The sequence below is a fragment of the Phacochoerus africanus genome, chromosome 11 (genome assembly GCF_016906955.1).
Source record: "Phacochoerus africanus isolate WHEZ1 chromosome 11, ROS_Pafr_v1, whole genome shotgun sequence".
NCBI lineage: Eukaryota > Metazoa > Chordata > Mammalia > Artiodactyla > Suidae > Phacochoerus > Phacochoerus africanus.
In genome coordinates, this window is record NC_062554.1 from 113,245,812 (window position 1) to 113,389,990 (window position 144,179).

General features: G+C 40.4%; 3 protein-coding genes across 20 annotated transcripts; 2 read left to right on the forward strand and 1 right to left on the reverse strand.

Moving 5' to 3' along the window:
• Window positions 1–5,009: 5,009 nt before the first annotated feature.
• PRRC2C (proline rich coiled-coil 2C) lies at window positions 5,010–100,638 on the forward strand. 18 transcript variants are annotated; one of them, XM_047754023.1, is made up of 36 exons: window positions 5,045–5,272; window positions 24,893–25,058; window positions 26,631–26,808; window positions 28,514–28,623; window positions 29,717–29,842; window positions 31,683–31,903; window positions 35,439–35,521; window positions 36,174–36,307; window positions 36,388–36,475; window positions 37,811–37,955; window positions 39,527–39,580; window positions 44,899–45,520; window positions 53,653–53,822; window positions 54,268–54,520; window positions 55,510–55,720; window positions 57,648–59,891; window positions 61,572–61,780; window positions 65,640–65,794; window positions 66,899–67,793; window positions 68,169–68,254; window positions 75,214–75,402; window positions 75,543–75,794; window positions 77,985–78,077; window positions 80,135–80,236; window positions 84,157–84,358; window positions 86,858–87,061; window positions 88,747–88,859; window positions 89,112–89,248; window positions 91,958–92,189; window positions 92,410–92,532; window positions 93,778–93,996; window positions 94,392–94,495; window positions 94,885–95,011; window positions 95,849–96,085; window positions 97,581–97,633; window positions 98,074–98,296. In XM_047754023.1, exons 2-36 carry the CDS (start codon window positions 24,947–24,949, stop codon window positions 98,144–98,146), a joined length of 8,556 nt encoding a protein of 2,851 aa, XP_047609979.1. In that variant the 5' UTR covers window positions 5,045–5,272; window positions 24,893–24,946; the 3' UTR covers window positions 98,147–98,296. The 18 variants fall into 18 exon arrangements, with proteins under 18 accessions (XP_047609971.1, XP_047609979.1, XP_047609969.1 ...); XM_047754015.1 differs by lacking the exon at window positions 97,581–97,633 and having other exon boundaries at window positions 5,010–5,272; window positions 26,637–26,808; window positions 98,074–100,638; XM_047754013.1 differs by lacking the exon at window positions 97,581–97,633 and having other exon boundaries at window positions 98,074–100,638.
• Window positions 100,639–113,240: 12,602 nt separating this feature from the next.
• MYOCOS (myocilin opposite strand) lies at window positions 113,241–116,426 on the forward strand. The gene is made up of 2 exons (XM_047751798.1): window positions 113,241–113,368; window positions 116,135–116,426. The coding sequence occupies exons 1-2, from the start codon at window positions 113,274–113,276 to the stop codon at window positions 116,310–116,312; spliced, it is 273 nt and encodes a 90-aa protein (XP_047607754.1). The 5' UTR covers window positions 113,241–113,273; the 3' UTR covers window positions 116,313–116,426.
• A 4,078-nt stretch (window positions 116,427–120,504) lies between these two features.
• Window positions 120,505–132,221, reverse strand: MYOC (myocilin). The gene is made up of 3 exons (XM_047752327.1): window positions 131,525–132,221; window positions 123,510–123,635; window positions 120,505–121,860 (listed from the first exon to the last, which is right to left on the reverse strand). The coding sequence occupies exons 1-3, from the start codon at window positions 132,081–132,083 to the stop codon at window positions 121,076–121,078; spliced, it is 1,470 nt and encodes a 489-aa protein (XP_047608283.1). The 5' UTR covers window positions 132,084–132,221; the 3' UTR covers window positions 120,505–121,075.
• Between the last annotated feature and the right edge of the window lie 11,958 nt (window positions 132,222–144,179).

Below are 144,179 nucleotides of genomic sequence, written 5' to 3' on the forward strand. Positions count from 1 at the left end.
ATGATATCTCTTGTGGAATCTTAAAAAAATGATACAAATGAACTTATTTACAAGGCAGAAACAGACTCACACAAAAAAACAAATTTAGTTACCAAAGGGTAAGGGGTGGGGAAGGGATAAATTAAGTTTGGGGATTAACAGATCTACATTGCTTCATATAAAATAGATCAACAATAAGATCCTACTATATAGCGCAGGCAACTGTATTCAATATCTTGTACTAACTTATAATGAAAAAGTATATATATGTATATGAAGCACTTTGCTATACACCAAAAACTAGCACAACATTGTAAGTCAACTATACTTCAATTTTTTAAAAATGTACTATTCAACCTTACTTTTCTTAATTACCATGTAGCAATAAATGATTTGATTTGGTGGTTCCATTTATACATTTTCCTTCCTTCTTTCTTTCTTTCTTTTTGGCCGCACCTGCAGTGTATGGAAGTTCCCCAGCTAGGGGTCAAATGGAGCTGCAGTGTGGGCCACAGTCACAGCCACAGCAACGCCAGGTCTAAGCTTCATCTGTGACCTTCACCAAAGCTTGCAGCAACTCTAGATCCTTAACCCACTGAACAAGGCCAGGGACTCAAACCCACATCCTTACGGACACTATGTCAGGTTCTTAACTCACTGAGCCACAATAAGAATTCCTACACATTTTATATATAATTTGTCAGGCAGCAAAAAAGCAAAGGTGACATATATTTGAGAAATGGTACAGAGAGCAGCCAGAGTTACAATTTTAGAGGTAATAATTGAGTACTGCCTTTATATACATCACCCATATCTCAAGTTTCTATTATTTGACCCAAAACATTAGGAAATCACCTTTTTGGTATCTTCAATTACCATCTGGCTAGTTTTCCTTGTAACCTTTTCTGCTCTGCATTCCCTAGACCCACTTTGTCGATCTGAGCCTTTTATCATTACTCACTTCCTGACTCAGGTGAGTAAACTCCAGCCTGAGGCAAAACTGTGAGCAAGTAAGTCTCCTTCCTCCCTCTCCTTCCTCTTCTCCTTTTTTCTTCTCTATGATAGTCTCTGTTAATTAACAACACTATACTATCTTGAATTAAATCCACTGCTCCAAGAACTTAGTTTCTCCTCTCAGCTAAGAAATTTCGGGTGGATGGTAAATCCCAGTTAATTCCAATGTCATTGACATATGACTTGTGATAAATGAACAACACTTTTAGATGTACCTTTTATTCCATTATAAAAAGGGTTTGCTGAGTAAATTAATGTAGTCTGATAAAAAATAAAAATATTTATACTATTTTACAAATAATGTAACATTTTAATATAACATTTAATAAATTATTTAGGATATAACCTCTTACGAGTTGGCAACAGATAATTTTATGAAGCACTGGCAATATTTTCTCTTTATTGGCAAACTACAACCAACATCTGTTGAGGTTTATAAAATGAGATTATGTTTTCATACAATATTTGGGTATTATAATTTTCATTACATCAAATTTACACTATTTCACAATTTTACCAAACATGATTTGCTGGGCCATTGGTGAAAAGATACCCAAATTGTCATGCGCACATAGACATTTAAGAAACACTACTACAGGAGTTTCCATCATGGTGCAGCAGAAACGAATCCAACTAGGAACCTTGAGGTCATGGGTTCCATCCCTGGCTCAGTGGGTTAAGGATGTGGCGTTGCTGTGAGCTGTGGTGTAGGTTGCAGACCCAGCTTGGATCTGGTGTTCTTGTGGCTGTGACGTAGGCCAGCAGCTATAGCTCTGATTATACCCCTAGCCTGGGAACCTTCACATGCCATTGTTGCGGCCCTGAAAAAATAAATAAAAATTTTAAAAAAAGAAACACTACTACTCATGGAGCATGTTATCTTCATTAGTTCTTCTAATTTTTCACCTCATACCTCATAAATCTTTAGTACCTACAGCCTGATACAGTTACTCTCAATGAGATGGGTAGAGACTCAATAAAACCACTAGCAAATAAGGTTGGGAAAACACAAAATAGGTCATATTGTTTGGAGAATCAATTTGTTTTCAGTAGGAAACTAGATTGCCTGATTTCATGTATCAATTGGCAATTTGATAATGTTGCGCTAAAATTAATGTTTAAAAGGCAGAACTGGAAATTAAATGCAAGTTTTCATTCAGCTGGTCATTTCATTTTGTTATGACAAATTTATCAATGCTGAAGGGGTGTAAAGAGAGATGCAAATAATCCAAAACAAAAAAAGTTTTAAAAAGAGTATTATTTGACTTTGGATACTGTACTAATATCTAGAGATTGCAGACAGAGATTCCCCCAAATATTGGAAGTAAGAATAAGACGACTGCTTTCTGAGAGCTAAACTTTAAGATCACAGACAATGGATATGAGCAGAACTAAGCAATCACCTTTAAAATATAAACTGGCCTGACTTGACTGTAACTTGTTTTTACTGAAGAATATTGCTGGAGTTCCCATCGTGGCTCAGTGGTTAACGAATCCGACTAGGAACCATGAGGTTGCCAGTTCGATCCCTGGCCTTGCTCAGTGGGTTAAGGATCTGGTGTTGCCATGAGCTGTGGTGTAGGTCGCAGACACGGCTCAAATCCTGTGTTGCTGTGGCTCTGGTGTAGGCTGGCGGCTACAGCTCCAAGTAGACCCCTAGCCTGGGAACCTCCACATGCCTCAGGAGCAGTCCAAGAAATGGCGCAAAAAAAAAAAAAAAAAGAATATTGCTAAGAGGTTTGGGTAGTCATGGAAACAGAGAAAAGAGCATAGGGGGCACTTCAGGGCCAGTGCCCATCCAAGTGCTGTCAGGGGAGAAGAGGTCCAAATCAACAGTATGGCAGGATGTCTGTACTGTATTCGAGATCAATGTAGAAAGTTGTGACCATTGGAAACTGAGTATTTTTATCTTTGGGACAAAAATTGTCCTGTCATGAGGATAGATGAATCAAGAACAGTCTATACACACAACTCCACTTGTTCTGAATCTGTGCTTAACAAGCAGCCTTCAAATAACAACTCTGGTTTCCTGAGTAGGTTTGTCTACCTAGAAAATGTACTGGCTTTGGAGTACTTGAGTCTTCAGAGATATAAATTATAACTCTCAGAAATTAATTACTGTTCTGGTTGTATATATCAGTCTAGTGACCTTGGTTAATGTAAGCTCATCTGATTGCTGGAGCTGTTCTACATTGCTAAAGAGAGGTATTTCTGTTCTAAGACACTCTAGTCCATATCCTCGAGTGTTCTGGAAAACTCACCAAAGTAATGCTTCCCTGTCTTCTTGGAGACAGTCAGCAGGCCTTTCCCTGACCACTATGGCCCTATATCAGTCAAGATTTTCCATTTCAAAAGATCATTGATATCAATGAGGTGGGGGTTGAGTGCTTACGATTTACCTCTCTTTATTATTTTACTTATTCTAACATTGCTACAGTGACACTTCCATGACCATAATGGTGTAGAAGATAGCTCAGACCTGGAGAGGAGGTGGCAGGTTATCCTTAGATCTAAAATATGGGAGTTCGCTGGTGGCTTAGAGGGTTAAGGATCTGGTGTTGTCACTGCTGTGGCTAGGGCTCAGTACCTGGCCCAGGAACTTCCACATGCTGTGGGTGCTGGCAATAAAATAAACTGTAAATCATATATAAAGTGGATACAAAGTACCATTTACTACACATCCATCATATGTTTAAACACAATATTATCAGCATTATAGTCCCTCACTTACAGATATCATCATCCCCTACATTACACTTGCCTGGTAAAACTCAGCATGAATGAATCTTACTATCCGTCATCTCAGTGGCTGTAGCAAAGAGCTGACACTCTTGGAGAAATTATGTAAATAAACTGAATGACATATTTTACAAAGTGAGAAAACTGCATCGAAGAAATGTTAAGTAACTTACTCATATTACACAGCAATTAATAAGTAGAACTGTTATTAACACCTGTTTGTGTTTTATTTTAAAGGCTTAAAAATATGTAATACCTTTTAAATCTTAAACACATGCTATATATATTCTAATATGCACGCATTTATCATTTGTTTCTCATAACAATTTCATGACTCAAAAATTTTTCAAATTATTGAAAATCATACATAAAATATTTTTAAAAATCCGATGGCTCTAAGAAAATTATTGTCAACATGTTTACTATTATAAACATCTCAGAGTACATTTTAAAGTCTTTTTTTCTCTGAATATGCATATATGTGTGTGTTTATAGCATATTTATGGCATAAGCATATTACATCTTAAGCAGTTCCCTGCTCTTTAAACATTACTCTGAATTTAATGGCTTCAAAACATTCCACAATATGGATGTATCATACTGCATTTATCTATATATCTTTATCAACAGACAGGTTTTTGTATTATGAATATTCTGAATTATGTATGTACATTTCTGGAAAGTACAATGATCTTGCCAATGTCAAGGTTAAAGATTATGCATAGTTTTTTGTTGTTGTTGTTGTTGTTTTGTCTTTTTTTTAGGGCCACACCCGCACATGGAAGTTCCCGGAATAGAGGTCCAAACCGAGCCACAGCCGGCCTACACCACAGCCACAGGAATGCCAGGTCACATCCAGGTCTGTGACCCAGACCACAGCACACGTCAACCGCAGGATCCGTAATCCACTGAGCAAGGCTAGGGATGGAACCGGGTTCTCATGGATACGAGTCAGGTTCGTTACCGCTGAGCCACAACGGAACTCCCCGCATAGTTCAATTTTGATACACACTGCCAAACTGCTGTTCGAACCAATTCATACACCTATCCAGCACCTACAAGTGTGCTCATTTCGCTAAGACATGTCAACCTGTATTCGAGGTCTCAAGAGTTCCTTGAGAGATCTCTGGCGAAACCTTTACCCTGTAACGTGAGCTCGGCTTGTAGGAACTCCCTCCGTCCAGCAAGAGGCGCCGTCGCTTTCCGCCGGGGTTGGGCCGCCACGGAGACCTCACGTGATGCAGCCGTCTCTGCGCCGGGGGGCGGTCTTGCGGGGATTTGCCTTACGTACGCCGCCGGATGACGTCGTACGTAGGGGCTGGCTAGCCGCCATCTTGCTTCTTTTTCTCGCTCGCTATCTCCCTCTTGGGAAGCAGCGAAAGTGCTTTGGCGGTTTGTCCATCTGCAGCTTCGGGTTCCGGGTCGCGTGGTCCTTCCAGCCGCCCCCTACCCCCAGTCTCCCTTCCCCCTTCCCTGATCAGAGCCCGGCGGAGCCCCTAGACGTGCGCAGACACACTCAGCTTGACACTCACCCTGGCCGGTAAGAAAAGCGAGGGCGTAGGAGCTGCGATCAAAGCGGGCCCCATCCGGGAGGGCTGGCGAAGGGCGCCCTGGGACGTGGGAGCTCACCCCGACCCTGGCGCCCAGAAACTGGGGAGACTTGTGGAGAGGACCTTCGGTCCGGGCATCCCCTTCTCTTTGGCTACCCTCTTCTCTGTGCCTGGGAAACCTCGGCCTCTAGCTTGGGGAGCGGGAAACCCGAGTCAGACCCGCCCCATGTGGTCTGCAGCGTGAGTTCCGGACAGTCGGTCTTCTCCCACCCAGGCCCTGGGGGGTTAGGGCGTGGGGAATTAATGTGCGTTGCCGGGTAAAGGAAGGGAGTTTCCTTCCCGTGGGGCAGGCGGGTGCGAGGTCGCTTTCTGGCGTGGGGTTGCGTCCCCTGAACAACTCCAGGGCTCCTCTAAGGCCTTCAGTGCCTACCTCTTCTCCGTGTTAGGGGGTGGGTGAAATTTGCCGTGAGAAATGTGCGGGAGGGACAGGGTTAAACACCGGACTCGATGAGAGGCACTTGGGGGAATCAGGACCAGTCCTACTTCCGCTAGAGACGTGCTGCCCGAACTCCAAAGGCGGGTTCGGATAGTCTTTTCTCACCCTAGGCCTCTCCATCCCCTAACCTGCATGATGAATCCCACTCTGCATCTTTCTATCTTTTGAGATAGATAGCTCCAGTATTGATGTTCCGGTAAAAGCCCCACTTCAGGACTTGAAGAAAGGGCATGGGAGGGCCAATGAGAACGCTAATGAAGTCTTCCTTTGCTGGAGAGGAATGCGTCTAATACCTTTAAAGGGATGTATATTTGTTTTGACTTGATCTGAGCTTTTTTCGAGGTTTCCGACATGCCTGATGTTTGCTGGCTTCTAAAGCTACCCGGATTTCCGCATTGGCCGATCTTCAGCCTAGGTCCATAGATTGATAGCTCGCCAGGGTACTTGGAATTGTACAGTAGGCGGCTGTGCTGTAGGATTTTTATTTGGAATGCACCAGAAGAATCAGCATTCTTGATTAAGAGTTCGATAGTATACTCTTGCAAATAAAAACTATAGGGTGATACTTAAGTGCACACCAAGGCTAACTCCAGCATTTGTTAAAAGTAAATTTAACCTCTGTTGGTAGTTAAGATGCTGTTCTGACTGGAGCCATTTTTAGGTGTGTGTCACAGATGCACTGCAGCATCTTTCTGGCCCACCTCAAATGCATTGATCCCCCCACCACAAAGAAAAAAGAGAAATTTGAGTTTTTAGCGTATAGTCAAATAGTAATTCCTTTTCTACAATGGAATTTTTTGTATTTTGGTCTAGTAAGCTTCTACATGTGGCTGTTCTCCCTGCTCCATTAGTTGACCTTTTACTATGTACTCAGCACAGAAATAAGCACTTTACACACATTCTCTTCGTTAATCCTATAGCAAGCCTTTAAGGGAGGTTTTATTATCATCCCCATTTTACAGATGAGGAAGTGAAATCTGAGAAAAAGTAGTTTGACCAAGGTCATACAGCAGTTATTGATGGTGCTGTATAGATTCAAACCCAGATTGTCTAAACCCAAAGGGGATGCTGTAAGCTGTCAAACTGTCTCCCTGTTCTTTGTAATTTTGTGAGCTATAGTTAACTGAATAAGATAAAGCCTTATTAACCATGTTTTTGTTTTGCTCTACTCAGTATAGAAACACTGTTGCATGTGAAGGTTAAAGTGTTGCAAGGTGTAACAAAGATTATAGCTACTCTGGCTATGGGATAGAGGCTAATTTTTGTACCTTTTTTATTTAAAGCCCAGATGAGAAAAATTCTATAGTATGATAGATAATTTAAAATTTTTGATATCTGGTCTATATTATTGATAAAATATATCCTCATCTGTGAAATGGTGATGATGATAATAACAGCAGCTTTTTCAAAGGCTTGCTGTAGAATTTTCAAAGATAATGTATGTAAAGGGCTTTTTTCTGTGTTCAGTACATAGTAAAAGGTCAACTAGTAGTCGAAGGAGAATGGCAGGATATTGGTAGAAGTAAACACTGTCTTTTAAGCAGTAGGCAATCCGTATATTCTCTGAATGGTGTGTACATTTCTTGGGAACTTAAAACATTTTTCTTCTTTCCTTTTTCTTTTTTCTTTTTTTAGGCTTCTTAGCCTTAAATATCCTTTTTTTTTTTATACCTATATAAATGGATTTTGCTTCTTAAAGATTTCTTCATGTTCTAGAGGCAGTACCCCTGGGATCAGTGTATTGCACATAGCTGAAATAGAGAGTTCTAGCGCCTTCCAATCCCTCTGTCCCCTCTCTACTCCTTAATCCACAATTCCTACTGGTAAAATGTCTTTGAAGATTGTATTATGTCCTCCTCTCCCTCCAAGTGGTCTCCTTCCTTCTCTTATCCCCTAAACACCAATTTGTAAGTCATTTGAGTAACTATGCTATTTATGCCATATCTTGTGTAAGGCACAGATTGATCATTGATAAAATGTTAACACAAATTGGTATAGAACCCTATTCTTACATGAAGAAAACCCAAAAGTTGTGTCTGGGTGAGTTATGACTAAGATACTTTCAATCAAGCAAGACTTGTCACCTTATGAATATAGTAACAAAATGAAAGCTTATCTTTGTCTAAGTTAAGTGTTGCTTAGAAGTCTTGAGAATTAGTAAGTTAGCTTTGAGTCATAACATTTAAAAATTCTCAGTAATGCCATAGATGCATTAGTCAAAATGGGTAAAGGTGTTCTCTATACAGAGGGTAACTTAAGTAATTGTTTTATTATATGTGTCCCACCCTCCTCAAAGGCTAAATATAGTCTGACCTTTTTGTCAGTTATATTTCTAGTTATTGTTTTGCTCTAGATTGACAAAATGCCTGTCACATTTCTGGGCCTGTGTGTGCTCATATTTGCTGGGAAATCAGACCAAACAAGGACTATTACTGAGTTTCAGCAGTTGTCTAGTTGGCAGGCAGAAACTTTTATGTGGTTATTAGCATATAGTTGAACAAAATAGCAGTACAGTTTTTACTGTCAGTGTAATATAATGTATTCACCCATATGTGGTGCTTCTACATTAAAGGAGGGTAGAACATAATCAGCATTTGTGGAGCATATCTAGTATTTAAAAAAAAAAAAAACCTATTGTGTATTATTTACACAACATATTATTATTAGTGTTCTATTTACTTGGTTTTGTTTTGTTGTTTTTGTTTTGTTTTGTTTTCGTTTTTTTTTTTTTTTTGCCATGGTGTGCAGCAGATTGATGTGGGATCTCAGTTACTGGGCCAGGGGTTGAACCCAGGCTGCAGCAGTGCAAGTGTTGAATCCTAGCCACTAGACCACCAGGGAACTCTGTACTTGTCTGTGTTCTGATATTTGTTTGTTTTCTTTACTAAACTGTTTCCATGTCCTTATCACTTTTTACAGTGGTTGCCATATACTTGCAGTTTATTATATGTTATTGAATGAATGTGATTAGGAGATACTAAGAATAGACCCACAACTAAGGTTCAACTGACAAAATACTCTGTCATTCCCTTCACTCCCCCCTTATTTACCTATTAGAATAGTATCAGATGCTTTCAGATAGTTTCTATTTGTATACTATGCATTGTGAGGTTTATTTGCATCAGATTACACTTCCTAGTTTTTAGATTTATTCAGTAAATATTAAAGATTCTTTTAATTTTGTAAGGCCCAGTGCATCAGAGGAAAATGGCTGTCAGTATGTTCACAGTCTTAAGAATTAATGTTAAAAGTTTTGTGATCTTTGTATTCATACCAGAAGATAAAAATATACAAGTAGGTAATGGAAATTCCTGACAGAAAATTTATATATGGAAGATTATAAGTCAAGTGCCCATTTAATTACAGGTGAAGGCATGATGGCAGGAGAGACTAAGAATAATTGTAATTATTAATATTCAGTAAGCACTTACTTTGTCAACACTGAGCTAAGAACATGTTGTGGATTGTTGCTTTCATTCCATACAGTAAGCTTAGAATGTGGATTTTATTCCCATTGCATAGCTAGGAAATTAGGACCTAAAGAGATTTAGTAATTTGTTCAGTTACTTAGCTAGTAAGTGCGATTCAAATCACTGACCCAGAGTTTGAGTGCTTAACTTCAATATTACATGTATTTTCCAGTGGCCATTGTTTACCAAACTTAAGTCATTAGCAATTTTTACTTTATTTTCAAACCATCTGTCAATATTTTAATTTAGCTTACTCTCTTTTAATTAGGTGAATTTAAAAGAAAAGTTTCCATCATTATTTGTTTTACAGTTTTTTCCCCCTGAACATGTCTTAAAATAAACGAGTAATTTTAAATATTCCTCTATGGACCATATGAAATCATCTAACACAACATCAGTAGTCATTTATATCCCACCCCTTGGGACATAACTGCTATAAGAAATGAATATTGGATAGGATCAGGCAACAGTTGGAATTAATGAAGGCCACAAGTGATGAAAGCGTAGAAATGGAGTAGATTCATCAAATAAGAAATGGCAGCATTACAGGGGTAGATATATAAATTAGAGCCTCAACTACATACTTGAAACAACCATTTCCATGATAAACTGCAAAATGGAGTGGGTTTATTTGACAGAAATGTAACAGAATGCCTAAGACAATCTATGGCAAGAGGAGAACAGGAATGAGTAATTGAAGAAAGACATCACTACAGAAATCAGGATGGGGAATTGTCTTGTGGCGCAGCAGGTTAAGGATCCAGCATTGTTACTGCAGCGGCTTGAGTCACTGCTATGGCATGGGTTTGATCCTTGGCCCAGGAACTTCCACATACCATGAGTATGAACCCCCCCCCCCAAAAGAAAAGAAAAGAAATCAGGGTGGAAGAGAATTATCTAAAAAAAATAGAGTCATTGGAGCCAAATGTAGCAGAGTTCAGAAAAGTAGATGAGAAATGGCTCTTGAATTTGGCTTCAGTGTTCCATGGTGACCCTCAGAATTTAAATCAAGTAGTGAGAGTAGGGAGGAATAAGTAGTGAGACCTCTTGATTTTTAGGTGTGTTGAATATTCAAAATGAGCTTTTGACTAGGAGTTTTAAAATCTAGGTTTAGTCCTTTTGTCAGTTTGTGCCAGCTGTTAAACTTTGGGGGCAAGTGACTTGCCTTCAAGTTTTAGATATACTGTATTCATCTGAGAAAGAAAGAAAACTGGTTTCCCTTTCTTAGAGATTGTTACAAATGTGTTTCTGTACTTTTTGAACTTAATATTCTTTGATATTACATGAGTCTTAAACACATTTAAAACAGAAAAGAGAACCATGAAAAGTAGAAAGTTGAAGATAAAGAATAGGTTCCCAGTGAGATTGGAAAATCCCCTCATGGATTCATATGTAGTTAGAGAATGGGTATCTTTGGAAGTTAATGATTGATCTTCCTTCCTCCTTTCCTAATGAATAATCTGACAGTGCAGGACTGCTGTATATGGTTGTACTATTTGTGTACTGCACAAAGATGCCAGGCTGAAGAAGGGAGCAAGGACTGAAATTCAGCCCATGCTAGGCTTGCAGAGTCCTGTGCCCTCCCTCCCAAGGCATCAGCACCCTAACCAAGAAGAGTAACTGTACCTTTCCAGACTGTTTCTTCAATTTGCGCAGGGCCCTGTGTTGGCCAGTGGATGCTCTGAAAGGCTCTTTGAGGGGACATCAAGGATTCATTTAGAACAACCTCAAAACCAGTTGGGAGACTGGAGAAGTGGTCACTGGAAACAAAAAGCTTAGAATTTTTACCAAGGTGGGTTAAGTAGTTGCCCAACAGCAAGTGTAGAATTCCAGTTTATCCAGTGTATTTTTTTTTTCTTCTTGGTTGCACCCATGGCATGTGAAAGTTCCTGCACCAGGAATGGAACCTGAGCCAGAGCAGTGACAATCTTTAACTGCTAGGTAACCAATCCAGTGTATTTTAAAGATGGCATTGTAGCTTATTAAATATTTCTGGTAATTGAGAAACAGTATATTAAAATATCATATATAGATTATCAGCTTTCAAAGAGGAGATTATAGGAGTAAACTTTAATACAATTTAATTTCCCAAAAAACTATAATTTTTCAGTTCTGATTATAATTTACATTTTTGTCAATATGACTGTTACGTGGCCTGTATTTTTACTGTTTTTAATGTTAGGTTTAAATTTTGTAGATTTTAATTGAAGAACATAATGTGAACAATTACTTATGAAATGGGACAAATAGAAGAATTTTACTTTAAAAGCAGGGAAAAGATGTTATCGAAATAAGGCTTTTGACAGAGCCTGTTCCACATCTCTGTCAAAAGCCTCAAGGTTGGTTATATTGCTGTATGAGTGTTAAAATTTAGATTAAGAAAAATTGACCTTTGGAGTTACTGCTGTGGCACAGACAGATCCAGCTTGTCTGTGGATACACCAGTTCTACACTCGGGCCCTGCACAGTGGGTTGAGGACCCTTCACTGCTGCACCTGTGGCGTAGGTCCATAGCTCCAGCTTGGATTTGATCCCTGGCCTGGGAACTTCCATATACCATAGGGGTGGCCGGGGGTGGGGAGGGGAATTGGACTTTTTTGATTTACAATTCTTTAAGTATTGATATGTGTAGTTACATGAAGTCCGCACCACAATTAGGATACAGAATGTAGAAAGATGAATTAGCTCCCAACCCTAGAACCAGAGTCTTTTGACATTTTGGAGACAGAAAGTATTTCTCCTGCTGAAGAAAGAACTATTGAATAAGGTTTTAAAAACTCAGGAGTAGTCTGTGTGTGCGAATTGCTTGATTTTCTGACCAGAAAAAAAAAATTCTTTGATTGTGTAGTTATATTTATGACAAATTTGAAAACACTGGAAAAAATGAAAGTAGAAAGTAGGAGAGAGAGATGGTAGGTTTACATGTTTCAAGACAGAAGATTTAATGGTAGAAGAATAGAGCCAGTGCTTGGTGGGAAAAGATTCTAACCAATTCTCTACACTTAAATGTTGATTGATTGATAGATTGATTGGCTGCACCCCTGCAGTTCCCAGGCCAGGGATCTATTCTGCGGCAGCGACCCAAGCCAGCAGTGACAATGCTGGATCCTTAACCCACTGAGCCACAGGGAACTCCAACACTTAAAAAATTTTAAATTTCAGATTCCAGCCCTTAAAGGCAGCCCTTTAGTTATATAAAGGGTTTAGAATAATTCATGATGCTGGATGAGCATCTTGAAGAGAATGCTTCTCTTTTTCTCCTGTAATATCCAATATACTTACCTTGCAAAAAATAAAGTTGACTAAGAGACTATTTATACTTTAGTTTCTGTTTGCAATGTATATGTTTTGAAATGTTATCATTTATTAAGCTCATTAAGTACCAGACACCATCTTATACACACTTCAATCTCACAACACACTAGAAAGAAGCTATAGCCCACAGATGAGGAATTAAAAATCCAGATTTATATTTAATAACTAGGGAAATGCTTATGCCATAAGGTGCATGTGCAACAATTATCCTATAAAAACAGTTACTAAGTGTTAAAGGCTGAGATTTAAACTGAATCTGTTTTAAGAGAAGTAATTGTGTAATATGAACAGTTTTAAAATATTACAAGTTGTCAAAAATAGTGCTCTGGCAGTCACCTTATCAAATAATTGAGAGACAAATAGCTTTACTTTGCCAGAACAGTAACTTAGAGTACAGAAGATTTGATAGCTACATTTCTTTTCTGATTGTTAAGGCTGTCTTGGCCCCAGAAATTTAGTTCACATGTTTTAGCTTCTAAGAATAGCCTGACCCTTCTATCATTTTGATCAGAACTCCAACAGATTTATTTATATTACACTTTGTTTTAAAAATGACAATTTTTAATGTCTTTGCTGTACTGCTATTTGTAGTAGAGGCGTTTGACATATGGTGATATTCATAATCATAGCATTATTATAGTGGCAAATATGATCTTAGAAATATTGGATGCCATTCTTTGTTTTTGTATTATTTTTTTTATTGACGTGTGGTTGATTTAAAATACTGTGTTAGCTTCAGGTGTACAACGAAGTGATTCATGGAGTCCCCACTGTGGTTTAGTGGGTTAAGAATCAGACATAGTGTCTGTGAGAATGTAGGTTTGATCCCTGGCCTCATTCCGTGGGTTAAGGATCTAGCATTGCCATGAGGTGTGGTGTAGGTTGCAGATGCAGCTAGGATCCAGTATGGCTGTGGCATAGGCTGGCAGCTGCAGCTCCAGTTTGGTTTTTGTTGTTGTTGTTTTGTTTTTTGTCTTTCTGCCTTTTCTAGGGCCGCACCCACGGCATGTGGAGGTTCCTAGGCTAGGTGTCTAATCAGATCTGTAGCCAATGGCCTACACCACAGCCACAGCAACTCAGATCCAAGCTGCGTATGCGACCTACACCACAGCTCACGGCAACACCGGATCCTTAACCCACTGAGCAAGGCCAGGGGTTGAACCCGAATCCTCATGGTTCCTAGTCAGATTCGTTAACCACTGCGCCACGACAGGAACTCCTGTAGCTCCAATTTGATCCTCTAGGCTGGACACTTCCACATGCCACAAGTGCCTCCCTAAAAAGAAAAAAAAAGTGAAACACTGTAAATCAACTATACTTTATTTTATTTTTGTTTTTTAGGGCTGCACCTGCGGCACAGGGACATTCCCTGGGCTAGGGGCCTAATTGGAGCTACAGCTACTGGCCTATGCCACAGCCACAGCAGTGCAAGATCTGAGCTGTGTTTTCGATCTACACCACAGCTCATGGCAACGCCAGATCTTTAACCCACTGAGTGAGGCCAGGGATCGAACCTGCAACCTCATGGTTCCTAGTCAGATTCGTTTCCGCTGTGCCATGACGGGAACTCCCAACTATACTTTAGTAATAATGATATGAAAATTAGAAAGTGATCCATATATATATATTTTTTTTAATTCTTTTCCATCGTAGGTTATTAGAAGATACTGAATATAGTTCCCTATGCTACACAGTAGGTCCTTGTTGTTTATCTGTTCTATGTAGTAGTATGTATCTGTTAATTCCAAACTCCTAATTTATCCCTCTCCTCTTTCCCCTTTGGTAACCATAAGTTTGTTAGGGGTCAAATCAGAGCTACAGCTGCTGGCCTAAGCCACAGCAACCTCAGATCCAAGCCTTGTCTGCGACCTACACTACAGCTCCTGGCAACACTGGATCCTTAACCTACTGAGGGAGGCCAGGGATCGAACCCCCAACCTCATGTTAACTAGTCAGATTCATTTCCGCTGCACCACAGTGGGAGCTCCTGTACCATTTTTTAAAGACTCTACATATAAGTGATACCATTGTCTTTGTCTGACTTGTTTAACTTAGTATGGTAATTTCTGGATATAGTCATGTTACTGCAAATAGGCATTATGTCACTGTAGCTTTAAAATTACTAAGTAATTATAACAATTAGAGATGGAGGTGACCAGTTCAACCTCTCATTCAAAGCACGAATTACCATTTAAAATATTTCTGATAAAGTCTTGTCTTTTCTTCGCTTGAATGTATCTGGTACCCAGGAGGACCCTGTAGTCAACCTTTAATGTTCATATTTTAAAATCTTCTAAATTCGAAATATTTGAACACTGCAATAGCATTCAAACCTCTTTACTTTCTCTTGGCTTCCATCATCTGCACCAGGATTTGGCTGTTTTTCAGAGTGCTTTTTTTTTTTTTTTTTTTTTCCCACAAAGCAACAGTTATATATCTCTTCACAAGAGTTATTGTTTCTCTAGAACACAAAACAGACTCTGGGGATGGAACAGCAGGAGAGATAGGGAGGGATGTCTATTTCTTAGAAGCATCCTTTTCTCACATACCTCATGGCATTGGATGTAAATTTTGTGTCTCAGCAAAATTGACTATCATTTCATTTCACAGCTCTTTGGGGTTGCTTGGCTAATGGTGCAGTAGAGAATGCTGTGGGTGAACTGAACAGTGAGAAAGTTTTTATTTCGTATCCAGCTTAGTTTTTTTTTTTTTTTCCTTTTAATGTTTCTCTTAATGAAGCTCAGGATTGAGTGTAATATGCTAAACAATGTGATAAACACAAGTGAAACTCACAACTCCATATTTGTGCATTAGATTTCTATTAAAGTAGCAATTTTTTAAAGCAATGCTGTCACACTATTAGCTGTTATATACTGTGCTGTTTCCTATGAAATAGGCTGGGTCTGTATTCTCTATTTATATATATTTTTTTTTTTGGTCTTTTTAGGGTTGCATCTGCAGCATATGGAGCTTCCCAGGCTACGGGATGAATCAGAGCTTCAGATGCTAGCCTACGCCACAGCAGTGCTAGATCTGAGCTGCAGCTGCAGCCTACACCACAGCTCATGGCAATGCCAGGTCCTCAGCCCACTGAGGCCATGGATCAAACCTGCATTCTCATGGATACTAGTCAGGTTCTTAACCTGCTGAGCCACAATTCCTGAAATTCTGTTCCTGAACTCTATGACTATGTAATTATTTATTCTTAAATCCAGTTTAATTCTGCCCAAGCTTCCAAGACCTAGTTTATTTTATTTTGGTTATTTTTTGGTTGCACCCGTGACATGTGGAAATTCCTGGGCCAGGGATCTGGTGGTGCCACAGCAGCAACCTGAGGCACAGCAGTGACAACACCAAATCCTTAACCTGCTGTCCTACCAGAGATCTCCCTCTAAGACCTTTCTATTTTTATTTATTTATTTATTTTATGAGCATTGCAATGTTTATTTCAGGTTCTCTCTTGTTTTTTTTTTTTTTTTTCCTTCTTTTTTGCCATACAGGCAGTATGTGGGAATTCCTGGGCCAGGGATTGAACCTACTCTGCACAGCAGCAACCGGAGCCACAGTGGTGAGAACACAGGAGCCTTAACCCACTAGGCCATCAGAGAACTACCCCTCTAAGACCTGTTTAAATCTTTAGAGTCATTGCATGCGTTGTTTCTCTTTCAGATGTGTCATGTGGTACCTACTTTCTAGATTTTTTTTTTTTTTTTCCTTTCTAGGTCTTTATTCAAGTTTTCGACAAAAGACTTTGAAAGGGACAAGGTCTAATTAGTTTTTCTGGCCACATTACTTTATATTAACCATTCAACCATTCTTCGAAATTTTTTTTTTTTTATCTTTTTGCTTTTTCTAGGGCCACACCCGTGGCATATGGAAGTTCCTAGGCTAAGGGTCTAATCGGAGCTGTAGCCGCAGGCCTATGCCGCAGCCACAGCAACACCAGATTCAAGCCAGGTCTGCGACCTACACCGCAGCTCACAGCAATGCCAGATCCTTAACCCACTGAGCGAGGCCAGGGATCAAACCCCAAACCTCATGGTTCCTAGTCGGATTTGTTAACCACTGAGCCACAACAGGAACTCTGACCATTCTTTGAATTTTTAACCTTAAATATTCCGTAATTCTCATTTGTTTTAAGTATTACATCAAGACTAGGGCTTTGATTAATTAATGTGTTTAAAATCAAGTGGTGGGGGAGTTAATCAAAATTAAACTTTTTAGGAAGGTAATATTTTGTGAACACTGATTGACCTAGAACTCAGAGGAATGTGGTGGATGTCTTCACTCTTTTATTTTAAATGGAAAATTTAGTTAGAATTTGAGTGATAAATAAAATGCTGTTTTCTAAAGTTAACATCAATCTCCTCTATCTTTGTTAGTTCTGGCTACCATGATCCCACCCTCATCACCTCACTTAACCCTAATTGCCTCACCCCCAAATCCTGTCTCCAGATACCATCAATCATGTTGTTAGTTAGGGCTTCCCCATGTGAATTTGGTGGGGGTGAGGGGAGACACAATTCAGTTCATAGTAACCCCCTTTTACAGTCTATGGTGCATTGATTCTTATGCTTTTTACATTATTATATTTCAAAATGACATTTCTACAGCAGATGGATACATTCATTAATTGAGGTGTTACTGTTTTTTTTATCCTTGATATTCTAATCTGTATTTAACAATAAGTTTTAATAATAAAAACTTGAAAGGTTTGATGTTTACCTCTTTCATAATGGAAACTGAATTCTGATTTTCATATGGTGGGGTTATATTGGTACTGGCTTTGGCATCAAGCCTGAATTTAATCCTGTCTTTATCACTTCCTAGCCTATGAGTTTTACTTCTTTTTTTTTCTTTTCAGGGCAGCACCCTCGGCATATGGAGGTTCCCAGGCTAGGGGTCTAATGGGGGCTATAGCGGCCAGCCTACGCCACAGCCACAGAAACGCCAGATCTGAGCCTTGTCTTCGACCTACACCACAGCTTATGGCAACACCGGATCTTTAACCCACTGAGTGAGGCCACGGATCGAACCTGAAACCTCATAGTTCCTAGTAGGATTCATTTCCATTGTGCCACGACAGGAACTCTGAGTTTTGTTTCTTTTTTTTTTTTTTGGTCTTTTTGCTATTTCTTGGGCTGCTCCCGCAGCATATGGAGGTTCCCAGGCTAGGGGTCGAATCGGAGCTATAGCCACCGGCCTACGCCAGAGCCACAGCGTAGCAACCCACACCACAGCTCACGGCAACGCCGGATCGTTAACCCACTAAGCAAGGGCAGGGACCGAACCCGCAACCTCATGGTTCCCAGTCGGATTCGTTAACCACGCCATGACGGGAACTCCAGAGTTTTATTTCTTTAAGGTTGTTTTCTCATTGGTAAGTTTTGGTGACTTGGGCTTTGAGCTTTTCTTATTCACAATCTGATATTTGTTTACAATATTCAATATCTCTGGAGCTCATTTCTAAAATAAAAATTTGGTTTCAAGAGACATTACTAAATTAGAATGTATAGAACTTGGATCCCTTTTTATGTTAGAAGTTGGAGAAATGTCAAAGATTACTTAGGGTTTTAAACTGGAGATTAGTGAAAACGATTATGGTGAAATTGAGAACATGTTTGAGAAAAGCAGATGAGCTTTTTTTTAGCTTTTTTGAGGGAAGGGGAGTAATCCTAATCTCACAGAAGTGTAAAAAATGTACAAAGAATTTTTCTTAATCCTTTATCCATATTCTCTAGTTATTAATAGTTTACCATATTTGTTTTATCATTCCCTGTGTGTACATGTACATATGCACACAGTCACACATATGTGTGCCTGACTCTTACCTTTTTTGTTTGGTTTTTGGCTGTGCCAGCTGCATGGAAGAAATTCCCAGGTGCTACTGCAGTGACAACACCAGATTCTTAACCCACTGAGCCCACTGAGCAAGGCTAGGGATTGAACCTGCGTCCTCATGGATACTAGTCGGGTTTGTTAACCACTGAGCCACAACAGGAACTCCAAAAAATGCTAGTTATTAACTAGCATTGCTCAAAGTCTTAGAACCTTGAATTTAGAGATATGATTACTTTCTCTTTCCTTAAACAGAGAAAGGGGCGTGTTATTCGAAAAGTTTTGTTTTTGCAGACTGACCCTCAGGCCTTAATGTTTTAAATTTTTAGGAACAGAGTAGACAGATAGTAAGATAAAAATATTCCTAATAGCATACAAATAATAAAAAGCTTTTCAAAATTAAAAGTGATACAAGTAGAGTATATAAGTCTTTTTGTTTCTTACTAACTGTGCCTCTGGGTTTTTTTGAAAAGTAGCTGGCAAATTTGAAGAGAAATGCTATTGAGCTTAGATTTCAGGGGTTTTTTGAATTACTAATTTATGTAAGTTGTACAATTTTGTTACTTAAGATATGGTCTGCAGAATGCAGGCATTCATTTACTCAGTGATTGAGATTTTTTTTGAATTATTTTTTCCCTCCATTGGCTCTTTGTGGCATATAGAATAAACTTGAGGGCAATACTCCTTATCTTCTAGCATAAGAGGTTCTGCAAATTTGACTTCTGCCTACTCTGACTTCCTGTCCTGCTTTGTTTCCCTCAGGCATGACCTTTACACTTGAACATTCCTCTCCCAGATCAAAATTAGTTTTTTTGTTTTTTGTCATTCGCAACTGTAGCTATACTTTTGGAGACATGTGGGATTTTCAAAGAATACTGTTGCCAGCCGCAGTCCCAGAAATTGATTTACTTGGTCTAGCATAGGATCTGGACATAATAGTATTGTTTGCAATCAACCTGGATAAGTCTCTGCAGCCTGGGTTGAGAACCACTGACTGATTTTCCTAACATGTTCCCTTTTCATAGAGATCTTCCAGACCTTCACCATCCTATCTAAAGTCTCTTTCCTTTCTTTGATGTCCCTTTACCCAGTTGAGTTTTTTCTTTTTCTCTTCTTTGCCTTTTAGGGGTGCACCTGCAGCATATGCCACTTCCCAGTCTAGGGGTCTAGTCAGAATTGTAGCCACTGGCCACAGCCACAGCCACAGCCACACCAAATGCAAGCCAAGTCTGCAACCTACACCACAGCTCATGCATGGCAACACCAGATCCTTACCTCACTGAACAAGGCCAGGGATCGAACTTGCGTCCTCATGATGCTGGTCAGGTTCGTTTCCGCTGAGCTGCGACAGGAACTCTTCCACATTATATTTTTAAAACAAAAGAAAAACCTCTGGTCAGAATCAGTAGTTTCCCATTACTTCAGAGATAAAATTTAAAATCCTAATAGCCCCACTTCACCCAGCCTTCTCCTTCTCCTCCAACTCTCCCTTTCTTACCAGCTTCTTCTGTTTCACTAGCTTTTTTATTTTTGAACGTGATTAACGTATCAGTGCTTTGGGGCCTTTGCCTTTGCTTTTTCTTCAGCCTTGAAGCTGTCTGCTTCCCCTGTAGATCCAAGTCAGAAGCTCTCTTCTAAAAGGCTTTAGTGATCAACTAAAGTAGTTCTACCTTTTCCTTTCTCTTGTCTTATTTTGGTTTTATTTACAGCATTTGTCACCATCTGAAATGATCTTATTTATCTGTTATTTGAGTCACCAAACTAGAAAGTAAGCCTCAGGAGAGCAGATTCTTATCCTATTCTCTTAATAGTCTGTGGGGCAGGGAGTTTTCTCACAGCAAGCCTTAGATTCTCTAGCCACTATCTAATACTATCTACCTAGAGATAGCATCAGATCCCACAGATTAATAAGGGCTCAGCCCCACAGGAGACTGTCCCCTGCGACACCTCAGATGCCACTTCAGATACCAGTCGAAAGTCCAGGTTGTTACCTGTGCTTCTGACTATAAATCAGGTTTGATTAATTTGCTTGAGCGGTTCACAGAACTCAGGGAAACAATTTACTAGATCACCAGTTTATTACAGAGATACTAAGGGATATTTGGTGAACAACCAACAACCACATGAAAAGATATACAGGGCAGGGTCCAGAAAGAGTCCCAATCACGTGAGCTTATTATATCCCTGTGTAGTTTGTGGTGCTGCAGCTTTAATGGAGGCATAAATGATTAAATCATTGGCTGTTGGTAATTAATTTAATCAACTCCTCTCCCCTCCCTGAAGGAGAGGGGGATAGTGTTGAAAATTCTAACTCTTTATAATCTCTTAGTTAATTGCCCTGGCAACCAGCCCCCATTCCCTGGGGTCACCACATTAACATATAGTCAGAAATAGTTGTTAAGGGACTTGTTACCAGTAACAAAAGACACCTTTATGTCTTATTTAGGAAATTGCAATGGTTTTAGCCATGTGCCAGAAATGAGGATGAAAACCAAATATAATTTACTTATAAATCGTGTCACACCTTGCAATCTATACTCCACTTAACACTAAATTTGTACATATCTGTAACAACTTTATTTCTAATCAGTTGATCATCGTGTTCACTTCCTTAATTTCCCCTGATAGATTTGTATGGTAATATTCTTGTTTTCTTAGACTCTAGGGGTCCTTGATCTTTTTAAAAATATATTTTTTTGTTGACATATAATAAATCACTCATACCTTAAGTGTACTCTTTTCCCTAACACATGCTGAAACCCTTAGCACAATCAAGATAATGAACATCAACAAAAATTTTGCTCTGTTCCTCCCCATTACCATCCCTAGGCAATCACTGATCTACTTCCTGTACTATAGATACCTTTGCGTTCTGTAGCATTGATTGCAAAAGCAGACAAAAACGCAACCTAAAGTTGAGAATTGCGCTTTTTTTGGCAGACAAAATTGAGGCCTTAAGTCTGGAGGTAGCCTCTTAGATGATTCTGAGGGACCGCTCCAAAGAGATGAGGAAGGAGCCAGGATATATAGGACTTTTGCAATAAAATCCATCCAGGTAGTCAGAATATCAAAAGATTACTTTTTTTTCCTTTTCATTTTACGGCCACACCTGCAGCTATACCACAGCCATGGCAACATCAGATCTGAGCCACATTTGCAACCTATGCTACAACTTGCTGCAACACCAGATCCTTAACCCAGTGAGGCCAGGGATTGAACCTATTCTCACAGAGACAGTGTCAGGTTCTTAACCTCCTGAGCCCACAGTGGGAACTCTAAAAGATTACTGTTAATTTCTATCTAAAACCAACCTTTTCCCCATCCTGCATCTCCCCTCTGGTGTAGGTTAGGGACGACTGCAGTGTGGATACTGGCTTGATGGCCCCAACATCCTTTTACTGATATGGTAGGCAACGTTTTCCATACTCAGTAGAATTTTATATAGACAACTTGAATATTGTTGAGTGTATCAGTGGTTCATTTTTTGTTGTTGCTTGAGTAGTCCATTTTTGTGTATACCACAATACAGTTATCCAGTCACCTGTTGGTGAACAGTTGGGTTGTTTCCAGTTCTTACCTATTACAAACTGTGAACCAGAGTACAAGTATAAGTCTTCATATAGACATTTGGTAGGGGTTTTTTGGGGGGGAGGTTGTCTTTTTAGGGCTGCATATGGAAGTTCCCAGGCCAGGGGTCTAATCAGAGCTATAGCTGCTGGCCTACGCCATAGCCACAGCAGTGCCAGATCTGAGCCACATCTGTGACCTACACCACAGCTCATGGCAACACCGGATCCCCAACCCACTGAGTGAGGCCAAGAATCGAACCGCAACCTCATGGTTCCTAGTCAGATTCTTTTCCAATCTGCCACGATGGGAACTCTGGACATTATTTTCATTTCTCTTATATGAACATTAGGAGTGGAATTGGGGGATTGTATGGTTGGTGGATGTTTTTTCCTTTATGAGGAACTACCATACTCATTTCCCAAGTGGTTATAACATTTTACGTTCCCATGAACAGGCTATTAGAGTTCCAATTCTTCCACATCCCTATCAACACTTGGTATAATTATTCCGTAATTTTAGCTGATACAGTAAAAGTATGGAGGTATCTTACTGTGGTTTAAATTTGCGTTTCCCAAATATGATAATGCTGAACATCTTCTTTACATGCGTTTATTTGCCGTTTGAATATCTCTGGTGAAGTATCATATCCTGTGCCCCCTTTAAAAACTTGGGTTGTATGTTTTATTATTGAGTTTTTAGAGTTTTATATATATTCTGAATAAAAGTCCTTCATCAGATATATGATTTGGAGATTTTTTTCCCCTAAGAAGTAGCTCATCTTTTCTTTTTCCATTGTATAAAAAAAGTGCAGTTTAGAAATTTCATCTTTTATGGACTGTGTTTTTAGTGTACTAAAAAGTCATAATCCACAGTCTCAAAGATTTTCTCCTGTGTTTTATATAGAAGTTTTAGTTTTAGGTTTTACGTTTTGTCTACGGTCCTTTTTAAAAAAAATGAGTGTTGCAAGAGTAGTTATGTTAAGAGAGGTTTGAGGATTCTTAGATATTAAATTGCCATCAAGTTGACTTTTTCTTATATATATCAGTACTTTTTTTTTTACATGAAGATCTCTTGATTCATAATTTTGTCATCTAGTCAATATGAATAGTCTTCTTGTCGCTGTAGATGGATATTCTTCCTATGTATCTTTGTCCATGTTATTGGTGAAAATGTCCACAGAATAGTTTCTGAAAGTATAGCTCTCTTCACACCATCATCATTATTAGCATCCTTGGGATGTAATTAATTATATACACATTCTGGAGTTCCCGTCGTGGCGCAGTGGTTAACGAATCCGACTAGGAACCATGAGGTTGCGGGTTCGGTCCCTGCCCTTGCTCAGTGGGTTAACGATCCGGCGTTGCCGTGAGCTGTGGTGTAGGTTGCAGACGCGGCTCGGATCCCGCGTTGCTGTGGCTCTGATTTGACCCCTAGCCTGGGAACCTCCATATGCCTCGGGAGCGGCCCAAGAAATAGCAACAACAACAACAACAACAACAAAAAAGACAAAAGACAAAAAAAAATTATATACACATTCTTACACATATGATAGCATGCTGAGTATTTATCTAATGTGGTTCTTTTGGTTGCAGATGGGTCCACTTCACAACTTATTTCAAGGAAAGATGGTATATTGTAGGTGTATATTTGAAGCAGCTAAATGGTTACAGTTACTTCGGGAGGAGGTGGCAGATCCACAAACCTTAATTTCCAGTCCAATCTCACTTACCTCTGCATATCAATTTCTGAATCTGTAAAATCAGGATACTATATCATAAAGCTATTATACAGAAATAATATGATAAATGTGAAGGTTATTGATGCATTTTATGGAACTGTATAAATACTGTGTGGCAGTTGATACATGTATAAAATCACATCTCTGCATGTGGTACTTATTTGTAATTGACAAATGTAAAACCAGTGATAAAGTTATTTTTATGATGATAGGCATTCCTTGACTTTGAATGCTTTTTGCATTATATACTATTTTTTATTGTCTTCAGCTCCCATGCTTCACTTCTCAATGTTTTTAGCTGTTAATGGTTTCTTGGTAGAATTCACCACCTCCTGCTTTACTTCCACCCTTAAAAGAAAGCCAAAACAAACAAAAACACCCCTAATGTTGATAGACCTCATTAAAATGAAGGGAAATAGTATGAGGATTAGTTAGTTGTGTCTTTCCCCCCCATTCATTAATAATAGTTTTTAATTATGTTACATTAGTTCCAGAGATGAACATTCTCTTTGTTCATTAAAGTACTACTTAATAACTTCTCATATACACAGAGACTTATTTTGACAAGTATACACCATTTCTTGAACACTTAACACCATAGCCATGAAATAGAATATGGTTTTTATGTACCTCGGGTTTATGAAGAAATGTTATACCCTTTGCAGAATGCAGAGAAAATAATTTTTTTTCTATTCTAAACTGTTAAATTAATAGATCTTCGTTAGATATATACTGCCTGAAAAAGCAGGCATGGAATTGATAGGGAAATGTTATCCTTCTGTCATGTTTGGATTCTATATGTGTAAGCTTATCATGCCAGTTGTCTCAATCCTATTAAACTGAACGGGTATTTGTTTATTAAATAGAAAGTCTCCTTAGAGTCACTATCTTTGGACTGTTCATGTCACTATGGATTAAAACTCTTCTTCATAGGTGTTACAAACTATAAATAATATGCTTACCAAGCATATGGCAGTTTATTTTAATTTTGTCACGTGTTGGTTGTTGGAATTTTACAGTATTGCTCAGCTCTATGAAATTATTATTGATGTGAATTATAAAAGACTGATTTCATTTCTCAGTGGTTTTATTTTTCAGAATTTCTGTGGACGTTTGAATTTACTAAAAGTTTTTAGCTGATTCTAAAATTTTCCTCCTTATTTTTCTTACATGCATCTTAAAGGCTGGTTTTAAGGGGTGTGGCAGGAGGTTCTGGACTCGATGAGTTTCCACCGAAATGTCGGAGAAGTCAGGCCAGAGCACAAAAGCAAAGGATGGGAAAAAGTATGCGACCCTCAGTTTATTTAATACTTACAAGGGTAAATCATTAGAAACTCAGAAAACTACAGGTGAGTAAAATTGGGTGGTATTTATGGTTTTTTTGTTATAATGGTTTTTATTTATTTATTTACTTACTTACTTAATTATTTTGGCTGGGCCTGTGGCATGCAGAAGTTCCCAGGCCAGAGATCCAACCTGCACCACAGCAGCAACGAGCCACAGCAGTGATATAGCACTGATTCTTAACCCTCTGAGCCACCAGGGAATGCCTATGGTTTTATTACTGTAAAAGGCACACTAGAGCTATTGCTATTAGGAAATAGAGCAAACCTATGTGAGTGCCAGCCCTATTTACATTGGGCTTTTTATGTACATACACATCTTTTAAGGGATATGAATTAATATTTTAAAATTGAAAGTTTATAAATATATTTTAAAATATGTTTGTTATGGCGTTCCCTTGTGGCACAGAGGGTTAAGGACCCCATGTTGTCACTGTAGCAGCTTATGTTGCTCCTGTGGCATAGGGTTTGATCCCTGGCCCAGGAGTAAAAATAAAAAGTGGCCAAAAAATTAAAAAATAAAATGTTTATTTTTTTCCTGTTTGTTATCAGCAGAAAGTAGAACTACGTTGTTCCAGAGGGGAAACTTGGTCAATAAGATTAATAGGCATGAAGCTATCTATATATTAATGAATTTATCTTAGCACTTTTAGTTAGAGGATAGATTCCTATGGTTTTTTGTTTTATTTTTTTTTTTATACCTTGAACCCATTGTTTACAGTGAAGAGTGAAAACTGGACCATGTACACATGCTAATGCATGGTGCGTTAACAATGTTCATTGGAGTTCCTGTTGTGGCTCAACAGTAATGAAACCGACTACAATCTGTGAGGATATGGGTTTGATCCCTGGCCTCTCTCACTGGGTTAAAGATCTGGTATTTCCATGAGCTGTGGTGTAGGTTGCAATTGCATCTTGGATCTTGTGTGGCTGTGTCTGTGGCTGGTAGCTGTAGCTCCAATTCAAGACCTAACCTGGGAACTTCCATATGCCACGGGTGTGGCCCTAAAAAGCAAAAAAAAAAAAAAAATGTTCATTAACATAAAGGCAGCATGTTTATTCTTTAACATGAGAAGTTTTTTTAATAATTCAATCAGTTTTATTTTTTATTATAGTTGATTTACAATGTTGTGTTAATTGCTCCTGTAGAGCATAGTGACTCAGTCATACAGATATATATTCTTTTTCTCATACTGTCTTCCATCATATTCTACCCCAAGAGATTGGACATAGTTCCCTGTGTTGTACAGTAGGACCCCATTGTAACAGGCAAAGTTTTGAGTTTAAAATAGATTCCCTGAAAAAAATTATAAAACATTGTTAGTGTTTTCTTTTTCGTAGTTTATAGGGTTGCTTGAATTGTTAGTATTTTTTACAGCATCTGTTCAATGGCTTGATAGGTTTTTTTTAATATAATTTCTACATTGTGTTATGTTGCAGGTGTGTGTCTTAGTTTTTAAAATTTTATCTTAAAATATTCTGAAATAATAATTCAAGATCCCATTATTTCCTACTGTCTTTCTATTTAGTTTTAAGAATAAAATAGTTACTAAGAAAGTTGATGTTATTGATCTTTAGTTGCAGCTCGACATGGATTACAGAGTCTTGGAAAAGTTGGTATTTCACGGCGTATGCCTCCGCCTGCTAACCTCCCAAGTCTCAAAGCAGAAAACAAAGGCAATGATCCTAATGTGAACATTGTACCTAAAGATGGCACAGGATGGGCATCAAAACAAGAGCAGCATGAAGAAGAAAAGTGAGTCAAAGTATACTAAACAATGAAACCATTCCAATTTCTTTGTGGGAACTTAGGTTTGAGTTCCTTGTATGTGCTAGGTGTTGTGCTATGTATATTACATGTCTCATGCCCTTTAAAGTCGTTTACATAGTCATCGTTTGTGTAATTTTTCCTGTGAGTGGGTTCAGTGACTATTTTCATGTGTCAAGGTAGAACAGATGACAGAATTGCTAATCATAGCTTTCCTTGTATCATTTACTGTGTCAGATTCCTCCTTCCTCTTCCATCCTCACCAATCATTTTCTTTCTAAAATGATTTGAGTTGATTCTGTTAAATTATTTCCATGAAACTAAGAATTTCTGTCTGCCCGATTCATTGAAAGTATGCCTGATACATATCATAGGTACTCAAGTAATATTTGAATGAATAAAGAATTAGTAGGAAAGTTTGATGGAGTTAGTAATGTCCTTCTTAATCATTCATTCAGTAAAAACTTAGCATTCTGTATCAAGGATTATTCAAGACTCTTGGTTTATTGAATGAACAAAACCAAGTAGTAGTAGTTTGTTTTTGGTTTTGGTTTTTTTAGGTTTTGGGGGGTTTTTTTGAGGGTTTTTCTTTGACCACACCTACAACATGCGGAAATTTCCAGGCCAGGGATCAAGGCTGTGCCACAGCAGTAACAATGCTGGATCCTTAACTCACTGTGCTACCAGGGAATTCCTAAATAGTAGGTTTTTTTTTTAAAATAAGCATATGAGTACTTGCCTACATCTATCACTAAATTTTTATATTCTGGTTTGGGGAGCTTTATATAGTAAATATGACTACTTGGGTAAAGCTTGTTAAAGACTTATTGTTCTCTACTTCTTATTCACAGAATTATTTTGTAGTAGCAAGTTAGTTTCAGGTCTGAGTCTACCAGAAATATATTGCACTTTTTAAGTCTATTAACTACCTTTTTCATTTTTAAGACTTAACTGATTACAAGTATTGTATAAAATTATAGACTCTTTTAAAACAGCTTTTACTCAGGGGGATGCATCAGGCAGGTTGCTTTTACCTCTTTTAAATAACAGTAATGTGTACAGTGGTGAACCTGTTGACTGCCAAATGGAGAGCTTCCTTAGCATTAGCGCCCGGCTAATCCCACCAATCCAGACTGTATGTATGCCTGTAATGTTATTTCTAACTATAAATATTCATTTTTTCTTTTCCTTTTTTTTTTCTTTTTTTGGCCACACGGCATGCAGAAGTCCCCAGGCCAGAGTTTGATCCCATGCCACAGCAGCGACCTGAGTGCTTCAGTGACAACCTGCTGAGCCACAAGAGAACTTCTCATGTTCACTTTTTGTTAGCTTTATTCATTAATGAGTGTTTCTTTTCTTTCTTTCCTTCCTTCCTTCCCTCCCTCCCTCCTTCCTTCCCCTCTCCTCCTTTTCTTTTCTTTCTCCCTCCCTCCCTCTCTTTGTTTCTTTCTTTGTTCAAAATTAAGAATAGAGCTGTCATCTCCACAGGTTATTCAAGGGTAGAAATGAAAGGGGATAAAATAGCTTACTTCATTTAAAGGAATGTTGCAGAGGGAAAATATTGTGTGGGGGTGTGCAACTATTAGTAAATGTGTAGCCAAAATAACTTGTATGCAAATTTAACTTAACATGCAATATTTTATTATATGTAAACATATAATATCTGAAATAATGGATTCATATTTTTTTTAAGAGCACCAGAAGTTCCACCAGCACAACCAAAACCTGGGGTTACAGCTCCCCCAGAAGTAGCACCTGCTCCCAAATCATGGGCCAGTAACAAGCAAGGTGGGCAAGGAGATGGTAAGTGGACCTTAGCCTGGGGAAACTGGTTAGGTTTGACAGTTACTGAACAGCCATGCAGGAGATAAGGGGTGGATTATGGTGTTCTGGAGAGGGTAGAGAATATTGTCAAAAGATACAATCAGCCCTTAAAAAAATGGTCTTTTAAAAAGTCCCTTGGGCTAGTTAAATTTTAGTGTTATAGGCCATGTATGAGCGAGTAATAGGGAATAAAGAAGTCTTTAAGATACCCTCCACCCCAGTTATTTTGTCTTTACCCTAGATGACTAGACGAAACCTTGTGCCTTAAAGTGTGAGACACACAAGTACCAATACATTTGCCAGTTGCTTGAAATCATATTCATCTCCATCTGTGCCCCAAACCTCTTCTGCTTCAAACACAAAGCTTAAGATTTCCATGGTAGAGGAAAGTTAGAGAGTAGCCATAAAGCACAGTAGCTGTAATACTTCCCTCCCACATAGGATTGATGGTCACCCCAACAAAGTTTAATTTTCCCACTTATAAAACATATCTATAAAACATTGTATGGAAAAACCCATCTCAAGTTCCTCAAGCTAATAAAATCAGCTCTTTTAATTTATGGAAGTATAAAAATAAATAGGCAGGTAGGTAGATAGGTGAATGAGTGAATAGTGAGGTGCAGTCAGTATCTCAGCAGTAAATTAAATGAAAACATTTTAGCCTCACATGATACTTGTAGTGTTGATTCATAAATTCTATTTTAGTAATATTGCTTGAACTGTTCTTAGAGTTATTTATTAGCAAAGGAATTCGACTTGTATTAAAAGTGAAAGGAGTCATAATAAAAGAGAAACAGAAACGAAGTTCTCCTCACTTGCCTCATCATCTTTAATGAGTCCCCTGGAACAGTGTCTGACAGATTGCTTTCTTAGATTTGTATCTCCTCATGGCTGTTGATTAACTTTCCAAGGGATTTTAATTCTAGGTAAATTTAAAAGTTTTACAGATATGAACAGTCATCATTGAAATGGGCAATAAGTTATCCAAAGAAGACAGCTCTATCCTGGGAGGGTTTTTGAATTATCCTCAGTATAAAATTTACATGTAATTTTTTTTGTTTTTAATTTATAGGAATCCAGGTGAATAGTCATTTTCAGCAAGAATTTCCCAGCCTGCAGGCAGCTGGGGATCAGGAAAAAAAAGAAAAAGAAGCAAATGATGACAGCTATGGGCCTGGACCCAGTTTACGCCCACCAAGTAAGAATACTTTCTATTTAATAAAATACAGAATGAGATCATATTTGTGTAATATAACCTTCTGTGTCTGCTATTGTATTTATGATGACTCACCTAGTTTGAAAAGGCAGATGATAACTATGGTTGCTTGCCATTCAACTGTGGTTTTTACTTGTAGAACATCAGTTTAACTTGAGAACTTAATGAAAGTATAAGTCTTGGGTCTCATATCCAACCTATTGAATCAAAAGTGAGCATTTTCACAAGATGCCTAGGTAACTTGTTTGTGCAGCAATATTTGGTCATTTTTACAATAATAACATTTTTGAGCAAGCATCCCCCAATATGCAAATGTTTATTTATAAATTATCCCCGTTTCTTTTTTCGTTTTTCTTTTTTTGATTGTATCCATGGCATGTGGAAGTTCCTGGGCCAGGAATTGAACGCTTGCCATGGCAGTGACAATGCCAGATCCTTAACCTGCTGTGCCACCAGAGAACTCCCATTTCCTAGGCTATTAATATTCAGGGATCCCTTGCTTTCTAAACTCAAACCAAAGAACCAGATCAATTTGAATATTAGGAGATACTTGTATTATGTACATTATAAAGCAAAATTTATAAATAGAAATATAAAATATTTGATTTTTAAATGTCTCATTAATTATGTTAGATTCAGAGTGTTGTTATCACATACCTCAAAGGATCTTGTGGGAGGGAGGTTCCTCTTTAGAGTAATGGTTACAAATCCATGTTTCTGACAACCTGATGTATTTTGTATTTTTTTTTTGGTTCATTTCTTGGCAAGTCTGGGTAAATCGTCTTTGTAATTTTTATTTAATTTTTATTTTTAATTGCTGTAATGTGGTTGATGAATTTGTAATAGGAATAAATGTGTCAGCTCCACCGTTTTCTTGTTTATTTTCACTACTTATCTATTGTTGCATAACAAATTTGGCTGCTAAAAAACACCCAGTGAACTGAATTAGACTTAGCATTTCAAATAGTATCTGAGGGTCAGGAATCTGACAGCCGCTTATTTGGGGGTTCTAGCTCAGGAACTCAACAAAATTGCAGTCATCTGGTGATGACTTGACTAGGGCCGCTGTTTCAACTCACTTATGGTGGCTCATTTTTGTGGGGGCAGCTCAAAACATGGCTTCCTCAGAAAAAATTAGGAGAGGCAGACAGATATCTCAGACCCAAGATGGAAACCACTACCCTTTTCATAGCCTATTCTCAGAGAAGACATGCTGATACTTCTGCCTTATTTTGCAGGTTACACAGACCAATCCAGGTACACTATTGAGGGGGGACTGTACAAGGTGTGGTTACCAAGAGATAGAGACCATTCAGGCCGAACAGGGTTTCCTTGTAAAACCATTTATTTATTTGGTTAAGTGTAGTTGAATCAGATAATGCAGTCATAAAATCTGTTCCCTTGGGCGTGGGTAACTAGCAGTAGTAGACTGAAAATAAATGGTAAGTATCACTGTCAACCCTTCTGTGTTATAGAACTCCCCCCCCCCCCACTTCCTTCAGGACATCTCGGGTATAACAGTGATTTTAATCTCTGTATCAAAGGTTGGTGAAGCTTTATAAGGAAGCTCTAATATTTTCTTTCCCCAACCTCATTGTTTGCTTTTGCTAACACCCTCTGAAGTATATACTCTCTGCTTTAGAAGCCATTGCTCTTGACTACCTCGACAGCTTCAAAGCCTGGATTTTTAGTACAGCCTAGATTAGACTTCTGCTCTTCCTTCACTCTGCTTACTTGCTTAAATTTTCTTGAAATATGCCTGTTTTTGTTTGACCCTGTTCCATTCCTACATTTTTTTTCTTATTATCTGTCTTCATACCAGATGTTGCTTGTTGGAGAGATGGTGGTAAATCTGTTGGTTCACCTTTAACATCTGACCAAGATGAAAAGCCTGGCCAGGATGAAAGCACAGCCGGAACATCAGAGCAAAATGATATTCTTAAAGTGGTGGAAAAGAGAATAGCTTGTGGTCCCCCACAGGCTAAACTGAATGGACAACAGCCTGCCCTCGCTTCCCAATACAGAGCTATGATGCCTCCCTATGTAAGTATTGTCATATCAGCAGGTGGTTAAATAAGATGTTTTTGATCTGAACTTGAAGGAAAGAATTGGAATGGGAAAAAGTTTTCATTAACATATAACTAAAAATTAACATTTTCTTTGATTATGAATTTAGGAATCAAATCACAGAAAGTATCAGCAGTACCTCTGTTTTTAATCCTTAATAGACATCGTAGATATTTTCGGATTTCCCATCGTGGCTCAGTGGTTAATGAATCCGACTAGGAACCTTGAGGTTGCGGGTTCGATCCCTGGCCTTGCTCAGTGGGTTAAGAATCCGGCGTTGCCGTTAGCTGTGCTGTAGGTTGCAGACATGGCTCTGATCCCACGTTGCTGTGGCTCTGGCGTAGGCCAGCGGCTGTAGCCCCAATCGGACCCCTAGCTTGGGAACCTCCATATGCCGCGGGAGCAGCCTTAGAAAAGACCAAAAAAAAAAAAGAGAGAGACATCGTAGATATTTTCATATCACATTACATTGTTTTTAGGTATTGCAAATATCGTTTGTACTCAGCATTGCTTCAAAATAGTTATTAGAGTTACTTAGTGAAACATACATTATTCTGTCACAAATTTTTTTAAAAAAATATTGTGGCAAAAATAGAATTTTAGTATAATTATTTGCCTTAACATAACTGTGTTTTTGATGATGCATTTAAAGACATACCTGCCTTAGTTATAAAGTTTTTATTAGCTTACCTTTTAATTTTTTTTTTCCAACTTATTATGAAATACTTTTTCTTTCAATTTTTTTTGGCCACACTTGCAGCATGTGGAAGTTCCCTAGCCAGGTCGAACCAGAGCCACAGCAGTGACCCAAGCCACTACAGATCCTTAACCCCACTCTGCCACAAGGGACTCCTGTTATGGATTTTTTTTTTTTTTTGCTTTTTTTGCCTTTTCTAGGGCTGCTCCTGCGGCATATGGAGGTTCCCAGTCTAGGGGTCTAATCGAAGCTGTAGCTGCCAGCCTACACCAGAGCCACAGCAACGCGGGATCCGTGCTGTGTCTGCAACCTCCACCACTGCTCAGGGCAGTGCCAGATCCTTAACCCCCTGAGCAAGGCCGTGGATCAGCCCCACAACCTCATGGTTCCTAGTCGGATTCATTAACCACTGTGCCATGACGGGAACTCCTGGAATATTTTTAACATTTGCAAGAATAGAAACCTGCTTCCTCCCATGTCTGCCATACATCTTTAACAGTATCGATTTGTGGTCCATCTTGTTTCACCTTTTTTCCACCACTTGGGATTACTAAACAAATTCTAGGTATGTCATCTCATCCATATATATTTTAGGTTGTATTTTAAAATATAAAAACTAGGGGGAAAATGCACATGGTATTATCACACCTAAAAAGAAAATTCTCTTTAAAATACCAAGTCAGTATTCCATTTTCATAACCTCTATTCTTGCAGAAGACCATTAATCTCAAAGGGAAGAACAATCTAGTTCATACATTTGTTTTTCTTAGGAGTTAACTCCTAAATATTCAAGCTCTAACTACCCATGTTTTCTGTCGTGTTACTAAATTATCAAATATAATTACTTGTTAGATATTTTCTTAAAAAATTAGGGTTTATGGCAGAAATCACTCTTAGATGCTGATCTGACCTTGGATAACGATTTCCATCCAACTACTTGTCTCCTAATAATTTTCACATTGTGCTTCCATTGGTCCCTGAATTTCCAGGTATAGGGGTCAGACGGGATAAGGGGAGGTGAGAGGGAGACCAGGTAAGCTTTGTTCCCAGTTTCATCAGTGAATTTATTCAAATAAAGTGTTTCAGTAATTAGCAAAAATGAAAATAGTGAAGACTTATAGTTGTTTCTACAGTTAATTTTGTGGCAAATCCCTAAATCTTAAACACTTAAGATCACACGAAATTAATGCCTATACCTGAATAATCAGCAGAAGGGTATAATGCAGCTTAACCTATGAACATTTGCCTCCAGTAGTGTATTTGCTAACTTCAGTGTAGAAGTGTGATGCAACCAAAAATTCTCCAGAGTATATCTGAAACAAAAAGCTTCCCCAGTTGAGTTTTAGCTGCTGCTCTAACCCTACTTAGAAATGTCTTCTTTACACAGCAGGATCATATAAATATAACCTTTCTTCAAGTACAAAGTAATTTCCTCATCTAATAGTTATTTTTTAAGAGAGAAACTAATCTATTTCAGGATATAAATTATGTATTTAATGTAAACAATTTCACATTTTTAAAAATATATATAATTTAATTTGGATATAAGCAAATAATAAATAGCCAAGCACTATTTGACATTTCTACCCGTCCAAATCATAGAATGAATCCCTTGGCATTATTATTTGTCTTCATAATCTATCTTAAAATTCTCCTAGATTCAGCTTCTCAAAGCCAACTTCCCATAGGGCATCATCTTTTTTGTTTTGTTTTTGTCTTTTTAGGCTGCACACACAGCATATGGAGGTTCCCAGGCCAGGGGTCTAATCAGAGCTGTTGCTGCTGGCCTAAGCCAGAGCCACAGCAATGCCAGATCCGAGCTGTGTCTGCAGTCTACACCACAGCTCACGGTAACACCAGATTCTTAACCCACTGAACGAGGCCAGGGGTTGAACCCAACTCATGGTTCCTGGTTGGATTCATTTCCACTGTGTCACGAGACGGGAACTCTGAGAGCATCATCTTTGGTCCACCTTTATGTAATTACTAACTGTGCAGTAACTTGACTCAAAATATGCCTGTGCCCTACCCATAGAAAATCTCCCAGTTAGCTCCCACCCACCTCCTTCAACTCCTTTAGGTTATGGGCTATCCTTTATCCTTTTTTTTTTTTTTTTGTCTTTTTGCCACTTCTTGGGCCGCTCCTGCGGCATATGGAGGTTCCTGGGCTAGGGGTCGAATCGGAGCTGTAGCTGCCAGCCTACGCCAGAGCCACAGCAACGCGGGATCCGAGCCTACACCACAGCTCACGGCAACGCCGGAACCTTGACCCACTGAGCAAGGGCAGGGACCGAACCCGCAACCTTATGGTTCCTAGTCAGATTCGTTAACCACTGCGCCACGACGGGAACTCCGCTATCCTTTATTCTGAACTGAGTTCCTATTTACCAACAAGTCTGCTTTCACTTAATCTACTTTTGCATTAGGATGAAGTCTCACATTATTTCCTTTCACATATTTGAATTTGGTTAAGAAAACTTTGCAGTTTTCTGGGGTGCGGGCATGTTGTCCTTTTTAGTTTTTCATTTTAATACAGTCTTTTTTAAAAATGTAACTTTGGGTGTAATGGGATAACAAGTTCTTAATATGATGTGTCCTAGTGATTACCTTTATTTGTAATGACTTGGTGAAAGAGTAGTCTTAGAAATGGCTTGTTATCGAGGGTCATCTATATGTATCTATACCAGTAGGTAAAATTAGTTATTTATTTTAATTACTTCTATAAATTATAATTTTAGGATTAGTGTGATCTTTTTTTTAAAAAAAAAAATAACTGAGTAGCTAAATTTATAAATTTTTGTTTCCTTTGTTCAGATGTTTCAGCAATATCCAAGGATGGCCTATCCTCCTCTTCATGGTCCCATGAGGTTTCCACCTTCTTTATCTGAAACAAACAAGTAAGAATATTAAGTGATTAAAGTTTGCAAGGTGTATATATGCGCCTTAAGATTTTCTGGAGGTTGAGTGTATAATGGTGTTATATTTCTGTCCTCAAGGTACAGTTGCCATTAACAAGTAATTGGCTGACCTTTATAAGACAGAACAGAAAATATTATATTCTTCTAAAACTTTAAATCAATTGACATAAAATGATGAAAACTGAAAATCATGGTCTTAAAAAAATAGATGACACTTGCTTCTCCCTTATTCCTTCCATGATGTTGATAACCCCCCCATGTTTTTTTTTTTTAATCTAGGACTGGAGCATTCTCTTAAACGATGGGTTTTTTCTTAAAGTTTTTCCTTTTGAGATTAGTATTAGTCTTTAGCCATATTATCCTTTAACATATATTTGCTTTGTTCAGATGTTTGAAAACTTTGTCTGCATTAAATATCTGCATAAGAAATGTGTTATATATTGTCTTAAATTTATGTGTTAATTTTATACCTCTTTGTAGTCATATGAGGTGCAAAATAATTTGTATGTCATGCCATAGAAAGTAACACTGTTGAATTGAAATGAACCAAATTCCAGTCTTTTAATATTGTCCTAATTTAGTATCATTAAAACTTAATATCCTTTTCCTTTATAACCTGTCATTGGGTTAGAGGCCTTCGAGGAAGAGGCCCACCTCCTTCATGGGCCTCTGAGCCTGAACGCCCCTCCATCCTTAGTGCATCAGAACTGAAGGAGCTTGATAAATTTGATAACCTAGATGCTGAAGCTGATGAAGGTTGGGCAGGTAAGAGGCAAAGTTAATTAAGCACTTTTAGTTTTAAGATGCTTTGAAACAGTCAATCTGAGTTCTCCTCAATTTAACAGGTGCTCAGATGGAAGTAGATTATACAGAACAGCTAAATTTCAGTGATGATGATGAGCAAGGAAGTAGTAGTCCTAAAGAGAACAGCAGGTAAGTTATGATTTTTACTAATAATAGCGTGAATTGATTGATGCTACAGTACAAACCATATTTGCAAAGAGCTTCATTAATAGATATTTGCTCCCTACTTACTGAATTTCTACATTCTACTCCAAAGGACTTTTACTGAGTAGGAAGGCAGTTAATGAGCCAGCTTTTTTAAAAGTACAGATAATCAAAGAATTGAGAGTTTGATGTTTCTGAAGAAAGTACATATATTTAAAAGGACGATAACTTAGATGCTTGTCATCTAATTTGAGATATTTTGAGAGATAGTGTTAAGGACCATTTAAAACTTGTTACTTTCTTGACCTGATTAATATTTACAAAATTGGAGAAAAATTACTTGGGTTTCAACAGCTGCTTCAAGTCTTTTAATTTCTTAAACTTAGCAAGGAGCAATAAGGTCTTGGAAAACAGGAGCCCTTCATCTTTTTCTGGAATATAGGATCATCAGGGTCAAGATATGGCTTATGTAGCATAAAAGCTGGGCTCTTAAAATACACAGGAGTTTGCATGAACACACTGCTATAGTTTTTCAGCCATGATGTTATAATACACTGTTTCATGATTAGTTGTGAGATGCCTGTTATGTATTGTGACTTAAAATACTGTAGTTTGATTTCTCTTTCATTAAATCAGAATTGATTAGAATATATTAATTAATTATCTGGAATATTACTCAGTTGCATTCAGATGAGAGTTTGGGGGTAAATAATAGAAGATGGTGGAATCGGAGTTCCCGTCGTGGCACAGTTGTTAACGAATCCGACTAGGAACCATGAGGTTGCGGGTTCGGTCCCTGCCCTTGCTCAGTGGGTTAACGATCCGGCGTTGCTGTGAGCTGTGGTGTAGGTTGCAGACGCGGCTCGGATCCCACGTTGCTGTGGCTCTGGCGTAGGCCGGTGGCTATAGCTCCGATTCAACCCCTGGCCTGGGAACCTCCATATGCCGTGGGAGCGGCCCAAGAAATAGCAACAACAACAATAACAACAACAACAACAAAAGACAAAAAAAAAAAGAAGATGGTGGAATCATATTTTATGTCAAATATGAGTGTCCATATTTGACAAGTGATATATTGCACATTATATTTTATGATAATCTGGCCAATCCCAATCCCCATCACATTGTAAATGTATAACATGTATTTCTCGAGTGAATAAACTAGCACTTCTGGGTTACAAAATTATCTCATTCCTTGTTACATTACCTCCTACCACCCTGAAAGTAATGTCTTTTTTACATTAAGAAATGTAAAATGCATTTTCTATGGTATAGTCTGTCTACTGTATTTTTTATTTCACCTGGATTTTGATTCTTCAGTGAGGATCAAGATTCAAAAGGCTCTGAAAACACTGAAAACCGAAAAGAAGCAGATGAAGTTTACAACACTAAATCATCTTCTCAGATACCTGCCCAGCCAGCTGTAGCAAAAGGTCCCTATGGGAAAGGACCTCCATTTAATCAGGTTTGTTGAACTCATGGAAATCCTTGTCACTATAGACAGATGACAAAGATGAATTAATCTCATAATCACAGAGTTGGAAAAAGACTTAAGGAAAGGGAAATATATGTTTTTTCTTAAATAGCGCTAGATCTAAACCATAGTTTTATTGCATAGTATCAGGAATGCATCAATACAGTGATGATAAATGATCAGTACAGTGAAAACTAAAGTTTCACTTTTTTTCCCCTTGAAACAGCTTGGTCATGTCAGAGTAGAGGGATAAATTGTTTTTCCAAACTAACTTAGCTACAGTGCTTTATGGTTTACTGATGCTTTGTACGTCCTAGTTAGTTAGTATTCATCTGTGAAACTGTATGCTGAGTAGGGAAATCTATGAAGTCTGAGCCATTTTGAAGAATGTTATTTAAAAGGGGAAGTATGTGGGCAACAGATACACTGATTTTACTTCTAAGATGTAGCAAGAACTGCATTGCCAAATGAAAATTAAAAAGGGCTATATCTTCCAAGTGTCACTTAATTCGCAGTATTCTTAGCATGTATTGGTTGAATTCATGCAGAACAGAGCAGTTGGTGCCTTCAGGGAGATAAAAGTAAGTAGCAAACAGTCTCAGTGAAAAGAAAAGGAGAGAAAAAACTAGCAAGCGTTACAGCGTGGTATGTACTATGTGCTGTGATAGAGTGCACATAGTTCTTAGAAAATTCTGTGTAAAAGATTTCACAAAAGATTTGATACTTGAAACAGGAGTTAACCAGTAAACAAAGGAAAGAGAGCGATTCCAAGCAGTGGAAGGAAACAGGATGAGAATAGAAAAGTGTGGAGGAAGCATGGCCTAGTCAAGAAGTCCCCAGTAGTTTGTAGTTTGATAGGGGAGAGGAGTAAGAGAGCTGTGTAAGATCTAGTAGTTACTACGTTTTGTATACTATACAAAAAAGTTTGAATTTTATTCTTAAGGTATTGGTTCACCATTGCAAAATAAATTCGAATTCTGAAAAAGGATTTTTAAAGTAATTTTAAAAATAAAATCTGTGTTTTATGTGACTTCTAACTTATTGGCATAATGGGGAATGATAAAAGAACAGAGGAATATCATAGACTGTATCTTGATATTTTGATTTGTGTGTGTGTATCCCTGATACATATGTTAATGAGTGAATATTGCACATTTAATATCTGTTTCCACTGTTTTAGATGTTTCTTTTCTTTATCTAAACCTCACGGGTTTAATTTGCCATTAGAAAAAAAAAAAGAACTGGGTTTACATAAATAAAAAATTGAAATTAGAGGCATACTTTTCTATAGCCATATTACCTGAGCTAGAATTCCAGAATTTGTACACTCGAGATTCTACTCTTAACAAAGTTAATTCGAGGTTATAACCTTTTTGAAATGGCCGAGAAATTCTGTTTATAGAACGTAAAGTTAGCTTGCAGTGAGTAATGTACTTTTATTTAAAAAGAGGTTAAAGATTTTTATTTTTTGTAATCTTTTGGTCTTTCTTAAAAGCAGTACATTCAGAAATATTTCAGATGTTTTTCAATCTTGTTTTGTAAAAATCCTTTTTTAATAATAGGATCGTGGACCATCCTCACACTTGCCACCACCTCCAAAGTTGCTTGCACAGCAGGTAAATCTTAACTAAATTCTTGTTAATGGTCTGTATGTATTATTCATCCTATTTGTTTTAATGGAAAGGTTCTGTGTATGTTTCTAATTTATAATTTTTATGAAACAATTGGTGACTTGACCTTGTAGCTCCTGCATGTCTTCCTCTTTAGCCTGTCCCTCTTTCTTCTCAGGTGATGAGCATGCTCCTAATTTTTCTAAGAAAATAAGAAGCGCCTTTTCTTCCCGTTTCAGTAGGCTTCCTGTTCTGACTTTCTTCCTGTTGTCGTTGCTCCTGGGGACAACCCTTCTTATTCCCTGGATCCCATGATCTGTCATGTACTAATAACATTATTTCTCATCTCTAAAAAATGTTTAAAACACAACACTTCTTTACCTCCCACTACCCTCCACCCCCGCAGTGTCTTTCCTATATCCCTGTTCCCCTTCGTGGCAGCATTGTTTTAGGGAGCTATTTATACTTACTGCCTTCACTTTTCTCATTTGCCCTCTTCACTTATACTTTCATCTCCTACTATACCTCTGAAACTGTTATTATCAAGGTTAGTAATGACAATTCCGTCTTGCCAGATACAGTTCTCTTGTCTTCATTTACTTCATCTCAGCAGCAGTTGACATAGTTAATCTCTTCATCCCTCTATCCTTTTTAAAACACTTTAAAAATTTACTTTTGAGACATCACACTATTTTGGCCTCTTAAATTTATTCTCCTTCCGGACCTCTTGTCCTGATCTCTGGGTCATCTGGTACCCACTCAGTGTGTATCTTGAGCCCTTAAAACTATATCCTGACTTCAAAAGTTGTGTATTCAACACATCAGCTCAGCATTTCCACTTGGACTTCTGATAGATATCTGACAGTTAATATGTCCAAACCATAACAAACCCCAACTCCCACACTTAGTTCTGCTACTTTCTTCCTCTGTCTTCCCTATCTTAGATAATGACATTGCCCAGGTTAAACCTGAAAGTGACTCTTTTTTTTTTGCTTTTTAGGGCCGTACCTATGGCATATGGAAGTTGTCAGGCTAGGGGTCATATCGGAGCCACAATTGCCATCCTGCGCCATAGTCACAGCAATGCAAGATCCAAGCCACATCTGCAACCTACACCACAGCTCACAGCAATGACAGATCCCTGATCCACTTAGTGAGGGCAGGGATCAAACCTGCATTCTCATGGACACTAGTCGGATTCATTTCCACTGTGCCACAATGGGAACTCCCTGAAAGTCACTCCTAACTTTTCTTTTTTTTACCTTACATCCAGCCTAATCCATAAGCAAGTGATGTTACCTCTACCTTTAGAATATATTCCTACACTGAATTCTTACTGTCTGCTCACCAAAGTACTACCTCTATCCCAAATTCTCCTTAACAGTAGATATAACTTTTAAAAAATAGATATAAATATATTAGGTCAGTTATTCCTTGCTCAGGTTCTTTTTATGGTTTTTAAGTTCTCTATTTATTTCGTCTTTTCTCCCTTTCTGTTCTTGCCACACAAGCTTTTATTGCCATTGTTTTTATTTTACCCCCCGAGACATTTTATTTGCTGTTTTCTGTAACCAGAAGACTTTCCCTGAGGTTCTTCCTATGATCAAAATTTTTGTTAACATAGTAACTACTTCATAGGCTTCCCTAATCACTCTACTCTGATAGGTACACATAACATAACCATCATCATCATCTCCACCAGTTATTTTCCTTTTAACTGTCTGATGCTCTTTATAGCATTTCTGTACTCATGCAAGCTAAAACTAAAACATCTAGCAGAGGAATTTCTTTAGTGGAACAGTGGGTTAATGATCCAGCTCATCTCTGTGGAGGCTCCAGCTTGATCCCTGGCCCAGCCCAGTAGGTTAAGGATCCAGCATTGTTGCAGTTGATCACAGTTCCAGTTTGGAATTCGATCCCTAGCCTGGGAACTTCCATATGCTGTGGCTGTGGCCGAAAAAGAAAAAGGGAAAAAAAAAAAAAAAAAAAAAACAAAATGTAGAAGCATGAACTTGGGCCAACAGAAGTGTCTTAGATAAGACAAAAAAGGCAGGAATTAGAAAGAAAATAGAAATTAATGAGTTGGACTTCAAAAAACATCTCTAAGGCATAAAAAAGATGTCACAGAAAAAAATGTTAATCTGACAGTTATATTGAGATTATCTAAGTGTATTTAAAAACCTTTACAACTCAATAATTAAACAACCCAAAAAATGATTTGAACATTCATTTCATAAAATAGGTATATAAATGGCCAATAAACTCATGAAAAGATGTTCATTACTTTATTCACCAGGAACATGCAAATTAAAACCACATTGAAATTTCTTACACAGCCAAAATTTAAAAGGCCGATGACACAAAATGTTGATGAGGATATAGAGCAGGTGACACCCTCATACAATGCTACTGGGGCTCTAAAACCTTGTAATCACTTTGGAGAACATTTTGGCAGTTTCTTCTACAGTGAAACACATACCACATGACTCGGCAGTTCCACTCTTAGGGTTATCCTAGAGAAATAAAAACATACATTTACACAAAGATTTAGGCATGAATGCCCATAGCTGTTTTATTCCTCGTTTAAAAAGTAGGAGTAGGAGTTTCCATTGTGGCTCAGTGGGTTAGTAACGTGACTGGTATCCATGAAGATGTGGGTTTGATCCCTCCCTCCCTTAGGGGCTTAAGGAATCCAGCATTGCCCTGAGCTGTGGTCTAGGTTGCAGATGCAGCTCAGGTCCTGTGTTTCTATGACTGTGGAGTAGGCAGGCAGCTGCAGCTCCAATTTGACCCCTAGCCTGCAACTTCTATATATCACAGGTGTGGCCCTTTAAAAAAAAAAATTGTATGTCCATTTACAGATGAAACAGTATGCCTGTGGTAGAATACTATCCAGCAGCAGAATGTAGCAAACTATCTCTATATACAGTGACCTCAACACTATTACCCCGAAGTTCCCTTGTGGTACAGCAAATGGGTTAAGGATCTGGCATTGTCGCTACAGTGGCTCCGGTCATTGCTGTATCATGGGTTAGATCCCAGGCCAGGGAACTTCCACATGCTGTAGGCACAGCCAAAAAAAAAGCTATTACCCTGAACACAAGAAGCCAGATACAAAAGAGACTATAACTTGATATATCCGTTTATATGAAATTCTCAGAAAGGCAAAACTGTATTGTCACAAGTATATAACTAGGAGTTGCCCAGTGGCACAGTGGGTTAAGGATCTGGTATTGTTACTGCTGTGGTACAAATTAGATCCCTGACCACAGAACTTCCCCATGCCAAAAAAACCAAAAAAGTAGATCAGTGGTGGTTGAGGTCAGGGGTTCAAGCAGAGGACTGATGAACATCCTCTGTATATTAATTGGGGCAGTAGTTACATGAGGGTGTCATTTGGCCAAACTCATCAGATTATACAGTTAGGATATATGTATCACATTTCATGTAAATTATACTTGAAGGTGCTTTTTTTTTTTTTAATGCTTTCTCTGTGAGTTTACAGCATAAAGTGCTTACATTTATATAGTTACTTGTTTTTGCCACTTATCTTTGAGCTATAGATAAGTAACTGAACACCAGGTAGAGTAAAGCAGCTTTCCTAAGATAGCACTGTTAGTAAATGGTAGAGTCTGGATTCATGGTTTTTGTTTTTATTTTTTTTAGTATTTAGTCCAGTGTTTTCATCATCATTATTTTCTCTTTGTAGGAATGTTGACTAGTTACATGGCTTCATCCTAGTAGTAATTTAAAAAATACATACGTATATATTTTATAATGTAATATATATATATTTTTATTTTATGGCTGCATTTTTGGCATATGGAAGTCCCCAGAACAGGGAATGAATTCAAGCCACAGCTGCGTTCTGTGCCACAGCTGTGGCAACACTGGATCCTTTAACCCACTGCCCCTGTGTTAAGGATTGAAGCCACACCTGTGCAGCAATCTAAGCCTCTGCATTCGGATTCTTAACCCACTGCACCACGGCAGAACTCCAAAAATCAGTATTTTTGATAGAAAGATTTTTCAGTTCCTTGATGTTTCAGCTCTTTGTGTGCTTTTCCCGTTCTGCTTGTATTTGCATAGTTGCTGGCAGGGATTTCAGACTTTGTAGTAGTAATTGCTTTAGAACATTAATTGAAAATTAGGAGTTCCTATTGTGGTGCACCGGAATCAAAAATCCAACTAGTATCCATTGAGGATGCGAGTTTGATCCTTGGCCTCGCTGAGTGGGTCAGGGATGCTGAGTGGGTCAGGGATCCAGTGTTACCATGAGCTGTGGTATAGGTCGCAGGTGCAGCTTGGATCTTGCGTGTGGCTGTGGCTGTGGTGAGGGCTGGCAGCTGTAGCTCCAGTTCAACCCCTAGCCTGTGAACTTCTATATATGCTGGGAATCCAGCCCTAAAAAGCAAAAAAAAAAAAAAATTTAAAATGATTGAATCTCAGTCTGTCAGATGATTCTGATATTCAACAATGGGATCTAGCAATGCCTTTCTGGATTTTTCAGTTTAAAAACAGAATTCTCTCCATAAGCTGATTTCTAGGAATGTTTCTTTTCCTCCAAGGTGGCAGCAGGAGCAGTGTTTCCATCTCCTTCACTTAGCTTCTTTGTGTGCTCTTTCCTTGTAACTGTACCTCAGTTTTCTTAGCATTTACATGGTGCCATGCTACATCTTTATGGACTCCTCCTTCTGTAGGCATCCCATCTCTGGCAGTTCCTGCTAAAGCATTCTCATTCTGAATTTCCTTTGTCTCTAAATTTAGATTTTGAAATTCATGTTATGACAGTCTATTTGACCTAACAGATAACCGAGTGAGCAAATAATGTCTGGCATAATAAATAGGTACATACATGCTCAGTAAGTATTAGATGATTGGATTAATTATTCTGGAAACCTAGATTTACTATTTTCCCCATCTTGTTACTTGTTTGCATTTTAATGTGGGTTTTTTTTTTTCAGGATTTTTTTTTTTTTTTTCTTTTTAGGGCTGCACCCATGGCGTCTGGAGGTTCCCACACTAGGGGTTTAATTGGAGCTACGAGTACCAGCCTACACCACAGCCACAGCAATGCCAGATCCAAGCCGCGTCTGTGACCTACACCACAGCTCTCGGCGACACCAGATCCTTAACCCACTGAGTGAGGCCAGGGATTGAACCTGCAACATCATGATTCCTAGTCCAGTTCCTTTCTGCTGCACCACAATGGGAGCTCCTTCAGGAAAATTTTTGATGTTTTATGGAGAATTTTTCTCCCTCACTGTGTCTATGATATTTTCAGTGTGGTCATACTCATCTGATAATTTATCTTAATGTTTTAGCATCCTCCTCCAGACCGACAGGCAGTACCTGGAAGACCAGGCCCTTTCCCCCCCAAGCAACAGGTCCCAGATGAAGATGAAATATGGAAGCAAAGAAGACGACAACAGTCAGAACTTTCTGCAGCAGTGGAACGTGCTCGTAAACGGCGTGAAGAGGAAGAGCGAAGAATGGAAGAACAGAGGAAAGCAGCGTGTGCAGAGAAACTGAAACGATTGGATGAAAAGCTTGGCATAGTGGACAAACAACCCTCTCCAGAGGAAATTAGAGAAAGGGAACGAGAAAAAGAACGAGAGCGTGAGAAAGAACTTGAAAAAGAACAAGAACGGGAGCGAGAGAAGGAGAGGGAAAAAGAAAGGGAAAGACAACAGGAGAAGGAAAAAGAACTGGAGCGAGAGCAGGAAAAACAGAGAGAAATGGAAAAGGAAAGAAAGCAAGAAAAAGAGAAAGAAATAGAACGGCAACAAGAGAAGGAAAAAGAACTGCAGGTGATGAAAGAACAGGAAAAGGAATGTGAATTGGAAAAGAAAGAAAGGGAGAAAATGGAAGAAAAAACTGAACACAGAGAACCTACTTTAGAGCCTATGGTAGAAAAACCAGAAAGTGAAAACAACTGTAATAAAGGTATGATAGTTTTGTTTGTTCTTATATAAGCTTTACAGAAGGCTTCGTTGTTATAGTGTGGATGTTGGATGTTTGTGTATTTTTAACATACGTAATCCAAATAAAAGTGGTGTATTTGGGGTAGAAATTGAATTTTATTGAATGCTTTACTATATGTTTTTCTATAATTTTTTGTTATCATAAAATATATATAAACATAAAATTTTAGCATCTCAACCATTTTTAGGTGTACAGTTCAGTGGTATTAGAAACATTCATAATGAACCATCACGACCATTCATTTCCAGAACTCTTTTTATCTTGTAAAATTGAAATTCTATACCCACTAAACAATAACTCTTCCCCAGACTCTGGCTAGTGATTCTGCTTTCCTTCTGTATGATTTTGACTATTCTCAGAAGCTCATAGAAGTGGAATCATACAATATTTTTCTTTTTGTAATTGGCTTTATATCACTTAGCATAATATCTTCAAGTTTCATACATATTGCAGAATTTTCTTGTTTTTTAGAGCTAATAATTCATATATATATATATATATATATATATATATACATATATACACACATCACATTTTGCTTACCCAGACTGTTGATGGACACTTAGGTTGAGTTTGTGTTTTACCTATTTTGAATAATACTAATGTGATTGAAAGTGTACAAGTATCTCTGAGACCCTGATTTCATTTCTTTTGAGTACAGACATCTTAGAGATGTTGAAGGTTTAGTTCCAGACCACTGCAGTACAGCAGATATGGCAATAAAGGGAGTCACATGAATCTTTTGGTTTCCTGGTGCATATAAAAGTTTATACTACTCTCTAGACTATTAAGTGTGAGGTAGCTTTCTGTCTAAAAAAATACATATATCCTAAAAATGCTTTATTGCTAATGCTAACCATCACTGAGCTTTCATTGAATCATGATAATTTTGTTGGGGTAAGGGAGAATCTTGCTTCAGTTTTGATGGTTGCTGACTGAGCAGGGTGGTGGCTGCTGAGGATTGATCTGGCTGTGGCAATTTCTTAAAATAAGATAACAATGGAGTTTCCTTTCATGAGTGATTTCTCTGTAGCATCAACGCTATTTGATAGCATTTACCCATAGTAGATCTTCTTCTTTCAAAATTGGAGTTAGTTCTCTCAAACGCTGCTGATGCTTTACCCTTTTTTATTTTTTATTTATTTATTTATTTATTTTTGTCTTTTTTGGGCCGCATCTGTGGCACATGGAGGTTCCCAGGCTCGTTCTAAGCTAATGGCCTACACCACAGCCACAGCAATGCCAGATTCAAGCTGAGTATGCAACCTGCACCACATCTCACTGCAATGTCGGGTCCTTAACCCACTGAGCGAGGCCAGGGATTAAACCCGCATCCTCATGGATACTAGCTACGTTCATTACTGCTGAGCCATAATGGGAACTCCCCTGCCGATGCTTTATCAAGTTTATGTAATGTTCTGGTATCCTTGGTTGTCATTTCAACAGTTTGTTACAGCATGTTCATCAGGAATAGATTCCATCTCAAGAAATCACGGTGTTCATCCATTGGAAGTAGCTCCTTATCCCTTCAAGTTTTATTATAAGATTGCAGCAGTTCAGTCACATCTGCAGACTCCACTTCTAATTCTAATTAATTCCAATTAATTCTTGCTGTTTCCACCTCATTTGTAGTTACTTCCTTCACTGCAGTCTTGAACCCCTCATAGTTATTCAGTACTAAGTTGAATAAAAGTGCACCCCAGGCACCCTTGTCTTCTTCCATTGAATGTGGTGTTAGCTGTGAGTTTCTCATAAGTGGCTTTTATTATGTTGAGGTAGTTCTCTTCTATTCCTAGTTTGGGTATTTTTATCATAAAAGTATGTTGAATGTTGTCAGATCCTTGTCTGTATTAATTTTGATGATCATGTTATTTTTCCTTCATTATGTCACTGTGTTATGTATTGATTGATATTTGTATGTTGAACCATCCTTGCGTATCCTTGGAATATATCCCACTTGGTAATGGTGTATAATCCTTTCAGTATACTGCTAAATTCTGTTTTCTACTATTTTGTTGAGAATTTTCGCATCAGTATTTATAAGAGATATTTGTAGTTTTCTTACAGTGCCCTTGTTTGACTTTGATATCAAGGTGATGCTTACCTTATAAATGAGTTAGGAAGTGTCCCCTCCTCTTCAGTTTTTTGGAAGAGTTTGAGAAAAATTCATGTTAGTTTTTTAGTCTTTATTTTATTTTATTTTATTTTATTATTATTTTTTTTGCCTTTTCTAGGGCCACTCCCTTGGCATATGGAGGGTCCCAGGCCAGGGGTCTAATTGGAGCTGTAGCCTCTGGCTTACACCAGAGCCACAGCAATGCCGGGTCTGCAACCTACACCACGGCTTACGGTAACACCAGATCCTTAACCCACTGAGCAAGGCCAGGGATCGAACCTGCCACCTCATGGTCCCTAGTTGGATTCGTTAACCACTGAGCCACAATAGGAACTCCTGATGTTAGTTTTTTTTTGTTTGTTTGTTTTTGTCTTTTTGCCATTTCTTGGGCTGCTCCGGCAGCATATGGAGGTTCCCAGGCTAGGGGTCTAATCGGAGCTGTAGCTGCCAGCCTACGCCAGAGCCACAGCAACGAGGGATCCGAGCCGAGTCTGCAACCTACACCACAGCTCATGGCAACACCAGATCCTTAACCCCCTGGGCAAGGGCAGGGATCGAACATGCAACCTCATGGTTCCTAGTCGGATTCATTAACCACTGCACCACGACGGGAACTCCAGTTTTTTTAATGTTTAGTGGAACCCATCACTGCAGCCATTAGGTCCAGGGCTTTTCTTTGCTGTAAGGTCTTTGGATACCAACTCAACCTCCTTACTAGTTAAAAATCTATTCACATTTTCTATTTCTTTTTTCTTTTTTCTAGAGCCTCACCCGTGGCATATGGAGGTTCCCAGGCTAGGGGTCCATTCAGAGCTACAGCTGCTGGCCTACATCACAGCCACAGCAACACAGGATCCAAGCCACATCTGCCACCTACACCACAGCTCACGGCAATGCCAGATCCTTAACCCACTGAGCAAGGCCAGGGATGGAACGCACAACCTCATGGTTCCTAGTCGGATTTGTTTCCACTGTGCCACTACGGGAACTCCCACATTTTCTGTTTCTTTGCGACTTTATTATTGGTAGGTTTTTTGTTTTTTGGAGTTCATCATTTCATTTAGGTTATCCAATTTGTTGGTGTACAGCTATCCAGTTTGTTGGTATATAGTTGTACATAATTCTCTCATAATCCTTTTTATTTCTGTAGAATTGGCAGTGATGTCCCAATTTCCATTTCTAATTTTGATAATTTGAATCTTTTTTTTCTTAGTTCACATTCCTAGCTAAAGATTTGTCAATTTTGTTGATCTTGTCGAAGAACCAACTTTTGTTTTCATTGATTTTTGTCTATTTTTCTACTCTCTATTTTATTGATCTCTGCAGTGACTTTTATTTCCCTTCTGGTAACACTGGTTTTAGTTTGTTCTTACTATCTTTAACTCCTAAGTTGTAACTCTGGGTTATTGATTTGAGGTCTTAACTGTTTTGTTTTGGGTTTTTTTTGTCTTTTGTCTTTTTGTTGTTGTTGTTGTTGTTATTTCTTGGGCCGCTCCCACGGCATATGGAGGTTCCCAGGCTAGGGGTTGAATCGGAGCTGCAGCCACAGCAACTCGGGATCCGAGCCGCGTCTGCAACCTACACCACAGCTCACGGCAACGCCGGATCGTTAACCCACTGAGCAAGGGCAGGGACCGAACCCGCACCCTCATGGTTTCTAGTCGGATTCGTTAACCACTGCGCCACGACGGGAACTCCCTTAACTGTTTCTTAATACAAGCATCTATAGCTATAAATTCCCCCTTTGCTTTGCTTTTGCTGCGTCCAATGTTTTGATATGTTGTGATTTTGTTTTCATTTATCTCTTAAGTGCTTTCCAATTTCCCTTGGCAGTTTCTTTTTTTGATCTTTTAGTTGTTTGATAGTATTTGCTTAATATCCACATATTTGTAAATTTTCCAGGTTTACTTCTGGTGATTTCTACCTTCATTTAATTGTGGTCAAAGAGGATACTTTATGTGATATCTATCTTTTAAAATCTTTTGAGGAAAAAAATTTTTTTAAATAAAATAAAATCTTTTGAAAGTTAATCTGTGACATAACATGGTCTGTCCTAGAAAATGTCCCATGTGCAATTGAGAAAAATGTATATTATGTTGTTGTTGGGTAGAATGTTCTGTGTATGTCTGTTGAATTTAGTTGGTTTATTAAGTCTTTTTTCCTTACCTTCTATATGGCTAATCTATCCATTGTGGAGATTGGGATGGTGGAGCCTCTAATTATTAATGTAGTGCTATTTATCCCTTTAATTCTGTCAGTACTTTGTTTCATATGTTTTGATGGTCAGTTATTAGGTGTACAAATATTTATAATTGTTATCTTGCTGTGTTGAATCTTTTATTAGTTTTTGATTTTCTTTGTCTCTTGTACCTTTTTTTATTTACTAAGTCAATTTAGTCTGATATTACTATAGCCACCTTCTTCTCTTTTGGTTTCTATTTCCATGGAATATATTTGTCCATCTTTTTATTGTCAGTCTATTTGCATCTTTTTTTTTTTTTTTGTCTTTTTGCCATTTCTTTGGCCTCTCCCCACGGCATATGGAGGTTCCCAGGCTAGGGGTCGAATCAGAGCTGCAGCCATCGGCCTACACCAGAGCCACAGCAACTCGGGATCTGAGCTGCATCTGCAACCTACGCCACAGCCCACGGCAACGCTGGATCCTTAACCTACTGAGCAAGGCCAGGGATCAAACTCGTAACTTCATGGTTCTTAGTCGGATTCGTTAACCACTGTGCCATGATGGGAACTCCTGTTTGCATCTTTGGATCTAAAGTGAGGGGTTTTGTTTGTTTGTTTGTTTTGGTTTGTTTTTTTTTTGGTTTTTTTATCTTCTTAGTGCCACACCCATGGCGTATGGAGTTCCCAGGCTAGGGGTCAAATCAGAGCTACAGCTTCCAGCCTACACCACAGCCATAGCCACAGCCACAGCAACAAGGGATCCGAGCTGAATCTGCGACCTACACCAAAGCTCACGGCAATGCTGGATCCTTAACCCACTGAGCTAGGCCAGGGATCGAACCTGAAACCTCATGGTTGGTTCCTAGTCAGATTTGTTTCCACTGAGCCACAACAGGAACTCCTAAAATGAGTTTCTTATAGATATCATCGTATAGTTAGGTGACTTTAAATTCTATTCTACCTGCAAAATCATATTGGCTTTATAGTTGGCAGGTGGCTGATTTTTCTACTCTTTTTCTGATTCGATGACATTTAACCAAATAAAATATTATTTGTTCACACGTGTTAATACCTCTAAAACTTAAGTTTAATAGAGCTTAATGGGAATTTTGGATTGTCATAATTAAATGAGTACTCTCAGTTCATAATTTTATATTTGTTTTTCTACCGGTTTCAATGTAGTATCATTGATATGCCTTTCAAAAAAAGCCCTTTCCAGCTCTAATCAACTTTTTTGTTCCTCCTTAATTTGGCTTATAAACTCTAAGTAATAAAATTTTGCTACCAGAGTTCCTTTTGTGGCTCTTTGGGTTAAGGACCTGACATTGTCTCTTTGAAGATGTGGGTTCTATCCCTGGCCTTGCTCAGTGGGTTAAAGATCCAGTGTTGCTGTGGCTGTGGTATAGGCTACACCTGCAGCTCAGATTTGACTCCCTAGCCCAGGAACTTCCATGTGCTGTAGGTATGACTGTTAAAAAAACTCCAAACTTGCAAAGTTGTCTTAATGAATTAATAGCTTGCATTAATAGTTAAAATAGAAATAGTTTTACTTCAATATATTTTCTGTTGTGGAAATTTTTTTGACCTCAAAACCCAGGCTCTTTCTATAAAAACTTGCCACTTGAAATTATAAAGCTATTTAAAATTTTGCTTCAAGTTTTTATATTCTGGGTTATGTTTGAACTCGGTCCTTAATATAACTATAAAAAGAGTTAAAAAAAAAAAAAGAGATACAACCAGTGTAGATTATTTGTTTAGTTTATATTAAACATTCTAAAGCTAGATATTGATAATGGCCTTTTATTATACATTATAAGCACTTTGCTCAAAACACTCAAAAAAGTAAAGTAAAATTCTCACCACAGAAATGAAAAACATTGGTATGCTTTAAAACTGATGAATTCCGAAAGAGAACAGCCTTAGGGAATCTCATTCACAGTTAATGAGAAAGGACCATGGGTTAGAAATAAGGAAATTGGAGTTGATATAGTGACTCAGCGGCAATGAATCCGACTAGCATCCATGAGGATGCAGGTTCGATTCCTGGTCTCAATCAGTGGATTAAGGATCTGGCATTGCCGTGAGCTGTGGTGTAGGTCCAAGACTTGGCTCAGATCTGGCATTGCTGTGGCTGTGGTGTAGGCCACTGGCTATAGCTCTGATTGGACCCCTAGCCTTGAAACCTCCATATGCTGTGGGTGTGACCCTAAAAAGCAAAAAAAAAAAAAAAAAAAAAAAAAAAGGAGAGCGAGAAATAAAAGAATTCAGTTTAGTCCAAGTTCTGCTAGTAAATACATGCATTGACCCTGAGTAATTAATTTAACTGTGATGACCATATGTACATAAATTAATTCTGGTTTTGTTTTTAATAATCATGATTTAGTGGCACTTTTTTTTTAAACTCAGTGAATTTTATTATATTTATAGTTGTACAACAATCATCACTTTAGTGGCACCTTTATCTTCATTCACATTTTATGTGTCTTCTGATGGCAGTTTAATTTTAGCTAGGTTTATCAGTGAGATTTACTCTTGATTTTTAAGTGTTTCACCTACTTGGCTCTTTTCCCTCCAAGATTTTATTATTATTATGATTATTTATTATAACATTCTTAATATTGAATATAATACAAAGTGTGATTTGTGATTCTTTACTGCATTGTTTTACATTGGCATTACATTAGATTTCCTTTTAAAAATCCAACCCTAATTCTCTGAAAAAAGAATTTATAACATGCATAGCTTTGTAATTGTGACAAATGACATTTTCTAGAACGCATTAGCTCTGTTTTTTATTTATTTTTTGCCTTTTAGGGCCACACCTGTGGCATATGGAGGTTCCTAGGCTAGGGGTCTAATGGAGCTACAGCTGCCAGCCTATGCCACAGCCACAGCAACACCAGATCCGAGCCAGGTCTGCGACCTACACCACAGCTCACACCAATACCGGATCCTTAACCCACTGAGCAAGGCCAGGGATTGAACCCTCAGCCTCATGGTTTCTAGTTGGATTCGTTTTTGCTGCATCCTGACAGAAACTCCGAATAATGATTTATACTTGAAGATAGCTAGTGATCAACCTGTTGTCATCGGACTTTGATTCATTAGTTTTCTTTATAGATAATCCCTTGACCAAAAAATATTTTTAAATAAACCAGTATATTTTATTTTATTTTTATTTTTTGGCTTTTTAGGGCCGCACCCATGGCATAAGGAGGTTCCCAGGTGAGGGGGTTAAATCGGAGCTGCAGCTGCTGGCCTATGCCACAGCCACAGCAACACAGGATCCTAAACCACAGCTCACAGCAATGCTGGATCTTTAACCCAATGAGTGAGGCCAGAGCTCAAATCCGTAACCTCATGTCACTAGTCAGATTTGTTTCTGCTGCACCACAGCGGGAACTCCCAGTATGTTCTATTTTAAATATTTATAGGCCATTTGTTTTTTCATGTAAGCCCTAGTGCACCACAAGAAAATGTTGACGGTAGTGTTAATATTTACTGAAACAATGAAAAATAGGTAGTATTTGAAGTGGTTTATTGTAACAAAATATCAAATACAGACTTTTGTGTGGTAAAGCATTTGGGCATGTGATTTCTGTCTGTTAATGTAATATTACCTCGTTGATAATTACCACTGTCAAAACACAAAACAGTGTTTAAGAGTAGAGGATACTTTTCTTCCTCATTAACTTTTAAAACACATCAATCTAATAATTTTACTCTAATACGAACATCGTGTATTTGATAAGTATCATAGATGAATATCATTATCTTTTACTTTGTCTTTGGGCAGAGGATGACCCAGTTTTCTCTAGACAAGACAGCAATCGCAGTGAAAAAGAGACCACTCAAGCAGCACATGAAGCAGAACCAGAATCTGGATCTCAGCCTCGGCCTGCTGTATTATCTGGCTATTTTAAACAGTTTCAGAAGTCTTTACCACCACGATTCCAGCGGCAGCAGGTAACAATAAAAACGTTTTATCTTGTAGGTGTGATTAAAAAGGTCTGTTCAGTAGTCTGAGAAATAATTTGACATAAAACTCAAAATACACAAAGCACACAAATTTTCCCTGAAAAATTGTCCCTTTTAAATTAATAAAACATTTATTGAAATGGGTTTTACTGTGAACTTCTATGTCATTCCTTTTTTTTTTTTTTCCCTCTTTCTCATTAAAGAGACCATCTTCCTTTCTAGGAAATGGTTTTTGTAGTGTAACTAATGAGTAATTAGTTACTTAAGTATAAGGCAAAATGTTATAACTTTTTTTGTTCTTTTGTCTTGCCCCTTCTCACTATCAAGTGTATTTTGAATTCTTTTCCCTCCATGATTCAGAAAAGCATATTTTCTGATATGATTGGTTACATTAATGTTTCGCATGTCTCAAGATGTTGGATCCTTTTTTAAGGAACAGATGAAACAACAGCAGTGGCAGCAGCAGCAGCAGCAGCAAGGTGTACTTCCACAAACAGTTCCTTCACAACCGTCTAGTGGTGCTGTCCCTCCACCACCACACAGACCTCTCTACCAGCCCATGCAGCCTCACCCTCAGCATTTGGCCTCTATGGGTTTTGATCCAAGGTGGCTCATGATGCAGTCATATATGGATCCACGAATGATATCAGGTAGACCAGCTATGGACATTCCACCCATTCATCCTGGTGAGTATATATATATATATATATTTTTTTTTTATTTTTTGGAGCTATAGCTGCCGGCCTATGCCAGAACCACAGCAACACCAGATCCAGGCCACATCTGCAATCCACACCACAGCTCACAGCAATGCTGGATCCTTAACCCACTGAGCAAGGCCAGGGATTGAACCCGCAACCTCATGGTTCCTAGTCAGATTCGTTACCACTGTACCACAATGGGAACTCCCAAAATACTATATTTTCTCTTTTACAGATATCATTTAAAAATTTTCAGATGGAAAAGTATCTACTATCTTACAGTATCTATTTTTCACTACATTGTTTTTGTTATTTTAAGTGTTTCAGCATTTGAATTTTGTCCGTGTTATATATTAACAGCTTTTCAACTTTTTCTGTCAGCATACCACTTGAGTTTCCTAACAGGTTATCGATAAACAAATAAATTAGCAGTCTTTATCAGAATAAACCCAGATAATCCATTACCAAAATGGTATTGAGGAAAATTTAGTGATGATAAAAATATGATCACACATCCCATCTTGATTTTAAAATTTAAGAGGCATAATTTAACAAGTTAATGGAATTTTCTTAGAAACTTTTCCTGAACATGATCACTATTAGTATAGTTCTCATAATGTTTAACATGCATAGATTCAGAATGCTTGTTACCCGATTTTTATAGGCATTTTCTTTAAAATAAGCTACTCTTGTGGTTTTGCTTGTTTTGCTTCCTTCCTGAATTTTTAAATCTCTTTAACAGCAACAATAAAAATCTCATTCACAGAAAAACTCCATAGTTTTTGCTGATTATTTTATGAGTTAATCAGTTTTACTTGGCAAAAAGTTTCTTTGGTTTAAGAGTAGAGAATTCCAAAGAGTGAGTAATTAATAACCTAGAATAATTAATAACCTAGGGTTTATAATGATGTTTCCTTTGTTCCACCTACTCCTCCCCCCTAATATCTAATATCTTTTTCTGACCTTTTGTATAGGAATGATTCCACCTAAGCCATTAATGAGAAGAGATCAGGTGGAAGGAACACCGAACAATTCTGAGTCATTTGAGCACATAGCTCGAACTACAAGAGATCATGCTATTTCCCTCTCTGAGCCTCGTGTGATGTGGGGGTCAGATACCTATCCTCACACTGAGCCTCAACAGGCCACTACTCCCAAGGCGACAGAAGAACCTGAGGATGTCAGGTAATTATTTATTAGGAGACCAATAGAATATTGTGGGAAAATGAAAACCGTAGCCTCCTTGCAGATCATTCTGTTTTGGGACTGAGCCACAGATCAGATTTTCTCCATTTAGTATGCCTCATTTCATTTTAGGACATAACATATTTTCTTTTTTTTTTTTTTTTTTACTTTTTTGTATTTATTAGGGCATTTTGTAACAGTACTGTACACTTAATTAAATGATGAAACTGGAGTTCCCGTCGTGGCGCAGTGGCTAACGAATCCGACTAGGAACCATGGGGTTGCGGGTTCGGTCCCTGCCCTTGCTCAGTGGGTTGACGATCCGGCGTTGCCGTGAGCTGTGCTGTAGGTTGCAGACGCGGCTCAGATCCCTTGTTGCTGTGGCTCTGGCGTAGGCCAGTGGCTGCAGCTCCGATTAGACCCCTAGCCTGGGAACCTCCATATGCCTCGGGAGCGGCCCAAAGAAATAGAAAAAAAAAAAAAAAAAAAAAGATAAATGATGAAACTTAGTGGTGGATGTTAAAAATTGGTGAGATTTTACTGTTGGCTAGGTACTGGACATGTATTAAGGCCAAGTTAAAGACAAATATTAATTTACAGAGTTACCCTGAAGTAGCAAACATTTGGTGATTTCTAATAATTTATAACTGTAAAGTTAGAACTTCTGCCCTTTTATGCAGTGCATTTTATGATGTTTTAAATTCTGATTCAGTGGGTAAGGTAGACTACTCTAGTGCACTCCGGTTGTAAGTGGAAATTATTAGTTTTGGTGGATTAAAAATTCACATCAGCATTGTCTGAACTTCTTTTTCTTAAGGAATCAGCTTTATTTGTTTTTTGTATTGTTTTTGTTTTGTTTTGTTTTGTTTGTCTTTAGGGCCACACTTGCAAATGGTGGTTCCCAGGCTAGGGGTCCAATTGGAGCTGTTGCCACCAGCCTTCACCAGGGCCACAGCAACACCAGATCCGAGCTGTGTCTTTGACCTACACCACAGCTCATAGCAACACCGGATCCTTAACCTACTGAGCGAGGCCGAGGATCGAACCCACAACCTCATGGTTCCTAGTCAGATTTGTTTTTGCTGAGCCACGACAGGAACTCCAGCATTATTTGTTTTTAAGTGTATAATGCAATATTGTTAACTGTAAGCGTAATGTTGTACAACGGAACTCTAGAACTTTTTTATCTCGCACAGTTGAAATTTTATACCCATTTAATTGCAACGCATTTCCCCCTTCCTCCCAGTCCCTGGCAGCCAAAATTCTGTTTTTTCGTGGATGAATATGATTACATTATATAGCATATATAAGTGGGATTGTGCAGTGTTTGTCCTTCTGTGACTGCCTTATTTCACTTGGTGTAATGTCTTCATCCATGATGTAGCATATAACACAATTTTTTTTTTGTCTTTTTGTCTTTTTGCCTTTTCTAGGGCTGCTCCTGTGGCATATGGAGGTTCCCAGGCTAGGGGTCCAATTGGAGCTGTAGCCACCGGCCTACGCCAGAGCCACGGCAACTCGGGATCTGAGCCTTGTCTGCGACCTACACCACAGCTCATGGTAACGCCGGATCTTTAACCCACTAAGCAAGGGCAGGGATCGAACCCACAACCTCATGGTTCCTAGTCGGATTCGTTAACCACTGCGCCACGACGGGAACTCCTTTTTTTTTTTTTTGATGCTAAACAGCATTCAGTTGTATGTATATACCACATTTTCTTAACCCATTCATCTGTCAGTGAACATTTAGGTTATTTACATCTCTTGGCTGTTTTGAATAATGTTGCACTAAATTTTTGTAGCAATATAAAGCTCTTTATGATTAGGATCCATTGTTTTGTTCTTAAATTAGAGGAATCACTTTGCTGTACACCTGTATGTGATATTTTGCCTTGATGGTAACATCTTTGAATTTTCATTTTCATAGACCTGAAGCCCCATTGGATCAGGAACAGATAACTGCTGCTTATCCTGTAGAACACAGTCAGTTAGAGGCTCATCCAAAAGCAGACTTCATCAGAGAATCAAGTGAGACAGAAGTTCAAAAGTTTTTAAGCAGATCAGTGGAGGACATTAGACCTCACCATACTGACACAAATAATCAGTCTGCTTGTTTTGATGTATCTGATCGAAAGACTATATCCACTCCTCAAGAAGAGCGAATTTCATCTGGAGAAAGTCAGCCTGCCCGGAAAAGAAGTGTTTCCCATGGATCTAACCATACTCAGAAATCAGAGGAGCAGAGAAACGAACCATCTGCAAGCATTCCTAAAGTAACTGGCAGGTGCCTTGATTCAAAAGAACCAGCAGAAAGGCCAGAGGAAAAACCAAAAAAAGAGGGCTTTATACGCTCTTCTGAAGGACCAAAACCTGAAAAACCATATAAGTCTAAATCAGAAACTCGTTGGGGCCCAAGACCAGGCTCTAACAGAAGAGAAGAAGGTAATGATAGGCCTGTGAGAAGATCAGGTCCTATTAAAAAACCTATACTTAGAGATATGAAAGAAGAACGAGAGCAAAGGAAGGAGAAAGAAGGAGAAAAGGGAGAAAAGGTCACTGAAAAAATTGCAAAACCTGAAAAGACAGAGAAGAAAGAACCTCTTCCTCCTCCCCCACCACCCGTGGCACCAGTTCAGCCACAGTTGGTTCCACCACCACCTCAGCCAGAATCAGAGAAATTTCCTTCAGTGGAAACTTCAACACTGGTGCAAAAGCCACCTCAAGATACTGAAAAGGCTTTGGAACCTGTAAGTAATGTTGAAGTAGAGCCAGCAGCTAAAACTGTAAACCAGCAAACTGTCTCAGCACCAACGGTCAAGGAAGAAAAGCAACCAGAAAAAATCAGCAAAGACCTTGTTACAGAAAGAACTCGACCAGATTCAAGACCAGCGATTAAAAAAGAATCAACTTTACCCCCTAGGACCTATTGGAAAGAAGCAAGAGATAGAGATTGGTTTCCAGATCAAGGATACAGAGGTCGAGGCCGAGGTGAATATTACTCCAGAGGGCGAAGCTATAGAGGCTCTTATGGAGGGCGTGGGCGGGGCGGTAGAGGGCACACTCGAGATTATCCTCAGTATAGAGACAGTAAGCCACGAACAGAGCATGTGCCCCCAGGACCTCTCAGGCAGCGAGAAGAAAGTGAAACACGAAGTGAGAGCTCTGATTTTGAAGTTGTTCCCAAAAGAAGAAGGCAACGTGGCTCAGAGACTGACACAGACAGTGAAGTTCATGAAAGTGCAAGTGACAAGGATAGTTTAAGCAAAGGTAAACTTCCCAAAAGAGAGGAGCGGTCTGAAAACAAAAAACCTATAAAGCCTCAATCTTTCAAGCCTGAAAATCATGTCCGAATAGATAACAGACCTCTAGAAAAACCTTTTGTAAGGGATGATGATAAATCTAAACCAGGCTTCCTTCCTAAAGGAGAACCTACAAGGCGAGGCAGAGGGGGAACATTCAGACGTGGCGGAAGGGATCCTGGAGGTCGCCCGTCACGCCCTTCCACCTTACGAAGACCTGCCTATCGGGACAATCAGTGGAACCCAAGGCAGGCAGAAGTTCCTAAACCAGATGATGGAGAGCCACCAAGAAGACATGAGCAGTTTATTCCTATACCAGCAGATAAACGGCCTCCAAAATTTGAGCGAAAATTTGACCCAGCTAGAGAGAGGCCCCGAAGGCAGCGTCCTACCAGACCTCCAAGGCAAGATAAGCCTCCCCGATTTAGACGGCTAAGGGAGAGGGAGGCTGCTTCCAAAACCAGCGAGGTGGCAGTGCCCACAAATGGTACAGTTAATAATGTAGTTCAAGAACCAGTTAATACTGCTGGGGATATTTCTGGAAATAAGACACCAGACTTATCTAATCAGAACTCTTCAGATCAGGCAAATGAAGAATGGGAAACAGCTTCTGAAAGCAGTGATTTCAATGAGAGGCGCGAAAGGGATGAAAAAAAAAATGCTGATTTGAATGCACAGGTGGTTGTAAAGGCTGGAGAGAATGTTTTACCTCCAAAAAGAGAAATAGCAAAGAGAAGTTTTTCTAGTCAGAGACCTGGCATAGATCGCCAGAATCGGCGTGGCAATAATGGTCCACCCAAATCCGGAAGGAATTTCTCAGGTCCTAGAAATGAAAGGAGAAGTGGCCCACCATCAAAAAGTGGCAAGCGAGGGTGAGTACTTTGTTTTAGATATTATTACTTTTGTACTTTCAGGGAAGCTGAAAGTAGACTTCTTGGTTGAACTGTGCAACCACGTCTGTAGAGGGCCAAGACGTTAACCTCCTGTAATTTTTCCAGTTTTGAAAGTGTAAGGGTGCTTAAGAAAGAGGTTAGTGTGTCTTAGCAGCCTTTGTCTGTTTTTAAATTTCCCAGAAGAGTCTTCTTAGGAATTTTTAGCTTTGGGAAAATCTGTACACCTAGTGTGGGACACATACAGTGTCTTCCATTTGGTAAGTCATACTGGTAAGTAAGCCTGCCTTTCTTGGCTTCGCTTTGGTAGACTGTGGTGTTCACAGGTGTCCTCTGGGACTTACAAATTAATGTTTTAACCTTATACTTTGTCACTCTTATCAGTTTCTAGAGAGTGAATGTTGAAACTTACATAAATTATATTCCCCTCTCACATTGCAAACCTACAATAAATGATACAGCTGAGAGGGCTAGAAAGCAAAGTCCTGCCCAACCACCAAGTCTACTGATAACATAAATACGATGCCACTGTTATTTTTTAAAGATTTGTTAAGAAGAATTTTTCTAACCTATGCTAAACTTGGTCTGTTCTTTTTAAATATTAAAGCGTTTGTATAGTTATTTTTTATATATTTTTTTAGTACTAGATAGCATTATAAAGCATTATTCCTAGTTTTAAATCTAGGCGCTGGTACTTACTGGTTGTATAAACTCTGCTTCCTCACCAGTAAAATGGAGAGAAAGTAATAGTACTTATAAAAAGAGAGTTCCTTGATGACTCAGTGGGTTAAGGATCTGATGTTATTACTGCTGTGGCACAAGGTAGGGAACTTCTGTGTGCTGTGGGTGTGGCCAAAAAGAAAATGCATGAAGATTTAGTGACATGATATTTTTTAATTAGTTAACAACACCTGATATATAGTAAGCAACTATTATGGTGTACCTCGTTTTTTAAAGACCAGATTGCCAAATTTGCAGCCTAAGCTGGTAAGAAATTTATTCAGACAAAATAATATCTTAATCTGTATTGGTTAGTTACTTACACTTAACATTTGAGGTTACTACATTTGTCAGTGAAAATATTTTTACTTTCTGATAATTCAGAAAAACGTCCAGGGACGTGATACTACAAGTTGTGTTTCTTGTATAAATACCTTTGGTTTCTGAAGTGAATGGTTTCCATGTTAAAACTTTTAATATGTATTTTATATATAAATCTGATTGACCTTTTAGAAAGGCTATGCATATTATAAGCATAGAATGCTTTGAAATTTTTTTCATTTGTTTGCCCACTAGTTTATACATTGGACTAGCTTGAATTAAAGAAATTTTCTGCAGTAAACAATGTTGATTAGCTCATTCACAATGTAATGGACACAGTAAGAATAGACATAATAAGTACCTTTAGGGGATAATTAGAATTCTAGAATTTAATTGCTAAAAAGAACTCTAAGGAGCTAGTCTATCTCCTTTATTGGGTAGCTCAGTCTTAATGAAGTTGTACCCAATAAAAGTCATCAAAGCTTGTTGCTTTTCGAGTTTAGTGTCTTCTATCTCATTGTTACTTCTTCTTAGACTAAACTTTAGAATCTGCCACTAAGAGCATTTTTATTTTGTTCAGTTATGTGGAGGTAGTAATATCTCAAATTATTATTTTTGTAGGCCATTTGATGACCAGTCAGCAGGCACAACTGGTGCTGATCCTGTCAATGGCAGCTCTGCACATCACCAGGAAGGAGCACCTAATGGTACAGGACAAAAGAACTCCAAAGATTCTACTGGGAAAAAAAGAGAAGACCCCAAACCAGGCCCTAAAAAACCCAAAGAGAAAGTGGATGCACTCTCACAGTTTGATCTCAACAACTATGCAAGTGCGTCTCAGGTCCCTTTTATCTATGTGTCTGTCTATCTGGCTGTTATATTAAGTAAATACTATAGTTAAAGAACTCACAAACAGTTGGGGAGTTCCGTAGCCTGGGAACCTTCATATGCCTCGGGTGCGGCCCTAAAAAGACAAAAAGACCAAAAAAAAAAAAACCCCAAAACAACAGAGCATTAGACTTCAAGGTAGAGATAGAGGCTGGTTATCAGTCACTGATATAGATTGAATTGAAATAATGCCAGCTTTGACATAGCTTTGAAGTTTAATAAAATTCTTATTAAAGAAGAGTTCCCTCATGGTGCAGTAGGTTAAAGACCTGGGCATTGTCATTGCAGTAGCTGGGGTTGCTGCTATAGTGTGGGCATAATTCTTGGCCAGGGAACTCCACATGCCATAGGCATGACCAAAATAAAATACTTCTCATTAAAGATAATCCACAGAGTTTCACTGTTTTTACTCTTAATACTGTTCTTTCAGTGTTAGAGATGTAGATGAGAATTTTCTTTCATCTAGTTGATACATACTAAATGTTAAATGGGCCTAGGACCTTGGCATTATTATCTCTAGACCAGCTGTTCTCAAAGTGTGGTCCTCAGACCATCAGCACAACCTGGAAATTTGTGAGAAATAAAAATCCTGGGCCCTACCCCAGACCTACTGAATCAGAAACTCTTGGAGTGTGAAGCAGTCTGTCTTTTAACAAGTTCTCCAGATGATTCTGATGCACGCAAACTTTTGCGAACTAATTTTAGATTACTGTTTTAGGATTCACATGAGAAAGAAATCAACTTATCTTGATTGCATGTTTTAAGAATTTTTAGATATTTAGAGCTCTTGTTCTCAGTAAGGAGGATTCTGCACCCCAGGGGACATTTGGCAGCCTCTGTAGACTTGGGTTTTTTGGTGTTTTTGTTTTTTTGTTTTTTTGTCTTTTTAGGGCCACACCCATAGCATATGGAGGTTGCCAGCCTAGGATTCCGGTCGGAGCTATAGCTGCTGGTCCACGCCACGGCCACAGCCATGCAGGATCTGAGCCGTGTATGAGACCTGCACCACAGCTCATGGCATCGCTGCAGCACTGGATCCTTAACCCACTGAGCGAGGCCAGGGATCGAACCCACGTCCTGTCCTCATGGATGCTAGTCGGGTTCACAAACCACTGAGCCATGACAGGAACTCCCCTCTGTTGATATTTTGAGTATCATTACTGGTGGCTGGATACTACTAACATCTTAGTGGGTTTAGGTCAGGGATGCTGCTAAACATCCTGCAGTGCACAGGACAGCCAGCTCAAAATGTTAAGTGCTGAAGTTGAAAAGCTCAAATTTAGAGCGATTTTAAAAAAATCCATAGGAAGTTTGGATGCTAATCGTATTATGATCCATGCGAAGAGTCTATCATCCATCTAAAACACAACAGTTGGAAAATGACAAGATTACAAAAGTCCACAAAACATGGCAAATTTGTCTTCTCAAATATTTGTTTACTAGTTTTTCTTCTTTCAAACAACTTTTGAAGTAGAGATTTTTCCAAAGTATTATATTACTGTATTAAGACATAGTATAAAAAGATAGGGAGTCTCTTATTTGATGGTGAAAATTGAGCTATTTGTTTTGACTTGTTAATTTTAAGAATCTTCTTATCATAAATCTGAAATATTGGGGTTCAGGACATCTTTGAAATCCTTTGAAATTTGCTCATTGAGATGAGCAAATGATGAGCAAATTCTCTGTTTTATACAGTTAATTTCTTAAATGATTTAAAATACAAGTAGAAGTATCATAAATCAGAATCAATTGGTTTTTTCCTTTAAAATCAAATTTTTATTAGAGAAACGATAATAGTAATAGGTTCGTAAAGAGTAAAAGCCAGCTTTAGGATTTATTTTTTGTTTCCCTGTCAGTGTTTCTATAAACGCATATTTTTAGCTATTTAAAAATTGTTCGTAGGTAGATTCCCCATGACGCACTCCATGGTCATATTTTCTTGCAACCTCCTGCAAGTTAATCACCATTCTAAATTGCTATGTAGCATTCCCAAGTAAATAGCTACTTTTATTATGTGTTCCCCAGTGAAAATAAAATGAAAATAATTTATTTGGATTGCCTCACCCTTTTCTCTTTATTGTGTAAACATACCTGCAACCCCAAATCACATCACCTGGACTCTTAACTTTAAGGTATTAGGTAATGGATCTAGATTTCTTATGATTACTGGGATATAGAATTTTTTTTTGGGGGGGGCATCTTTTTAGGGCCACACCTGCGGCATGTGGGTGTTCCCAGGCTAGGGGTCGAATCGGAGCTGTGGCTGCTGGCCTACGCCATAGCCATAACAGCTTGGGATCCAAGCTGAGTCTGTGACCTATACCACAGCTTACAGCAATGCCGGATCCTTAAGCCACTGAGCAAGGCCAGAGATTGAACCCTGAGTCCTCATGGATCCTCGTTGGGTTCGTTACCTCTGAGCCACCACGGGAACGCCTAGAATAATTTTAACAAGATAGCCAGAATAATTGTTAGACAGTGAGTTGAAAGTATATCTTGAATTATTCTTCTGCTAAGTTATTATGATCTATGCCACTACATTCACATGGAACTTTTATGTATATTTCTTGTTTTTAATAGCTAGACATTGTAGACAGTGGTCTACATAAGATAGAGGCACTGGAGTTGCCATCGTGGTGCAGTGGTTAATGAATCTGACTAGGAACCATGAGGTTTCAGGTTTGATCCCTGGCCTTGCTCAGTGTGTTAAGGATCCGGCGTTGCCGTGAGCTGTGGTATAGGTTGCAGACGCGGCTCGGATCCCGGGTTGCTGTGCCTCTGGTGTAGGCCGGTAGCTACAGCTCCGATTAGACCCCTAGCCTGGGAACCTCCATATGCCTCGGGAGCAGCCCAAGAATAGGCAAAAAGCCAAAAAGCAAAAAAAAAAAAAAAAAAAAAAAAAAAGACAGAGGCACTAAGACTCATTAGGCCAGCTTAGTTCTTAAGAATAGGAGGGATTGGAGTTCCCATCGTGGCGCAGTGGTTAACGAATCCGACCAGGAACCATGAGGTTGCGGGTTCGGTCCCTGCCCTTGCTCAGTGGGTTAACGATCCGGTGTTGCCATGAGCTGTGGTGTAGGTTGCAGACGCGGCTCGGATCCCTTGTTGGTGTGGCTCTGGCATAGGCCGGTGGCTACAGCTCTGATTTGACCCCTAGCCTGGGAACCTCCATATGCCGCGGGAGCGGCCCAAGAAATAGCAACAACAACAACAACAAAAAAGACAAAAGACAAAAAAAAAAAAGAGAATAGGAGGGATTGAAGAGTGAAATGATTTGACCAAGATAATTTGATTTTTTTTTTTTTTAAAGGCGTTACTGCTACATTGCTTGAGGAAAAAAAAATATGTCATTTAAAGTAGATAGTTTTAGGACTTTCATTTTTAACCTGTTTATGAAATCTTTTCATAAATATATGAAATCTTCAAATGTTACTAGTGGTTCTCCCTTTTTCTTTTTTCCTTTTTTGGCTGCCATGTGTCATACAGAGTTCCCAGGCCAGGGATCACATCCAGTTATGACCTACCCACAGCTAGAGCAATGCCAGATCCTTTAACCCACTGTGCCAGGCTGGGGATCAAATCTGAGTCCTAGGGCTGCAGAGATGCCCCTGATCCTGTTGTGCCATAGCAGGAACTCCTGTTGTTCATTTTATGGTGTGAAAAATGAGTTATTGTATGAGTTATAAGAAGTAGATCTTTGTCTTTTTTTCTTGTATTTATTTAATCACTACTGGACTAAACATGTCTATCTTTTCATTTGAAAAAAAAAAAAAAAATTTAAATATTTTTCTGTACCCATAGGTGTTGTTATAATTGATGACCATCCTGAAGTAACGGTAGTTGAAGATCCTCAGTCAAATTTAAATGATGATGGTTTTACCGAAGTGGTATCCAAAAAACAACAAAAACGTTTACAGGATGAGGAACGCCGAAAGAAGGAAGAACAAATCATACAGGTTTGGTGTTTCAATTTGTTGCTAGTTATTTAGATTGTTGACCAGGATATATTAGGAAATGGTCAAGCTTTCTGTCTACCTAAAAGGTCAAGGCTGTATTTATTATTCAAGTGTTGAGAATGACCTCACTTTTACAAATTTAAGCTCTTTAACCAGAATTGAGGTAAATTTTAAATAGAATACAATCACTGTAGCTCACAATTTGCCTTAGAGAGGACCATCTTTATTTCAAAACTTATGTAATTTGCCCACCTTATTGCATTGCAGAGTTAATTTTAAATTATCTTGGAAATCGAATGAATACACCTGCCATAATATCTAATAACTTGAAGGTTCTTGACCTATACAGGTTTCTGTTGTAATCTAAATTAGTTCATTTAAATACATAGTATGGATCACAATAAGTTAATTCATTTAAGTCAACCCAAACACCCATTTTGCTAATTGCTAACACAGTACAAAAATAGAGCACATGGGTCATAGTGATAGAGAGCCCTAATAGAAGGCTTAAAAACAGGGAACACTAAAAATCCTATGTGGGTGGGATTTTTAAGTTTAATTGAATAATCCTTGGGACTAGAGTTTATTTACTTATTAAAGGAAGGTACCTTAGTGCCTATATCCTGTGTAGCATAATGCCCAGCAACACTCCCAGAATTAGTGTTTCTGTAGCAAACAGGAGTTGAATGAAATCAGTAACTTTTTGTCAGGTGGGGTCGGGTTTTGCTGCCAAGTGATTTAGTGTTGAATTTTTTTTTTAATGTTTTTTATTTTTTCCAATATAGTTGGTTTATAGTGTTCTGTCAATTGTACTTCCTTAATTTTTTGAATTTCAGAATTATGGAAAAAGATTGTGGACCTATAGATCAAGAATGTATAATACATATTTGTCTTTTTTTTTTTTCCCAAATAGCATCTTGGCTTCTTATAATTAAAATCTCATTTAGCAACCTTGACATTTTTATTCTGTCGGGGACTTATTTTGAAAAGTAAAAGTGCTAAATTAATATGTAGCTTTGTTGGAACTTCCATTCATGAACCATTATTTTCAGCTTTGTTATTGACCAAAAAAAAAAAAAAAATGATTCCTGCCAACTCTTTAAGGTTTGGAATAAAAAGAATGCAAGTGAAAAAGGAAGAAGTCAGACTTCCAAGCTCCCGCCAAGATTTGCCAAAAAACAGGCTACGGGGACCCAGCAAGCACAGCCTCCAGCCTCTGCTCTGGTCTCAGCTCCCGGTCCAGGTTCAACCTCAGCTCCTGTTCCAGCCACAACTTCAGCTCTAGTTCTAGCCTCAGCCCCAGCCCCAGTTCTAGCATCATCCTCGGCTCCAGTTTCAGCCCCACCTGCAGTTCCAATCTTAACCTCCACCTCTGCTGCCCTTCCAACATTAGCCTCTGCCTCAGCTCCAGTTCCAGCCCCAGCCTCCACCTCAGCTACAGCCACAGCCTCTTCTTCAGTTCCAGCTCCAACCCCAATCCTTGCCTCAGTTTCCACATCAGCTTCTGTCCCCATCCTTACCTCAGCCTCAATTCCCAGCCTTGCTTCAGCCCTAGCACCAGCTTCAGTTCCATCTCCAGCTGTCTCAGCCCCAACTGTCCCCACATCAACCCCAGCTGCCCCCGCCTCAGCCTCCACTACCCCTGCCTCACTCCCAGCCCCAACCCCAACCCCAGCCCCAGCTCCAGCAGCAGCCCCAACCCCTGCCTCCACCCTAGTCCAAGTCCCAGCACTTGCCCCAGCTCCAGCCTCCACTGCCCCAGGCCAGACTCAGGGACAGATTCACAAAACAGTCCAGAGTCCACTGCAGACTACAACACAGTCTTCAAAACAGCCACCTCCTTCAATTAGACTACCTTCAGCTCAGACACCTAATGGCACAGATTATGTAGCCACAGGAAAATCCATCCAGAGCTCACAGTCACATGGCACTCTTAAGACTGAATTATGGGATAACAAAGTGGCCCCACAAGCTGTACTGAATGACATCTCTAAGAAATGTAAGTATGCAGCAAAAAGTGAGGGTTGGGGAATGGTATGGGAATTTGGGGTTTGTTTTCAGTTTTATTTATATACTCATTATGTTCTTTTGTAGTAATCTTTTCCTAGCTTCCTTCTTAAAGCACTTGTTTTTAAGACAATTGTGTTATACTTTTAACAGACATATTTTATGGGCACAACTTTGTGTTGATAAAACAATGTACAATGCTTTAGGGGGAGTTATGTTTATTTTGTCATGTGAGAATTTCTAAGTAACTATGTGAAAAGTCAGTTTTTTTATTGTATGCTGCCATTAAAAGGCAGGCTTAAATGGATTAAAGATTATTAGCTTCTAAGTTTTAACGGTCACATTTCCTATGGCTTCTTCCTTTCAGTAGGTCCCATTAGTCCACCACAGCCACCTTCAGTCAGTGCATGGAATAAGCCCCTAACATCATTTGGATCAGCTGCTTCATCAGAGGTAGGAATAGACTTAATGGCTTTTGTGGGGTTCCTGTGGCAGTTTCCTTTAAAACAGTTTCTCAAACTTTGGCATGCCTAAGAATCACCTGGAGAGCTGCTGCTGCTGCTTCTTCTTTTCAGGGCCGCACCCAAGGCATATATGGAGGTTCCCAGACTTAGGGGGTGATATCAGAGCTGCAGCTGCTGGCCTGCACCACAGCCACAGCAATGCCAGATCCGAGCCACATCTGTGACCTACACCACAACTGACATCAACGCTAGATCCTTAACCCACTGAGCGAGGCCAAGGATCGAACCTGCATCCTTGTGGATACCAGTCAGATTCATTTCTGCTGGGCCATGATGGGAACTCCCTGGAGAGCTTATTAAAGTACATTTCTGGGACCCATGCTCAAGAGTTTCTGATTCATTAGGTCTGGGTTGAGACCGGAATACATTTCTAGTAAGTTCCCAAGTGATGCTAATCATACTGAATCTCAATAGTTATAAGCTGCTTTTCACCTTTAGACATATTAAGCTTAACATTTTAAAAACTGTACTTTTAAGAAAAAAGTCCCTGTGATACAGAGAATATAAGTGCAATTACTATTTTCTGGACTGTTCTACTATATATTTAATATGGTATGAATGTTTGAATAATTAGTATAACTTAGGAGCAGAGTTTACAGGAATTGTACTAACATAATTTCTCAAATGTGTAGTTTTGGTAAATAACTGTTTAGACCAGCAATTCTTTTTTTTTTTTTTTGTCTTTTTGCTATTTCTTGGGCCGCTCCTGCGGCATATGGGAGGTTCCCAAGCTAGGGGTCTAATCGGAGTTGTAACTGCCAGCCTACGCCAGAGCCACAGCAACTCAGGGATCTGAGCCATGTCTGCGACCTACACCACAGCTCACGGCAACGCCAGATCCTTAACCCACTGAGCAAGGCCAGGGGTCGAATCCGCAACCTCATGGTTCCTAGTCGGATTCATTAACCACTGCGCCACGACGGGAATTCCCTAGACCAGCAATTCTTCATTGAACAAAAAAAATTTATTGAGCACTTGCAATGTATCAGGCACTGTTCTAACTTGTGGCCTTACCAAAGGGGGGTGGTGGTATAAAAACAGAATAAAATCCCTGCACTCGTGGGGCTTCCATTGCAGTGGGAAGAACCAACAATAAATAACACGATGTATTAAATGGTGGTCAGTGCTGAGGAGAAAAGCAAAGTAAGGAGGGTGTATAAGGAAATTCCCAGGGATCAAGGTGGCGGAGGAGTAAGATGTGGCACTTACTTTCTCCCACAAACACATAAAAAAAAACCATCTAAGTATAGAATGATTGCACAGAACATCTACTGAATGCTGGCAGGAGACCTTAAACCTCCAAAAACGGCAAGAAATCCTCCACGTAATGGCTAGAACAAAAGGAAAAAAAGAGAGAAAGAAAATTCCCAAGGGATGGGAGACAATTTAAAATAAGGCAGCCAGGAAAGGCTACTTAGGTGACATTTGAAACACTTGGAGGAGGTAAGAGAGCATGCTGTTTAGTTATCTTAGAAAAAGCGAGTTCCTTGGTACAGAGAATAGCAAATACAAAAGCCTCGAGACAGAGCATGGCTGGTGTGTTTGAAGAACATCAGGGAGGTCTATGGCTAAACTGAAGTAAGGGATAAAATTGGAAAGATAGTAGATGGGGGATATGTTAGGGCCTTTGGGAGAGATAGAAAGGCAATAGATGGTTTTGAGAAAAAGATGGGATCTGACTTTTAAAAGACTACTGTTAAGTAGTCTGCTGAGAACAGTCTGGGGGGAGAGAGTCAACATTAGGATGGTGTTGTAGTAATCAAATGATGATAACTTAAACCAGACCAGGGAAGTGACATTAAAAGAGGTGAGAAATGGTTGGGCTCTGGGGTATTTGAAGATAGAACCCACAGATTCACTGATGGATTAAATGTATGTTGGAAGGAGGTGTCAGAGTTATCTCCAAAGCTTTTGACTCGAGCAGCAAGAGAGGGATAGTTTCCCATCAGTTAAGATTGGGAGGATATAAAATGAATCATCATTGGGGAAGAAGAAAAGGGAGTTCAGTTTGGAACTTTGTTAGATTTAAGATGTATATTACATACCTAAGTGGAAATGTGTCAAGTAGGTAGTTGGATATAAGAATTTGTAGTTCAGAGAAGATGGTCTCGTTCGGCAGTATGAATTAAAAAATCATTGGGTGATGCTTAAAGTGATGAGGTTGAAAGAGATCAGCAAGGGAGAATGAGTTATAAGAGTACTCAGGAAAGAGAAGAGAATTAAAAGAAAAAAAGAGGAAAAAAATTCTTAGATTTGAGAGATGGAGAAGCTAAATGATGGGAAAAGTATCCTGGAATCCCAAGTGAAAGATAAGTTTAAAGAAAGAAGGATAAATCAAGTTGTCAAATGCTGCTGGAAGGTCAAATAAAACAGATCCCGAGCATTGACAGCTGGCATTAACAGCTGGAGGTTGCTGGAGACTTTAACAAGAATAATGTTGGAGCAGCAGGTGCCAAAGTGTGAATAAGAGAAAATGGGAGAAAAGATGGGTACATTTACCCCTTTCTATCCAAGGGTTTTTTGTTTTGGTTTGGTTTGGGTTTTTTTTTGGGGGGGGGGGGTCCTTTTTAGTGCAGCACCTGAGGCATATGGAAGTTCCCAGGCTAGGGGTTGAATCAGAGCTGTAACCGCGAGCCTGTACCACAGCCACAGCAATGCCAGAGCTGAGCTGCATCTTCGACCTACTGCACAGTGGCAATGCCAGATCCTTGACCCACTGAGCAAGGCCAGGGATCAAACTCAAGTCCTCATGGATACTAGTCAGGTTCATTACTGCTGAGCCACTATGGGAACTACATCCAAGGAGGTTTGAGTCCCCCCCATGGATACTAAACTCCAAGGATGCTCAAGTCTCTTATACAATGATACAGTATTTTGCATATGATCATCTCTAGATTACAATTCCTAATACAATGTAAGTGTTAGGTAAATACTTGCTGGTATGCAGCAAATTCAAGTTTTGCTTTTGGGGACTTTCTGGAATTTTTTTTTTTTTTTTTTTCATTTTAATACAGGGGTGGTAGAGCCCATGGATGATGAATGAAGGAGGGCCAACTAACTCTATAGCAGACCTAGAGAAGTTGTGCTGTAAAGGGGAAGCTGAGAAATGTAGATGAAGATATAGTTGAGATATCTACCCCTGGGAAGTCTTTCCACTATCCTTATACCCCTAGTTCAGCTTTTTGACTTGGGTCTAGAGTAGTCCTCATCATCTGTTTTGATTTTTAAAGTTCTATAGAGAACTCTTTGTACAAGTAGAATTAAGAGTCACTGGATTCTATATTTAAGATCCTCAGTTTAGGAGTTCCTGTTGTGGCTCCATAGGTTAAGAACCCAGTGTCGTGTCCCTGAGGATGCGGGTTTGATCCCTGGCCTCACTCAGTGGGTTAAGGATCCGGTGGTGCCACATCGTAGCATAAGTCGCAATATGGCTGGAATGCAGTGTTGCTGTGGCCGTGATGTAGGCAGGCAGTTGCACCTCTGATTCAGCCCCTAGCCTGGGAACTTCCGAATGCGGCAGGTGTGGCCATAAAAAGGGGAGAAAAAAATATATATCCTCAGTTTAATCATTTTTCTTCTGTTGACATTATAATTAATTAGCATTTCTTATACAGAAAGTTGTAGGTTTTTCATACTGATAAAAAGGATGGATTAGGAATTTTCTTTGTTTTGGATGGGTGTGCTGGTTTAATAATTTTGTTAAAATGTTTGGTCTAGGAATTCCCGTCGTGGCGCAGTGGTTAACGAATCCGACTAGGAACCATGAGGTTGCGGGTTCGGTCCCTGCCTTTGCTCAGTGGGTTAAGGATCCCGCGTTGCTGTGGCTCTGGCATGGGCCAGTGGCTACAGCTCCGATTGGACCCCTAGCCTGGGAACCTCCATATGCCGTGGGAGCGGCCCAAAGAAATAGCAAAAAGACAAAAAAAAAAAGTTTAGCGTAGGCTTTTTAATTGACATTAAAGTGCAGAAATAATAATCCCTCAGCTGCAATATTTTTGTTATAGACATTCTACTACAAATTTGTGATATTAAAAGGATGCTTACATTCTCCTCCAGCCACTTGGAGGAGTAAGATATTTAGTTGGTATTTCATTTTTCTCACACACATTTTTTTCTCATCCTCTTTATGTTCTTTATGTCAGTTTCTGGATAGAATATTATTTTATCATCTCTCCTTGCCCTACATTTTATATACTTTTTTGTTTCAAAGGATATAATATTCTTAATGTCTAATGTTCTCTAATAATCCTATTAACGGTCAATCAATTTGCCTATTCGTTTAACTATTTACAAGTTCTTGTCTTTTATATAATTAATAGCTTTCAGTCATTAAGTACTGTAGCATTCTGTTCTTCCAAGACTAATTACATTTATACTGAACTGACTATAAAATTTCAACATTGACTAAAACAGATGTTTATTCTAAGTTACATTGATAGATAATTTTCCTCTAGTTTGAAAGTGAATATTCAGATATTAAAAATAGGTCTAGGAGTTCCCTTCAGGCCCAGTGGATTCAGGATCTGGTGTTGTCCCTGATTTGTCTCTGGTTATTGCTGTGGAATTATAAGACCAAGTCTTGAAGTTGAACTTTGTCTCCGGTGGGTTTGTTTATTTGTTCTTCCATGAATAGATTAAGTGTAGCTTTCCTGGTTTCAGTTACCTGGAGTCAACCACAGCCAGAAAATATTATATGGAAAATTCCAGAAATAAACAAAATTGTGCATACCTTTCTGAATTAATAGCTTAATGAAATCTCATACCATCCGGCTTAGGACAAGAATCATCCCCTTATTCAGCATTCCTGCCCACCCACTACTGACATTGTAGCCATCTTGGTTATCACATTGACCGATCATTTTGCCGTGCTTGTGTTCAAGTAACACTAACTTAATAATGGCCCCAAAGTGCAAGAGAGGTACTGCTGGTAATTTAGATTTTTTCCTTACTGTGTGTTTATAAATTAAACTGTGTCACGGATATGTATGTATAGGAAAAAACACAGTATATGTAGGCTTCAGTACTATCTGTTGTTTTGGGCATCTGCTGAGGGTCTTGTTCCATCTCCTTCAGATAATAGGGGACTGCTGTAGTTGTTATGAACATCCTCCAGTTTACAGAGCCCCGTGTCATCTAGACTTCTGCTTGTCCATCTTCTACCACTGTTCCTAATACCTGCTGTGTTCCGTCTGGCCTCACTAGTTTGTTTGTTTGTTTGTTTGTTTAGCCTTTCGGGGGCCACATGTGTGGCATATGGAAGTTCCCAGGCTAGGAGTCAGATAGGAGCTGCAGCTGCCAGCCTACATAACAGCCATAGCAATACTGGATCCTTAACCCACTGGGCGAGGCCAGGGATTGAACCCACATTCTTATGGATACTAGTCAAGTTTGTTGCCTCTGAGCCACAATGGGAACTCCCACTAGGTTTTTGTTGTTGTTGTTGTTGTTGTTGTTTTAATTCTTGACATTTATATTAGGTGTTTGCCCTACCAGAAACATTTCCCACTGATCTTACCTTTTTTTAAATTTTATTTATCTATTTTTGCTTTTTTTAAAATTACTCAAATGAATTTATCACATCTGTAGTTGTATAATGATCATAACAATCTGATTTCACAGGATTTCCATCCCACAGCCCAAGCACATCCCCCCACCCCTGATCTTGTCTTTTTGATCAATTTCAGCATGACTTCATAGGGACTTTTAAGTGGCTTAACTATATTTTAGTTTTTGCATATCCCTTATCTAACTTTTTAGTTATTCATCCATTGTAATGCAAATTCTGCATGTTAGATTTATAATATCTGTCTGGATCAGTGCCTAACAAAGAGATGGTGTTACATAAATTAGCACTTTCATTGATAAATGGATTCCTAAGGTCCATACACTCCATTACCAATCCAGAGTACTTCTTTGTATAAATTCACTTTCTTTTCTTTTTTTTTTTTTGGTCTTTTTTGCTATTTCCCTGGGCCGTTTCCGCGGCATGTGGAGGTTCCCAGGCTAGGGGTCTAATCGGAGCTGTAGCCACCATCCTACGCCAGAGCCACAGCAACGCAGGGTCCGAGCCGCGTCTGCAACCTACACCACAGCTCACGGCAACGCCGGATCGTCAACCCACTGAGCAAGGGCAGGGACCGAACCCGCAACCTCATGGTTCCTAGTCGGATTCGTTAACCACTGGGCCACAACGGGAACTCCTCACTTTATTTTCAAAACAAAAGTAGGTAACACTGGAATTCCTATCTTTCTTTGCTCTCCCATTAATTCATTCACCTGTTTCTCACTGGTGGAGCCTCTAGGTATTTGTTGTTTTATATCTATTTTAACTTGAGGCTATAATTTGCCCTTAAATCCAGGGCATTAAAGCCAGGTCTTATAATATTTAAGTCTTACATTAGTTTTTATTTTATTAGCTTTTTTCCTAATAACAGAACAATGGTGTTTAAGATAATGTTCTCTTAAGATGTAATGTCAGTTAATCTCAGATGTAGATTGCTTCACACTTCTGTTGTACTTTTTTTTTTTTTCCTGTCTTTTTGCCTTTTCTAGGGCCGCTCCTGCGGCATATGGAGGTTCCCAGGCTCCATATCGGAGCTCCATACAGGTCTAATCGGAGCTGTAGACACCGGGTTACACCAGAGCCACAGCAACTCAGGATCCGAGCCTCGTCTGCGACCTACACCACAGCTCACAGCAATGCCACGTCTTTAACCCACTAAGCAAGGGCAGGGATCGAACCCACAACCTCATGGTTCCTAGTCAGATTCGTTAACCACTGCGCCACGACAGGAACTCGCTGTTGTACTTTTAAAATATGTTTTACTCCGTAAATCAGTCAAATTTGAACTCTGCTTTGAAGCAAATTTTTCAATGTTCTCTTACTAGGGAACAAAGAATAGTCAAGAAAGTGGAGTTGAAATTGGAATTGACACAATTCAGTTTGGTGCTCCAGCTTCTAACGGGAACGAAAATGAAATTGTTCCCGTGCTTTCAGAAAAAACTACTGACAAAATGTCTGAACCTAAAGAACAAAGGCAGAAGCAGCCACGGGCAGGCCCTATCAAAGCCCAGAAGGTAAAGACAATTCATGTTCCAGATATAATTGTATGAAAGCCACTAGCACTTATGGAGAATAAATAACAGCTTTAACATTGGGTTTAGTTTTCTTGAATATCTTTGATCATGATGTGTTTTGTCATAAACATTGAATTTAGCTTCCAGATTTGAGTCCAGTGGAAAACAAAGAACATAAACCTGGTCCTATTGGAAAGGAACGTTCATTGAAAAATAGAAAAGTAAAAGATGCCCAGCAGGTGGAGCCAGAAGGACAAGAGAAACCAAGCCCTGCTACAGTCAGAAGTACAGATCCTGTGACAACAAAGGAAACCAAAGCAGTTTCAGAAATATCTACTGAAATAGGAACAATGATTTCAGTATCATCCACAGAATATGGCACTAACGTAAAGGTAAGCAACATTGCCAGGTCAGGTGAACCAAATTAGGTCTAAAATGAGTGGGAAAAACAGCAACAGTATTTTTTTTCCTTTTTCTTGAGACATACAGTTCTGTAGCTTATATGAGTTACTATTCCTACAGAGAATACTTTATTTCATGGTGTGCATATGTGAGCTAAAGAAATTTCTACCATAAATTATTTCTTTCTGTGGAAACTTAATTCTGGACTGTTGAGTAGTTTTTTGTTTGTTTGTTTTTGTCTTTTTGCCTTTTTCTAGAGCTGCTCCCGTGGCATGTTGAGGTTCCCAGGTTGGGGTATAATCGGAGCTGTAGCCACCAGCCTACGACAGAGACACAGCAAAGCCAGATCCGAGCCTCGTCTGCAACCTACACCACAGCTCACAGCAACGCCAGGGATCAAACCCGCAACCTCTTGGCTCCTAGTTGGATTCATTAACCACTGAGCCATGACACGAACTCCTGGACTATTGAGTAATTTAAAGTGGAAAAAGATTTATATGAGATTAGAATACTTTTCAGTGGGTTCGTAGACTTTGAAAGAATTACTCTGTGTTTTTTTTTTTTACTTTATCAATGGAGTTACAATGGAGCCCTCTTTATCTTGCCCACTGATGAGATTCTGAAGTTAGGAAATAAGATAAACTTTTAGTAACTCCAGTATAGCCAGTTTTCTTCCAAATTTGTTGGAACAGATCATGTTTCATTGGTTGAGCACCAGAGAAATGGTTGACTTGCATTTAGGGACTATGGTTTTGTTTTGTTTTGTTTTTGATTTTTAGGACCACACTTGAGGCATATGGAGGTTTCTAAGCTAGGGGTCGAATGGGAGCTACAGCTGCTGGCCTACACCACAGCCACAGCAACGTGGGATCCAAGCCAATGCAGCCTACAGCACAGCTCATGGCACCACCAGATCCTTAACCCCATTGAGTGAGGCCAGAGATCGAACCCTCAACCTCATGGTTCCTAGTTGGATTTGCTTCTGCTGTGCCACAATGGGAACTCCGCATTTAGGGACTATGTTGAATGAAAGATTCATATTTAAAAATACTCAGTAAGGCAAGATATACTGAGTGACGTATGGGACTAACACTTGTGGGAACAGCACATTTATATCTGCTATTTGGTGTTCACTCTGGACATGTATTTATTGAGGAGAATGGTAGATGGAATCTTTCATATTATTTGAATATTTTCCTCTTTTTAATTGTCGTACAACTCAGTGCATGGAAATAAAAAGCTGGTGTGATCCAGAGATTCATTATGATAAATAAGGAGTTTATCCTAAAACCTAATTAATTGTGATAACTGAAATCTTGATGTTTATCCATATTTTTATTTTATTTTGAAGAAAATAAAATATCAATAGTTGAAAGTAAGATATAGATTGAATATAAAAACCAACTAGAGGAGTTCCTTTCGTGGGGCAGTGGAATCGAATCTGACAAGGATCCATTAGGATTCGGGTTCAATCCCTGGTCTTGCTCAGTGGGTTAAGGATCCGATGTTGCTCTGAGCTGTGGTGTAGGTCACAGATGAAGCTCAGCTCTGGTGTTGCTGTGGCTGTGGCGTAGGCCAGCAGCTATGGCTCTGATTCAACCCCCTGGCCTGGGAACTTCCATATGCTGCAAGCGCGGCCCTAAAAGGCAAAAAAAGAGAGAAAACAACCAGAGTTCTTTTAGTAATCCACAGAAATAAATATTTGGTATTGTAACTAATACTACGCAGTATTTTTTTTTAAATGTATAGGACCCCAGCAGTGGTTGAAACGTGGGTCTGTGTTTATTTTATCCAACTGTTGGTCTTAAGATTTGTTGGGTTTTTTTTTGTTTTTGCTTTTTAGAGTCGCACCCTTCGGCATATGGAGCTTCCCAGGCTAGAAGTTCAATCAGAGCTGTAGCTGCCAGCCTACACCACAGCCACAGCAACTTAGGATCCTCAACCCACTGAGCGAGGCCAGGATTTGAACCTGCGTCCTCATGGATGCTAGTCAGATTCATTAACTGCTGAGCCACGATGGAACTCCCGGTCTTTAAGATTTAAATGAGTTAAGTCTTGAGTTGAATCTGCTCCCCTCTCCTGCTTTCTTCTAAAACAACTTTACAACTATTAGGCTGTCATTAGAAAGTAACTCTTAAATTCAGTTTAAAACTTTTTTTTTTCCTATTACTACTCCACAGGAATCTGTAACAGACTATACTACACCTTCTTCTTCTCTGCCTAACACTGTGGCTACTAATAATGCAAAGATGGAGGATACTTTGGTTAATAATGTAAGTAATCAACTTGAGATATGACAAGTTTGGGTAGGAACCTGGCTATTGTTACATAATACATACTTTATGACCAGTATTTAACTCTTGGCAAAAAATTGACAGTACGTTTGTATTAAGGAGCACTATAATATAATTAGGGGAAATAGAGCTGAGTTGTTGTTTTTCCCTGAAAGTCATCAGCCTTACATTTAATATCCAGGCTTGTGGTGCTCAGACTTGGTTTCATAAGCACTAATCTTATTAACCTAGTTTTGCTAAAAATTTTTGTTCTTAGCTTCCACATTCTATAGATTCTACATTTGGTTGGTAATTTTGTTCTTAAATGACACCTTTTTTTAACTCAGTGAAAACTATTCACTTAAAACAAAAAGACAGTTATATTATTATGAAATATTTATGTGTGTCTTTTGGAATTTAAAAAATTATACTGGACCTTAATCTTCATTCCTCTTGTGAGGACCAAGCTATAATGTATATGTTAGTACTTCAAAAACTTTTAAATGCTCTATTAAAAGGTGATAGTAAGTAATTTAAGATTAGTCTCCCAAAATCATCTATGTTATAATCTAAGGCTCTGTTAAATATCAGTAGAGTCTCTTGGAGTTCCCGTTGTGGCTCAGTGGTAACTAACCTGACTAATATCCATGAGGATGTGGGTTTGATCCCTGGCCTCATTCAGTGGGTTAAACTGTGGTGTAGATGTGGTGTAGGTGGTGCGCTTACAGCTCGGATCCCATGTTACTGTGGCTGTGGTGTAGTCCAGCAGCTGCGATTGCAATTCAACCCCTAACGTGGGAACTTCCACATGCCGCAGGTACGACCCTAAAGAGCCAAAAAAAACTTCAGTATGGTCCAAGATTTTACCTAGTTCACTGGCTGACTGGGTGAAAAATTGAAGCCAAAAAAGTTAGGTAACCTTCATGGTAGAAGAGCGTTTTAGAGGTTATTTGTATGGCTCTTTTGTTTTGTAGGGCAGGTATGGTAGAGATTTGGTCATCTGCTCTCTTTTTAGACTATAACTCTATAATATACAATAACTTTTCTTTTTAAAAAAAATTCTTTACAGATGCATTTAAAGGTCTTGTAAAAGCCTTTAACTGTCATTTTAGGAATAAAAATCTCAATTATGTCTTATTTTAATGTCTTTCCTATGTTTCTCTTTTCTTCCTTCTAGGTAGGTATATAATCTTTTAGGTGAGATGCACTAGGGATCATTGAATACAAATGTGTAGTCCAGCTGAAGGACTTGTACCTTTTTTAGGGCCACACTCATGGCATATGGAGGTTCCCAGGCTAAGGGTTGAATCGGAGCTACAGCTGCTGGCCTCCACCACAGTCGCAGCAACGCCAGATCTGAGCCACATCTGCAACCTACACCACAGCTCACAGCAATGCCAGATCCTTAACCCACTGAACAAGGCCAGGGATCGAACCTGTGTCCTCATGGATGCTAGTCAGATTCGATTCCACTGAGCCTGAGCCATGGTGGGTACTCCTACTTGTGTTCTTGAATCTCGTTATAAGAAAATTGACCAGATTGCCAGACGGAGAACAGTTTATTTACCCTGTCATGTTAAATGCTTCTCAAAACCTGTGGATCCAGTAAATTGTGGAAATTATATTCCTTAGAGCTTTGCTATACAGTGTATGGTCCATGGACCAGTAGCATCAGCATCACCTGGTAGCTTGTTTGAAAAGCAGAATTTCAGGCCTTACCCCAGGCCAACTGAATAAGAATCTGCATTTTGACAACACCTGCAGGTGTTTTGTTTAATACATTAAAATATAAGAAGCATGGCCTTTGAGTTTGTATTTGGAGCAGATTCTTTTTTCAGTTAATCTGTGCATGAATAAGCAGATACTCTCTTTTCAGAAGTTTGATTTAAGATGTCCAAAATTATCAGTTATTGTAAATATAGTGTAACACTAAGTAGTCAAATATTCCTCTTGGCTCAGATGAAAAATAAATAACCTCAGAATACATTAGCCTTATCTTTAATTGTGCTTTTGTAGCAGACTTAGTTGAATTGTGATATGTGTTGCCTACTTTTCAGGTGCCCTTGCCCAACACCCTCCCCCTCCCTAAGAGGGAGACTATACAACAGAGCTCCAGCCTAACTTCAGTTCCTCCCACTACTTTCAGCCTCACCTTCAAGGTATGTACAACATCCATCTCTGAAAAGTCCTTGATTATTGCATGCAAGGGGTCATAAATTAATAATACTTTTGGTATTTTTACTAGTTTTGTGTAATAAACAACAATACTAAGCTGAGGAAATGGAGCAATGTCAAATTATACCTTAAAATTTTATTTCTAATACCACATAGCAGTGACTTGATAGTGCCCTATTTAAAGTGAACTATCATGGAGTTCCCAGTGTGGCACAGTGGAAATGAATCCGACTAGTATCCATGAGGATGCGGGTACAATCCCTGGCTTTGCTCAGTGGGTCCAGGATCCAGCATCGTAGATCCTGTGTGGCTGTGGCATAGGCCAGCAGCTGTAGCTCTGATTTGACCCCTAGCCTGGAACTTCCATGAGCCGTGGCTGCGGCCCTGAAGAGCAAAAAAATAAAATAAAGTGAGCTATTATGCTTATGAATTTTGTCTTAAAAATACAGGAGAGTGTGTTACATTTCATGTTTGTACTGAGTTCCTCTTAGAGGTCTTTAATGTGTTTGTGGGAGAAGGTGAGCATGACATCTTATTCCTCTGCCGTCTTGATCCTTCCCCTACCTCTTAGAGGTCCTAATAATTATAGGATATATTAGTTGTGTACAAAACAACTAACTTGATGTCGCGTATTTTTATCTTGAGCACCAATGATGGTAAGAATGCTAATTTTCTGTCTTTCCTATATGTCATGTGTGAATTGAATGAATGCGGTGTAATAGTGATTGAGAATATTTTTATGAAGATTGAAATTTTTGAATAAGGATCCAAAAGAGATTTATTTATTTATTTTTGGCCGTGCCTGTGGCATGTGGAAGTTCCCAGGCCAGATACTGAACCTGCCCCATAGCAGCACCCCAGGCTGCAGCAGTGATGATGCCAGATCATTAACCCACCATGCTACAGGAGGACTCCAGCTTTTTTTTTTTTTTTTTTAATCTCCTACTGTGTTTATAATTTTGAGCTTCATTACTAATACTTTTTTTATAATGGAGTTATTTTAGAGCATTTTAAACCAGTTGTTCACCTCAAGTTTGTTCAGTGTTTACAAAGTATAGATGTAGAATTAAGTGAGGATTTTTTTTTCTTTAGGATTTTTTTTTAGGTGTTTTTGTTTATCTCTTTGGTGCTCTTTGTTTAGTTTTATAATCTGGGCACGTATTTAATCCTCCACTATATCAGGGCTTTCTCTTGCTGCAATGGTTGCCAGTGAATCTTTCTGATTATCTTCAGGAGAGGGAGAAACTAAGTTGTTTTATAATGTGGCCAGTGTTCCCACCCATCAGCACTGAGAAGCCCCAGGCCAAACAATAATCCAGGTAGGATCACAGTTTCACCCATCAGTAAACAGGCTGCTTAAATACCTCCCCCAGGCACACAGCCGCCTCTAATCTCACCCAGAGACAAGCCCCACCCACCAGAGGGATAGGAATCAACCCCACCTACCAGTGGACAGGTACCAGCCCCTCCCATCAGGAAGCCTATAGCAAGCCCCCTATCAGCTTCAGCCACCAGCAGGGTAGACATCAGAAGTAAGAGAGACTGCAACTCTATTATCTGCAAAAAGGAGACCTTACCAAAAACCTATAAAAATGAAAAGTCAGAGAACTATAACTCGGATAAGGAAATAAGAAAAAATCCCAGAAAAACAGCTAAGTGATCTGGAGATTATCAGCCTCCAGGAAAAAGACTTTTTTCTAAAAAGAAAAAAAGAAAAATAGAATCTTAATTTTCCTACTGCTTATGAAATGAAGCCAAAGTGGCCTAAATATTATTCGAGTTTGATTAGCTATAGTTATATTTTCCCTCTACAGTAAAACTGGTATAAAAGGCATTGTAGGAATTCCCATCGTGGCTCAGTGGTTAACGAATCTGACTAGGAACCATGAGGTTGCGAGTTTGATCCCTGGCCTCTGTCCGTGGGTTAAGGATCCAGCGCTGCCATGAGCTGTGGTGTAGGTTGCAGATGTGGCTCGGATCCCACGTTGCTATGCTCTGGTGTAGGCTGGCGGCTACAGCTCCGATTGGACCCCTATCCTGGGAACCTCCATATGCCGCGGGAGTGGCCCTAGAAAAAGGCAAAAAGAGGGAAGAAAAAAAAAAGGCTTTGTAGTCTGTAAAATTGCTCTAAACCATAAGATCTCAGATAGTACAAGCAAATTGCATTTTGTCTTAACTTCCTGAGTGGTGGTGTGGGGTTTTTTTATTTATTTTTTTACCCTCTAAGACTTTTGTTTTTTAAAAAAATACATTTGAAACCAGAAAGGTGACTATGAAGAAAAGAATCAAACAAACATAAAAGTGCGCTATGTTTTAAATTTGTAGTAATGATATTAGTCACTAAGGAAAAGTTAATGTATATACAGTGTGTGTTTTGACAGGAAAGTAGAAAGAGATGTAATATTTCTCACATTCTTAAACTTGAAAGTTGGTATCTCAGGGACCTACAAACTTGCCAGCAATGATATTCCAACTTTTTATTTGTGAAAAGTACCCTCGTGTAAGTCATTACAGCTGAATTTTATAGATTATCTTGGGTTTTTCCTCTGGGCTCAGTATTTTGACTAGTAGAACTAAAAACTTCAAAGTCTCAGTATCTGTTCCTTTTCTGTTCAAGGATAGTTGAGGATCTGTGCTCTTCAATTCAGTATCCACAAGCCACATGTAGTTATTGAGCACTTGAATGTGGCCAATCCAAGTTGAGGTGTGTGCTGTAAGTGTAAAATAAAATAGATGATGGATCTGAAATGTTAAATTTTTAAATTAAAACATCTCAGTTTTGGTTTTTTTGGGTTTTTGTTTGTTTGTTTGTTTGTTTGTTTTTTCTTTCTTAGGGCCACATTTGCAGCATATGGAAGTTCCCAGGCCAGGGGTCAAATCAGCTGCAGCTGCTGGCCACAGCCACAGCAACATGGGATCCGAGCTGTGTCTGAAACCTACTGTACAGCTCACAGCAATGCTGGTCCTTAACCCACTGAGTGAGGTGAGGCCAGAGATCGAATACTCATCCTCATGGATACTAGTCAGGTTCATAACCCGCTGAGCCACAACAGGAACTCCCAAAACATCTCAATTTTTATATTGATTATAGGCTTTAATTTTTTGGTTTTATTGGGTTGAATAAAATACATTACCAAAATTAGTTTTACCTCTTTATTTTTAAAGTGTGGCTACTATAAGATTTTAAATTATACGTGGCTTGCATTTATATGTCCATTGAATAGCTCTAGATAAAATAAGACCTGTTTCTGCCTTTTAAGAAACAAAACCTACAGGTAAAACCAGCAGCTACAAACAAATGGCAGCACTCAGTACCTGAAATGCTTGATGAGGTCTAGATGTGAAATAAGAAGTATTTCCACTATACCCAAGCCTAAAACCTACCTGGTTACATTGCCTTTTAAGGCACTGTAAACATAAAACAGCCAAACAAAAGGTGCCTGTCACTTGGCATTTCAGAATTGTTGGCTTAAAAAGAAAGACTGGAGGGAATGGGTATTTGTGGAGGGTCTCTAGTGTCCTTCCTACGGGAATTAGAGCCCTAAGTCAGTCTTAACAGGGGTATGACGTATCTGTTTGCTTATTTACTGGTAGGAATGGGGTTCATGTTTAGATGATACAAGAGCTTTATATTTCACTGATTTGTTTGCCAGTCTTCATCAAGCTCTCTACAGAGACTGTTAAAGCCCAGTGCCTCCCAGTTTGAGTAAAAGAGTAGTGATAAAGGGGGAAGTGAAAGGTTTGAAAGCCTTATGATCCTCATCTTCTATTTTTGTGGGTTTTGAAAGATTATATTTGGACTATATATATATATATATATTTGTGTAGATATGTGTATTCTGTTAGCTGCAGTGATTTTTTTTTTTTTTTTTGCTTTTAAAAAAAAGTGTTCATTTTGTTGCAGATGGAGTCTGCACGTAAGGCATGGGAGAATTCTCCAAATGTAAGGGAAAAGGGATCTCCAGTAACTTCCACAGCACCTCCAATTGCAAGTGGCGTCAGCAGTAGTGCCAGTGGACCAAGCACTGCTAATTACAACTCATTCTCAAGTGCATCGATGCCTCAGATTCCTGTTGCTTCAGTCACTCCCACGACTTCACTATCAGGTAGAAGTCTTTTATACTTTTTCTTTAAATTTCCCAAATTATTTAAAAATTTCTTATGAGCTTTTCCTGTTTACCATCCCCCAAAATATTATTTATAAAAGAGGTAAGATTGCCCATGAGATAATTATCATCTGTTTTATAAATTTGCTGCATTTTACCTCCTCCCCTCTCTCTGCCCTCTCCCGGTTTTAGTTTGGCAAATATTTATTGATGACTTACTAAATTAGTTTGCTTTATCTTCTCTTCTTCCTACCCCAACCCCCAAAACAGATACTAATAAGCAATTGGTAGGAAACTTTCTTTTTCCTCTAAATTTTTCTGTAAATTTTGCCTTTTGATTTATATTACCTAACTCATATACAGCTAATTAGACCAATTCAGAAATAACACAGAATCACAAAGCTTTTAAATTTTTTATGATCTATATCTATTTTCTGGTGAAGAGTTAGGGGTAGAGAGTTTCCAGCCTGTGTTATTTGAGTAGATCATAATTTGGGAGTTTGTTTTTAAGGGGAGCCCATCGGTACCCCAAGTTAGAACATGTTTTTCTTTCTTAAATTTTTTTGCTAGTGTATAATCTTTTCTTTGAACTCTCTCTCTCTCTCTCATGTGGAGCTTTATTGTTCTTAAAGGATCAGAGAAGATATTTCAGAAATATTTGACTTAGGAAGGTGTACCCTTTTACCATATGTATAACTGTGTTTATTAAAAATAGAAATGTCGGAGTTCCCGTCGTGGCGCAGTGGTTAACGAATCCGACTAGGAACCATGAGGTTGCGGGTTCGGTCCCTGCCCTTGCTCAGTGGGTTAACCATCCGGCGTTGCCGTGAGCTGTGGTGTAGGTTGCAGACGCGGCTCGGATCCCGCATTGCTGTGGCTCTGGCATAGGCCGGTGGCTGCAGCTCCGATTGGACCCCTAGCCTGGGAACCTCCATATGCCGCGGGAGTGGCCCAAAGAAACAGCAAAAAGACGAAAAAAAAAGAAATGTCATTTTAAGCTTTTCTAGTATTCTCTGTTTCCAGAACAGTGGGAAACTCCTTTCCAGCACATGTAAAATATGTCCAGAACAGAATTTACTTTCTTTGACTAGTTCTATTTAATGATTACAGTAATTATTTTCAATGTTCTGACTTTCTCTACTAGTTTTAAGGACCAGAAGAACTGGTCTTTGGGTTGTAATATAGTTATTTTGATATTATTTGCAATATGTATTAAGATAAACCCAGAGATACAAATCTAAACGAGTATTCCAACTGTAATTTTCCCCTCTTTAAACCCGTTTGGCACTCCCCACCATCCATTTGCAAGGCATCTTCATTATGCTTCCCAGTGTGAGCCCCTGACTGCTTGGGTGGGTGGGTGTGAGGCTGTAAAGGTACCAGGGGGAGCGTATGGTAGAAGATTAGGAGATAAAGGGATGGGGAAGATTCCTGGTTCTTTCCTTGGAGCTCAGCTACTTTGTTTCCTTTGGATCTAGTTTCCCCACACTCCCCTCAACTAGGGTAAATTTTTAACAAGGACCTTCCTGCCTAGTCATTCTACTGGTAGAGGCTTAAATGGAAGAACAGAGGTATCTCAGTCTTGGTCCTCTCTTTGGCAGAACATCATTTGATGTCTGAAAATAATGATAACCACTGCATCTCTCTTTTGTATCAAATATCAGTATTGTCATTTTTCTCTAGTATTGCAGTCATTATAGCTCACTGATCAACAGAAATCATTGACCCTTCAAGATCTTAAGTTTTAGAATTCTACTTATTTATTCATAGTTTGTGTGCTTTTAAGGTATTACTAAATATCAGTTTTTGCTGGTATATGTACAAGGAGAGAAAGGAAATAACCTTCAGTTTATATGACATTTTAAAAGCAATTTACATTAGTTTTTTATATTAATAATTATTTTAAGTAGCAGCACTTTGTCCTTCTATGTTCTTATGTCGATGCCTGGCCACTAATGGATGTTCAAACATTTATTTATAAATAAATGAAGCTCTGAAGATTATTATCCTTAAGGTGTTTTGCCAGAAAAGGGGGGGGGGATCTAACCTTAAGTTTATGTGACTTTTTAGAAATAATTGTATTCTCTCAAGGCCCATTTATGTGCTTGTATTTATGCCTAGCCATAAATGAATGAGGTACTTAATTATCCTTTGTGATGATTAAAAACTAAATATTAGTTTGAGATTAAACTGTAACAATGCTGTCAGCTCTCAGCCTCCTTATTTTCTAAGTTTATTTTAAAATTTTCTCATTTTAATTTTCTGTTTATATTTCTTCAGATTTTATAGTCGTGTTTGCATTTGGTGTTGTGTATCTTCATTTTATAAGCCACCTCATAGCCACTTTTGGTCTGAGGTGTAGTATATAAATAAATGCATAATAAGTACATAGTGGACATAAATATTAATTTTCCAGTTCCTGCTTGGTGGCTGAGTTTACTGTGAACAACAGTGGTACTTTAATATTTCCCCCTTATTTTATCCGTCTCCCAAATGTAGGAGCTGGTACATACACTACCTCTTCTTTGAGTACAAAATCTACAACTACATCAGACCCTCCTAATATTTGTAAAGTAAAACCCCAACAATTACAGACAAGCAGCCTGCCTTCTGCAAGTCATTTTTCACAGTTAAGTTGTATGCCTTCCCTTATTGCCCAGCAACAACAGAGTCCACAAGTCTATGTGTCTCAGTCTGCAGCAGGTAAGATTTTTAAGATTGAATATAAGGAATGTAGAAAATGAAGACATCTTAAGTGCTTATTTTTCTCTTCCCCTTTCAAGTTTAAATATTTTTTTATCTGCTTTGCAAACATGTTTCCTCATAGGATTGCATGCTGTCTCTCTTTGATGAACATTCTGAGGCTCTTGGCAATTGTTTCTTGCACATAGGTTACATTTAGTAGACAAATTAGTATCCAGTACAGTCCATATACATGGGTTCTGAGTCTACGGATTTAGCCAACAGTATATCAAAAATATTCAGGAAAAGAATTCCTGTCGTGGCACAGTGGTCAATGAATCTGACTAGGAACCATGAGGTTGCAGGTTCAATCCCTGGCTTTGCTCAGTGGGTTCAGAGTCTCGCGTTGCCATGAGCCTGTGGTGTAGGTCGCAGACGTGACTTGGATCCCACATTTTTGTGGCTCTGGCGTAGGTCGGCAGCTACAACTCCAATTCGACCCCTAGCCTGGGAATATCCATATGCCGCAGGTGTGGCCCTAGAAAAGGCAGAAAAAAAAATTTTTTTTTTTTCCAGGAAAAAATTACATAAAATTCCAAAAAATCTTTAATTTTCTGTACCCTGTTTACATAGCATTTACATTGTATTAGGTATTGTAAGTAATATAGAGATGATTTAAAGTACATGGGAGGATGTGCTTAGGTTATATTCATATGATGTACATTTTACATAAGAGACAGGCTTGAGCATTTGCAGATTTTGTTATCTGACACCTGACAAAATTGATGATAAAGTTTGTGAGGAAGAACAAACCTAAGGACAATGAATAAGAAAAACATTATATACTCGAGGTGGGGGGCGGGGGGGGGGTAACTTGTCCTGCTAATTATCACAATGTTAATCTGAGTTAATGAATAACATTGAAAAATATTCAAGCTCACTGATGGTTTGAATTCAGAATAAAAGGACAGTGAAGCTATTTGTGTCTTCCCATGTGGGAAATACTAAGAAGATTGATAATACCCAGCACATTTAATACCTAGCACCTATAAGGATCACAGGTATTATTTTATGTGTACATACTCACTGTAGTAACAGTTTCAGTTTATCTGTATGATAAGGTTCCAATTAATTAATCAAAGGTAAGTATACAGGGTGTTCATTATTGCAATAGTATTTATTAATGACAACAAATTAAAAACAATATGGGAAGTTCTCCAAAACATACTGTTGTATAAAAATGTTAACGCAAAGTAATATATATAAACAGAAATCTGTTAAGAATCTGTATACTAAGTTCTTTTAATTATTGTCAGTTATTTTTGAAATATTTTGCTAAATTCTACTTGGTAAATCTAAAATGGGACTAGATTTGGTGGTAAACAGACAGTTCATTTTCAGTTTTAGTGGATTGTGTAAAATTTTTCTAATTTATACCCCAGTGGCAGAATGAATATGAGTGTGTATTTTTTCCTACCCCAAGTACTAGAGTTTCATTGTTTTAATTTGCATGTACCTGTTTGCTAGAAGGTTTGCATCTGTTTGCATTTGCATCATTTCACATTTCTAGTTTTTCCTTGACTGTATTAATTTTCAGAGGGCTCACATAATTTGAAATCTGCTACAAAGCTTGGTTTTTGGTTATTGATTTTAAAATTCTGGATTTTAAACACTTACTACTATTTGTTTTTCTTGCCAATCTCTAGCTCAAATCCCTGCTTTTTATATGGACACAAGTCATTTATTCAATACGCAACATGCACGATTGGCTCCACCTTCCTTGGCTCAGCAACAAGGCTTCCAACCAGGTCTCTCTCAGGTAAATATCATAGACTTCTTCCATCCTATATTTGTTTCTTGGCATATTTATGGTGTAATAGTATTTAGGATTTAATGTAGAACTAGTAATGGGTTGAAAGGAAATTTTAGATGTTTATATTTGGTTTGTTTGAAAAGGGAACTTTTCAGAGATAGCATTAATCTTTTGTTTCATATATCAGATTTTTATTTTTCCAGGTGTTATAATTTGTGTATATAGTATTCATGTATTATTTTTTTCATTACATTGTAGCCAACTTCAGTTCAGCAGATTCCAATCCCTATATATGCACCACTGCAAGGACAGCATCAAGCCCAACTGAGTCTGGGTGCTGGGCCTGCTGTTTCCCAGGCTCAGGAACTATTCAGTTCTTCACTTCAACCATATAGGTAAATGCTTTAAAATTATGTTTGTAATGTTGGGAACAGCACAATTGCTGAGCCTTCTTGTCATATCCCTACTCCTCCTCTTCCCTCAAAAAGCTTTTATAGACTGCATTAAATAGTGTTGATTATATGTCATGATTGAGCCTCTGATAATTTCAGTCAGACTTTATTGAACAAAGTAAAGCCTTAAAGCCTCTTGAAGAAGAGGCTAACAACAATCCCATAAAAGTTAGAAATCACAGAAAATAGCTGTTAAAGGACCTAAAAGTTGAAAGCGCTATCTTGATGCTAACAACTGTAAATCCAGACATGCTCTCTGTAAAAGCTGAGGCGTGGAAAATGACAACAGTATGTTAGGGGGCACAGGCCAGAGTGGAATACAATAAAAGAGAGAAGTAGAGTATCTGACAATGGAAGTGGTGATGAGTGTGCTAAGTAGCATAGAGGAAACCATTCCTTTGAAAGATTTGCTGTAAATTTTCTTCGTAATTAAGCAAGTAATGAAAATTGATCTTTATTGATCTTTCCTTATATATGATAGTTATTCAGCCCTTTACATGCACTAACTTACTTAGTTTTCACAAAACCGTATATAGTAGATTAAGTCATCCACATTTGACATTTGAAGAGGATGGGTTTTGTTTGTTTAACCTAATATTACATTTCAAATAAGTGGCAGAGCCTGGATTTAACCCAAGTTTTCTCTCATCTTCAACTTAATGAGATTGGAAGGATAAGGTGAGAATCGAATGATAGCAGTGACAGCATAGCTCATTCATCATCATGGTATACCTGTCATTGATACTCTATGGACCTGTTGATACTTTATGGCCCTAAACCATCAAAAAGAAAAATAAATTCCTTTCAGGACATCTAGTTTAAAGAAGGTTGCAAAATTAGGCATTTGTTTTTAGAAATTTGTTGTTGAAGTGGTTCAAGTAGAATTTCCGTAAGAAGTTGGCGTCAGTGGTATAATTTACTTCTTTCAGATCACATGTTTTTACTGCTAAAAGAAGGTAGGCTTGGCTGATCAAACTTTCTCAAAGGAGCAGAATTATTAATAAACTTAATAAATGTGGCTCTCACTTTCATTTTAAACTTCAACAGATTTAGAAATAGCAAACATTTAATCTCACAAACCCATCTCCTTTTCCTTGGTACTGGCAGTTTGAAACATTGTTTTAAAAAGTTTGCAGCTGCTTTTCAGCTCTGTTAAAAAGTTCAGTGATCAATTAATGATGTCTTCCATAGGCACGATAGATGGATTAGCAATATATTGACATTCTATATTTGTACCCCGTGTTTAATAATTGTCTTGAAAGAAGTACTTTTAAGATCAGACCTGCTCAATAAAAATATAATACAAGCTATGTATGTAATTGTGGCAAGTGGCTTCTTAGAAAGCACCAGTTTTGACTTTGAAGGTGGTTGTTTGTATCCCTACCACATCACTCTGCTGTTTCTTGCTCTTAAGCTAATTAGCATAGTGTTTACTAACAGAGGATCCTTGAATTAATTAATTTCTATCAGAACAGGGTGGTTTTAACAGCATACTTATGTTTTCACATTTTCTATTTGAAAGGAATTATATGTAGACATTGTAAAGATTACTTATGACCCTAGAGTGGCATTTCTGCTCAGTGGATTTTGTTCCTACCGCAGGTGTGAAAATTCGATCCTCCATCACAGAAATAATAGGGCAGTCTGTGGTTAGATTTCAACCTATTATACACTGTAGTCACCATGCTATACGTTACATTCCCATGATTTATTTTATAACAGGAGGTTTATGCCCTTTGGCCATAAGACTGTGTTGCATATTTGAACTACTAAGAGAGTAGATCTTAAAAGTTCTCATAAGGAGTTCCCGTCGTGGCGCAGTAGTTAACGAATCCGACTAGGAACCATGAGGTTGCGGGTTCGGTCCCTGCCCTTGCTCAGTGGGTTAACGATCCGGCGTTGCCGTGAGCTGTGGTGTAGGTTGCAGACGCTGCTTGGATCCTGCGTTGCTGTGGCTGTGGCGTAGGCCGGTGGCTACAGCTCCGATTCAACCCCTAGCCTGGGAACCTCCATATGCCGCGGGAGCGGCCCAAGAAATAGCAACAACAACAACAACAATAGCAACAACAACAACAACAAAAAGACAAAAAAAAAAGTTCTCATAAGAAGAAGGAAAAAAATGTTGTAAATATGTATGGTGACAGATGTTAACTTGACTTACTATTAGTCCATTGCACTTAAGTTAACAAAACAGAACTTTGTAGGTAATCCCAATGTGAACTACTACTCTGCTACATTCCATAGAGGTCTTGAGACCTCCTATATATGGGAAAGATGTGCACCCTCCCTCCCTTCCTACCTTGCTTCGTGTACCTGCAGCATGTGGAAGTTCCCAGGCTAGGGGTCAGATCAAAGCTGCAGCTGCCAGCCTACACTACAGCCACGGCAACACCAGATCCTTAACCCACTGAGCGAGGCCACGGATCAGACCCACATCCTCATGGACATTAGTCAGATTCTTAACCCGCTAAGCCATAACAGGAACTCCCAGGACTCTAAATCTTGAAACAAGTGCTTTAGACATAGTCTGTATTCTCTGCCTCTTTAAGTATGCTAATTAGAGTACTTGGTTATTTGGGATACTCATTCTTAAGATTCCAGATAGATTTGACTTCTAAAACACAAACCTTTTTCTCTTTAATGCTTCTGCAGATCCCAGCCAGCCTTCATGCAAAGCAATCTATCCCAGCCATCTGTGGTGCTTTCTGGTACTGCCATCCACAACTTTCCAGCTGTCCAACACCAGGAACTTGCCAAGGCACAGTCGGGTCTTGCCTTTCAACAAACGTCGAATACTCAGCCTATTCCAATATTGTATGAACATCAGCTGGGTCAGGCATCAGGACTAGGAGGTTCCCAGCTGATTGATACACATCTTCTTCAGGTAAGGCAGGGATTAGAATCATGTACTGTCTTTATTTTCCTATGCAGCAGATTATTTAAGGAAACAGTTTTTAAAGAAAAAATGTTTTTTGACACAATGAAAAACCAAGATCTTCCTTTCTAATGCTAAAATTCTTAGAGATTGCTTTGAAGCCGTAACCTGGATATCTGAATTGGAATTTTTTTGTCTTACTGCTATTTTCTTACAAAATATTTTCTAGGCCAGAGCGAATCTTACCCAGGCTTCAAATCTTTATTCTGGACAAGTACAACAGCCTGGTCAAACAAATTTTTATAACACTGCCCAGTCACCGAGTGCTCTCCAGCAGGTAAACTATGGCATGGTAAATTTCCTTAATTTTCTTTATCATTTTTATTGTTGTTGTTTCTCTTGCTTTTGTTATTAGTGGAGAATTTAAGTAGAACCAAGATGGGGCAGTGATGCGGTGATTTTAGTCTTTTCTCTGAAGTGTCCTAGGAATTCCATAGTGTCCACATGCTTCAGTCCTACACCACCCCTCTCCCCACCCCGGCTTGAATCGGTTATGCTTTTTACCTCTTTTTAAAATGGATTCCATGTAATCATTTAACAAAAGATTCCACAGATGTAAAAATCTGAAAACCATTGTCAGGATATGCAGTTACATGTGTCATAAATGCTTTGCCCATCTGCACTAGAGATGAAGGAAGGCTTTGAGGACCACCACACCAGTTAATGTAATACATAGGACTGTGTGGCAAAGCATGACAGAGTTAAATGACATTCACTTTTCTTAAGTATATGAATGCAATAATAATTTTCAGTGAAAATTCTATGTTTTTATGAAACTATCTCCTCCAGCAGTGTCATTAATCAGCTTACTCTGAAGTTGGTGGAAGACTGGAGGAGAGAGGCAAGCCACTTAGCATTTTCTCGTAGCTTTCTTTGGGGTAGGGTGGGGTGGGGTTGTTTCACCCGTGACATGCAGGAATTCCCAAGTCTGGGATGGAACCTTTGCCACAGTAGTCACAACATCAAATTTTTAACCACTAGGCCACCAAGGAATTCCTCTCATAGCTATTTTTGGTGGGTATTGAGGGTGTGACAATTCAAAAAATACCGCATTATTGACATTTCAGTTAAATAGTTTATATGAAAACTGGAATTTTTTTGAGTTTTTTTGTTTTGTTTTGTTTTTTGTCAAAGCTCATTTTGACCACACAGTATAAAAATGTCTGGTAAAAATGAAAGTGGTAACCACTTTCCTAAATTGTATCGTCTTGATTTTACTATATTTTATCTGACATATAGATTAATTCAAAGATAGTCTTAATTATTTCATGTATATTTAATTTCTCCACTGCTAATCTGTTTTATTGTTGCACTTTTAGTAGAAGAAGGGAGATAGTTTTATTGAACTGTTATTCAACATTAATAAAAGAATGGAGATAGTTACTAAGCAAAAACATTGATATGTGAAATATTTTAATAGATTGAAATATTCTGTTTAAAACCTTACTCAAAAGTATTTGAAGAGTCATGTATATAATTAAAGACATGTATACAAGTGGAAGCAAGTTGCTACAGTTTCTATTTGCTTATTTTCTAGGTTACAGTACCTTTACCAGCATCCCAGCTTTCCTTACCTAATTTTGGATCTACGGGGCAACCTTTAATTGCTCTGCCTCAGACTCTTCAGCCCCCATTACAGCATACCACCGCACAAGCACAGGCCCAGAGCCTGAGTCGTCCTGCACAAGTAAGCCAGCCTTTCAGGGGATTAATTCCTGCTGGAACACAGCATAGCATGATTGCAACCACAGGAAAAGTGAGTAAAGAGAAATTTGCCCACTTTCTTCAGGAATTTAAGGCCATCTGTGTAGTCTGTAAAAATAAAATGCATCAGTTTTAACTGCCCTCCAGGAAATGTCAAAGCTCAGTATATTTATTTTTTAGCTACTCACTGTTAATGTATTTGGCCCCCTTTGGTTTTTCCCTAATAACAAAGAATTCATAAATTTTGTGGAAGAATTGAATTTGCACAGTTTGTTAGACATTTCAGCCACAAATTTGGCCCTGATAATTCCATGATACTTAAAACCCAATAGGATTTTTGTACTCAGGTTCTTTGCTAGATGAAGTTATCATACATAGAATACTAAATCCAGCACTTTAGTTTATGGAGTTGTAGAAATGTTAAGTTTATTTTATACTCTTTTTCAGATGTCTGAAATGGAACTAAAAGCCTTTGGAAGTGGCATTGATATAAAACCAGGCACACCGCCAATCAGCGGTAGAAGCACCACACCAACATCTAGTCCTTTCCGGTAAAATGGGCATTTAAATTCGCTTATAGAATTTCCAAATGACTGAGCCCATTTGTTAGATGTGTAAATGTCACCTTTCCTACAGTAAGCACAAAATATTCTGATAATTTATCCAAAGTGTTAAGCTGTTAAATAATTAAGAACTTATTTGTTATACTCTATTTTAAGAAAAAAGTTTAACCCAGAGAAAAATATAGCTGCTTTGCCTTCTCCTGTCTGTCTTCACCTCCATTGTCTCTGGGTCTGCTATCCTACTATTTGGTGACTAACTTTCGTAAATTTTCATCAGCTACCAAGTATGATGAATCTGCCAAGATAATGTCTCTAAAAATCTACCAGCATTATTTATGTGGCACTCTTGTACTGACCAGTGATGGCTTCTTTCCAAGGGCTACTTCCACAAGTCCAAATAGCCAGTCCAGCAAGATGAACAGCATTGTCTATCAGAAGCAGTTCCAGTCAGCCCCTGCCACTGTGAGAATGACACAACCATTTCCTACACAGTTTGCACCCCAGGTGGGCAGATATAAGTGAGAAATGAGTATTATTTACTTGTAAGTGATTACTAATCTGGTTAATTCTGATTTTGTAATCTTGCCTTACTATAACCAACTTAGAAGCAGTTTTTAGTAAATTTTTGATGTTCAAATATACTCTCTACAGATTTTAACTAGACACAAGTAGTAACCATATGGTTCTAAAGCAGACAATAGAAATATAGTCAAAAGATTCCCCACACAGCTCTGATAATTTGTTTCAGTCCTGATCCTTTTATCTTTTTGAAGAAGTTGGCTTTTCAGAGAAGGGTCCCAGTGCTTAATATTTTCTAAGTTTAAAGTAGGGGTTTTTTTGGTTTGTTTTCTTTAAGATAACTCTACATAGTTGAGGTAGATACTCTAATTTATGTGTAAAAATGTTTGCTTCTCTTTCCTTTGCTGATCATATGGGAGGAATAACTAAAATTAATAAGAATTCTCACGTACTTGTTGAATTAGTATTATTTTCATTTATCTTCAGATTATGTTTGGTATAGGTATGTGCCTTTTCTGCAGTTATATCTTTTTTAAAAGATATCCTAATAGCCTTTCTATCTCCCTTTCACAATTTGTAGCTGAAATGCTAGAATGAACTGAAGTGTCATAGCATGCTTTGCCTAATTTTTCTGTTAGATTCTCCAAGCATGGCCTGCTTGTTCTTGATCCTTGTGATAGAATGGCACAAACCCATACACTTCCTTTCACTAGCAGAATGGGCACAGATTTACTCTGGGATAAGCCAACCTGGTCTAGTTGGCAATTTTTTTTTTTTTTTTTTTAACAGTTCAATGTTGTATGTTTTGTTTTTTTCACTCAGATTCTCTCTCAGCCTAACCTGGTCCCTCCATTGGTAAGAGCCCCACATACTAACACCTTCCCAGCGCCTGTTCAGAGGCCACCAATGGCACTGGCCAGTCAGATGCCTCCTCCGCTGACCACAGGCCTCATGAGCCATGCTCGTTTGCCACATGTAGCCAGGGGTCCTTGTGGATCACTATCTGGAGTCAGAGGTAATCAGGCCCAGGCTGCGTTGAAGGCTGAACAAGACATGAAGGTTAGTACAGTGTTAACAGCCAACAGAGCAAGAATCTGTCTCTGAACCATGTCTTAAGATGCCTCTAGACCCGTAACCACGTATCCAGGCATTCAATGTCTTAGCCGACTTAACCAAACTAACTACTTTTATTCATCCCCCCCCCTTTTTTAATTTCCTTTTTGTTCTCCTATTCCCCCTCCCATTTTTTTTATGTTTTTGTTTTTTTGCAACTATAGTCAGCAAACAAGTTTAATAACATTTTAATTTAAACTGTGGCCAAATGAATTGCGTATAAAATAAATATTTGAGGGAGATCTGAGTTTAGCTGCTATGTTTTTTTGAAGAGCAAATAAGTAAAATGAATTATTATAGGCTTCCCCATTTTCTTTTTTCTTTTTCTTTTCCCCTCCTTCCTACCCCATCTCCATCCCCTAATCCCGAGATATAAAGCATGGTTATGTGAAAACTCTGGAATGGGTAAGGCATATTACATATCTTGATTTTTCTTCCCTCCTAAGTCTTCCAAGTATAGTTTTCTTCTCAAACTGGTTTCATTTGCTTTTTTTAATGTGTGCCATCTGAGATGGCCGTATTTCACAACAGATTGTATAGTTGTAGATGAAGAACTCAAAAAGCACTTTGGGATCCTTCGTGATAAAAGGCACTGATTAACATGAAGTTTACTAATGCAGAAGGGTGCCTTTAGGAGTCTGTGTGGGGACAGTTTTTATAGCATAAATCTTACCTGTCTGCCTGTACAGCTAGCTGGTTTCTTTCTATATTATATTTACTTAGACTTAACTTTAGCGGGCCTAGAAGTTTTGCCAATTTTGTCACTACGTATCAGGTCAGACTAGAACAAAAAAAAAAAGCTTACGGCCTTCAAAGGGAAAATGCCCATAATAATGCTTTACTCTTAATGAGAAACATGTTTATGACAATCCTGTGAGAGAATTCAGTTGACTGACCAAAGTTTCTTTCTGGATTGGTATCCCTTGTTGCTGATGAGTGATAAAATTTAAAGACTACCCTGCCATGAAACTCTTGTTAAATATTACCCACTTTTACTAAGGATGTGTGCCTAGGATAGCCATTCATTCATAACTATTAAAAATACATCTTTGGGAACTATCTGGCTTTGATATCCAGTTCTTCTCCTGCCATCTTGGCACTTGATTTTCATACATGCCCATGGTGGAAATGACATTAGAACTAACTAATGGGGTGGGGAAGGGTACAAATTTCATAAAAATTGCTTCAGAGCTTTGAATAGTACAGGTTACCTATAGAACATAAAGGGCATTTGTTATGTGCAAGAGGTGTAGAAACTTTAGTTTTAATTGTGTATGTTACAGTGGTATGATTTACAGATTGACGTAAGTATATTCTTTGGGGGCACAGAGTCAATAAAACTAGGAAATAATTTTACCAGCTCAGAATGTGGTAGGAGCGATCAGAACTTAGTGATCAAGTGAAGTTGTAGTTACTAATTTCTGATGCTCTTCCCCTGCAGAAGAGAGCTGTGGGAAGAGGACTCAGCCACAAGACATTTGGTCCTAGGTGTTGGTAATGCCACAATATAAGTGCTTCCTTTTCATTTTATTGTAGACCACATATTGATAACTAGAAGTTTAAAGTATTACATATATGTTTTCAAATTTGCAAGCAGGCTCCCCAAATAAAATTTGATACTAATAAGCTTTGATCCAAAAAAGATAAAAACCAAGAGCAATTTCTATTTTATTGTTTTATAAAAGGGCAAACTTTGAAAAGATGGTGGGAGGTGGTCCTGTTCTTTTCAAATGTTTTTTGAAAAGTCACATGGAATATTTTCAAAGTTAGGAAGAAATCTATCCATTAAAAGCCGAAAGATCATTGAGGTACTTTGGGGACAAACCAACATGGGGAAGACTGATTTGTGATTGGTAAAAGAATTTGAATTGAGATTGAATGACAGGCTTTGGTAATACTGCAGCATTTTCAGTTTCTGTTTCTCATTTTTTAAGGCAAAGCAGAGAGCAGAGGTTCTTCAGTCCACGCAACGGTTCTTCTCTGAACAGCAACAGAACAAACAGATAGGAAGCAAAGCCCAGAAAGTGGACAGTGATACAAGTAAACCTTCTGAAACACTGACAGACCCTCCTGGTGTCTGTCAGGAAAAAGTAGAAGAAAAGCCACCCCCTGCACCCACCATAGCCACCAAACCTGTTAGAACTGGACCAATCAAACCTCAGGCGATCAAAACTGAAGAAACAAAATCTTAAAGGCTATGGTTTATTGCAGAGGGTTGGGGAGGGGAGAAGGGAAAGAGGGAGAATGAAGTCAGATAATGCCAGTAGCCAAAAGGGTAAAGTGGTCTCTGACATTATCCTCTCCAGAGCCTAGAGGTGCACAAGGGACATAGGAGCAATTTACGCTGACACACAGCTGCTACACCAGTAAAATGAGGCTTTGCCAGCTTGCACCCACTATGTAACATGCACTCTGTTGATGGCCATGCATCTTCAGTCAGAATTTATATATTCATATGTGCACACATTCCTGGAGTGCATATAACTTAGCACTAAAATCCTTATGGTTAGATAAAATACCAGAAATATGAGGGAAATAAACTGCAGAGAAATAGCTCAGCCTGAACAGTGTACTGATCTCAGCTAAGACATCAGATGTGATTTCTTTGCTCCCTTGTGTTCTTTTAATGCGGTGATATAGCATTTATAGGTTTGGTGGTGAAGAACAGAAGATAACTGGTGCTGGATAGAGGAGCCTTATTTTTTATTATGGCAGCTTGCTATTTTTATAACATGGTGATTGAGTTGAACACAATCAAAGTACAGTAACTGATCTCCCCTTCTTCCCGGATGAGTGAGCAGATGATGATATATTCATCCTCGAACATATCCATATGGGCAATGTTTGGCTACTGCTTCTGTTTGAAATGATGCTGTGTTTTGGTTGTGGCCTGAAGCTTTGAAGTGCTACTTGGCATCTCCTTTCTTCCATGGAGCTCTTAGCATTCAGAAACATCAGAGCTGGTCAAATACTAGTTAGGTCACCTGAGTCTTGCTTGCCTCTACAGAGTCATCTTTGTATGAATCCAGTGGTGGGTTTTGTTTATTTTTAAAACGGTTTTTAACTGATGTTCATGAAGAGCAGTGAGTACCTAGAGCTGTGCCACTAAAGAAAGGAAATTCTATCTAAGAAGGTGCATTTCTGTACCAGAGCTGTGTCATAACCATCCTTTGGGCCCTCTGCTGGAAAAGTAGAATCAAGTCTCGAATAATGCCTTTTTAATTATATCCTCTAGTATTATAGATGTAGGACAGTACTGTATCATACCTCTGTGAATGTAAAATATCTTGTACCTGCTTTATGATATGTAGTAGTGACTGTGCTTTATCAGAGCTGTTTTTAATGACGTTATTCTAGAATGTTTTCTTTCCAGATGATGATTGAGAAGCTAATTAAAAAAAATGGTGCCAGGTACCACGACAGTAACAAAATTTTGTTGTTTTCTGGGGTTTTGTTTTTTACCTTTTTTTTCTTTTTTTTTTTTTTTTAAATGGAGTGTGCTAGTTGTCTCTATAATTTTGTTCAGATGACTGCAGAACCTGGAAAAGCTATTGCTGCTATTGATGCATAACATACTGCTATTGGTCTTTTTATATAAATAAATAAATAAATCTATATATATATATACATATATATATAATTTGAATTTTTGGAAACTTTAGCTGTGCTGTCAACTTTGGAAAAAGTATCTCAGTTGTACCGTGTTGGGTTGGCATTGTACAGAAATTAACAGCCATATTGGTCTAGAAACGTTAAACATAATTTTTTCCATTTGTACAGGGGTAACGCACTGTATTAAATATGTAAGGTCTTATCTACATGGGTTTGATTACAGAAACTAATAAAGTATTCTCTAAATAATGAATCTTGGAGCTTCTTATCCATTCCTAAAATCTGAAGCAAGAAGTTTGTCAAGTACCAAAAAGAACAATCAAGACTGTATTATGCTCTAGGAAAAAATTAATCATCCCAGAACTTGATTTCTGACTTTGAAGAAGTGCAAAACCTATTCAGTCAAAATAAAGGTCGTTGAAGAGGATAATAGTCATGGCCCCTGTTCTCAGGGTAGCGCTGCTCATGTTGAAAACTGTCAAGAAGTTCCCTGGTGGCTCAGCAGGTTAAGGACCTGGCATTGTTACTGGTGTGGCGTGAGTTTGATCCCTGGCCAGAGAACTTCTGCATGCAGCAGGTGCAGCCAAAAAAATAAAAGGAGGAAAAGAGAAATCTTTCTCATATTTTTGCTAGCATATTCGTAGCCATCATCACCCACACAAGCAGAATGTAGGGGAATTTGTTTTACCATTTACTCAATTTGTGACGTACTGAACGATTTCAGTTGCCTAAAATCCCATCTCGAGAACACATGGCTTCCAGACCCAGGTTTAGGAAAATTAGTAATCCAGTTACTGATAACCTGTGTGCCTTCTTTACTCACAGATACTGTGATTCTTAAACATTTAAAATACCCAAGTACCAATAAACTCTACCTTGATGTTCAAGATTTTCAGTCTCAGATTCTTCTCAAAATATGCTCTAATTTGGTATGATGGTGAAGGTTGGGAACACAAACCTGTACCAAAATGCTATTGTCACTATGTTTATTTGCCTTCTTGCCAACTCACTTCCATTACCACTGTCTCTAATGTTCTAATCCTCCTAAATTGTAGGACTTAGAGAATGACCAGGTGTGTGCTGTTCAGTTGATTGTGTTAGCTTGAAACCTTTAATCCTTAGGCCCTTTACCAGCTAGGATCTACAGTGGGAAAAAAAATGGCAGTGAAAGTCTAGTCAGTGAAAGTAAGATATCTGTGTACATATATCTTCTCCAGTTGGTCATCTAAATCTTATCTCTTGAGTTCAACAGTAACCTAAAAGATATTTCAGCTAGAGGTTGACGATAGACTTGGTCACATAACCTCAGCATTCTCTGCCCTTTGAACTCCTCTGGTAAAGGAAAAGAGAACATATTTTTATCCTTAGTTAATAACAAATTGTGTTTTATGATAGAGTGTTTGGGGGGTATGGTTGGGGAATGAGAAGAGTATAGTTTGAAAAGGTGTTTAATTGTTTTCACAATACAGATTACAGAAAGTAAAGCTCAAGCGTACATTTGGCTAGAGGCAAGATGTGGAAGGTGGAATGAGAAAACATCATAGGTTTGAAAAAGCAGACTGTCGGGAACCTAAATGTATGAGGTATTTTTTTTCTAATAGGTCATCAGTGGTTTGTTTGTTTGTTTGTTTGTTTTATATAGCGTATTACATAGCTTCTTAGCATTTTCAGTGTTTTCACATTCTCTTTCCAATCTCTTTTTCTCTCCATAGTCTGCAGTCTCTTTTTCTATCTAACCATGTTGACCTATTTGTGAAAAGCATCTTAACTATATTTTAGGTGCTTTAAGAAATTTCAGCTGTAAAATTTTTGCTTGTAAAATTGAACAAGAGAACAAGACAATGATGTCTTAATGTTATACTGGCCATCTTAACACTTGCATGTTGTTTCTTTCACATTGCCAAAGAGAAGTGTTTCTTTTTCCTTGGCCCTTTTCCTTCCTTTTTGTGCTGATTTTCATACATTCAGTAGGGCTGAGTCCACTGTTGACACTCAAAGTAGTGACTCTATATTGTTTTCCTGAAATATCCAGTAGATGATGGCAATAAATTTCAAGCCAAGCATGCTATTGATTTTCAGCCTTTCTGTGGTAAGGTGACTATGATGTGATGTCACTTAGATTTTTTTTTTTCTTTTTGTCTTTTTGCCATTCTCTTGGGTCCCTCCCATGGCATATGGAGGTTCCCAGGCTAGGGGTTGAATTGGAGCTGTAGCCTCCAGGCTACGCCAGAGCCACAACAACGCAGGATCCGAGCTGTGTCTGTAACCTACACCACAGCTCACGGCAACGCTGGATCCTTAACCCACTGAGCAAGGCCAGGGATCGAATCCGAGACCTCATGGTTCCTAGTCGGTTTTGCTAACATTGAGCCACGACGGGAACTCTGTGTCACTTAGATTCTTAATAGAAGCTCTCAGATCTTTCTAGGCTGGTGGCTGGTCAAAGTGAGAAATCACAAAATGTGGATACTGTACTAGCATAATTTTAGGTATGTATTTTCCATCCAACCTTTAGGTGACATCTTTGCCATTTCTTTGACATGTCTGCCAAACCAGAGGTCTTTTACATATAGTGAGTATAGAATTTTCCTTGAATTTTTAGATACTTTGTTAGTTTTCCCCACACCTAATTTGACAAGAATTTTTAGAGTGAAAATTGGTAGAGATCAAGTAATGTAGACTTAAGCCTACTAGTTAGGGGCATTAGTCCATAATGTGTTATCTGGAAAGTGATTAAAGTTTGGGTAAAACTAATTTAGTCCGTATTCCAGTATGGAATTACTCCAAAGAATTATTTTCAAAAACATACCCATTTCCCTTGCTGAGACTATTGTACCATAAGAGAAGTAAATTTTACCCATACTAGAGAGTTTAAGGAAGAGATGAGATTCTAGACTAGTTAGGCAAGGGGTCATGTATCAACTGTGTCATGCTGGGAATACTGAAAACAGGTCTTATTTACCTCAACATAGTGTAGTGAGGGAGGTGCAGATCCAGGTGGTAGCTTGAGTTCTTAAGTTTGCTATTACTGATACCTGACATCTATTTCCTGGGTCCCTCATTCTGTCTTCTTCCAGTCAAGCCCTCTCCCTTCCCCCTGCCATACATCTATCTATACTGCTTAACTTCTAAATATGATTGAGACCTAAAAGTATTTAGGCATTACTAATCTGGTCTTGTTTCTCACCATTGTGGAGGGTGGGGGGGGTGGCATGAAGAACAAAAAAATAGCTTTATTGCTTTGCCAGGCAAAGCAGGTAAGAGCAGGTTAATACCCTAAAGACTGTGCCCCACTTTGGGAAAGAATAGGAAGTGGTTTTATAGTTCAGGGGTAGAAAATAGGGTTACAGATAAGGATCTGGATAGATGCAAGCTTTCCTTCTGCAGAGCTGCTGTTTAGTGGCCCCAGGACTGGTTCTGGTGGTTCTTCTCTCTGGTTTTCTTTTGTTGGGGGTTTTAGTTGTGCAGAACTCAAAAGATATTGTTATGTATATTCGTTAGAGAGGAACCAGAAACCTACCTCCAGGACTGCACTGTTGTTTGTTCCTCTGCATCCCCTTCCTCCCCTGATTAACAACTGTTGAAACCTGCCCTTTGGAACTCAGAGAAGGTCATGGAGGCTGAAGCTTACACTCTAAAAACAAGAAATGGGGGACACACAAGATTTCCCAGGAGTCCCACTGGGCCATGCTTGGTTTTATTCCCTCCTTTCCTTTGATACTCCTCCATCTTGAGAATAGGTGTTGGACAAAAAAAGGGAGTAACTTTTTCACCATTTCTTGATACACTAGCTAATAAGTGGTGTAATTTTTGTTCTTAATTTTTTTTTGTCTTTTTTTTTGCCTTTTCTAGGGCTGCTCCCACAGCATATGCAGGTTCCCAGGCAAGGGGTCTAATCTGAGCTGTTGCTGCCGGCCTACACCAGCACCACAGCACATAGGATCCAAGCTGCGTCTGCGACCTACACCACAGCTCACGGCAATGCCAGATCCTTAACCCACTGAGCAAGGCCAGGGATTGAACCCGCAACATCATGGTTCCTAGTCAGATTCGTTAACCGATGGACCACGATGGGAACTCCTAAATGGTAGAATTGTATGTAAAGTTTGGTCTTTACTGGTTTCTGAGCAAAAAAAAAAAAAAATCAGTAGTTTACTCATCTGAGATGAAAAGGGAACCCAGAAATGTGTTATTTATTAATCAGCCCCAGGGTTCCAGATGAATAAATCCCAGATTCAAGGATGATTTAAGAGGGCTAGAAAGAGGATAGACAGGTGTATTCTGGTCATCTGGAATTAAGATTTGTTTCCTCTTAAACATCTCAGTTACCAGAATTTTATATCTGGCTTAAAGTCTCATGGGTAAGAAACAGTTACTCAAAAACATTATTTTTTTGGCTAAGTGGTTCTTTGTTTTCTCTCAGCAGCCCAGAATCAAGGTATAGTTCAAGTGCTTCATTTTTTTGTTTTTGTTTTGTTTTGTTTTGTTTTCATCCTCCCAAAGGTATATTAGGACATAATCTTGGAGAACAGAATGGCCAAGTAGGACTCCCACACAAGGCAATCCCATTTTTAACCATGAGGAAAGGTACACAGTACTCCTCTATTTATTCCAGAAATAAGTATCATCGTTGCTAAGTCCTAAATGTTTAAAGCCAAAAAAAAGCATGTTTCCCCCCTCCAAAGAGCTCAGTTTAGTCAAAAAAAGCTTTAACAGAAGTGATATTTTGCTGGTAGTTTTAAGTTACTGAAGATGGAGGAGGGAGTGGGAGGGCCTGGGAGTCTGGGGTTAATAGATGCAAACTATCGCATTCGGAGTGGATAAGCGATGAGATCCTGCTGTATAGCACAGGGAGCTATGCCTAGTGATGGAACATGATGAAAGATAAGGTGAGAAAAAGAATATATGTATATGTAACTGGGACACGTTTGCTGTGCAGTAGAAATTGACACAACACTGTAAATCAACTATAATGGAAAAAATTAAAGTCATTTTTTAAAAAAGTTACTAAAGAGACAGGACCTGGCCACTAGTATCAGACCATGCTCACACTCCTTAAGTTCCCATCCACACCCCTAGTACAAACACTTCTCCCAAGTACATTTTGACCAGAGGATACAGAGAAAATAGCGATAATACAGAGTATTAATAATTAATAATACTCTCTTGGCCGCACATGTCCCAAAACGCTTCCTCCTTAGTTCTGCTATGTCTGCATGGAAGTAATAAACACTTAAGAAACAGCCTGTGTGCCAGCCAGTCCCCATTGCCATGTATCAATTGTTGCCTCCAAATACCTTTACAAGGTAGGTAATGTTTTTATTCTCATTTACTCATGAATGAGGCATAGATCATTTGCCCAAGGACATGCAGTACGTTTAGGAACCAGGATTTGGTCCAGGCAGTCTGATTCTCAAGGCATAAATTCTTAAATACTGAGCTGCAGGGTTATGAAAGCACTGTGCTTGAAGTTACTAAGAAAAACACAATGCATGTCTTTCCAGCTCTAAAATGGAAATGAAATAAAACATATATACATGTGTATGCACAATATGCCTGGTGTTTGGTGTGCTACGATAAAGTGATTAATTGATTACCTGCCTTACTGAATCTATATAGTTTAAACTAGTGTTCTTCAGAAAGCTGGAGTTTTCATATGGCTCAACGGGTTAAGGATCCAGCATTGTCACTGCCACAGCTTGTGTCACTGCTGTGGTGCATATTCAGTCTCTGGCTTGGGAGCTTTCATGTGCTGTGGGCACGCCAAAAAAAGAAAGCTGGAATTTCTAGCCCTTCCATTATGTGAGCATAAAATAAGTGTGCATCCTACAAGAAGACCCTTACCTGCATGCTGGTACCCTGATCTCAGCCTCCAGAACTAGATAATTATGGAGGAGCACCCAAGATGGTGGAGTAGAAGGGTCCTAAGCTCATCTCTGAAGCGGTTGAAAATTACTACAGTCTGGAGAGCAACCACCATTGAAAAATACTGAAACCCACCAAAAAAGAAAAGATTTTCTACAACTAAAGACATAAAGAATGAACCATAATGAGACCAGTAGGAGGGGCAGACCCACCACATAATCAAATCCCATATCCCCCAGGTTGACAACCCACAAACTGATGAATAATTATATTACATTTTCTCTCATAGGAGTGAGAGTTCTAAGCCCTGCATCAGGCCTCCCAACCTGGGGCTCTAGCACTGGGAAGATGACCCCCCAAGCATTTGGCTTTGAAAGCCAATGGATACTCGATTGCAGGAGATCCACAGGATTGGACACTGCACTCCTGAAGGGCACACATAAAATCTCCCATGCACCAGGACCAAGGACAAAAGCAATAATTTGATAGAAGCCTGGGCTGGACCTATCTGCTAGTCTTCTAGGGTCTCCAGGGGAGATGGGGGTCAGCTGTGGCTCACCCTGGGGACATAGACGTTGGTGGTCAAGGAGCATTCACATATGTGTGAGAATTCCTGGAGGCTCACATTTTGGCATCACCCAACACCCTGTAGGCTCCAGTGCTGGGATTCTAAGACCAAACAACAAACTGGGCAGGGAGACAGCCCCACCCATCAGGCTGCCTAAGGACCCTAAGCCAGCAGCCACCTCTAGATATGAACCTAGTCAGAGCCCTGCCCACCAGAGGGCCAAGACCCAGCTCCACCCACTAGGGGGCAGGCACCAGCCCCTCTCACCAGCAAGACTGCACAAGCCTCTAGATTAGCCAGTGGGCAGACACTAGAAGCAAGAAAACTATGGTCCTAAAGCCTACAGACTAAATAAAGGCCGGATCCTATCTTGGGACCAGCTGGCACCCGGACCTTAAGTGACAAAAGGGACTCACAGGACATCTATAGAGGGCCACTTCTCAAAGGCTGAGAAACATAACTAGCCCAGCACATACATAAAAATACCAATAGCAATTTAGACAAAATGAGGTGATAGGAATGTTTCAGATGAAGTAACAGGAGAAGACCCCAGAAGAAGAACTAAGTGTCTTAGGCTGGGTACAGGCAACGTACCCAAGAAGAAGTGCAGAGTAATGGTTGTAAAGATGATCAAAGAACTTGGGAGGAGAATGGATGCACACAGAGTGAGAAATTAGAAGTTTTTAACAAAGAATTACCAAATATAAAGAAGCACCGAACAGAATTAAAGAGTACAATAACAGAAATGAAAAGTACAGTAGAAGGAATCGATGGTATAACAAATGAGGTGGAAGAACAGATCAGTGATCTGGAAGACAGAGTAGTGGAAATTACCGCCACCAGCCAGAAAAAGAAAGAAGAAATGAGGACAGACCTCTGGGACAACATCGAATGGCTCAGCAGTTTAGCAATCAGGCACTGTCACTGCTGTGGCTCCATTTGCTGCTGTGGTACAGATTTGATCTCTGGCCCAGGAGCTTCCACATATAGCAGGTGTGGCCTAAACAAATGAATGAATGAATGGAGTACCCAAGGAAGGCATCACTGTGCAGACAATATTGAACAAAGACTTGAAGGAGGAGAGGAAACAAGCTATGTAGATATTTGGGACAGCATATTCTAGGCAGGGGCAACAGCAAGTAGAAGCCTGGCTTGATGAGGGAGAGTAATAAATTTTGAAATCAGAGGAACTGGGGGTGAAGGAAGGAGGCTGATTGTTATAAGCTTTGAAGGCCACTGCCAGGATTTTTGGCTTTTGCTCTGAGTAAAATGGAAAGGTATTGGAGAGTCTGGAGCAGAGGAGTAATATGACATTTTTAAAGGATTGAGTTCTCTGACTGTATGTTGAAAGAGGGACAGGAATGAAAACAAGCAGTCCAGTCCGGAGGCTTTTGCAATTATTCATGCTAAAAATAAAGGTGAATTGTGGACCAGGAGGGAATAGTGAGGGTAGTGAGAAGCAGTTGGATTCTGGATAAAACTTGAAGAGTTGAGTTCAAAATCCATCTGCTGATACATTGAATGTGAGTTTGGGAAAGAGAGCTATAAGACAAAGGTGACTTCTAGATTTGAGCCCTAAACAGATGTGGCTGCCATGAAGAGAAATGGGAAAACAGCCAGTGGAGCTGTTTTAAAGGAGCTGATCAAGAGTTCATTCTTGGACACATTGAGTTTAAATGTTTATTAGTAAATGGAGATGTCGAGTAGGCTGTTGGTGTATCAGTCTGGAGTTCAGGAGAGAGATCTGGACTGGACAGACAGGACCTCGTCATCCTATAGATGGAATTAAATGATGTGACTAAATGAGACCAATAAAGAAATGAATGTAGAGAAGAGATTCAAGAATCGAGCATTCCATGCTCTAATGCTGAGTCTAAGAAGATGAGTCTCAGTTCCCATCGTGGCTCAGTAATTAACAAATCCGACTAGGAACCATGAGGTTGCAGGTTCAATCCCTGGCCTTGCTCAGTGGGTTAAGGATCCGGTGTTGCCATGAGCTGTGGTGTAGGTCACAGACATTGCTCGGATCTGGCATTGCTGCAGCTGTGGTGTAGGCTGGCAGCTACAGCTCTGATTAGACCCCTAGCCTGTGAACCTCCTTATCCCAAGGGTGCGGCCCTAGAAAACACACACACACACAAAAAGAAGATGAGAAGAAATAGGCAAAGGGAACTGAGAAAGAGTAACTACTGAGGTTGGAGCAAGAAGAGTGTGCTGCAGAGTTTCCTGGTGGCTCAGTGGGTTAAGGATCTGGCATTGTCACTACTGTGGCTCAGGTCACTGCTGTGGTACAAGTTTGATCTCTGGTCTGGGAACTTCCACATGCTAAGGGTTCGGCCAAACCAGACCCCCACTAGAAAGAAACAAAGAAAGAAAGAGAATAGTGTAATGATAGTGTAGTGTCAGAGTACCTGTTGCGACTCAGTGGTTAACGAATCTGACTAGCATCCATGAGGATGCAGGTTCAATCCCTGGCCTTACTTACTCAGTGGGTTAAGGATCCAGCATTGCTGTGGCTGAGGCATATGCCCAGCAGCTGTAGCTCCAATTTGACCCCTAGCCTGGGAACTTCCATAAGCCTTGGGTGCAGCCCTAAAAAGAAAGCGCGCACCACACACACACACACACACACACACACACAATAGTGTAATGTTCTGGAAGTCAATGAGGAAATGTCTCAAGGAGTAGGGAATGATTTACTGTCCCAAACCACCACTAATGGTTAAGTGAGATGAGCAATATTTGGGTAAATCTTCACTGGAGTGGATTTGATAGCAAGTGAAAGGAAAGGAATTGAAATCGGTGAATAAGCAACTCTTTCTCAAGAAATTTTTGTTGATCTGTCTTGTGGTAGAGAAAACCGTGTTCAAGAGAGAGTTTTAAGATGGGAGAAATAAGCTTTGTACACTGGTGGGGAAGATCTAGTAGAGAGGGGAAATTTGATACTCAGGCATAGAGGACTCCTGGAGTGAAGACCTGAAGTGGAGGAGAGAGGATGGAGTCAGGAGCCTGAGTGCAAGGGTTGGCTTCTGAAAAGAGTGCTCATCATCATTCATCTGTACTAATGAGGGAGAAGGCAAAGAATATGGTGCAAAAGATAGAAGCTGGGTAGATGTGGTGGTGGTGGGTAGTTTTGGAGGTTCTTAGGATTGCTTTCATTTTCTTCAGCTGAAAATGAGAATTGGGAAGGAGGATTGGAGGCTTATGAAGAGAAGAGATGGGAGTTCCCGTTGTGGCGCAGTGGTTAGCGAATCCGACTAGGAACCATGAGGTTGTGGGTTCGATCCCTGCCCTTGCTCAGTGGGTCAAGGTTCCAGCATTGCCGTGAGCTGTGGTGTAGGTCGCAGACGTGGCTCGGATCCTGCGTTGCTGTGGCTCTGGCGTAGGCTGGCAGCTACAGCTCCGACTCAACCCCTAGCCCAGGAACCTCCATATGCGGCCCAAGAAATGGCAAAAAGACAAAAAAAAAAAAAAAGAGAGAAGAGATGGTATCTAGCTTGGGGTAAGTACCCACCTGAAGTTTGCAGTCATGAAGTTCAATTGAGATGAGTCATCAAGCTGTGTGTTTTTCTCTAGCCATACGCAGCTGCATGGGTAGAGGCGCCAAGAGGTAGTGAGTTGAGAATAACTTCAGCCAAGCAGGTGCACACTAGAGGGTGGGTCAGGGGAGCTGAGAGTGGACTGCAGGGACTCACATCCCATGTCACTGCTAATTATCCTATTGCCTCAGCTATGTGTACATGCCTATAACAATTATACCCAGCTTACCCATTTTAGAGAGACTGAGAGTAAATATATCATGTTCAAGATGAACTTGATGTGCTAGAACCATAGCCTTTGGTTGCTGTGGGGATGGCAAGATAATATAGTTCCTAGAGGTGCCTCTTCTTTGGCCTTCCAGTTCAAGTCTTCCCACGAGGACCATAAGGGTAACCCACCCTGTCCCTCCAAGAGGACCCCCCTTTTTGATGAGCACATCCTCACGACAATCCCCTATCACTTGAGATATCCTTGGTCTATGTCCCATGCAACTAAGAGAGCCTAACAGAGAAGTTTCAGTGCCCCTATTGTAAAATTAGTAATAATATTGGTAGTCACATATTTTTCCGTTGTTCCTAGAGCTTACACATTCTTGTTTAATTGTTATTTTTGTGAGTGGAAAACCGTATTCATTATATGTGTGAAATTTGGGGCCAAGTAGGCTATGCTTTGAACCTCAGCTTTATCATATATTATGGCACAAGTAGCAGCTGCTTTCCACTGTGATTTCATTATAGTTAATAGCAAGAAACACAGGCTCTATTACCGCCAAACTGCTTTATTACCAGGGCTTCTCCTTACCTATCTGAAGTGTAAACTTCACATTTGGACATCAGGATTCAGAAACACATTTGAGATAAATGTGTAACATCATAAAGGATGGCTAGCATAGAAGGGAGGCATTTTTCCAGGTTCATGTTGCCATTAGTCACTTCCAATGGATCTGACAACAGCAGTCTTCCCCAGGGTTCCTGCAAAAGAGCTCAGACTTTGTTCTCCAAAGTCCTTGGGCCCAAACAGCAACACACAAACCAACACAAACCAAACTAAGAAATTAGGAGTTCCCGTCGTGGCGCAGCGGTTAACAAATCCGACTAGGAACCATGAGGTTGCGGGTTCGGTCCCTGCCGTTGCTCAGTGGGTTAACGGATCCGGCGTTGCCGTGAGCTGTGGTGTAGGTTGCAGACGAGGCTCGGATCCCGCGTTGCTGTGGCTCTGGCGTAGGCCGGTGGCTACAGCTCTGATTCAACCCCTAGCCTGGGAACCTCCATATGCCGCGGGAGCGGCCCAAGAAATAGCAACAACAACAACAAAAAGACAAAAGACAAAAAAAAAAAAAAGAAATTAGTACAGCCACTGCATCCTTTCTGAAATTTATATCCAATAAATGCTTCTGATATATTCAAACACAATACAGAAATTTGTTTATATCAGACTTTAGTAATCACATGGCTAAAGGAAACAGATGGGAGCACAATGCTATTGCAGGTTCTGAGTTAATTGAAGTAATCGTTGGGTTCCCACTAGGAACACAACACTGCCAAGCCCTGGGATAGGAGGCAAGGAAAAAAAAAAAAAGGGCTCCTGCTTTCAAAATATAATATAATTGAGTTTGTGAGGAAAAGGCTTACATTCATGGTATTAAATGAGGGGCAGCATACACATACTTAGGTTCATATTCATTCCTCGACTAAAAGTATATGTATTGAAACATGGATTTTAAAAGGCCAAGCATTCCCTGGTGGCCTAGCAGTTAAAGGATTTGCTGTGGCACAGGTTTGATCCCTGGGCCGGGAACTTCTGCAGGCCATGGGTGTGGCCAAAAAATTAAAAAATAATAAATTAAAAATAAAAGGCAAGAAACAGATAAAATTAGGGACTTTTGCAAATACTTCCTCAATCCTCACAACTGCCCTAGGAGAGAGTGTTAATTCTCATTTGCAGGTAGGAGAGCCAAGGCTCACTGAAGCTCAATTGCTTGTCCAAGATCACTCAGCTCAGAGTGAGAGTCGTGAGATCAATCAAGACTTTTCATTTCAAAGCCAAACACCTGCCACCTCAGCAGAAGTGCTGTGAGTCATCAGGAAGGAGCGGGATCAGTGATGGTGCTGGGAAAAGGGTGCACATGAATTAGTTTTTTAAATGTAGTCATTAAGTAGCAGGTCAAGCCGGCATACTCTCCAGCCTCTAAGCTGGTGCTTCCTTTTTGCCCTTCCCCTGCACTGCACTCAAGACCCATCCCTCCCTGTGACTTCTTTGGGGATTTCTCATCAAGGTCATTTCTGCAGGGAAAATCTGTGTCAGCTGCTACCTTCTAAGGCCTCGACCCATTAACCCATTAACTCAGGCTCCTGAGAGAGATTGGCTGTGGAGGGATTAAAAAAAAAGTAGGGAAGGCCATTGGCTGTGGTGGTGGTGGTTTTGGCCTTTTCCTACTCTGAGGAGGTGGAGTAACTGATAGGTGGTTACAGAGTCTGTAATAAGGGCATTTCTTTCAAGACCATGAGCTGAGGTGTAGAAGGAATTATATCCTATGCTGATCTGGGATCAAAATGTGAGTCAGTTGGGCTTCCTCCTAAGAACAAAACTTTCTAGCCAGAAGATCAGGCTGGTGGGCTCAGGCCGCTGCAATTTGTGTTCTGAGAATGGCCGTGTCACCAGAGAATGTGACCAGGTGTCCAGAAACCAGGCTGGTCTCTTATTTCTTTGCAAGTGGCTTAGCACGGAATGGGAGGGTGGCTTGGCTTTGTAGTGGAGTCTTTGAATCTTTGTAGTGGAGGCTCTGTGCCTCCTGAAGCTATCTAGTTGCTCTACTGCTCAGTTTCCCCATAGGTTCAGTGGGTATCATAATAATTACCTTGCAAAATTACTGTTGTTAGTAGATAAGATACCTAGGACACCCCAGAGTGTCCGACACTAAATAGGTCCCACTCCTATTTCTCTCAATATCAAGCCTCCAGTGTCTCTGCCAGGTGCTTATCTGAACAAGTAGCTTTGTTAACTCCAGCTTTGTCCATGAACCTTTCCTGTTCTTTGGAAAATAAGTGCTCCAGGAAGAGCACTCTTTGCATGTGTCAGGCATGCCAAACAGCCCTTGTGGGAAGGGCTCCAGAGAAGTGGTGCTCGTTAGAGCGGAAGCAGCTTGGGACAGGGCCTCGCTGTGCAACTTGGGGAGAGACAATTCACCTCTCTGGGTCTCCATTTCCTCAGCTGTTCCCTGGGGGGAACCAAAGCTGCCCTTGATTTCCGTCTCGCAAGATTGAGGTAGTAATACCTCTTCTACCTAATGGCAGGGAGGCTCTTGCTCTCCCCCTCACAGCAGGTATTTGAGAAAATATCTGCCTTGTGAAACAGTGGGACTGGGGGAATGGGGTGTGGGGGTGGCAGTTGGAGACAGCTGTGTGGAGAACCCACTAAGAACAGAGCAGTGAAAGTCCTCTGCAAACCCCGCCATGCTGGACCCAGGAAGAGCAGGCTTGATCATTGAAGCAGGTGCTTTTGTTTTAGATTCACAGGTGCAGTGAATCTCAATCCTCTGACCGCAAGGCCATGGCTGAGAAAGGCTGCATGGGCAACAGCATTAACCTTCTCTACAGAGATCTGGTCTCGGAGGTGAACAGGCGCAGAATCACCATGACCATGAGGTACTCCCAACCTCTTGGGGCGGGCGGGGCGGGGCGGGGAGGTTGGGATGGCACATACATGCTGATGCCCACCAAGCACCTGAAACTCCCCCAGATGCTGGTTTATGTAAATGTATTCAGTGTATTCATCCGTTGCAGGGAGGCAGGTTTTACGGATGAGAAAATACTTTGTCGTCCACTGTCACATGGTCCTTCAACAGGCAATGATAAGGGTGCTGGGACGAACTTCAGATCAGTGTCTCCTAATTGGGAGGTGGGGATCACTTAGATAACCTGATGGAAGTTATGATGTACCCTCCCAGTATAAAAATGCATGACACTGCAAAGTTGGAGGATAGCATGGACTCCCTGAAACTTGTCCTCATTCCCAACTAGACTATAGGTTCCCCACAGGCAAGGACGGTTTCTCTCCTTCACCACCGTGGGCCTGGTGACCACGACTATGCTAGCGTGCCCTGAGAAAGGGGAGATCTCAACAGCTTGTCTGGCCCAAAGAAGAGGGTTTGCCTGTGCTGCATGCCGGAGTTCTCAAATGAGTCCACTGCCTGACACCTTCCCCTGGCTGCAGGGTCAGTGGATAAAATACAGGATGCCTAATTAAATTTGACTTTTAGATGAACAACTAAAAGGTTTTTTTGGCCCAAGTATGTCTGTGTGATATTTGTGATAAACTTACAATTAAAAAAGAGTCATTTTTCTGAAATTCAAATATAATTGGGCATCCTGTATTTTCATCTGCTAAATCTGGCAAGCCTACGATGGCCACTGTGGGGTGTCCTCTCTCTGGTCTAAGATCTCCAGATCCAGGCGGGCACCTAAGACATCCCATATATAAAGATGAACAAGGAAAACATTAGGTCTCAAATTTATATGAAAACTGAACTCTGTTGATGATCAGCTAGATGCTGCCTCTTCCTGTGTGTCAAGAGGTCATGAATAGATTCTGACTTTCTCAACGTAAGGACAGAAGCTATAAAACTGGAGGAAGTCGGGGGGCTGCTTCACTCACAGCAAATGCCAACATGTTGCAGTTTGTCTTTGTGTGTTGAGGGGGACTTAACTTTGTGGGTTAAATTATAGAATCTAGTCTTAATGAATGTAACCCTCAATGGAGATAAGTGGCTAACAAATTTCTGCAAAGAAACCTGGGTTGAAATAATGTAATGATGCAAATATGAATATTCAATTGGCAGAGTTGATACTTTTGTTTTGAGTTCTGTAGGTAGAGTATGAACTTAAAAATAGTGATTTTATTAAACCTGATAATTTGGCCAAAGAAAGAAGCTATTGATTTGAAATAGGGACTTCTATCTAGAATCATTCACTATGCCTCTTGACCTTAGAGTTTATGGGATGCAAGGTATTATTGATTTTTTTAAAATTATGTACAATTCCTTGGTTAATACAGGTAGGGAGACATTAAACCTTTACTGATGGGGCTATGTGGCAAACTTGACACGTCCAGTTAGACGGTGAGAATGGGCATTGTCTCCAGTGGGCTGTGGTCTCTGTGCTCCAACATCCACTGAAGAAGGAAGAGGGAGTAGCTCATTTGGTTGGGGATCCAGCATTGTCACTGCCGTGGCTCAGGTTGCTGCTGTGCTGTGAGTTCAATCCCTGGTCTAGGAACTTCCACATGCCGTGGATGCAGCCAAAAAAGAAGGAAGAATTCTGATGATTTTGGGGGGTCTCCTAGCTTCTTCCCCTGTTACCTCCTCCCCATTCCCTCACATGCCTTCAGCAACATTAGGGATCAGCTCTGACTGGGAGATCTGAGTTTGGATTCCAGTTCTGTCTTATACTGGTGACATGATCTGGGTAAATCACCTTCTATCTCAGCTTCTTCAGCTGAAAAACTTAATTGTGAGCTGTGATTGAGAATCTGAACATAGTTTGTAGTTAACTCCCAAGGCCCTGGAATGTTGTAGGTATTCAGAGAATAGTTAAATCTGAGCCTTTAATCACTTACCAGGTGAGTCGTATTCTTTTGAAGGCAGGGTTTGCCCAGCTCTGAGTAGAGTAGGAAAGCCAGATGATTCTAGGAGAAGGGGGAGAGGACCAGGTAGGCTGGGGGGGGGCGGGGCGGGAAGGAGGTGAGAGAGGAGTGGGGACTAGGCAGAAAGGAGAGCTGAAATGACCATAGAATATCTGGAGTGCAGATAAAACCCTGAGGGAGAGCCTACCCTAGGCTGAATGTACAGAGAGCTGGCTGGTAGGGGTGGACCACAGCTACACTGGCTCCATGGGACCAGTAGAGAGGGTTAAGTTCTCTCTGAGAAGAGCAGACACACAGTTAAAATGTAAATAGCATACATCTCATTTTTGCCAGGTGATAGCCCTGAAAACATGGGTAGGTGAGTCAGGATGTCCTCTAAAATGTAAAGTGTTCTCTTTCAGTGCCAGGATCCGGGGGTTTGTTTTTTCTTCTTTTTAAAAGCCCCTCCTTGGAGTTCCTGTCGTGGTGCAGTGGTTAACGAATCCAATGAGGAACCATGAGGTTGCAGGTTCGATCCCTGGCCTCGCTCAGTGGGTTAAGGATCTGGCATTGCCGTGAGCTGTGGTGTAGGTTGCAGATGCAGCTCGAATCCCACGTTGCTGTGGCTCTGGCGTAGGCCAGCGGCTACAGCTCCGACTCGACCCCTAGCCTGGGAACCTCCATATGCCGCGGGAGCGGCCCAAGAAATGGCAAAAAGACAAAAAATAAAATAAAATAAAAATAAAAGCCCCTCCTTATTTAAATGACATTCAGTGTGCCTCTCCTCCCAGAGAAGAGAAATTTACCAAGAAAAGTGATGAAGCGGGGGCAATACTCTCAGATGTGGATGCAGAGCAAGCCCCTCCTCCTAGCACAGCCGGCCCCGAAGTACCCCCAGCCCCACCTCCCTCTCCAGCTGAGGACGCCAAAGACTCCTCAGCTTCTAAAGCATCAGCCCTTTTGAAGTAAACCTTGACAGAATACTCCAGAAAACAGTTTCCCTGAAGTCCTTGGTGTTGTCTTTGAAGACTGTCTTGAAATAGCTTTGTTCTTTGCTAGTTTTCTTCTCCTGCAACCACTGTTGAGCACTGTTCTTACTCATGCACTTACAGTAATCCTTGGTTTCTCAAGCCACACCTCTGATTAATGTCTATGTTTGGTCTTTAATTTATGTCACTCTGCAGAATACGTATGATAGTCAGTTGTATTTGAATTAAAAAAAAAATGATCAAGCCTGAGTGTTTGTTACTAAATTTGGATGAGTGAAAAGTCCAGGCTTCTGTGAATTTAAAGACTTGAGCTGCAGAGAATGCTGAGGTGTTTGGGTTTTCAAAACTCGACCTTGGGGGAGTTCTCTTGTGGCAAATTGGAATAAGGATCCAGAGTTGTCACAGCAGCAGGTTAAGGATCTGGTGTTGTCACTGCTGTGTGTGGGTTCGATTCCTGGCCTGGGAACTTAAACGTGCCGTGGGCATGGCCAAAGAAAAAGAGGGAAAAAAAATTCAGAAGGAGGGGAAGGGGTTTGAAGGACCATCACTTTATTGCCAGTTGTTTCTGAGCAAGTCCCAGGATGTTATTCCTGTTCATTTGTTTGTTCAAAAAAAAAAATCCAGGGAGTTCCCACCATGGCACAGTGAGTTGTGAGTCTAACTGCAGCAGCTCCAGTGGCTCTGGAGGCACAGGATCGATCTCCAGCTTGGCATAATGGGTTGAAGGATCCAGTGTTGCTGCAGCTATAGTTCGGTTTCAGTCCCTGGCCCAGGAATTTCCTTGTGCTGTGGATACGACCATAAAATTGAAGAAAAAGATTATAACACTTAGTTGTATATGTGAATAAAAAAAACTTGGATGCCCACAGGGTTGAACTGATTGTCTTAAATAAAAATATCCGGTACCTACTGTGTGTGTTGGGCACTGGTCCAGGGACATATTATTGAGCAAAACGCCCCTGCCCCACAGAATTTACATTCCCATAGAGGAAGACTGACAGTAAGTATGTCTACAACACATAACAATAAATGTCTGACAACATGGAACAATAAATTATATGTTAGATGATAAATGTAGTGGAAAAGACATTTAAAAATAACACAGGGTAAGAGATATTAGAAGTGGCAGAGGAAGCATCAGGTCAGTTGCGGTTTTAATTTATTTTTATTTATCTTTTTAGAGCTGCACCTGTGGCATATGGAGGTTCTCAGGCTGGGGGTCGAATCAGAGCTGCAGCTGCTGGCCTACACATCAGCCACAGCTATGCTAGATTTGAGCTGCATCTGTGGCCTACATCACAGCTCTTAGCAATGCCGAATCCTTAACCCACCGAGTGAGGCCAGGGATGGAACCTGAGTCCTCATGGATACTAATAGGGTTTGTTACTGCTGTGCCACCACGGGAGCTCCCCACTTGCGATTTTAAGTAGGGTGGTCTGGATAGGCCTCATTAGAAAGGTGATGTTTGAGTAAAACCTTGAGGACAGTGATAGAATTAGGCGTGAGGACATCAGGGACAGAGAAAAGAGCCAGTGAAAAGGCCATAAGACAGAGAAAGATGTGCCTGGTGTATTCAGGGGAGGGCAAGGCTTGGCTGCCATAGAGTGAACCAGAGCCCAGTAGCAGAAGATGAAGCCACAAGTGGTGTGGGAAGGAGGTAGAGCCCATGGGGCTTTGTAAAGACTTTGAATGACCTGGGAAGGCAGGATCTAGCTGCTGTGTAGAGAACAGGCTGCATGAGGTGGGGGAAGAGAATCACTTCAGAGGCTACTGGAATAACCCAGGAAAAAGGCAATGATGATTTGGACAGGTAGCAGTTGGGGTGGTGAAAAATATGGTCAGATTCTATATATATGTATGTGTTTGAAGCTAGAACCCACAAAAGTTTCTGATAAGTTATGAAAGAGAAGAGTAAAGGATGACCCTGTGGTGTTTAAGCCTGAGCAGCTGGAGTTCCCTTCAAAGATGAGTAGATTGGATGTGTCTGGGCATGGGTGGGTAGGGAAACAGAAATTCCATTTTGCTGGCTCGATATGGCCTCATAGACATTTAAAAAGAGATATCAGAGTTCCTGTGGTGGCTCAGCAGTTAACGAACCCAGGAGGACGCGGGTTCGATCCCTGCCCTTGCTCAGTGGGTTAAGGATCTGGCATTGCTGTGAGCCGTGGTGTAGGTCACAGATGCAGCTCAGATCTGGCATTGCTGTGGCTGTGGTGTAGGCCGGTGGCTACAGCTCTGATTAGACCCCTAGCCTGGGATTCTCCATATGCTGCAGGTGCAGCCCTAAAAGACCAAAATAAATAAATAAATAAATAAATAAATAAATAAATAAATAAATAAAAAGAGATATCAATTTGGCAAATGACTATGTGAATCTGGAGTCCAGGGGCAGTCTGGCCTAGAGATAGAGATTTGAGGGGGACCTCAGCATAGAGAGAGCGCTTAAAGCCATGATGCTAGTTGAGATCACCAGAAGAATGAGTAGATAAACCCTAACGTGAGCCCAGGGCTATGCCAGTCTTAAGAGGTTTGGGCTGTGTGATAGTCAACTTTTGTGTCAACTTGACTGGACCAAGGGGTGCCCAGATTAAATATTATTTCTTGGTTTGTCTTTGAGGGTGTTTCTGGATGAGATTGAATCTGAACTGGTGGACCCAGGGTCGACTCCCCTCCTGAGAGTGGGCATCATACAATCTGTTTAGGGACTGAAAGGAACAAAAAGGTGAAGGGAGGAGGGATTCACCCCTTTTGCTCCCTGCTGCCCTGTTTGAGGTGCGACATTGGTTTTCTGCCCCTCCCGTGGGACTGATACCTTTGACTCCTCTCATTCTTAGACTTTCCTGGGTCTCCAGGTGGCAGATGGCAAGTTGTGGGACTTCTCCACAATTGCATGAGCCAATTCTTCATAATCTCTTTTTTACATCTACGCCTGTCATTATACCTATATACCTCCCATTGGTTCTATTTCTCTGGAGAACCCTGTCTAATATAGGCTAACAGGAGGAACCAGCAAAACAAAACAAAACCCAACGAAGGAGCAATCCATGATGGGGGAGGAGTCTAATGTTCTGGAAGCTAAAAGCTACCTGAGGTAATAGTTTCCTTCTTCCCTTTTTCCTCCTTCCTTCACCTTCTTCCCTCCTGAAGCCAGAAGCACTAACTGATGGAAAAAAAAAGGAAAAGTGGGCAGGGCTATGTGGGCAGGGTTTGCCTCACCTGTGAGTGCTGCAACCACTCGTCTCATCATCTTCCACTCTTCATTCAACACCTGGCAGCCAAAGGTGCTTAGAAGGGTGGATGAGGAGTTCCTGTCGTAGTGCAGTGGTTAACGAATCCGACTGGGAACCATGAGGTTGCGGGTTCGGTCCCTGCCCTTGCTCAGTGGGTTAGGGATCCAGCGTTGCCATGAGCTGTGGTGTAGGTCACAGACGCGGCTCGGATCCCGCATTGCCGTGGCCCTGGCATAGGCTGGCAGCTGAAGCTCCGATTCGACCCCTAGCCTGGGAACCTCCATTGGCTGCGGGAGCGGCCCAAGAAATGTCAAAAAGACAAAAAAAAAAAAAAAAAAAAAAGAAGGGTGGATAAGTTCATGCACTGCCTTCTGAGTTGTCTAGTCTTAAGAATTTGCAACAAGTAGAGTAGAGAGGAAATACCCGGTTACAATGAGATGAATTGTTTTCACCACAGCCTCCAATTCATATGTTAAAATAATAACCCCCCAAGTTCCTCAGAATGTGACTGTCTTTGAAGACAGACTTTTAAAGAGGTAATCAAATTTAGGTAAAGAAGTAATTTTTAGGTAATTACATTTAGATAAAAAGATAAATTCCTTAGTTTTGCTCACCCAAGGTTATGGCTTACAAAATTCATACCCATGACAGCAGATAAGAACCAAAATAAAGCTAGTGTGAATGAGGATAAGTTGAAGAAAAGATGAAAAGATTGTTCGAGAAGGACTGAAAACACCAGGAGATGGGAGTGGGGAGGTGTGTGTGCCTGGTGTCATCATGGGCAGCACCTCAAAACCAGGTGCAAGCCTCTTAGTTACACACACACACACACATCCTAACTTCAGTATCCTTTAATCACAGCTCCCAACCCAAGGGAATGATCTGATCGTTGGAATCTGTACTCTTCTTTTCAGCAAAGTAAACCACAAAGTTCAAAGAGAATGTTGTGTAAGATTATTTTATTTTACGAGGCAAAGGTTCTGTCATAGCCAACTGGATTCCACCTGAAGCATTAAAAGCCAACCATAGTAAACACATGTATGTTCAGCTCTGGCGCCAGAGGCCCTCTCTTCCTTCAGAAGTGCTGCTGTTATTGCAGCTCACAGTAACCCGGCAACATGTGAGTGCAGGGGCTGGCCCTGGGTTCCACATGGGGCAAACCTGTTTTTCCCAAACTCTTTTCTAAACCTATCCTCTTGAGCCAGTGAGGGCCAGTATTGTGGTTTTCAGGAAGAAACTATTACTCATTATGCGTTTGCCTCAAATCACCAGAAAACTCAAACTATCTTGGTTACATATCCCTTTAAAAGCTGACAGAAGAAAAGCATCTGCTATCATGGGAAACCCCAGCTTGCTCTTCCCACCCAGTGGGACGTGGTGACCATGCACATTCTCCAGGATGAGTGCAAGCTTGAAAAGAGAAAAGCTCTGTGGGTGTTGCTGGCTGGCTCTCCCCTCAGGAGCCTGGACCATCATCCCCCTTCTGCCTTTTTTGACAGCGCTTGGTGGCTTTTCACATCCGGGAGAGCCTGATGTCATAGGTGACCATGTTGAAGTTGTCCCAGGCGAAGAGCTTCTTCTCCAGGGGGTTGTAGTCTATCATGCTGCTGTACTCGTAGCGGTTCTTGAACGGGATGGTCAGGGCCCTGCTGCTGCCCGTGCTTGTGTCGTAGGCGAAGTTGATGGTAGCCTCAGGTGATGAATAGCTGCTGACGGTATACAAGGTGCCACAGATGATGAAGGCGTTGGCGACGGACTGCTTACGGATGTTGGTCTCCCAGGTTCCCTCAAGCTCCAGATTCTCTGGGTTCAGTTTGGAGAGGACAATGGCGCCTTTGGCGGCCTCCGTGCTGTAGATGACCCAGAGACCTGTCTCATCCACTGCCAGGTCGATGTCAGTGTAGCCACCCCAGGAGTAGGGGAACTGTCCATGGTAGCCGGCTCCAGGGATTTCCTTCTCAGCCTTCAGGGTCTCGGTGCTCAGCTCATACCTGATCACCGTTCTGGAACTGGCGCCCTGGAAGTAGAGGCTGCCCTGGTACACCACGGCACCTGTGCTTTCCAGCTGCCTGGGCAGCACGTGCACCTTGGAAGGGTAGCCCTGCGCAAACTGGCTGATGCGGTCGTACTCAAAAACCTGGCGGATGTCCGTGCCCACTGTGTCAATCCTCCACGTGGTCTCCTGGGAATAGGGGTAGGTGGCCTTGGGGTCTCTCATCCACACGCCATACTTGCCAGTGATTGTCTCAGCTGTTCTCAGGGTGACAGGCTCTCCTACCCAAACGAGTTCTCCACATCCTGGTGAATTAAAACAAAAACGGTGTGTCTACCATCTTTCCATGATGTGGAAGCATGGCAGAGCTAGAAGAAGTGAGAACCCCTGAGACACACCCTTGGGGTTTAAACCCAGGCTTTGCCACTGGCTGACTGTGTGACTTTCAATAAGTTGCCTGGGTTTCTAAGACTCAATTTTCTCCTTTGCAAAAGGGGCTGATCATAGTGGTTTGAGTAGTAGGGCTGTTGTAAGTTTTAAATGTAATTATACATGCTAAGTGATTGTATAAATACCTGCCAAATATTATATGAGCGCTATATGATATGAATTGAGCTATAACTGATCCTTTAACACCACAGGTTTGAACAGTATGGGGCCGCTATATATGTGGATTTTTTTTGTTCAATAAATTTTACTTCTATTTGGTATCAGTTATAAAGATGAAAGATTCACAGAGGGCTTCACACTCTATTTGTAATATTTGACTTAAGGTGGGCAAGATCTCCTGGTGTTAATTATATTACTCTATGATTTTCCTTTTTTTTTCTTTTGCTTTTTAGGGCCACACCTGTAGCACATGGAAGTTCCCAGACTATGGGTTGAATCAAAGCTGAAGCTGCTGGCCTATGCCAAGCCACAGCAATGCAGGATCTGAGCTACTTCTGTGACCTGCATTTCAGCTCAGGGCAACACTGGATCCTTAACCCACTGAGCAAGGCCAGGGATTGAACCCATGTCCTCATGGATACTAGTTGTGTTCATTTCCACTGAGCCATGACAGAAACTCCTCCTCTATGATTTTCCTGTCTGATGTATTATTTTAAAAAAATGAGACAATAACCAAGTCATAACAATCTCTATAAAACAAAGCTTTACAAGTCCTTCCCCAAGGGACCATGTATTTCAGCCATCATTTTACTATACTAAAACTTGAATATAATTTTTTAAATGAAGATATGGTTGAACACTTAGATTTATTTGAATCACAACTGATCTCTATATTTTAATGGGCATTTCAATTTCCTTATAGAAAGCAGAAACTCTTTGCTACCCATATCTCAGGGAATCATATTTGGAATATTTCAAAACTCCCCATCCTCATGCTTCTCCTTCTATACTAGCAATAATTGTCAATAATAAGGATAGTCACTATTGCTGAAAACTAGAGTCTTTGTCTTAAAGTCAGGCTTTCAGGGAACACCTTGCAGAGGGGCAATTGTACTTTTCCTAGGTACCCAAAGTTCAGAAAAGATACCTTGAGTAACAGAGTGTATTGGGATGGCTCATGCTGTCCATCTGGCCCCAAGATAAAGACATGAAGGATCTACTGAAAATGTCATTTTTTGCATTTTCAGGTGCAATCAATTCTTTGTGTTGACCAGGTAGATGAAACAGACACATCTGTCATTTTCCCCCAGTGCAGCCTAGTCCCCATCCCAAGTGTAGGTGATGCGATATAGAGCTTAGGTAGGGAGAGGCCACCTTCCTGCCAGTGTGCCCTGGGAAGGGAGCAGAAAACAGTTCTGTTCTTCCCCCCTTCCCTGCCTCTGCTTCCCGGGAGGTTACCTGTCCACCCCTATCTCCCTGATAGTGGGCTGACCAACTCCAAATACAGAACTAGACACAGATAAAGACCAGGTGGGTACAGAAGAGGAGAAATTTAACTCCATACCACTGCCTCCTTCTTCACTGCCGGAATGACCAGACACACTCTCCTTCAAGATTCGAGCAGCAGGAACCTCAGTTAACTCTGACTTCAGTTCTTGAAAGTCCAAGTTCTCCACATTCCATTTAGAAACTATATTAAAAGCAAAAGGCAAAATTGTATTGTGAGGAAAAAGGTCTAACAATAGACTAGGTTGAAGGTGGGATTTTTTTTTTTTTTTTGGTCTTTTTGCCTTTTCTAGGGCTGCTCCCTCAGCATATGGAGGTTCCCAGACTAGGGGTTTAATCAGAGCTGCGACCTACACCACAGCTCATGGCAATGCCGGATCCTTAACACACTGAGCAAGGCCAGGGATCAAACCCGAAACCTCATGGTTCCTAGTCAGATTCGTTAACCACTGAGCCATGACAGGAACTCCTGAAGATGGGATTTAAATAGGCTTCCAAAGATATGATGATGTTTGAGATTTGGTTTAAGATAATAAGTGGGGTGAGATTGTGGGGAGGGACCATGAAACAAGATTGGGCTAAGTTTACAACTGTCAGAGCTGGGTGAAGGATATGTTGGGATTTGTGTTATTCTCTCTACTTTCATGAATGTTTGAAAAATTCCATAATACAAAGCTCATAAATAATAAATTGCATAGCAATGTCCCTCGCACAGAGTATTCAACATAAAGTAAATTAAAATAATTCCCACTAGAAGGTCTGATACATGAGTAGGTGGTGTTATGAAGGGATATTGGAAAGATCCTTAGCTTCTTCTAGGATGCCTGAAATAATTCAACAATTGACAGTCCCCTGCATGACTTAAGCTTCTATTTTCTTGTCATAATGCAAATGGTCTTGTAAGGAGGAAGATATTAAGCTTTACATGCTTTTCTGATATATTCGGTCAGATCCTTTTCCAAGATCAGTTTGGGACAAGGAAGAGAGTGTGCAGGATTCCTACTGGAATTTCGAGGAGAGTTTGAGGCATGGAGAAGGCAAGAGCTGTGGATGACACTGGCTAGACATTAAGTCATCACAGTGGGTCACACACTGCTACATTGATTTGAGAGCGTGCGGAAGTTCTGAAACACTGAAAATAGCTTCTTCGTGAACAGAGGTGATTAACAGGTATTTATAGCTCTTTCCACATTTCAGAGAAGTTTTATATAAATTACTTATGTGCTCTGGTACCTTCACAAGTTTTAGAGAAATAGAATAAGGCTTTAGGACTATAATCTGCACCTAATTTAATTATTGCCACCACTTACTAAGTGACCCCTATGAGCCGGGTACCCTGCTAGGCTCTTGCTATTATTACCTCTATTTCACATAACAGTCCTGAGAAGGAATATTATTATCTTCATTTTGCTGAAGAGGAAACTGAGGCTCAGAGAGGCTAAGTAGCTTGCCCAAGATCACGAGTGGTGGGACTAGGACTTGACCCACATCTGCCAAGGTCATGGCAGTTGTGACCCTTTCTTTTATTTTTCATTTATTTATTTTTTGGTTGCTTTTTAGGGCCACATCCATGCCATATGGGAGGTTCTCAGGCTGGGGGTTGAATCTGAGCTGTAGCTGCTGGCCTGTGCCACAGCTGCAGCAACTCAGAATCCAAGCCATGTCTGCGACCTATACCATAGCTCACAGCAATGCAGGATCCTTAACCCACCGAGCAAGGCCCGGGATCGAACCTGCATCCTAATGGATGCTAGTCAGATTCGTTAACCGCTAAGCCACTCTGGGAACTCTAGTTGTGAACCTTTCCATCCTCTGGTAGGCATGCATGTCAGCTTAAAAGGGATTCTCGGAGTTCCCGTCGTGGCGCAGTGGTTAACGAATCCGACTGGGAACCATGAGGTTGCGGGTTCGGTCCCTGCCGTTGCTCAGTGGGTTAACCATCCGGCGTTGCCGTGAGCTGTGGTGTAGGTTGCAGATGCGGCTCGGATCCCGCGTTGCTGTGGCTCTGGTGTAGGCCAGTGGCTACAGCTCCGATTCGACCCCTGGCCTGGGAACCTCCATATGCCGCGGGAGCAGCCCAAGAAATAGCAACAACAACAACAACAAAAGACAAAAGACCAAAAAAAAAAAAAAAAAAAAAAGGGATTCTCTAGGTGCTGAATGCACCCTTCCCTAGATGCTCTCTAAAAAATAAAGCATTTTTCCTTTAAAAGGAACACAATGTTAAGCTGAGTAGAGGGCGCTAGAGAGGCACTGTGAGGGAGCTGGTCTCTCCACAATGTTATGCAGGGGCTGGCAGCCTGACTGTGAGGACATCTGGTGGCACCCGCCTCAGACAGAGTCCAGGACACGGTTCCTCTGTGACCTCACAGGCTTGGCCTGGCCATAACCTTTCCACAGCCCTCTCAACGCAGAACCCAGAGTCTCTGCATGAGGACCCCCGTGCTTTGCCGGCCTCCCCGTGCTGGCTCAGCAGGGCTCCTGCAGCCTGTCCCAGACTCCCCTGGCTCCTTGCCTGCACTTAGGAGGTGGCCTTTCCAATTCCAGCCTGGGCTAACCAGCCAGAATCTCTGCTCTCTGATGGGATGAACCCCACCTTTCTCAATGAGGTTGGAACCCATTCCAAGTTTGTCCTTCCTCTGGTACCCTCCCTCAGCCCTGGGGTGCCACGTGGAGTTTACTTTATCTCATCGTTACTCTTTAATCAGTTAATCCTTTCTATCAAACATCCCTGACTCCGCTTGTTGTGTGGTTTCTGTTTCCTGCCTGAACACAGACTGCTACCAGAAGCTCTGCGAGAGGCTCAAAGATGCTGCTCAGCATTCTGGGGTGACCCACTCCTGGAGCCTACTCACATTCCAGTGGGGGCTCTCACACACCCACACAGTTCCCAGGTGGAGCACCAGAGAGCTGCTCTTCCTCCCCGAAGAAGCGGTACAACAGGTGCCTGGCTGGTGTCTAGTTCCTTTCCTGGTCCCACTAAGGCCCTCAGGGCTCTGACCAAGGGGCCTTTCTCTCCCCTTTCACCCCCAAAACTCTTACATTGCTCTTTGTAGGAACCACACCTCATGTGCTTTCTTTGGAATAAACAAGAACCACAATAAAACATAATGTCAGGGAATGGCTTCCAGAACGACCGTGAGGCCAGTTCTCAGTTGGCAGGTGGGATGGTTGGATTACAAGCCTGTTGGCTGCTGCTTGGCTGTGTTAGCCAGGAACACTTGGCAATGGTCGAAACTCCCAGAGTAGAGGCATCTGGCATGAGAACCAAAGCCTGTGGGAGAGGATGCAGGGCCCAAAGGCAGGGAATCCATTGTGTGAAGAGGCCTGGACTGGGCCAGAAGTTGTAGCTTCCTCTCTGAGCCTTAGCAGTCTTAGATCATGGAGTTCCCTGGTGGCCTAGTGGTTAAGGAGCCAGCATTGTCACTGCTATGGCACAGGTTTGATTGCTGGCCTGAGATCTTCGGTGTTCCTTGGGTGTGGCCAAAAAAAAAAAAAAAAAACTCTTAGCTCAAACTATAAATGAAACAGTCTCAATAAAAAAAAATATCAAAACTAAAATTTCTCTGGAATGTTTCAAAATCACTCAAATTTCATTCTGAATGTGGGGGAAAAACAAAAAGAGGTTATGAAAAGATTAAGGACTATATTGTATCAGACAGCTGAACATTTTTAGGACTTTTGTTTGTTTCTATTAAAATTCAATCCTTCTGTGGTTGAAAAGTCCATGTCTGTTATAAAATTCAGGAAATACTTTCTTCATGCTTCATCCTATCTATTAATTCTTATTGATAGACACATGCTAGAGAGTTAAACTTAGAAACCTGAATTCATTAACTCAGTTGCATTCCATACACACACACACACACACACACACACACACACACACATGGTACATAAACTTACATACCATATATATTTATATACTTATATATATATGCAAATTATATTGTAATATTTTTGTAGTGGAGTTATTTTCTACCACTGCCCCAAAAGTTAGGTCAATATTATGTAAATGAAGAGGATGAAGGAAAAAGAAGGGTACCAACATAATCACAAGTTGTCACGAATACTCTAGGAAAGTGAAGATTATCTAGCAGATTACTTTCCTGGGTGTCGCTCCAATGCATACACTTTCCAGAATCAGTGTGCGCTATAGAAACAAAAGCACATGTTGATGTTTTGATTGTCAAGTGGCAATTGTTTTGTTGCTGTTTTGCTTTGCTTTTTAGGGCAGCACCTGTGGCACATGGGGGTTCCCAGGCGAGGGGTCTAATCAGAGCTACAGCTGCTGGCCTATGCCTCAGCCACAGCAATGCAGGGTCCGAGCCGCCTGCGACCTACACCACAGCTCAAAGCAAGCGAGGCCAGGGATCGAACCCACTAAGCGAGGCCAGGAATCGAACTCACAACCTCATGGTTCCTAGTCAGATTTGTTTCCTCTGAGCCACGATGGGAACTCTGTCCAATGGCATTTTTAAAGAATAGTGTGACGTAAGCAAAAGAAGTCTTTTGTAATTATCTTTGTAATTATGGGTGGTCGCTCTGTGCCAGCCACCATGCTGGATGCCTCCACATGGGGGAATTATTCTCCCCATCTGATGGGTGAGGAAGTGAAATCTGCAATGCTCATGCTAAGCAGCTGCTGTGCCCCTCCTGCGTATCTTGCCTACCTTTCTCCAGCCATTGCTGTGTCCACCTGCCTCCCACAGTTGGCACTTATCAGAACCTGCCTCAGCTGCCCTGCCCCAGCTTCTCTGACTCTGTGCCCATATCTGTGTGTCACAGGAGTGTGATACACATCAGGGGATGACCTGTGGCCAATAAAGTCTCAGATCTGGAGATAAATGCTGCCTTCCTCTGCTGGACGTGACACAGCTTCTCAGAAGTCATGGTGGGGTAAAACCTTTGCCCCGTGGGGACAGCCACCACTCCTGGTTGGTTCTCCTTCCTTCCCTGCAGCACTCTCTTTACCCCTGATTCTCCTCCTCAGCATTGTGGCCCATATAAACACTGCACATGAGCCCTCATCCCAGGCTTTGTTTTCTGGAAGGACCCGTTCAAAGCAGAGGAGAACTAAGGGGAGGGGAGGGCTTCTCTTGTGACGCTATAACCAACACTGGATTATTTTCAGTATTCTGTATTTTCCTCTTTGGGCTTGTTTAAAAGATGTCCAGACATTTCACTACAAAACTATTACTACAAAATTATGTATATATGTGTGTGCGTGTGTGTGTAGCTATATATATACATATATATCCCTGATCTCAATTCCATATCTATGTATACATGTACACACACACACACATATATATATATATCCCTGATCTCATATATATATGTGTGTGTGTATATATATATCTATACACATATATGTATATATCCCTGATCTCAGTTCAGGGATTGAACATGGGCTGTAGTGGTCAAAGGGCCATATCCTAACCACTAGACCATCAGGGAACTCCCTATATGTGTATATTATTTCAACTCATACACACATATGCACAAACAAGTGATTTCCATGATTCTAAGGAGATTTTTTTCCATGTAACAATCACACGATAAAGAAAGTGGTGGTGACAGTTTGAATTATAAGTGGAGTAAGAAAACATCCACCTTCTCAGGACTCTCCCCTGCTTCCTTGGCCTCACTAAGCCCTCACTCCCCTTAGGCCCACCCTCCCTGCATAGAGCACACCTACACCTAAATCCCAGCCAACCCAAACACCCCTCCACCATCACATCCACATGCCATGAGGCACATCTTTTGTTCCAAGCAGTTCTTTCCCTGATATTCAAATGTAACTCTTCTATCTTGCATCTTTAGATTCTATAAGCTAGAGGTCAATTCAGGGTCCTGAAGAGCCACTGAACTCAGAGGAAGGGCCTGAGTTCTATTGCCGACTCTGCCGCTAGGGGGGCTGGGAGACAGCAGGCTGCTGAGTGACTCTCTGGGCCTCAGTTTCCACATCTGTACAAATGAGCTAGAGGCATCAGATTCTCTCTGGGCCCCCTTTCCAGCTCTGCATTCTTGTGCTAATGTAATTTCCTGCTCAAAAAACCCACAGCTAGAAAGGAGCTTCCAAGTCTGGAGTTCACTATAATGGGCTGCTGCCTTTAGTTCAAAAGTAGAGCAGCTGGAAAGGACAAAAAGAAATATAAAATCAGAGAACGCATCAAATAAATTCCCAAAGACTTGTTAAATGACCACAAAACTATAAAAAAAAATTGCCTCTATTTTCAAACACACACACACACACACACACACACACACACACACACACACACACACACACATAGGTTTTGTTCTTTCAGGTAACAGTGTGAAATACATAATGACTCTTAACATTTCTATTAATAACGATTCATTTGTGCTCAAAGACCAAGTTCAACAAGTCTCATCTCCACCCCTGATCAGCTGTTCAACCTGGGGTCCCTCAGCATTTCAGACTTTATTTTCCTTCATTCTAAAATTTAGAATTGGCTCTCTTTCAACTCTATCACTATAGGATTCTTTATACCTTAGAGTTATTTCATTTGAGCCCCATAAAAATTATTACCCACAGCATGTAAAAATTCCTCAGCCAAGAATCAAACTCTAGCCATAGCAGCAACCTGAGCTGCTGCACTGGCAATGCTGGATCCTTAACCCACTGCTCCATAAGGGAACTCCCACAGCAGGAATTTTCATTGCCATGTTACAGAGGAGGAAACAAAGGTACAGAGGCTAAAAAACTTGCCAGAGGTCACATCAGGAATTCATTCAGGTTTTTCAGTCTCAGACCTGTGCAGATCTTGCCTTTTATGCAGAAATCCTTTTTAGAAAATAGTTTCCCTCATTTTATTTTGAAGATTTTCAAACCTTTAGAAAAGTTGAAAGAAAAGTACAATAACCCTACATGTGCTGTTCACTTAGATTCACCAATTGTTAATATTTTGTCACATTTGCATTCTTTTTCTTTCTCTCTTTATTTATTTATAGTCTCTGCTGAACCATCTGAAGTAAACTGTAGCCATTCTGACACCTCACCCCTAAGTACTTGAGTAGGTATCTCCTTAGAACATGGATATTCTTCATAACCACTAGAGCATATCTCATCCAAGAAACTGAACATTAATTCAATAACACAATCTGACAAGTAGCGTATATTCAATTTTCTTCAAGGATCCCTTGTAGCTTTGTCCCCCTGGATGCAGGAGCCACTCCAGGGTCATGTACTGCATTTGGCCACCACATCTCTTCGGTCCCCATTAATCTAAAACAAGCCCCCTCCCGACTCCTTTTTTTTCTTTCTTTCTTGATTTTGACATCCAGACTAATTGTCAATTAACTGGATTTACTTGTTTGTTTCTTTATGATTGGAAAACTTATTTAACAGCAAATATTGGGGAGCACAATTTCACAAAAAGTGACACAAATACTGTCTTCCTAAGTACTGAAAGAGTCCCCCTTCCCCCAGTGTGCACTCACGGACTCACCTTCTGGCTAGAGCCAGGATAAACACAACATCTCAGGTAGCAAAAGCCGCTTCAAAGTGACTTAAAAGCACAGGTTCTCAGACTGGAACAAGAGCAGGAAATCTTCCAAAACAACATATTAGGGCACCCACAAAGGGTTGCTTTCTCTTTATTTTGCCAAGGAAGGACATTAAAAAAGGGACCTTACCGCTTATCATCATTTCATAAATCTATTGTCGTTTCGTAAATAGAGGTCATTTTAACAACAAAGACTCAATCTCTGAACAGAGATTCACAAAAGGATAGTTTTCTAAAAAGGGTAGTTGGCAACTTGCTGCTGATCACACAGGCACCTCACCTTGTCCTTACATATTCCCATTGCACCATGGATTGTGAAAACTGTCAAGGGTAGGCACAATGAACCCAGAACTACTAACCTCAGCAGAACTCTCAGGAGCTAAACGACCAGCAATATGTGAAAGTGATTGCTTTGCCTTCTTTAATCTACATTGTGCTAGATGGGTGGTCTCTGGGAGAAAGGGGGAGGGCAAGAAGGACAGGCCTGGGTCACCTGTAACAGGTGCATGAACGTGTCACCTTCACCCCACATTCTTACCTTCCCTGGAGCCCAACGGCACATCCTGAGACATGCTGTGAGCCTGGGGACACTGGACCTTCAGCTTTGCTAACTCCTGGCTGCTGCTCTCCAACCTCCTGGCCAGATCCTCATTCTCTGTCTCCAGTTGCCTCTTCTCCTCCTCCAGAGCTGACTTGTCACGGGCGAGGTTGTTGTAAGTTGTCTCCAGCTCCCTGTTTTGAGTTTCCAGCTGTTCTCGCTCTCTCCTCAGGGTACCCAGCTCCTTCTCCAGCCCCTCCTGGGCCTCCCAGGGCCCGGTAGCCTGGCCCAAGATCAGCCGGTGAAGGAGAGCCTCCAGGGAGCTCAGCCGGGCTTTGGTGGACTCCAGGGCTGCACGCTGTTCGCTGCTGTCTCTCTGCAGGTCCTGGAGGGCTGACATGGTCTGGCCCTGCTCGGGGCAGCTGGACTCATTGGGGCTGGCTACCTTGAAGGTGTACTGGCATTGGCCACTCCGGTCATTGGCCTTCCACAGCTGGGCTGTCCTGGCCCCTGCACTCCACACCAGACAGGCCAGCAGCAGCAGCTGGACAGCTGGCATCTTGGGCCTGCAGCGGCAGCAATGTGCACAGAAGCCCTCAGTTCAGAGGCTGGGCGAGGCTGCCTCTGGAACTCTCCTCTGCGCTGTGAGGTGTCTGGATGGGTGGCCCTGCTGGTTCCTGCCCCAGCTCCACAGAAGTTTATATACATGGGGGGAGCCAGCCCTGCATGGGGGGAGAATGAGGTGGCCACATGAGGCCGGGTGGGGCCGTGCATAAGGGGGTGTTTCTATGCTGCCAGCAAGATACTTAGAAAATGAACTTACAGAGGTTATGTTTCGAATTTCTTTTAAAAAAAGACTGTCCCACTTTATGCACCCCACATCCCCTAATAGTCCTTTTGTCTCTACCTTATTTTCACACATACACTCAACACATGCCTACCTCATCCTGCATGCCTGCTTGTGTGCTGATTTCAACAAGGAACTTATTTCTAGTTTATATTTCCATGTTCTCTCCAAACTTTATTGAGAACATGCTTTATGTCAGGCATTGTTCTAGAAAACAGGGGCACAGATATGCCTAAGAAACAGTTCCTCTGCCCTGTAGCAGAGACAGAGACAAATAGCCAGTTAGAATATAAGGGCAGCATGCCACCAGGCTTCAGGGAATACTCATCCTATAAAAGTATTTGGAAGCCAAATTCTTCCCCTCACTTTAAAACAAGTGTGGGCATATCTTTGGGAGGACGTTTGGATTCCAGTCTTGCATCAATGCTAGCCTCTAGACTAGTTCTCATTCTGTGTGTGTGTGTGTGTGTGTGTGTGTGTGTGTGTGTGTACAAATGTCATCAACCTCACTGATGAAATCTGTGGAACCCTTCTCAGGAAGATGTTTTTCAATGTATCAAATATATAGGATTGCAAGGAGAACACATGATATTGAAATACTACTATCAATTTTTTAAATTTTAAATATACGCATCCTTTTAATTTAATTTATATTAAAAATAAGGTCTAGCTGGGGTGTCTAATTTCAAAGTAGCTTCAAGTGGCAATCCTATTGCATGCTATCTGCAAAAACTGCAATTAAATGTAAAACGTCTGTGGCCTCTATTGGTGGCGACAAAGTTGCAGGTAGTGCTAAAACACTTTGGATTTATGACTAGATCATGATGGAATCAATTTTTTTTTTTTTTTTTGCTTTTACTGTGGCACCAGTGGCATATTGAAGTTCCCAGGCTGGAGGCTAAATTGGAGCTGTAGCTGCAGGCCTATGCCAAAGCCATGCCAGATCGGAACCACATCTGTGACCTATGCTGCAGCTTGTGGCAATGCTGGATCCTTAATTCCCTTAGCGAGGTCAGGGATCAAACCCGCATCCTCATGGATACAAGTCAGGTTCTTAAACTGCTGAGCCACAAGGGGGATTCCTAAAATGTTAAACCCAAATTTTAGTTTGAACGTGGTGAAAATAAAGGTGTAACATTTTTTTCACATCCAAATTCATCATGGGCTATATGGACCCAGGTTAATAATCCCTACTTTGTATTAACAAACCTAAAGAGAAAAACAAAAAAACAAAAGAAGTGGGAAAAAATAAAAACCTGCCAAACATGCCAAGAGAAGGACCATGCAATTCAGAATGTGTACTGCAGCCTCATTAGTAACTTTTAAAATAATATTTGCATTTGAGCAATTTGTGTTGTCTGATACCCATAACATCTTCAATATTTGTGAAGTGAATATTTCAGATGTCCCCTGGCCAGCTCACTGTGAGACTGGGAAATACATTTTGCTCTGAAGAGTCTATTCTTATTTGATTGATTCTAAAGTTAGATGTGCACTTGAGATACTTACAGATGGGTGTCCGTTTACTGCTGACTGAAGGGTAATGGCCTCAGTCCCTGAATCAGATAATAAACATTACCAGAATGATTTTTTTTTTAAATAACATCAGCAAAAACAGATTTAAATATATTGCTTTTACTCTTAGGAATGTTTTCTTTCTGCTAAAAGGACTAAGATCATTTCTAGGCTGCCAATGCTATGGAAAAGAGGAAAAGAGTTCTGGACAAAGAGAATTTTAAGTAATTGTGCTGCCTTCAATTGGCTCAGGATTACTGTGCTCGTAAAGGAAGAACAGAAGACTAGAGGGCAGGTCTTCTGACTTTCCTTGAAGTGATTTCCGTTCTGAGATAGGGCACTGCCTTGGATAATCCAGAAGTATACCATCTATAATTCCCAGGGGTTTCCAGTCAGTCCCACTGCTCTTTAGGGAATTTTTATCTTTTTCATACATACTTTATCCCATGCTTTTATCTCTCCTAAGCTCCAGGCCAGTCACTGTTGAGCTGCGTGGGTGCCAGGCAGGGGTGAAAGAGTTTAATAACCCTTGGCATTTTTGCTTGTTCCAACCCTGTTTTTGAACACCAGGCAAAAGCAGTCATTCTCAGTGTTCTTTATAGTTCCTGGCAAATGCCATTGTGCTTAGGGAACGAAATGTGGTTGATGGGTGTGTTGACCTTTTCTCAATTGCTGTGGTTCAGGTTCATTTCTTCCCCTGGAGCCTGATGTGATAAGGACTGACCAAGCACCCATATTGTGCCTTCCTCCACTGACCTGTCACCACCACCCTCACAACACCTCACTGCTCGAGCTCTGCCTGCTGCCCGCTCTCGGCATCTCCCTCTCAGCCTTCATGGACTGCTAGAGCCACAAGGGCACTTACAATGAAACTAAGGCCCAGACAAAGAGAGGAACTTACCCAAGGTCACACAGTCAATGAGTGGCAGAACCAGAAAGAAAACTGATGTCTCGGATTCCAGGGTTTTCCACCTTCCTGCATAAGCCAACTCCACCCAAGTACCCACTAATTAATTGCCCAGAGTACATGAAAGACTCCAGGCACTTCCAGGAATCAGCACTCTAGGGAATGAGCTAGCTTCCTATATTCCCATTAAGTAAAGCCCTTTAGTGAAGGAAAACCTATGCATAACCATGAGTTTTCACAGCTGATTTTACAAAAGTGCATCCTTCCATGAAAGAGGATTATTTCCCTAAAAGCGGGAAAAAGGGCTCACTGGAACACACAGGAAACTCTCCAGCCCTGTGAACAGCAATAAACATCTGGTTGGCTTCCTCCTGCTCTTTTCGCCCTTCTGCATTTCACCGCCCTCTCTGCGCCAGCCCCCCTACTCCCCGCAGTCCCCTACTTCTGGAATTCTCCTGGACGTGGAGACATTTTTCCCCCTGAGGAAACACTGTCCACTCCAAATTGGTTGTTAGGCTTTGTGTTCCAGCTCCATTTCCTTTCTGGAGCCTGGAGCCAGGGAGTGTCCAATTCAGATGCTCCCAGCAGCCTGCAAAGTTGGAAAACCCTCAAGGGGTGTGTGCGGCCAACCGCAGAGCTGGGGTTGTGGCGGGAGCAGCAAGGAAGGCGCTGGCCTGGGGCATCCCGTTCAAGATGGGGACGGCAGGGGGCGCTAGGGAGCAACGTTCTTAAGAAGCATTCTGACATTTCTATTCAAGGTTGTGTTTATTCCCGTTCTTTTGCCCTGAGATTTAAGCTAGTTGGCTACCGATTTTCTTCTGCAGTTCTTCCAAGTGAGACTGGAACCTTCATGAGGGTAGGGCTGAGACTGTTTCACTCATCATTTGTGTCTTCAGGATCAGGCAGATGTAAGTGTTCAATACATTTTCAGTGGATGCCTGGATGCAGACATGATTCAAAAATTGAAAATAAAAGAGCCCTCAGGAATGAGAGAAAAGCCTCCGGTTGTGCTATCTTCTGGGCTGCTCAGGACCCACTGGGCACCACATTGGTGTCTGTGAGCAGGGCTCTCCCAGCTGAGAGGAAATCTTTGCTGGGGGCACTTCTCCCCCCAGAAAGCACTCACATAGTCTCAAATGGGACTGTTTCATGTATACCTTCATTTTGCTACAGATACGGAGGCTTCCTGCAAAACAGGGTGAATTAAAATGGTAACTGACTAGTAAGGACCAGGCAAGGGACTGATGAGAAGCAGCCATCTTAACCTGGGAGCTCAAGGCTTTTGTGTTTCCCTGATGATTCATGGTTGAAATACATCAGTATTAAGCACCTGCTGTGTGCCAAGGACTGTGGCACATACAGGAATGTGTAAGAAGCAGACCCTACCATCAAGGATCTCTCAAGCTGTAACACTGGGTAAGGCTAGCAGAGTAAGGTAAATGCTGGAGAAGCCTAGGGGAGGCAGGTGGCCCTTGTGAATAGCAAGGCTTCACAGGGGAGATGAATTTGTAGTGGGACCTAATGAGATGACATGTTTACAGTGGCACAGGCATTTGGGTTGTGACTTGGTTACAGGTCTGCCTTGGGTTCTTTATGTGTACCTTGTGTCTAATGACTAGGCATGCAGAATCACTCTCAGATTAATCATGTCTCATTCCTTTGTTGCTGCCTCCCACCACTCTTTGACCCAAAGCAGAAAGGAAGAGGAGGTCTTAAGTCAGTGAGCCCTGCACATTCTTTTCCATTCAGCACTTGTCCAAGGTTTATCCATGCTGTTCAGGTGGGAGCTGGTCCTGGGCATTGGGGCATCCTTTTCCTGTTGTGAGAGAGAGAGAGAGACTTCCAAAGGCAGAACCCAGCAGCTGTAGCCACAAAGTAAAGCCTAGGAGCTTGTCCTTGCCTGGAGAAGAAGGCTTTTTTTATGAGGCCTGGATGCGTATGGGGACAGTCCCCTGGGAAGTCCTGAGAGTTCCAAATGTTATGCTAGCATCTAGACCATGTCACACCACACTTAAATTATCACAATGGCACTGTTGGCAATTTTCAGCCCACAGATTTTACCACTAGTTCCATGAAACCCCTATGAAGCCTTAGTATATGATATGGTAAGCTGATTTCCTTCCAGCTATTAATGAATAAGGTTTCTACTAGGTATGGAGGGAATATGGAGATATGAAAGGAAGCACAGAAAGAAGAAGTGAGACCTTTCAAAAAAATCAAACAGTAGCCCACTTTGAAAAAGAACATCAGACCTATGTTACCAAGGGCCTTGATAGATCAGGGTGGAGGAACTAGGCTTGTGAGGATCGTGATTTCTAATGATTTCTTTTTTTTTTTTTTTTGTCTTTTTGCTATTTCTTGGGCCGTTCCTGCGGCATATGGAGGTTCCCAGGCTAGGGGTCGAATCGGAGCTGTAGCCACCGGCCTACGCCAGAGCCACAGCAACGCGGGATCCGAGCCACGTCTGCAACCTACACCGCAGCTCACTGCAATGCCGGATCATTAACCCACTGAGCAAGGGCAGGGACCAAACCCACAACCTCATGGTTCCTAGTCGGATTCGTTAACCACTGCGCCATGACGGGAACTCCTCTAATGATTTCTAACCCATCAGGAACTGGGGTACAATATTCTTGTGTTCCTGACTTTACAAAATCATTTCTCTTGTCTAAATTGATCATGTGCCACATATTCATATTTATCTTATATTTAAAGTGATTAAAATTAGTTCTCTTTTGTAAGTTGAGATTCCTTAAGAAAACTGGACCTATTAAAGGATTTAGGGTCCCTGCTAGCAGACCCTGCTGATTTGAATACACTCAGTGTTCTAGGTGCCTTTGAACTGCTACTGCTTGTTCTTTCATCTTTCCCTTAAAAGCCTGACTTAATCCAGTCAATGGTGTCTCCCAGTACAGGCGAGATGTTATGAACATGTTCAACCACTTTATCATCCTCTGTTATTTAAACCTACCCCGATTCCATTTGCTTCCTACATTTGAAGAATTTTTATTTTGCTGTTATTTTTATGTCCTTTTCTTGCCTTGCATTGCTGAGCTCGCCTCCTCACAGTGATGCTGTCTGGGTTTTTTGTTGTTGTTGTTGTTGTTGTTGTTTTTTGCTTTGTTTTTAAAATAAAGATCCCCTCTGGGATCTGATCAAATCATGTTTTTTATGTTTTTCTTATTTTTCCCTCAAGTTCACAAGGAAGTCCCTTCCTAAGCAACAGGTACTTAATTATCAATTTGGAAATATCTTTTTCTGAGCTGTTTTCCTTATTCACTGACCTTTAGTTCTCATTATCATTTCCTGAAATTAAAAACAGGGGAAAATCTTATTTTCCATTATTATTTGCTCTCTTGGAAATTTACTGTGGACAAGTGCCATAAGGTGATCATGCTGGGTCTCTTAGCGCCTCTCTGATGGACTTACCTTATGGGATCTCATGCTTCCTGAAGGAAGAGCACCAGTCGCTGAAAACAGAAGCAGACACAGCCTAAGCACTTTCCTGGCACTGATACTTGTCCTTGTCCTGATTCTTTATTATTCCACCAAAGACATACATCTGAATAAGGGCCAATGAGTTTATAGGACAACTTCCACATATCTTATTTAACCTCTCACAATAACCCAGAGGTAAACTGGGCAACATTCATAATTCTTCATTTAACAAGTGAAGACACTGTGAATCAAAGGGATTGACTGATTCCGTCAAGATCCTACAGATGGTAAAAGGGACCAGGACTTGGCATCCAGCTTCTAAATTTAATGCTGTTGCAGGGAAGGCCTCAAGAATGAACTTTCCAGGGCTCTTCAGATGTTTCCCCTCCATCCAGTCTACTGACTGGCAACTGGAAGACTAGGTTGCCCATCCCTGCGTCTGCTTTGGGTTGGCCCCACGGATGGGACAGTGTGTGCCATACTGTGTGGCCAGACCAGAAACAATGAGGCTGTGTGAGGCCTGCAGGTGTAATGCTTCCTTGGGATAAGCACAGAAATCCTTCTGTTTTAGTTTCAAGGTACAGATTCTCATTCACAGTTCCTCAAGAAAAAAGGGTGTGTGTGTGAGGGAAGTGCTGTGTAGGGAAGGAGACTATGGTAAGTGTTCTCCTAAATTGAAACCAAAACTGAGCTGTTGAAGCATGACCGGGGGCACTGTTCTCCCAGCTTCTCAGGAGCTGCGAGAACTCTCTCACAGTGGCTCGGTCTCTCCATGTGTCCACTCTCTTCTCTACTTTGTCACTCTCATCCTGCTGACTTTAGCTTTCATCTGGTCCCTAATGTTCAGCCCAGGCCTGAGCCTACCTCCCAGCCTATGACTCTGGTTACTAACTCAGTCTCTGTTTCCCAAAACACATTCTTGAGAGATTCGTTTGGCTGAGAGCTCCTTCTTCGAAGCCGACCACACCAGTCAGAGGTTGTCTAGCTGCCCATTAAAGTTCTGCCCTTGAGGAGTTCCCATTGTGGCCCAGCAAAAACAAATCCGACTAGGAACCATGAGGTAGTGGGTTCAATCCCTGGCCTCGCTCAGTGGGTTAAGGATCTGGCATTGCCATGAGCTGTGGTGTAGGTCACAGATGCAGCTCAGATCTGACGTTGCTGTGACTGTGGTATAGGCTGGCAGCTGTAGCCCTGATTGGACCCCTAGCATGGGAATCTCCATATGCCGCTAGTGCTGCTCCAAAAAAGCAAAAAAAAAAAAAAAAAAGTTCTGCCCTTGGGACAGAAACTCAACCTTAATCCATTCAATTATGTTTTGTGGAAGGGGATGAGGGGACTATTTAGAATAGAAAAGAAGTTCCCAGAATTCCCATCGTGGCTCAGCAGAAATGAATCTGACTAGTGTCCATGAGGACATAGGTTCAATCCCTGGCCTTGCTCAGTGAGTTAAGGATCCAGCATCGCCACGAGCTGTGGTGTAGTTTGCAGATGTAGCTCAGATGTGGTGTTGCTGTGGCCATGGCATAGGCCAATGGCTACAGCTCCAATTCAACCCCTAGCCTGGGAACCTCCATATGTCCCAGGTGTGGCCCTAAAAAGACAAAATATAAAAGAAAAAAAAAAGGAAAAGGAGTTCCCTCACCTACCAGCCTGGTAGTTAAGGATCCTGCTTTATCACTGCTATGGCTCAGGGCAGGGCTATGGCACATGTTCCATCCCTGGCCCTAAAACTTTCACATACCATGGGCACAGCCAAAAGAGAGAGAGAGAGAAAGGAAAGCCCACTGGCCTTATGATCATTCTGAGAGATAAGTACCATTAACCCCATCCTATAAAGGAGGAAACTGGAAATTAAGTCATTTATCAATCCATGAACAGGTTGAACACAGTCTAGCACCATGCCCTCACATCTTCCACAACCCACATGCTACTTACTACTCACCCCCTGTTCTACCTCATCAAAATGACATAAAAATTAGACAATTTTAGTCCTGCTCTATATTAAGTTTATGCTGATTTTTTTCTGGCAGATAATTAGTATATACTTTACTTTCTGAGAAAAACTGAATTTTATCAATAGAAAATCATGAAAGGTTATTAAAATTTTCCCATTGTATTGCTTTTAATCTAAAAGTGGAAGATTAATAATCAGCCTGAACTTGTTTTAAGCGATTTGTTTGTTTGTTTGTTTGTTCTTGGCCCCACTTGCAACAGGTGGAAGTTCCCAGGCCAGGGATAAAGCTCACACCATATCTGTAACCAGAGCCATAGCAGTGATGATGCCAGATTCTTAACCCACTGAGCCACAAGGGAACTCCTTTGTGATTGTTAAATAACTTATCTTAAAATTTTATTTAACTTCTTCCAATCTTTTACGTTATTCCTCATATTTCTGCTCTATAGGAGTTAGTATATTATGGCAAAAAGAGGTTGGGACCTAGATATTTCCACATGGTCTGTATACTCCTTCTGTCCCTGAGGGCACTCGTCAACTGGCCGTGCCTCAGTATCTGCAGATTTAAATGCTTTCAGAACTCAGAAGGTTCTTTTGGAGATCAGATGCCAAATCAGCAAGAGAGTCTTTAGAGCATGGCATCAGGATCTTTTTTTCTTTCTTTCTTTCTTTTTATGGCCACATCTGAGGCATATGGAAGTTCCTGGGCCAGGAGTCAAGTCATAGCTACTGCGGCCGGCCTGTGGCACACACAGCCACCGCAACCCTGGATCCAAGCCACATTTAGTCTACCTATGCTGCAGTTTTTGGCAACACCAGATCCTTAACATACTGAGAAAGGCCAGGGATCGAACCTGCATCCTCATAGATACTAGTCGGGTTCTTAACCCACTGAGCCATCACAGGAACTCCTGCATTAGGAGCTTGAATGCTCTTTATAAAGCTTAACTCATCCTTACCTTTAGTGGAGCAAAGGAACCATGAGGATGAAAGTTTCTCCTGAATTCTTCCTGTGGACATTGCTGGATGATACAAGGGCTATGAGTCATTTCCTGACACAATGGCCTCAATTGCACACTAGGTGTTTTACATATAGTGTCTATCATCCTTTCCACTACCCTTCCCGATGCTTACTAATTTCCTCACACGACTTCTGAATAAATTCAGTTTCTGAGTCTTGAAGAAAAACATGTTGGCAGGTACGGGAACTGAGACGTTCACCCAACTCTCCCCCCAGGGTCAGGGCTTCCTGTGTGACTGGTTTGTTCTTCCTTACTGGGGTAAATTTAAGTCAGCTTACAGTTGATAAGTCCTCAGTGTGACCTGTATCATTAAAGAGAGGGATTTCATTACTGGAACATTTTGTCGTTCATTTCCTTTCTAAATTTTTTTATTCCACAGGGAACAGAAAATCTCTTCCCTGCTGATCAGTTAAATTCATGTAACAGATTTCAGTAAGTACGATTCAAAGGGTTTTTAATTAAGAAATCATTATGAAATAATTTATTTGTAAAGCTGGAACTAGGATCTTCCCACCAGCAAAACTGAGTAATGAGAGAATGCCAAGGAGGCAGGCACACACATTCACTTGAAGTTGGCAGTTTGGCTTTCAGTGAGAACAGTTTGTCCTTTAAAAATCCAGTGCTGGTAGGTTATAGCCAAAGCTCCAGGGGGAAAAGTTTGTCTCAAAAGAAAGAGGTATCTTCTTTCTGGCTTTTTGCCCTACATAAAAGTGGAAAAACATCAAATGCAGAAAATCAAGAAACGACCTTATGTCAGTGACCCCTGAGCATCCTGATGGGAATTAATTACGTGCCTTGCAGATTATCTGTGAATGTATTTCAGGTCCAGCGAGTTTCCTGAACAAGCTCCCAATCTCTCAGGCAACTTTTCACAGAATCTAGCTAGCCCATGGGAAATCAGAATGATTTTACTCTTAGCACCAACAAGCCTGAAGAAAAAGGTAAATTCTGCCAGAAACAAAAATAAAAAACAAAACCAAGAATATAGGGCAGCCTGGGTTAAATGTAATTTTGCTTTTTTATTTTTTCAAGTTTATATCATTTTTTATCATTGCAGCATTTAATGTTGATTCTGTACTCTTTCTGGAATATTGCTTCACTCTTGTTGCAGCAATACTGACATTCCCTGGGTCTCCTGTGCCCTTCTGACTGTTCCTCCTCTTTCTTAGCTGGGTTCTTTCCTTCCTTCTGCTCTATATCTATGGATACAAATTTCATATTATGGAGTTCCTGTCGTGGCTCAGCAGAAACGAATCTGACTGGTATCCACGAGGTTGCAGGTTTGATCCCTAGCCTTGTTCAATGGGTTAAGGATCCAGTGTTGCCGTGAGCTGTGTGTAGGTTGCAGACAGGGCTCGGAACCTGCATTGCCGTGGCTGTTGTGTAGGCCGGAGGCTATTGCTCCAATTCTACCTCTAGCCTGGGAACCTCCATATGTCTCGGGTGTGGCCCTAAAAAGACAAAAAAATGCAAGTTATAATGCATTTTATGTTTTAGATAATAATTATACCTCACCATGCATTGAGTGCCTGTTGTGTTCCAGACATTGTGCTGTGTACTTTATGTGCATTATCTGTTTTTACCTCACTGCATGTAGTCCTACAAGGCAGATGTTCTCATCCCAGCTTATTGGTGAGGGATCTTAGGTTCAGAGATGACCAGAAATTTACCCAAGTCACACATGTAGAAATTTGTGGAGCCAGGATTGAGAAAGATGACCCTCTGGCTCTTAAGCCTATGTTCCCCCTCTATGCCACCTGCTTGCCTTGCCCTGGCGTGTGGTCAGGTGGGCAGGATGGACTCATAGGCAGGTGTTGACCTGGGCTATGTGTATGCAGCTAAGGGCAAGGTGGAGGATATGAACCAAGAATTACCGGAATGGGAGAAAAAAATAAGAGGTAATATCTAAGGTCTATTACTTTTTTAAAAATGGAAAAAATTTTGATGTGTTTATATGCTAAAGGGAAAGTGCCAGCAGAGCAGAAATGTAAGAATTGACAATAATAGCGGCTGACACTTACTAAGCATAGCTGTGTGCCAGGGACCATGCTAAACACTTTAGCAGGGTTATATCACTAATCTTTCATAACACTTATAAAGTAGGTGCTGTTATGATTGTGATATTTTACAGATGGGAAAAGTGAGGCTTTGTCTAAGATTATCCAATAAAGGCAATTTAAATAGAGGGGATCTGAGCTGCAGAGCTCAGGAATGCAGAGGTAGACGCCTTTCCTGGTGTGGAAGCCAAGCTTCTGTTTAAGGAGTACTCAGTAAATGCCAAAGCTTTATTTACATTATTTATGATATCCCTCAGGATAGGTAGATAAGACCTCAATCCCAATCCCCACATTAAAGGTAGAGAAAACGGAGCCTGTGTGGCTAGTGACTTGCTCCAATTATTCATCTTGTTTCTCTAAACACTGTCATGAATGATGATAAATGCAGGCTCTACATCCTCTAATCATTATCGGAATTTGTTTCCAACACTTCTCATCTAGGGAAGTGGAATGAGAATTCCTAGCTCAGGAAGTGATATGCTCAGAGCAATGTTTCGGGATTGTTTGGCTGCACTGCCCTTCTAAAGAGGTTTGACTCAACTTATGTGGTCAAGATGCTGGCAATCATATCTTTGCTTTTGACAGTGGAATTCTTTTTTTTTTTAGCTTTTTAGGGCCATACCTGAGTCATATGGAGATTCCCAGGCTAGGGGTTGAATTGGAGCTAAAGCGTCCAGCCTACACCACAGCCATAGCAACAAGGGATCCTTAACCCACTGAGTGAGGCCAGGGATCGAACCTGCATCCTCAAGGATCCTAGTCGGGTTCGTTAACCGATGAGCTCAGAAGGGAACTCCTGACCGTGGAATTCTTTTTTGTCTTTTTGCCATTTCTTGGGCCGCTCCTATGGCATATGGAGGTTCCCAGACTAGAGGTCGAATCGGAGCTGTAGCCGGCGGCCTACGCCAGAGCCAC

Excerpts from the sequence above, each read along its gene's own strand:
- MYOC (XM_047752327.1), bottom strand. The coding sequence starts at position 132,083 with ATGCCAGCTGTCCAGCTGCTGCTGCTGGCCTGTCTGGTGTGGAGTGCA. Across the intron at positions 123,636-131,524 it reads GCCGTTGGGCTCCAGGGAAG|TTTCTAAATGGAATGTGGAG; the intron begins GTAAGAATGTGG and ends CTTTTAATATAG. Across the intron at positions 121,861-123,509 it reads CAGTGAAGAAGGAGGCAGTG|GATGTGGAGAACTCGTTTGG; the intron begins GTATGGAGTTAA and ends TTAATTCACCAG.
- PRRC2C (XM_047754013.1), top strand. The coding sequence starts at position 24,947 with ATGTCGGAGAAGTCAGGCCAGAGCACAAAAGCAAAGGATGGGAAAAAG. Across the intron at positions 29,843-31,682 it reads ACCCAGTTTACGCCCACCAA|ATGTTGCTTGTTGGAGAGAT; the intron begins GTAAGAATACTT and ends TCTTCATACCAG. Across the intron at positions 78,078-80,134 it reads AGGATACTTTGGTTAATAAT|GTGCCCTTGCCCAACACCCT; the intron begins GTAAGTAATCAA and ends CCTACTTTTCAG.
- MYOCOS (XM_047751798.1), top strand. The coding sequence starts at position 113,274 with ATGGCTGAGAAAGGCTGCATGGGCAACAGCATTAACCTTCTCTACAGA. Across the intron at positions 113,369-116,134 it reads AGAATCACCATGACCATGAG|AGAAGAGAAATTTACCAAGA; the intron begins GTACTCCCAACC and ends CTCTCCTCCCAG.